This window comes from Ammospiza nelsoni, chromosome 1 (assembly GCF_027579445.1).
Source record: "Ammospiza nelsoni isolate bAmmNel1 chromosome 1, bAmmNel1.pri, whole genome shotgun sequence".
NCBI lineage: Eukaryota > Metazoa > Chordata > Aves > Passeriformes > Passerellidae > Ammospiza > Ammospiza nelsoni.
The window spans coordinates 133,236,765-133,380,943 of NC_080633.1; the positions used below are offsets into that span (position 1 = coordinate 133,236,765).

Below are 144,179 nucleotides of genomic sequence, written 5' to 3' on the forward strand. Positions count from 1 at the left end.
CCATACGAGGAGGTGCCATCACTGGGTGATTGTCTCTGCTGCATTGGCTCAGCCCCTCACTGCTGGGTGTGCGGGCAGCCAGGGACGGGGTGGAACCGTGTGTTTAGCATTCACCTTTACTACACGCTCCCCTTGCAGCAAAGGAGCTGCAGAGGAGGAGCACACAGAATGGGCTGCCCTGCTCCTGTGCAGTGCCAAAAAACACCTGAAAGAGCTCGTGATCCTGGGCTGGTGCTGCGCTTTGCTCCGCTGTCTCTGGGCAAAACTGAGCCTGCTGCCCCAGGCATCTCTGCCCAGGCCTGGCTCCTCCACTTCTTCCTCCCCTTACCTGGTGCCACCAGCACCATCCTGGCCCTGCAGGACAGCAAACCCTGCCAGGGTTCCTTTCTCACCAACAGCCCTCTGAGCCACTTGCCAGCTAGATCCATTTCAGTGCCACTGCACAGATATTATCAGGGGCTGAGGCTGGTTCCCAGTGTGAGCTGGGTTCTAGAGGCATTTATTTCCAAGCACAAGCATTGGCAAAGCTGGCTTGTGCTCCTTGCAGATGTCTATGACGTGGTCCTTGAGCCGAGAGACTGACAAGGGGTGTGAAGAGCAGCCAGGCCTTTACTCTCCTGCATACACACAGGCAGAGAATGTGAAAACATCCACCTCCTCTAATTATACACTGTGGCTTCCAGTACACCTTTTATAACTCTGGATGGCATGGCAATCTCTGGTGGGAAGTGAAACTTTTTGAATTCTCTTTTGCCCTTACGTACTTCATCTATTTCAAGCTCTCCCAGGTAAAGCAGGAGACAGAAGTCATTCCCCAGAGCAGATAAACTCCCTTCTGTTCTCCCATCTAGATACATTTAAATGTCTGCAACTTAATTGCATCATAAAGAATCCCATCCCTTCCCTGGCAATGGTTGCTGAGAAGGCAGCAGTTCCTGTGATGACAAGGGATGGGGAATCAGCGTGAGGGTGCAAGAGGAGCTAAGAGCCCTGAGTGGCCACCAAGGGAGGTTCCATTATCTCATGGTCTCTTCTGGCTTCATGTCTGCTGAGCATGGGCAATGAATATTATTATTTCAAAGAAGTGCGTCATCAAAGCATTTCTCTGCATTATTCAGGCTGTCAGAAATAAACCACTGGAGAGCAATGCTAGCTCTAAACAGCTAGAGGGATTGAGGAAATGTGGTTTGCTCACAGTATTTGGGATGAGGAAGAAAACTTCCTCACTGAGAGCAGCCAACCTTTCCTTACAACCTGATAACAGGGGTGTCTCTGCTGCACAGCTGCAGCTGCAAACCAGACAGCATTGGTGTAGGATCCTGCTCTTCCTGTTGACAGACCAGATGGTCCTGATCCACAGGTCTCAGACCCAGCACCTTCCCTCACCATGCTCACAAATCCCTGAGAGTCATCACAGCATCTGCAACCTTCAGAGTAATTCATTTGTGTTGCCTTCCAAAGGGCACAGTACTGGGGTTTCTGCAAAGACAGGGTTTCACCTAAGAGAAATAATATGCAGTAAGGTCAGTGTTAGCCACCAGTGAGCTGCAGCTGCCTGTGCAAGTCAGGCAGCCATATTCTCTTCTTTTTTCATTTTTTTAAGAACTGTAACCATGTCTACACAGATGCATTTGTCAGGTTCTGCCTCCATCCATATGAAAAGGTGTACCTCCCTATCCCTGTGGATTTAGGGTGATGTGGGGAGAACCCAGAGTCTCATCAAGCTCTGCACTGAGCTTTTGGGTGCCCCATGTCACAACACTCACCGCATTGTAATTGTAAAAAAAAGAAAACATTAGGAAATAGGAAATGTAGACTTTTCCTTTCCTTTCCTTTCGTCTCAAACTGTTGAGAAAACAGAAAGTAGTTTCTGACTGTATGCTTTTAGGAGAAATGAACACCTGAGGGCTCCCTCTCCTGGCATCATTGCTGCTCTGACCTTCCAGGATAGAGCAATAAATACCAAACTTTCAGCAGTGCTGTTATTAAACACAAAGATTTCAGCTAAACTCCTGCAGTCCCCTTGACAATGTTTCTGGGGCTTGGCTCTCTGCAGGCCCAGGTGAGCCTGAAAAGGAGAAGTCTGAAAAGAGAAGGGCTGGTGCAGGTGGGGCAGCAGCCTGGGGATGTGCCCTAAAGCCAGTGCCCAGATCCATCCTCCAAGAGGCTGTGGAGGGGGGATGCTGCCCCAACAGCTCCATGGAGTATGTAGAGAATTCAGGGGGAAAGTGCAAAATTTTCTCCTTTCTCACACTTGTTCTGACACAGCTTCTCTGGACTGCAGAGACAGCAGCAGCCTCTGGCCCTACTCTCATGTGCATGGAAGAAGAAATGTTGTAGGTCTGGGTCAACTCAATTAACAAGTGGAAAAAAACTTGTCTCAAATCTTTGAAATTTTTTTATTGCTCAGAAAAACAGACAGGAGAGACTGAAATGCCATGTGGGCAAACAACATTTAGAAACCTGAAAGACACTCATCACATAAACAACACATTGTAGATGCATATTAATGTTAAAAAAATAAAAACCATTAAGCTGGAAGTACAACCACAAGGGATATTTCTTGAACAAATATCAAGCTTGATATTTCCTGAACAAATATCAAGGAATAGGGGAACAAAGGCCAGCCAACCTGTTCCAAATGTTCACTGGACAGCAAGAGTGAAGAAAAACTTCTTTGAATTCCTGGAGCTTTTGACTCCTGCAATTATTTCCTAAATCATGTGGAGCGCCTATGTTAGGAATATTAACATTTTAGACAAATGATCTGGAAAAATAAAACAGAGTACTGTGTACACTGAGGAGAAAGAGAGGGCCAAGTGACTGAACTGCTTTGACAGGATGTTTTTAGATTAATTTATCATTTATCTGTTAAGAAGAGCTGCTTTTAGCAGTAGTTCTTGTAAAATGCAAGGTCATTAAAGCTTTCATGTGCCCTACTGTGCAGCAGATAATTAAAGGCATATCTAAAACAAACTCAAAGCAGGAGTTTTGTATGGAGAAATGTACCTGGGTAGCACAAGCATTGAGAACAGGGTACAGTGTGAGAGGTCCCCTGCTGAAATGTCTCAATTTCTGCAGGTACTGAACCAATGAGAACTAATTGAAACCACACACCTACAGATGGCACAACCACATCTTCATTCTGCTTTCAGACATTCTCTGATTCACCCAAGTCTAGTTAGTTTAGTTATTCTGTCTGGAGTTGGTCATAAATCTGACCACTCTGGAGAAGGTATGGTACTAGAAACACTTCATGATCATGAGCACATCACAGAATTCAGAGAGAACAAGCCTGTGCTGTGACCACTGACAGTGATGTGCAGTTCTATTCACAGTTCTGCAGGCCTAAAGACCAGAATTAGGGCACTGCACCAGGGTCACCCTCACACTTTAATGGACCACAGCAACTCCCTACACTCCTTTAGTCACATCTGTTAGCATGAGTAAACATGGTCACATGACAAAGGTTTTATTTCCTCTCATACACTGACTTTGCAGGGACTTGTAAGGACTTAAGTTTAGTTAAGCTATTCAAAGATATCCACCAAAGAAATACATGGACACCAGGTGAGGCTAATTTTGCCTTGTGAATGTCCTGCTGCAAACTCTTTGTCAGATGGCTCCTTAGCTTAATTTACACTTTTGGCCCTCAGTAGATCACTGACAAGAAACCTCACAACTAAAGAGGTCATACAGTCGTGGTTCCCAGTGGAAATAAGATTTTTGGCTGTTTTAACAGATCCAGAACCTAATGGACACTTTAATTACTACATTCACCATAAATGCAACAGCCTTAATTTTATTTATCCTGAACACTTCACTCCATTAGAAACCACCTTTTCTGAGGCATAGTGTGCACCAAGAAACTAAGAATTGTGTCCATAAGCAGACAGAAGCAAGGAAAGCATGAAATAGAAATGCTCATGCTAAACTGCACATTAATAAATGGATACCCCACAGCTTTTCAGTTATCTATCTCTCTGGTCACAGCCATACTGGCAGGCACATTCTATCACTCAGTACAACTGCATGGGACTAGCAAGTACCACAGGCTTTGCAACACCAAAAGCAAATGCAGTGGAGCAACAGCAACTGTGAGATTTATGTCCATGTTGCTCTCAGTTTAGTATGATATGACATGGTACCAACATGAGAACATATTCCTCTTCATGAAGCCAAAAACCATTTGAAATGCAATGTTGCTTCAACTCAGATAAGCATATCTGCACTGGAAATCTGATAAGTTCAACTACTCTCGTCCTCAGTCTGTTTCAGAATAAACATGAGATGATGGTGACTGATATTTTTCTGGTATTTTTGCTCCTGTAAGTTCCTTGTTGAATCATCTAAAGACAAATAAGAGCTATAAACCCATCAAACACTATTCATGTTTAACCATTTACTGAAAAAACATTAAGTATAAAAAGATAGGGAGACTTTTCAGCAACAAAAATGGGAGGTAGACACCTCAGCTTAAGTTGATTTGAAGGCCATTCACAATCTCCCTTGGCACTTTAGTAATTATTAATTACTAATTATTAATCTAAATTTAAAAAATATGATGACAGTAAATGATAATATCTCTGTTATATACAAAGATAATAAAATCAGAAAATTAAGAGACCATGAGCACCTGTGAAAACAATTCTAAAACGATTTAAAAAAATTGCTTCCATTTCACTCGTGTGGAAAAAGTGAACAGAAAAATTACTGTTATTTCTATAAACACCTTGCACCACAAGACACAAGATCAAGAACAAATCCAAAATGCTGATGACCATCTCCACTGCTCTATCATAGCCTCTTTCTCTACATCACTGTAACACAACTCCACCTCAAATACATGTTTGAGATGTTATGTGTAGGCCACACCCAAGAAAAACAATGATAAATTGCAAGAGAAGAGACAGAATTATACACTACTGTATGACACAAGACAGAAATATTAAAATTTCAAGTGGGAGTCACTGCAAATAAGTGATCTTTAAAAATTCCTCCTGAAATACTCACCTAATTCAGTACAAATCCTGTGCTGTGTAAAAGTCGACATATATTTGCTAAACATTACACTTCAAAATAACTTCAAAAAAGGAACAAAGATTTAAGGTATTTTCAGAGAATTTCAGAGTTGGCAACCTCTTCTGTCAATCAGATGCTCAAATTGTTGTCTCAAAGTCAGCGGTCCATATCTTATCAAAAGCCATAAAATAATTTTAATATTATTCTAATAATAACAACAGTAAGTTTACTTCTGTCTTATTTGCATGAAATTTTCTTTTTAAAGGCCTATGGCTTAGTGTTCACAAATTAAAAAAAAACATTATAAATACAGAAAAATAAAGCTTAATAGCACACAATATAAAAAATGACAAGTTTCAAACCCATTACATTGTTATTGTTGAAAAGTTCACGACAATTAATCTGCAGGTCAGAGGTGCTTTGATCATGTTCATATTTTCCATGATTAAATCCTTAACAGTTTTTCATCTTCTCAATTAAATGAGAAATCTTTGATCCACCAAGGTTTTGGATGCCAAATTCTTCTGCCCAAGTGTAGTACGAATAAACCTAAATATCTAAGGACATTTGGAAAACATGTATTAATGAAGAGATACTTACACTAGTATGTTTCAGTATCTAACATAAATAGTAAATTCAGATCATCTTTAGACTGTAAATAATATGAATTAGGTGCTTAATTTCCTTTAGCATTTTTAAAACATTTTCCACTACCTTTCCACCCTAAATTATAATAGAATTATGTGAGAATAATTTTAACAGATATTCCTGTTTTCTGTTGAAAATTATTTGTAACCTCTTCATTCATGATCACCATGTGAACAAAATAAATTTCTCACTAGTATGACCAAAAACCCCAAAACTATTTCATAAGGTCTCAGTATAATCTTCTCTCACTGCACACTGCTAACTCACTGCATTTATTATCTAGTTAACTATTTAAACTGCCATACTGACTCCCATTTAAAAAATGTTACTTTGTTCTTAAATTGGAATTTACCTCTTGTTGCAAATATGTTAGAATAGCTGCTAAAACAAAACTTTGGGAAGCTAAATCCACAATCGAGAAAAACAGGATATCAAAGATGAGCAGTGTTGTTTCATTGCCATAATAGAGAACGTCAGTGAAAGAGTGTCCTTCATCTAGGAAAGAGAACATTTTATTTAAAAAAATTAGTATTTCTGTAAGTTGCAAGTTTGTGGAGTTCATCAGTCCATGTTAAGGAAGATGATAAGAAAAAGGAAGATCAGAGACAGAGCAATTTATAACATTCTATGGCAAAGCAGAGATAGTCCTGTCATTCCATTGAAAAATAATACAAACTTTTCACTTATAAAATGGCATCATATTGATGAACACAATAGGTAAAACCCGTGTGCCACACACAACTCTATTTAATCCTGAAATCTCAATCAAGTTATTTTAAAAAGTTGTTTTAAATCAAGAAGCAGATGTAGCTTCCTTGTCATTGAAAATTTTAGTAGCTGTTAGCTCTGGCTCCAACTCAACAAAATCATAAAAACATATGCAAATGCCTTATTCAGGAGGTTCAGAGCTTTGCATTATTTTTGTTTAATCATTTCACAGACAATGGGTCTTTTAAGGTGAAAGTACCTTTTTCACAGCCAAAGTACTCTAGCCCATTTACCTACCTCAAAATTTTATCAAAAAGCAACATTTCTATAAGAGAAAAGAATATGTAAACAATTACAGAAAACATATTCTTTTCCCTTTTCCTACTTTTTAAAAAAAATATCCAATACAAGTTTGACTGGAAGCAGTGTATTTTCATTATAAATTGTGTATTTCAGTGCCATGGAATCCTGATTTATATCTAAACTTCTAGGAACCATAGCAGTCTAGATTATGAAACAATGTATTTCTATCAATGCTTATGATTATGAATTTCATAAACATGTGCATATCTGTCACTTTCAGCTGCCTTAAATAAAAAACATCACAGTCAAATAACTAATTATAAACAGGATTTCTGTAACCTAAAGAACTTCTCCTAAATCCCTCCTTCACAAGTAGTCCTTCAGTGATCTCTCCTACTGTAAAGTCCATTTTAGATTGTAAATCCTGGGAAATAAATCTACACAGAAACCAGGATACTTAACATAGTACAAATACCACACATCTTTTTACCATTATAAAAAATACTTTTCTCTATTGGTTCCATGAATTCCATGCCAAGAATGCGTTCAAGCAGCAACTTATCTTTGACAATATAATCCATTTCTTTATGAACCTGTAACAAAAAGAAAAACAACAGTTCTTGTTTTATGATTTCAAACCTGCTACAATGTGAAGTACAGCTACTTAGATCTTTAGGAATGAAACAAAACCCACTGGTCTATTCCAAGACAAAAATACATCCATAACAAAAAAGGATTTGTCATTTTTAAGTGCAATCTGCACTGCTGGACAGCACTCCAATTGTTTTGTTTGGTTTCTTTTTTTTTGAATGAAGCACTGTTCTGGATGCCATAAAAACTTTAGCAACAAATCTTAAAGCACATATGCTTAAAGAAGAATTATAGTCCTTTAGATTTACAATTTTTAGTTCGTACTTTAAGTATATTTTCCTTAATATAATAATGACAATATACATACGTGATCAATAAAAGAACTGAGGAATTTGTTCATGGCATTGTAGGCCCTTGTGCTTTGTTCAAAGGTATTTGCAGATGAGTCCAAAAGCCTGGCAGGACCACGCTTCTGAAATACAACAGGACCAAGACTTTACCAGAGAAATTTCATATTTTAAATAAGATTTAAAGAATACCAATATCTCACTTACTCTTGTTAAGGTTTCATGAATCCAGTCATAGTTTAGCCGCATTTTTCTTGAAATGGAAATCTGAAATGTCTGGCCATCTGTGTTTGGTAACAAACCTCTCTGACTGCACAGATTTTCCTATACAATTAAAGCAATTGTAAATTAACATTATTAATGTCATTCATAGACCCAAAAATAGTCAAAAGCTTTTCATTTCCTCTCTTTCATGTATAGATAATAGTTAATATCTCTAAATATTTGAAATCACAGCACTCTTGTTCTACTGCAGCAAGATTTCCTTAGGACATGAAATCCTGACCCCTGCTGTCACAAAGTCATATTTCTCTTTTCACCTGTGTTTGGTTTATTACCTTCTAATAGTACATATTCTGATATTTATTCTGAAGACCTTTCTTTTAGGTCTATAATTTCTTCTATACTTGTCTCAATTTTTTTGTTTCTTTGTTTGGATTCCTGACTTCTTCCATGTCCTTTTCAGGTCACATTTATGAAATATCAGAAACCGCAAGAAAATAAAAGAATCAACATCTCCATGGGGAAAACCCCCTGTTTTTCCCAGAATCATATTAAAATAAGCACTTAGGAAAAAAATTGTAGGAACACCTAAAAACATTATTAATAAGATTCCTCTGTATTTCAGTGTTTGCAATTTAATTTTCACATGGTTATGTTTTTTTCTGTCTACTTAGCATTGAAATAGCAATATCCTTATTTAAGGTACTTTCATAGTTGTCCCTAAAAAGAAACAAGATGTCATGAAATTTAATGCAGTCTCTGATCTTGTATTAGACATTTTATATTTGCCTGAGCTTGCAGCAAAGATATAACATATGACAAACTATAAAAAATACTTATACAAATTAATTTCTATAAAGCATGGGTTGTATCACCATAGTAGAAGAGATGGAATAAAGGAACTGATTGGCAGATTACAAGTTTCTGTATTAGTGTTTCAGATCTGTCTCTTTACAAAAGCCTTTTGGTATGCACCTTTTTGAACGTGGCTGTGACCTTATGAAAAGCTTACATAACAATAAGAGGGTTCTTAACTACATGAAAAAAAAACTTTTTAAGAGAAACAGGAACTTAATATCCTTGAGATGTGAAGAAATAACAAGATGAAATAGTGAAGAAAAAGAAAGATGAGCTAGTTGAAAGAACTACTGAATCATGTGTTTACATACTAACAGCTGCTATCTTTAAGTAACATGGTTCCGTGTAGTGCAAATATAATGCAAAGGTGTGGTGGTCTTTATATAAAATAAATAATTGAGCAGATATAAACTTGAATACTTTTACTTACTGCTTCTCTCTTCAGGTTCATATTCATTTCTTCCATATTGGTATCTGCATGTCCATGCACTGAGCGACCATGGATGTAATGACCAAAGCAGTTGTGTGACAAGAGAAACACTGAAATCTAAGAGATGAGGGAAGAGAGGACACTTTTATCAACAATTACAACTTTATTTTTGATCTTCTGAATTCATAGCGAAGACCAGTCAAACCAGCCAGTCTTGTTACAAATACAAAATAGGCAGATACCGCAAAAATTATGGGAGATAAATATTTAGCAACTCTTTTACTAATCAGTTTTATCTATATGTAACTAGAAACACATACCAGCTTCAAGTTTAGTTTATCAACAGCAGGGATCTGCTGCTGCCTAATTCCATTGAGACAAGAAATTAAAGCTATTAGATTTTTTTTTATTCAAAGGTTATTTCGGTGCTACATAATACATATGCATGATTCCAGCTGCACTCCTAAAAGACTGCATTTAACAGAACTTCATTCAGTATGATGCAATGATTATATATCACATAAACTCCAAAATGAATTCTTTTCTACAATCCAGGTACCACATAGGTGTCTCACAGAAGAGGAATAACCATGTCTGGAAAGATTGATAAAAGAGGTAAATCAGTATTTTTAAGAAGTTCTGGAAAATGTGGTAATCCAATGAGTTCTGACTGCACTCTTCTTTGGTTAAAAGGGAATTCCTGCAGTACAAAGCTTCAAAACCCATTTGTAAAGAGAAAGTTCAGATGTGAGAGAAAGTGCATGCAAAAGGTGGTAACTGTTAAGAGGGACAAAATGAAGTTCAGCAGTTGAGAACAAGCACAGGATAGGAGAAGAAACTGGACACATATATGTATTAAATAAAACCAAGACAAGTTTCAAGTCAGAAGGACTAAAACACAAACCAGTATACAGAATGGCAGTAAATGGTTCCACACCTAATTTCTGTTACAACTTGTTATTTTTAGGTTCTTTATCAGCACATGTAACCAATTTAAGCTAAAAAAAAAGAAAAACAACCAAAAAACCTAAAAATCAGGTGTTTAAAAGAACATATTGATACCTATACTTCTGAAATAATTTTCCAATTAAAGTTTAACTGAAATCTTGCAGACTTCATCAATAAAATAAGCTGAAGGAGACATCACCTTTGGCTGTTAGCTAGTAATCTAAATTAAATGAAAAAATATTATTTAATATTGTTAACACTATCTTATGTACTATTCTATTTAAAATGCCGGAGATGAGACACAGAAATACTTACATTGCTCACGCAACACAAATCAACAAATTGGCTTATCTTATCTTCTACAAATCTTTCATAAATCACAGCAAAAAATATAATCTGCAATAAATCAACCAAATTTTCTTTCATTAGTTCATCAGATTTGATGTTATTAAGCAATTAATTTCAGTACTTAACACCCACAAAAAACAGACTTCTGTAATGGCCACTATTGGATTGGACTTAATGAAAAGGGATTGACATACTACTTCCTTTAAGAAGTTAAGTTGCAGTAAGAACCTGCTTTTTATTTTGAACTTGTCAGATTCTTCAAACTTGTTTAAAATAAAACAAAGTACGTGCATAAATTCACATCTTTGAGAGGATTAAAATTCTGATCCAAAGTCCGATGTCTGATATCTCAGAAGATTCATTTTAAGCCCTAAAGGTGTACTATGCTAAAACAACTAAGCATAACAGTTAAGAACATACCCTATGCCACGATAAAGCAGTTTGGACAGTCTAGAGATTTATTCTAGCTTCCAAGAATCAGCCTGAAAGTGATAATTCAGGATGTCATGTGTTTCACATACTTGTAGGATGGCAATGGCTACCCAGAGTGCAGCAGACACACCAAATCTTAAAATGCGGCTCCAAGGAGCTACATAGCTCTCACTGCTTCTTGAGAGACTGGAAGAAGCATCCATTAAAGCCAGGTTTGAAAATCCCACCACCTGAAGAGATAAGAAGGTCAATATAACAACAGGTGAGAATGAATAATACTAATTAGGATTCTGCTGTTTACATCATAACAGGAGATAAGAAAAAATAATGTAAAACTAACCTGGGAATAGTAGCCTGCTCACCATGACAGAGCTCAACTGCGTGATCCAAAAGTCAATATTGGGTTCTACTGGAAAACTCCAAAAGATTCTACTGCTGTACTGCATAGGGATATAACTCCTACCAAATTTCAGCTCTTTGGTACTATATATTCCAGTGTTAAAGCAAATTTTCATGTGCTTTGCAACTCTTAAAAGATTGATTTATTATGTTTATGTTGCATAGAAATATATTTTCCTTCACCATCTGTATGGTTGAATTTTTTAAACAAAATATCTAGAAAAAGGTCTAAAATAAAAAATATGAGAGGAACTTCAACTATGTGTTGAAATACTTAAGGGGTGAAAAATTAGTTAAAATCTTTCATAACAGAAGTTGCACCAAAATATACTTGTGGTGGGTTGACCATTTCCTCATGTCCTAGTGCTTGTCACCTGGGAGGGGAGACACCCACCTCACTACATCTTCCTTTCAGATAACTGCAGAGTGCAGTAAGAACAGGTACTCTCTTTTCTCCCTCTCTTGTAACTGCACCTCAGTTGGTCCTGGCTGTATTTACCAACAGCAAAAATGCTCACACAGTGAATGAAGAAAGTTTCAGGACTTTCATTATTTAATTTAAAGGAAAAATTTTAAAAGGACTATAAAATTGGATAAAAGTGTTAAAATATGTATAAGAACCTCACAAAAACAACTATATGCTATACACTTTAAGAATACTTCCCAAGATATAAAAAAATTACTAAACAACAAAAGAAACAAACCCAAACATTTTTTAAAAGTTAAAGCACAGTTTCTCACACATCCTGAAGCTGTAACTGGAGGCATACTGCCATTGGGAACAGAACTGGCACATTTTATTTCCTGCATAATAAAAGGCAGCTGCAGCAATTAGCAGGAAGTTCAGTTCAGTTCAGACAAATATGAAATCAGAAATAAAGCTGTAGACTGTGTCAGGAAGGTGCTAGTAGGTAAATAAAGAATCGAGTGTGTACACAGATTTATCAGTCTCTTAAGCCCTTTAAGGTAACTCATTACCTTAAAAAAATCCCCAAACATTACCTCAGAGATCTTTGTTAGATCTCTAAGGTAATTAAAGGTTGGATTTTTTTTAAGTCTTCCTTAATTAAATATTGCAATAACCTATCCATACAGATAAATTTCAAAATTCATTACAATAATTATTTTACTAAGTTACATGATTTCAGTTGAATTTAAAGGTGATTTACTATTACTACACAGAATGCAAGAATTAAATATGAGACCCTTATGTTACACTCTGGTTGTGAATTATAAATAATAATAATAGTAATATTACCTCTAGAAAAAAAAGAACTGCAAGCACTTGAAGGAGAGGATTTATTTTCCTCACTGTCTGAATTTCATTCCACTCATTTGCTATAAAGTATGTCCTCCATATGCTCACAGGTGCAGCAGTACTTTTAGTAACACCTTCACCTAAAAAGAGTACATATAGTAAGCTCTAAAATTTAATATCTGAGAGTAATATCTGAATTTCACCAAAGCTGCTTATACAAACAAGCACAGTTTGAATTACCTTCAACTGCTTTAAGAACTTTGCCCTTAGGTCTTTCCCAGTCAATAAAGAAAATATCAATAGCAAGTTGTGAAACCAGCAAGTGTAAAAATTGCAGAGCCTAAGAGAGAAAAGGAAGGACAGAAACAGCATACACACAAAGATGGAGGAATAGTTATTGCATGGATTATTCATTAAACATAACAAGCAATATCTTGATTGTACATGAGACTGCAGCTTTATTAACAACTTTTGATAATCTTTTGTTTGTTTAAAAGCTTGGAATAATGTGAACTCCAAAATCATGGAGAAAATACAGCAAAGTAACAAATTACAAAAACCTGACTATTTCCCCATAACATACTAACCTGGACTACAAGTTCCAATTCAGTATAATATCCACAATTGATACAATATTTGTGTGTGCCATGAAGACAGAGCAGTGATCTTAGAATTCTACATATTTGAATGTAATTATTTGGATCTCTCTTCTTTCTAATCAGAAACTCACAGCACTTACATTCTGCTTTAAATGGAAGTACTTGTTCTCTTGATTTGATGCTATTTTATTTGGGTTTCTTTATACCTTTATCATTGAAAGAATGATTTTTCAGTCTTTCTTTTGTGACCTTCTTGAGACATTTATTTTCCTATAAAGACTCCACAAAATAAATTTCTATGGAAAAATGACTTAATTCTCAGAAGAACATAATTATTAGGACATAACAGCCACACACTAATAACTAATAACTGTACAAGATATTTAAAAACAAGCCTACTGAAAATAGGATACATACATAGAAGCATGCTGACATGTATTTTATGGTGAGGAAAAAATTATTTACCTTTAAACTAAACGCACATGCTATGTATGTAACAAACTCTTCTTCTTGAGATGGAAGAGGTAAAAGGACAGATACAAACTGCTGAGCCTATAATTGAAAAGTTACATTGAAACAGTACATGTGGCATATGTGACAACATAATTAAAAATGCTAAAATGTGAATAAACTTTCCAGAAAAAGATCAATGAATGTGTAAAATATTTTAAATGACTATTAAGCAGACTGCAAGTACAACAAATCCTAAGAAAAAGAAACAGATGAACACAAAATTTAAGCACACAAACCAGAATGATATATAGAACTTGCCTCAACAGTCTGACAAGAAAAAAAAAAAAAAGAAAAAAAAAGAAAATTAATGTCCATGTAAAAATATATTTAATATTACTAGGTTTTCAGACATCCAAAACTGGAAGAACACTTACTTTGAAGAATACAAGCCAATAAATTCCTGTGCCCACTGTGATGATAAAGAAAACGTTGGCAAGGTCTCCAGCATAGAACAGTAAGAACTTGAAAACTGTCTGCAATTATAAAAACACACTGTAGACATCTGTAAAACTAATTAAGTAATGCATATGCTCATAATGCATTCATAGAAAATGCTATGTAGCTCACATAGGAAACTCTAGTACTGAAAAGTAGCCCTGAAAAGTAGCTTTCCACTGTGGTTATATATTTATGGTATTTTCACTAGCTGAAACTCCTACATGCTGGTTGTTGTTCAAGGAAGAATTAATCTGAAAAACGAGTCACCTCAACTGATCAGAATAGCCCTGTAAACACCTCTATTTTCAGAGCAGCTTTTCCTCAATGACAATATCAGAATCAAACAGAATGCAAAACAACTACTTCCTCAAGTGAGCCTAACTCTGGGCTACAGTTCTGTGCAGCTAGGCTAGAAATTATTTCAGTTACCTTAGGAAAATGAACTGTTACAATTACAGGGAATGACAGCTAAGGTGCCCTTAAAGAGAGGAAGAGCTGTCCCATTTCAGCTTGGCAGCTGTCCATACCTGCAAGTCAATTATAGAGCTTCCTGTCCGCCTCTTCCAGCCTGCAGTCTTGAGAAGAGACCATAACACTGCCAGTCCACCTAACACACCCAGTGCAATCTGAAAATAACAAAAAATGATTTGCAGATATTTTTAAAAGACAAAATATAGAAGTAATCGTTATATCGACAAATTAAAGGAATTACAACTTACATCAGTCTGAATCTGAGCCTCTCTCTGATTCATCTCATAGCTGACTGCGAAAGAAACCTGAATATTAAAATACAAAAAGTAAATATGCATAGTAATTCTGAAGTGCTACAACCACTATAGACAGCTTTCAGTTTTAATTGGTGGGAATTCCCATCTAGGGCTACTATACAAGTACCACGTACACCGTTTTACTGCAGATGACCTGGTGTGCTCTGTTGCCAGGCTCAGTACCAGCATGCACTATGCAACTCTTACTGCAGATTCTACCAGCAGTAATGCTGGGGATGGGTGCCTGCCATCTGCAAGTTACCAGCTATGCCTATTTGTAATTCTTCAAATGTGCATAAATTTTTCCTCCTGAAAGGAGGAAACACTGAATGTTTAATACTTCCCCTTTTATCACTGATTAAAGCTGATTAAAGGTAACCTTGATGTAATTAGACCAACATGCAAAATCATGATAAGCTTGCACAGCTCAGATACTAGGGTTTTTTTCAGCTTGAATGAAATATAAATTGTCACGCAGCATCAAAATTGTTCCCTCTAGCTTAAATTTAATCTAAGATCTCTTTTGACTTTGGTCTGAAAAATTTGTGCATGGAAGAGAAAATGTTTGTCTTGGTTTTATAATATTCTGGCCTGAGTCTTTATCACTGTACAGCTAAAATTAACACAAGCATGATAATAAATACTATTTCTAATTAAGTTTAAAAGAAGCATCACCCCCACCCCAAAACCAATCCCTCCTTCCCAACATCTTGTGTTCCCCAAACATTTGTTCCTGTCAGACCTCCTTGTATCACTGCACTTGGACTGAAGTCTAAATATCCTCAGTTACTACAAGCTCAGTGCTTACAAAAACTGCAAACAAAATTCAATGTATCTTTGTAGTTGCATAAAATTTGTTAAATACAACAAGACATCCAAAATTGGCAATACTCAAATATATCCCAGAGATCTAGATGTAAGGATGAAATAATATGACAGAAAATTGAGGAACTGAAAACAATTGTTCCTACCATCTCTATTTGAATTAATTACTTTCTAGATACAGTGCTGTCTCAGTGGTTAAATAAAGACATCAGTTAGGCAGGAAAGAAAAGGTCTTGATTTTTCTATCTTTCTAATTCTCTTGCTTTCCTGCAACTAATATGGAACTCAAGGAATGCTTCTAGCACCACAAATTTCTTCTAACCAGATGTCTATTTGTACTGGAAGTCTGAACAGTTGAAGGCTGACAAGCAGAAAATGCTAATATTAATTTGTATTTTGTTCTACCATCCTAAGATCAGTATTTTTACTTTTTAAAGCAGTGTGATCTAACATACCAGCAAGAGAGAAGAATGGGACATCTGTGCTGCTGCCCATGAAGGCAAACAAAAGGGCAAGTAGGAAATGTCCCTCCTGCATCTGCTACAGCAGAATTTGGTGGTTTTCAGTACCGAAAGATGAAATACTAAAGGATGTTTTAAATATATTACCAATACTTTAACGTAAACTACAGGTGATCTGAAATGTTTGTGTCCTAAAAACCTCCTCTAAATGCATTGTTCTAAATAAAAATACTAATTCCTTGAATAACTTGCTTGCAGTGCTCCTTAGAGTCCTTTATCTATTATTTTGTGTGTATAATTTTATTTGAACTGCAGCCTAATTTAGCATTATAAAACCAATTTCAAATTCCAAGTATTTTAAGTTAAAAAAGACTGAAGATAAACTGAAAATAGTAAGAGTTTTAACTGATTTGTTTTAAAAGGTTTTAGTAAAAACTTATAACTTCAAAACTGATCAGAACTAGAAACTCCTTATTAAATTTTTATGACCCACTACCAAAAACCAGAATTCCAACAGAACTAAAAGTATTATTAAGGTGGCACAAAGATCTCACCATCACACTCTGGGTTTCAGGGTTTTGGACAAGCACATCTGTGTAAGCAACAGTAATGAGAGGAGGGTAGATGGTTCCTCTCTGTGTATGGGATACCAGACGGATACTGCAGAAATACAGAGCATGATTATTAATAAAAAACCAACTGGATGAGTGCTTGGGAAGCAATCATTGAAATTTGTAAAAAAAAACTAAATTAACAGAACGACCTGATCAATAAAATGTGAATTTTTAACTCAATAACATGGCACTTCACATTTTAAATGTACAACTGGAGTGTACAAAGGCATGTACAGAAATATATAAAAAAGTAATGGGAAGGATTGTTTACTTGTAAGAAAATACCTGAATTAATCTTTACCTGTCTGCATCTTACAGGAGGACATCACATAAAGGAGAAAAAAAGTTTCTTCCAAAATATATTCCAGTTGAGATGAGCAATCAGTACTGACCCTAACAGGCAGTCTCACAATTTTAGTTAAATGACTACAAGCCTATTCTAGGATTGTATAACAGAATAGGCAACTGGTTGTAAAAATACTGCAAAAAAGAATGTGGAGTATGAAATAGGATCCTTGTATAGTCAGCAACACACATGTTGAAAAAGAATTAACAGAGGAGTTTTTTGGTCTTTCCAGACAAAAGTTGCTTCTAAGAGGAGACTGAATACCTGCTAACTTGCATTATGCAAACATGGTCTGATCCTTGTACCTGGAAGGGAATCGTGGTGATTTTAACTCCCACAAGTCAAGGTTGTTTTCTTTTACTCATCAGAACAACCTATGGAATTTCATTCCATTCCCAAATATGCAATTGAAAAAGTGAAACGTATTACATATTAGACATATTAGAAAATACATAACAAAACAACTTTAAGACAATAAAATGCAGACTGTACAACATTGGCTTAATTTTCTATGTACTATATATTATATGAGTTAATCACCTTATTGTTATTTTGCTAGCAATCCGAATTACCCTTGGTGGTTTTCCCAAGTCATTCTCTTTTCCACTAAGTGCATCCACCAAGAAAAATCGACGAGTCAGAAGCCAGTTGTTCATATTACTGCCTAGAAAACATGACAGTTTCACACACACAAAAAGAATGAAATGTATGAGAAACAACAAATATAACTGTATAACACACAGTAACTACTGAGAATCTAAAATTGTTTATTTTCAACTTATATAAATATATAATAAAATGAGATTATTTTATTAATGCATATTACTGATTGGAATGGTGTATGCAACCAAAGCTTGTACTAAAACAATCAGAACTTGACCACAAATACTAAATTTTTAAATAGAAACAAGTTATGGTGTGTTGTGGTATCTTTAAACACAACACAGTAACGCTAGTTAACATAGATTATTTCTATTTGAAGTTTTGAGATTGTTTAAATTCACAGAGATGTTACAATCACCATCTTACCTTGATTAACAAACTTTTCATTGTATTGAAGATTCAAATTTAAAACTGGCACGGCCCAAAGATGTTGCTGTCCATTGCCATCATTATATTCAAGGAACAGGTCATAAAAAACTGGATTGGCAAAATCCAATAAAATCTTAGAAACTGAAATTTTGCACTACAAGAAAAAAAAGTGAAAATTAAAAGATCACTTTAACTATTCAGATAGCTTGCCAAGCTGTGGATTCCTTCCCTGCAAAATTATCGTGGAATCTGTCCTACTTCTTCACAAAAGAAAGAATCACAGAATCATCAAGGTCCTGCATGAGCCTCCATTTCTCCAGGCTAAATATCCTCAGCTCCCTCAGCTGCTCCTCATAGGATTTGTACTCCAGCCCCTTCACCAGCTCTCTTGCCCCTCTCTACACGCTCCAGCGCCTCAATTTCCTTTTGAAGTGAGGGGCCCAAAATGGGGCACAGCACTCAAGGTGTGGCCTCACCAGTGCCAAGCACAGAGGGCAATCACTGCCCTAATCCTGCTGGCCACACAGTCCTGGTACAGGCCAGGATGCCATTGGCCTTCTTGGCCACCTGGGCTCACGTTTGACCAGCTGGCTGTTGACCAGCAATCCCAGGTCTTCTGCTAGGCAGCTTTCTAATCACCCTTCCCCATGTCTGAGTGCTGCATGAGGTGGTTGTGACCCAAGTGCAGGACCTGGCACTTGGCCTTGTTACCTCACACCATCGGCCTCAGCCCATTGACCCAGCCTGTCCAGATCCCTCTACAGAGCCTGCCTGCCCTCCAGCAGGTCAACACTCCCACCCAATCTGGTGTCAGCTGCAAACTTGCTGAGGGGTGCTCTGGATCCTCTTGTTGAGATCATTGATAAAGACATTAAACAGGACCAGCCCCAGTCCTGAGCCCTGGGGAACACCACCATTGACCAGCTGGATTTAATTCCATTCACCATTCTCTGGGCCAGACATCCAGCCACTTTTTCACCCCATGAAGAGTGCACCTGTCCAAGCCTTGAGCAGAGAGTTTCTTGAGAATGCTGTGATAAATGGTGTCAAATGCTTTACTGAAGTACTGGCAGACAAGGTATTCCAGCTGCCTGCAAGCAATGACCCAGTACTAATGATTTTATGCAAACTTCTTCAAAATTATTGCAATTAACTACAATGACTAATGTGGAGAATGAAGCTCTTACAGATTTGGAAAAAATATCCAAGCAAACCTCACAGACATAAAATTTGAAACAGCGTAAACATTAAAGTCAAGAAACATAAATGCTGAAGTCATGAAATCTGGTTCAGGGCCCACCAGTAGAAGAGAGAAATGAGACTACTTGATACAGTCCAGCACAGGCCACTGTGGGGAGGGAGAGACTGAAACATCTCTGCTATGAAGAAGAGCTGAGACTCTTTTGCCTGGAGATAAGAAGGCTCAGGGGATCTTATCAATGTGCACAAATATTGTACAAGGGAGGGTGTGCGAGACAGAGCCAGGCTCTTCTCAGCAGTGCCCAGTGACAAGACCAGAGGCACTGGGCATAAACTGAAACAGGAGGCTCCCTCTGAGCATCAGAAGACAGGTTTTCACTGACACAGGCTGCCCAGGGAGGCTGTAGAGTCATTCCCCGGATATATGACCATGTGGATATGGTCATAGGCAACCTGCCCTACATGGCCCTGTCTGTCTTGTGGACAAGACAGCCTACTGAGGTCCCTGACTCCCTCAACCAGTCTGTGATTGTGTGAAGAAGTTAGATGTGAAAGCAGGTAACATTTTGCAAATGTGAACAACCACGCATTTTAAATACTCTTATAATTTGTCGAGCCTATTTTCTCCAAAGCCACAGAGGAAAAAAAAAGTAATGCATATAATGGACAAAAATGGTATTAAAAAATACTCAGTAAGTTACTGACGCATCTATTCAAACCCAACAATGTTAACTGTTATTAATACAGGTAATACAGAATCAATATCAAATACTTAAGATTTTAAAAAGAAAAAAAGCTACTCAACTAGTTCAATGATCCTAAATAGAACATGTTTTCATTCTATCTGAAATACTGAAATATGGATTAAACATTAAACAATATGAAAGATATTGTTAAATATCTTGATAAATGAAAATATTTAACAAAGATTTGTCAATGTTATTTGGTAAACACTTTAAATTTCCCAGAGTAAGCTTTGACAGCTATTACCTTCTAAGACTTTCACACCACCTAAATAGCAGCCAGAGTTTTGTATTTTCACACTTCAACACATCATGTGGGGAATGGTTTTCAGTGTTCGATGAGTTAATAAAGAATATTAATATATAGGTATGAGATGCTGTGCACATATATGGAGCTGTATAAAGATGTTTCTTTCTCCACTCCATTGCCAAAGAGACTACCACCTTCCCATCTAACATACTGAGTGACAAAAATTAATGATGCTTTATCACTGGCAGAACCATTTCTGCAGCTCACATAATTTAGTGTTCTATTCCCTCTTCCTTTGCTGGTGTTTAGTAAAGTGTGAAAACCCCAACAAGTGTTTTTTCATAGTTAAGACAGCCAAAGAATCTCCTTCCTCTGATGAGTCATCTGTTCGATTAAAATAGATTTTCAATCTCTTCACAGCATTCACTAAAATCAGGGCATACTATAAAGAGTAAATGGGAACAATATTCAGGCATGGCATGACTGGATTTGCCTTCTTTCCATAGGAAAACAGCCCAAAGAGGGTGGTAGGAAAATTTGGAGATATGATACAAAGTCTATAGCTGTCACAATTCAGGCTCTGTGTTCTTCCACTACAAAGTCAGCAACCTCACAAATACAAATGCCAGTTTAATGTACTGTGATTATGCTATGTAGTAAACAAGTTTTGTGATGTAGTTAAATAATTAAAAAAACCCCCACACTAATTTAATTCAATTTCCCAAGAAAGACCTCCATGTTGCAGCTTATGCCTAAACTCCAAAGGTTCTTCAACATGCACCGAGTAACTAATGACATAAAAGGCAGCTTAATTCAAAATTGAAAATAGCATTTTATATCTTACTTACATTTTGTTGATAAGTTGTTCCAAAAACATAAGCTGCATTCAATTTAGTTTGGGTATCAGGACAAAGCTGAATAAAACATAGTTATAATTAGGTTAATTCAAAGGTATCATCTTCTCATGTGAAAAATATTTACAAGTACTTATGTATTAAGAGTTCTCACAAGATTTTTGTAAAAAAAATTTAATAAGAGAAGGATTTACTTTGGGGTAAACACAATTATTTATTTCACTAACACAAATGTGTTTAAAATGCTGGTTTATCTTATTCATACTTGCATAGTATTTTTCAGTTCCATCACTAAAATCTGTGGACAGCAGCATCCAAATGGGCAAGAATAATCTTTCTGTGGACTGAATGTTCAGTGCACTGTATTGCCTCAAGCTCAATCAGAGGCTTCTACTAAATTCAAGAATCCCATAAGAAAATAAGTCCACATTCATACAGCCCTGTTTCTCTTAAGCAGGCATTCTCAGAGAATCAAAGTTGTAGCAAGTAACAGATTTTTTTTCTTTTTTTAAAACAACACTTATATTTTCAGCAAAGAATGGCAGATTCAGCTGAATCCAGAAAAAATGGTCCAAGTCTAATGTGGAGGCCAAAGCCATTTTCCCAAAATGAGAATGAAGTCTAAATTTGCATAAAACACAATTCTATTAGTGTGAAACTGAAATTCTGGAAATTGCTACAATTATGCATTGAGACCAATTTAGCACTGTGATGTCTTATCATCATGCACAATCTATTACATTAAAGGAGGCTTTGAATTGAAAAGCTATTCCTTTCCCATTGGCTCTTGATAGCTGTTAAAAGCTTTTCCCTAGAAAATAAACATGCCCCAATAAACCTAAACTTATATGTCAGAATATGTAATTTTCTATGCATAGTACCTGTAACCTGTTCTCATTTCTATGCATTAGTACCTTAGTAACCTGTTCTCTTAAACACTAGTTTTCCTTAAAACTGGAGACACAGACACAAGATGGCTCATCCTGAGGCAGTAACAAAGTAAATCATGAATGTCAGCTGGTCTTCTACAAACACTGAAATGTTTGAAGTGATGTGCTCCAACAGAAAAGGAACCAACAATTCCCAATTGTTCTTGCTAGTGTTTCTATTGTTGTCTGTCTGGGAAATAGTGAGAGTGCCTAGATTGCCACTGGACTGCTAAACAAATTCTATTCTGTAACATGCTGCAGCTGCTCATTGTTCTCTCTGATAGACTAATTACTATTGCACTTTCTAATTGCTGCTTACTTGCATTTTTCACAGCCTAACTACACAGCGTGGTAGTGCTGAAGTAGAATGTCTGCGTCCCTGACATCTGAGGGTGTAGTGGCCAAGGGCACTGCCAGCCAGTCCCCCCCATTCTATGTAAAGTCTCCCATCATGTATTTATAACTTTCTGTTATGAAAAAGGGACATGCTGGTCATAGTGTACATTTTATAGTTAAAACAAAAAGAAATAAGCAAGCAAAAAAATACCAAGACAATGCAAAGAAAATGGCGTAGATCAGCTTTCCTACCTCCCCTGAGAGTGACATAACTATTGATTTGACAGTCACCCCCATGATGTGTGCAAATAGTTGACAGCATCTAATGGGGACATACTCATAGCATCATCTATAAACACATGTGGACTCAGAGCTAACGAATACACTTTTCTCAACAAGAAAAAGAGGTTTAATAAGAAGACCCGAGCAATAAGAAAGGTTTAATAGGAAAACCATAAGCAACTATGCTGAATAGAAGACAGAGGTAGCTGGTTCTAAATGATTAACACTATGTTTCAGAGCTTTTCAATATGCCAGATTTATACTGGTCTAAAGGATGAAGGCAGTGTTGATGAATTTATACTTCTGATTTTGTAGAGATCATTGTGAGCAAGAATAAAGAGCTATTTTCCCTATTCTAGTGCTACAGTTATGAACTGTCATTAGAGTAATAACCAAACTCTTGGCTTTTGTCTTAATTTGGCTAAAGGCACTCAGAACATTATGTTATCAAGAGAAGATAACTATAATCATACATACCTGTAAGAGACCTCCTTCCAAATTTTGCCACTTAAGAAAGTTTCCCGCTGCATCAAATGAGGCTGCAATAAATTTCAGCTTTACATCCTGTTGATGAAAAAAAAAGATAAAGACCAATGAAACTGCCCTGAAGTGGACATACACTCTTTAGAGACTGCTGTCATCAATTGTTTGATGTTTCCTAAAACTTTCAGCACAATCCTTAATTTTTTTTTTCCCCTTTTGATTTTGTTTTTAATTTTGGGTTTGGTAGTTTACTTCTTTACAAAAACATACCATTCTTCTACAGCTTCATTGGTGACATGGAAAAAATTCCAAAGGAACTTCTACACACGTAGATTTGCCCTAACCTAATCAGGAATCTATGCAGATTTCTAATATATACAATCCTGGAAGCTAGAGGGCTTCCAGGACCTTCAGTGTTAGGAGGAACAACAAGTACTTCAGTTATTAAAACAACTGCTACATTGCAACATTGTTTAATTTAAAACATAGCCTTGTAGAATATGGCTGAAAAAGGCATAATAATTTTATTTTTGAGTCAATATGAAAACTCTAGATAAATTTGGCAGTATAACTGACAAACAGGTTATCACTAGTACTATTTTCTGTGATTAGCTGAACTTGAATAACCTATTTCAGTTATTCTATTTTACAATTAATTTAGAAAAATAAATCACTTTATTGTTTGATTGACTATCTGATTTCTTCATAAAAATGTGCTAATTAACAAACTACTGAAGCAGTCCATCCCTCCCAGGGACATATATCTGGCTTTGTTAACCTTAAAATTATTTTCCTCACCTCTTTTTTTTCCATAATTCACTGCAATAAGAGGAAAAGGCTGGAGTAATACACTGAATCCATCTCTGATACAATCAGCTTGTAGAGATGTGTAACAGAAATATTAGAAATAAATTGAGTAGGGGGACAAATGTGTGTGTAAGCAACAGAAAGTGCCAAACACCATATAAAAGTGATGAAGAACACTGTTTTCAGCTACAGAGCTGATAAATGGGTTGTGATAAAACCTGGCACAGACAACTTGTCAGCAAAAGACCCAGCACTTTGGCACACCAGGAGGGTGGCAGTAAAAGACACAGCACATCATATTTACCCCTCTTTTTCACAGGAGTTCACCATGAAGTTCTGACAAAAGGATGTATGTATTTTAAAAAAAGTCAAAGATCAACTTTGCCTCAGATTTATGAAGATGGAAGTAAACAAGACTCTGAAGCAAAAGACAGTGTCAAAACAACTATGAACTCCTAAGGTGTGTAAAAGGTTTGTCCAGCTACTAGTTTACCACTCCTAATCCAGATCCTTGGGGACACAATGAACACTTAAAAGCTGGCATCCTTTGTTCCTTGTGCCCTGGTCATACCACACAGGCAAGCACGTCTAGGCCTTATGAGAACGTCGGTATGAGAGCGTAAGCAAAGGAAGAGACCAGACATTATTTTAGGTAAATATCACCTTCCTCTTCCATGAGATCTCACACTGAGTTTTGTTACACTAACTGCCTAAAACTCACCTTTAGTAGAGTCACATCTATAATAAATCTAAACATTTTATGTGATATATGTCCTCTTCCTAATGGATGCTTCCCTATGTGTAGTACCCAACACCTACCTTATCTGTTCCCTTAAAAGTGAAGGTTGTAGGAAAATGATTTTTCTCAAGCACTTGGGATGCTAATCCTGGTTGGTCACCATAATACAGCCATGGAAGATTATGCCTCCTGAAAAAAATTACAATGTTTTCTCTAATGAAACATAATATTTTTCATCAAAGAACATTTAGAATAATAAATTCCATACAAAGCTATTAAAGACCAAAAGTTATGGAAAAGGCAACTTACCAGTAGGGTATTGAATGAACGACGCCTACCCTTGCTGTACTGACAAAAATATACTGAAACAAACCACAGGCATCAGTACTTGAAGAACTCAATGAGTTCATATTCATCACACACATATTTCCAAGAGCTTGGCATGCTGTTAGATTAGAGTACAACTGCAGTGGAGAAACAAGAATACAGAAAAAAAGTATTTAATTACTCCTTCCTTTCGTGAGGCAGTCATAAAATGATAATGTTTTCAGAAGCCACTCCTAAACCTTTATGCTCATTTGTAAGTAATTTTATTTTGTCAATATCTAGTATTTTCTTCCAGGTATTCAGGTACCATATTTTTACAGATCTGCATATGGAAGCATGAAATCAGTACTCTCACTTTTTCAGCTTATTTTAGTTGCATCCGCTAGATGGGAAAAAGTGACAGAAATGTCAAATCTGCACTTAGAAAACAAAGTAAGAATGAAAATGTTTAGTACCACTTAGACTGTATGGCAAAGATTACTCCTTCAAAGACCTCAGACTGACAACTATAGATGCATGTAGTATTTTCAGTTTCACGTACCTTGCTCAGTTTTGGTAAACACACCAGTGCCAAGTGCTATGCAGAGGTGACACCTGGCATCTGTGTGCAGGGGTCATTGCACTGGTATTAACTTGCCACCTCCTTACCCCCGTTTGTGTGGGTCAGACCAGCAGCTGCTCATCACATGAAGGCAGCATCTCTGAATGGCTGAGCAGGGCGAGGCAGACAAACAGGATAAACTGATGCCAGTGATAAAGAATGGGACCAGTGGGAGAATTCATCTCAGAGCCGTGTGTATGAGATGGTGATAGGAGCAGCAAAGATGATCTGGGAAAATTCTGAACAAAAGTCTGCTGAAATACTGAGAGAACATCTGCTAGCCAGGGAACATGGCCTGGGAGTCTGAAACATGCTTGAGAAGTTCAGCTGGGTATCTGAAATTCAGAGACCTTCTGACATACCATCAATAAGCACGAACCCAAGGAATTGTAACAGCAACCTATCATCTGGAAAGATGAAAAAGAGTCTAGACAAGGGTTAGGATTTAGAAGAGGGAAAACATTCCAAAAGAGTAGGAATAGGCAACTGCTATTGATGGCTGCACATTAAAAAGTAGGAAAACAGTCTGGAAAACACAAAAACTAGCCTGAGATATAAAAAGTTGTCATCTCTTGGCTGCTCCAGGTGGTGCTGCCCTACACCACCTTATGTGTCACTGATATAAAAACTACTTTTTACCCAAAATGGAGAGTGAATTTGTCCCTGCCTCTCATCTCTCTAAATCTCACACACAGAGGAGGTCTCCTACACAAACTTTTCTATGAGCTCTCCTAGGCAAGTTACCAGACTGCGGCTAGGGATGCCTGACTGCCTCTAGATTATTGATCACCTTTGAAGCGAAACTTCATCTGTCATCAGTTTTGAGGCCCCACTCCTGGGAGTGGTTTCTTGAGTACTATACTGGTACTATTTGGAATAATACACACACACATGGGTAATTCATCATAAGTGCCTTTGCTGCTTTCCTAGTGATCATTTTTTAGCAACTTGTAATATTGAAATGTATGCCTGCTGCTGCTGTTGACTGCTGCTACCACTGGAGTACATATATACACTTGCTTTACTAATCATAACTAGTAATAACCTGCAGTAATCTCTAATAAGAAATTGTAGGAAGCAAGACTCCATGTGCTTGTGTATTAAAGAATCCTGCAAATCCATATTGTGATCTTTAGAGACTTCTTGACCTGGCAATCCTTTGGGTTGTGACAGATAGGGAACAGAGACAGATAGTAGAACCTAAGAAGTTAAAATCTGATCTTCAGGAGAGCAATACAGAAGGAAAATGAGAATGTGTGATAACAGAGTTGGTAAAAGGGAGCAGAGACACATGCTCTTCACAAGTGTCTGTAACTCTGTTGCCAAAGCCACTCTTTTACCCATGGTTACTGTCACCCAGAGCAACATAATGGTAAATAACACTTGCATACAGAAAGCAAAGCAAAGCTAAAAAGGGTGGTTCCATGGTTATGAATAACTGAAAATCAACTAAGAGGTAAAGAGCAGGTGCCAGTAAATACTGGATATGCTCATTTATATCCAAATATGCGGATAGTAGGTCAGATACTACTGAATATTGAAGGACTTTTCTTTAACACCATTCATCTTGTGAAAATTCCAACACTATAGACTTGCATTAACATTGACTAGCCCTCAATATTTCTAAGCATTTTCTGGATATATAATTATTTCTTTTCTATTCTCATCCAAAATAAAATTCTTCAAAGATAAGCAGGGTAAGTTCCAAATATAAAAGTGACATGCTTTTATAGAGTACCATTCTGTATAAAAAAGCAAACTGCAAACATTAGTCAAACTCACCCAACAGGCAAAGGCTGAGGACTGAAGGTTTTTCAGAAACCATGCTGATGCCAGTGTTACACCCTGTAAATAAGGAACTTATTCATTGTCTTTGTTCACAACAACTCCTACACAATGTAACAGTCTGGAAAACTATGTCAGCTAGAAGATGCTGCATATTTTTTTCTAAGACCATTCTGCCATTTGTAAATATCTCAGTCTAACAATATTAGTTCAAAACACAACCATAATGCAATAATTTATTTCACTTCCCTAAATTAGACAAAGTATACAGGAAAAGAGCTGAACAATTTAAGCTTTGAATATGGATTCTGTGATGCAGAAGTTTTCTTTACCACACAAGGGAAGTACTAACAATTTCAGAGGTAAGATGTTGACTTGATGGAAAATCTAACTCAGGACCAAATTTGCCAAATTAATTAGTTCCTCCTTTTTATAATCTTTTTTATAACTACTCACATTTGAACTACACATAGCTTTCATACATACTGGAAGCAACTGAAAAGACATATTTTCAATAAAATATCACTGAGAAGATGGCATTTTCAGGTAGCAAATGAATGTTTGGTATCTGAAAAACTGAAGACTGCTTTTCACTTTCTTTCAAGTGGTAGCTTTTAACATGAACTCATTTAGGTTTCTTAGCCACATAGCATTTCCTGAATTCAGAACTACTTGGGAAATGGTCTTAATTTTGATCAGATTTCACATTTAATGAAAGTTCATTAACTAAAACAATGAAAACCCCTTCAATCTTGTCAATAGAACATATTTTCATTCATTAGCCAATTCAAGGATTTCAGCAATTTCACAGACAATCTCAAACTTTATAGGTGCCCATTTTCTTCTATAAGCTCTAAGATCAAGCAGTAAACTCAAGCCTTGTATTTTTTTCAAATGTTTTACACAAAGACATATTTTATATAGTACAAAAATCCAGAGGCACTCAAGGACTCTTCAGCATCTTTTTGTGATACAAGAGTATGCTTTAAATGCACACAATTAATACAAAAGGTCACATGCTACTAGTTTTGATATTTAAGTCATGTAAATTACTTCCCCTTTTCAGTCTCCAAAACAGCATGGATTTTTAAAAGCTTATTCCATTATAACAATGCTTGCTTGGTGTCCATACCTGCACTGTATCTTGATGCAAATGATCTTGCCATCACTGGGATCAGACAAAAAATGGGAATTTGAAATATTTACTGAAAGTAAGTAATGAGAAAGCTTAAAAGTGTTTTAGAATAAATACACTTACTAGCTGTGCAAAACGAACAGCTGCAACTCCCTTTGGGGGTAAACCTTCACGAGCCAAAAAACACAACCCACCAGTCTGAAAGAAATATAAGAATAAAAAAATATTAATAAGCTATTGATACACTTTTTAAAATAACTTTTCTTTTTCTGAACTTCAATACAATAACCATTCTTCTACTTACTAGAATGTTTGGGCTGTTGCAGTCACAAGACTTGCTTACTTGAATGAATGTCTCTTCACATCTTACACACCTATGGACCACAAACATGAAGAATGCACTTAAAATGTAATTAAGTATAATATTTAGTCCTCAGAGAAAGCTGATTACATAGCATGCCCAGGAACAGCATCAGCAACTTCACTAGTTTGAATTGAAATTCAGAAGTGATTACTGATTTGTTTCTACTATCAGTGAAGTAGAAAACAAATCAAATAATAGTTTATCAGAATAAGAATTCTCTTCTGCTTCCAATCCAAAGCCTGCTTTTGGCTTTGAAGAAGCCAAAGAAGAACCAAGCTGCTGGCCAGCCATCTAAGGACTCCAGTGATCACCAAACATGGTGGGTTTGATACAGGGTTGAGGATTTCCAATTCCCTGCCTTCAAAACTGTCATCCCAAAGGCAGTCTGTTCCTCAGGAGTATTCCATTTAAACTAGCATGACACATTTAAATTTATCATCACAAAAGGCAAAGAGCCCCCACCTGCTTCCTGATGCATCTGAGGCAGAGAAGGACTGCTCACTTCCATTACAAAGTATGCACAATGCTTCATCAAGCAAAACACCATCCACGCTTCTTTCCACTGAGCAGAAAAGAAAAGAGAGTCTGATAAAACTGCCTGATGCAGTGTGACACAGTTCTAGATAAATGTGAAAAAATTCAGCATCTGTGCAGATCTAAAATCAACTCAAAGAGTTTATTTTGAAAAAACCAAGAGCACAACATGCAAATAACATCCACTATAAATGCACATTCATGCACGTCTGTGTGCATTGCTTATAGGTGTGCACATGCAGTTTATTTTTAAATGAGAAATGCAACATTTCATGTCTAGTTTGGATGTTCCACTGTTATTTATTCTGAATAAGATTCAGACAAAGGCCTCACTGCAAAGCAAAAATTCAAAACAAGTTTGCAAATTACTGGGAAAAAAAAATTACATTTCATCTGAAATGATTCATGGAAATGTCACAATTTCCAAGTTTCAAAACTGCATCTTCCACCAACTATATCATCTGACAAGAGATTTCAAATCTAATTATTAAAAAAAAATCCAAAGAGCATAAAAAAATACAGTACTAATGTTCTTCCTGCATGTCAAATTACAGAATCAGCTTTGCTCTCAATATTTTACCATAAAGGTCTGGAATTATTTTGTAACTCTCATAAAATTTCAGGCAGAAAACTGGTATTCAGTGTTTTCCAGATTCCTAGGAAAATTTAAAATTATTGATCTGGAAAACACTGATTCTCCAATATATTCTGTCAGAAATATAACCAAAGTGGACATTTGTAATTCTTATTCAGAGAATTACAGGCATTCCATGTCTTTGAAAATAAGGAAAACTAGAGGTCCCAAGAGCTTTTATGTTTTACAGCACTGATGAAAACTGTACTTTGCTCTTATGTTTCTACCATGCAAAATAAGCAAAAATCCATTTAACACTAAATTTAACATTATTTTTCTGTCTACTGAAAATCATCTGCAACTACCAGAGAGCATCAAGTAAGAAGCACAGGTATAGGGAAGCACATCTCAGAAAGTCACAGGTACAATTGTCTCAGGGAGGCATGAAATCCACTGACACTAATGCACAGCCATTTGCTTGATTTGCTCAGCCTGTTCTCTCCCACCTACTCATATGGATATAATTCTTTCACTGCTCTTTATACTTCAAAACACTGTAATGTTTATATAGTCTGTATTGACATTGTTTTTATCCCAACTTTAACGACTCCATCCGTTGCTAAAGAGCTTGAAGGAAGTGATACATCAGTATTCATTTATGGAATGTTTGCATAATAGTTTTTATTGCAATGAGCAATGGTACAGATCTATCTGTTGTTTTTCATGACAAATAAGATCAAGAGCAATGTTGAAGTTTTACATCAGATAAGAAAACACACGTAAAATTTTCTTTCTTACTGAACAGAAGAGCATATCTTAGTAAACTCAAATATCTAAAACAAGTGCTATCATCTCATAGCTGGAATGCATTTTTTACCTAGTATTTCATTATTGGGGCATTTACAGTTTCCTTTTGAAGTCAGGCCTCTGGGGCAAGTAATGCAATTCCATCCATCTTGAGTAACTCCACTCTAAAATAAAATATAAAACATTAGAATTTTCAAAAATATAGAGATCATCCAGTATCTGTGTAGAATGCCTTATCCAGCCTTTAGTTACTAGAAAATGCATTCAGATAAAACATCAATAACATTAATGAAGCTTTTAAAGATAAAAAAGGCTAAACAATCTGGCAAAAGTAATTTCTAGCAAACACACGCAAAAAAGTTAAGCTCTTCTGAACCTGTTAGCCTACATCCTTCAGGGAAAATGAAAAGTAGAATGTTTAAAAAGAGATACATTGAATAAACATAATAATGCATACATAGACATTTTGCACAAAAATTGCATGTTACAATTGCATATAAATATACAGAAGTAATGGAAATTGAAGAGTTCTAAATGAAGTAGCTTATATTATTGTTTGGAATTTTGTACCTACCCAGACAGTTCACATCCACACTTATTTTATAACATGAAGTAACTGCATTACAGATAAAGCCACTGAGGAAAATGAAGACAACTCTCATCCTCAAGTGCTACTCCCTTCTCCACTATGACCATTTTATCTTTGCAAAAGCCTTGGCAGTAGATCAAAGGCAAATGCCACCATTGCAGGAAGGAGGAAAAAATAGCAAAAGATCACAACACAAAAGGATACAAAGTCTTTGTCTAACACAGCAAGAAGATAGAAAGAAAAAGGAAATTACCTACATAGCCCATTAGCCACTGAACACCTAACTCAGTCAAGTAAGCTGCTCTCCTGAGAGTTCTTCTACAGCTATTGAAGAGAAACAAGTATTCAGGAAGGCTTCACCCTCAAAAGTTGATTTGATGGAAAAATACATTTCTTTGCTTACTATAGTGGGAAAAAAATCTGTTCCAGCCTGGCATCTCTGGATCAATGCTGAGATTATGACACAAAATTGTAACTTAATTTGTCAAGGAAGGTCAGAAGAACTGATCAAATTATAACTATAAAATTCAAGTAACATAGTAGGAGCAGCTCATTTTGAAGTAAGAAGATGAAATATTGTGGATTATGAAGATACAGCCTAAATATCACAATAATGGTATTTACATAATCAGTTATCTATGAGCTGAAAAGCATCTTCAACATTGTTCAGAGTTGTGCTCTCTGAACAAGGACAAAGCAGAGAAGAAAAGTAGTGGAAGAAACTTAAACACTTAAAAAATTCTTATTTTGTCTGTGGGGTCAAATTTGTAATGAAAAAGGCAAAATAATAGAAATAGACAACTCTAAATAGGAAAAAAAATACTGCATATAAACATGGTCTTAGAAATTCTCAATCAAAGACTATGATGCAAAAAATACTTTGAATTAATGAAAAAATAACTTGAAGTCAGGACAAAATTTAAAATTAAAAATCCCATAGTGGTTCTGACTACTATTCTATCATGATGGCAAACATGAAACATTAAATACTCACCATATTTTCTGGGCATTTTTCACAAGTAACAGAGAACCCACCATTACTAGAAACCATCCTGTATCCTGGCTCACATTCACAGGAACTACCTGAAGAAAACAGCACAAATGCACTTTTAATCTACATAGAACTGACTGGTTGTAACAGAATATGAAGAACAACTACTATTGCTCTCAAGAGATCAAGATGGATTATTTGATAGACACATAAAACACTTGAATGAGATGTGAATGAAAATCATCTTGCTTTTTAAAAAATACCCATTTTTTGAAAAATGCCCATTACAGTTTGCACATAGATATTTTAGGAGAATGTTAAAAGGCTGACTGATCTACCAGGGTGGAACAGTGATGCAGAGCTTGTATTTTGTGGGTTTTTTAATGAAACAAAATTTTACCAGTTGGTCTGTAAGAGATATAATCTCTCTATCTAAATCTTGCCACAGCCTTTCTTCACTACAACATCAGTATTATATGTATATATTATGTTTGTATACAGCTTTTATTTTTTCAATTTGAAGTCATTCCTAAAACCAAAATGCGTTCCTATGAAAAGGTTTTTCAAAATATAACTGTCGTATGAAAAGCTGTTTTCAACTCAAGGCTTTTAAAATTGTGCATGGGGATCAAGGTTCATATTGAATGGTTTTCAGTGAGTGAACACAACATACTTAACATTTTGTATTAAATTAAACACTCTTTTCACGGCACAGTATAATGCCCACCTGCTAGTGCTAAACAACTTTTTTTTTAGAAACTTTTCCTGTCTCAGTGTCATGAATTTCCCTCTGTACTTTTAAACACATACCAGAAACCAAAAGTGATTATATGTACTAATTAACTGTTTTTATCATTTAAGCTTATTGAACTGTGCAGGCAAAAATAATGCCACATTCTGTGGAAAGTTTTATAACTTTAAATTACATTCTAACGAGTCCAGCTGTACAGAAACATTTGTCAAAGTGATCAAACATTTCTACTTAATTCTAAAGAAGAAAAAGCCCAATTGGATTAGATCAATGAAAAGTTTGAGTTGTGACACAGTGACAATACCTAGATTTTTAGGGATGTCACCTAAAAGCAGAATCCAGGCTGATGAGCTAGCCAAGGAGGGTATGGGCAATCACAAGTGGAATTCAGCCAAGATGCAAACAGCACTGAGCAGCACCTATCTACACTGCTCCAGCGAGATCTGCAGGAAAAAATAAACCCTTCACCTCCCCTTGGAATTCTCCTCTGCTTGAAGTCCTTTATTTAGAGGAAGATTCAGCCTAAAAAGGAGCTATGGATCTAGACACCCACATTATCAGGGGACCTAAAAACAAATAGTATATTTTTTTTCCCGTGAGTGAACTATGGGGTCAGTCTTTAGGACACCATGGTGGTGGTGGAGGCGAGCAGCTTTCACGGAGCAGCTGGGAGCACAGCCAGCTTTGCACACATCACTGCTTTCCACAAAGTACCAGCCCTGCAGAGAGAGCTTCTTGGGTCTCAGGCTCAAATTTGTACACACACCACGGAACTCCCACTCTTGTTGCACTGTGTATTTTATGAAAGATGGACCCTTTAATGCCTCCTTATGCCCTAAGGAAAGGAGTTAGCTGTCTGTGTTTTCCATTCAGTACTGTCACGCTGTGCTGTATGTGCTCCAAGTTCCCGTGTGCACTAGCACAGGCACAGCATGAGGATCTGACTCCTGATATCTCAGACATTCAAGGCTGACAAGGAGTTTAAAGTTACAGAAGTGATCGAGAACATAAACTCAGGGTCCTGTAGAATTTTACAGATAAAAATGCAAATACAGTATAATGCTTGAGAAAAAAAAATATTATTAGAAAAAGGTCGAAAGTCATTTTTCTGAGCTGCATCTCAGATACATCACAGCTGTGCTGGAGCCTCTCAGGTCTCTGCGGGCTCCCGGCCCTTTCGCGGCTTTCCCAGACGGGTTTTACCGCCACCGCCGGAGCCCGACCGCGCACCGCCCGCTGCTGGGGCGGATTCAGCGCGGAGCCGCCCGAGCCCCGCCTCCCCCACCGCTCACCGCCGCCGCTCTGCCGCTGGTGGGCCCCGCAGGGCGCGCAGGCCAGGCGGGAGCTGTCGAAGTAGCGATCGGCGCCGCAGTCGGCGGGGCGCTGCAGCGGGACGGAGAAGCCGCGGGCGGGGGGCAGCGCCGCCGACACCGCCATGAGCAGCGCGGCAGCGGCGGCGGCCCCGCGGCCCCGCGTCGCCATGGCACCGCGCGCCCCGCCCGCGCGCGCCCATTGGCCAGAGCCGCGCGGTACGGCGAGCGCCGGGGGCCCGCCGCCGCAACACGCGAAGCGTCCGCGGGGCAGGGCAGGGCGGGTGCGCTAGCCCGAGTTTGTGTGCTTGGTGTACTGAGAGTTTTGTTCGTCTTGTGCGAGACCAGGAGCGAGAAACGAGAGGACACCGTGGCCCTTTTGCACTTGCCCGGTACCTCGTCTCTAGAACTGATGCACAGTGTATCATCCCAATGGAACACGTGTTTGTAATTTCTCCACAGAGAGGGAAGGTGTAACAAGGTGAAAACACAAAATGTCTAGAGCAATGGATGGTCAGCCAGTGTTACTCCCCTTTACCTTTTACACCTTTGTCACACTCTTGTTCATATCCCACAGAAGCACAGAATGAGTCTGGTTGGAAAGGAGCACAGTAGGTCATCTGGTCCAACCTCCCTGCTCAAGCAGGGCCATCCCAGAGCACATGGCACAAGATTGTGACCAGAGAGCTCTCGAATATCTCCAGTGAGGAAGACTCCACAACCTCTTTGGATTGGAACCTCCTGTTCCAGTGCACCCGCACATCAAAGTTCTTCATGCTCCGGTGCAACTTTCTGTGCCTGTTTCTGCCTGTTGCCTTTTGCCTCATTCCTTTACCAAAACTTTGCAAGATGTACCATGTCCTGGATTTTAGTTATTTCTTATTGTCCCTCTCCTGTGTCCTAATTGCCTAATTATTATGATTTTCGACATTACATGCTTTATTTCTCACTGGGTTTATTTTGTTGGGTCAACAACTGTTAAAAGGTTGAGTTTATGTTTTCAAGTAGAATTACCTGTCTCCAGGCTCAGGTTCATGTAAATTTGACTGCATACAGATGTAACTGTTTTACTGGTGTGCTTGATTTCTGGAAACCCCCACCTTGTACCCCGCACAGTATAAACACTGTCTTTTTTCTAAACAAGACTCTATCCGTGTTGAGAGAGCTCCTAAAGTTGGCAACATTCCGAGGTCAATCTATCATAAATAGTACAGGGTTTTTTTCCGTACGTAAAATGGAGCAGACATGTACAGGATATGCATAAAAAGACGAGAGAACGCAAAGTCAGGGAAGGCAGCTAGGATAAACATTAGGATAAATATACCTCGGTTGCACAACCAAGGGACTCTGCCCTTCCCTTTACTTAATCTTGAACCCTTTCTCCTTCTCCTCCATTCGTGCACCCCTGCTCTCCCCTCCTCTCAGAGCCCAGGCCGGAGCCAGCCCCGAGCCGCGTTCCAAACCGTGCCGAGCTGTCGGACCCGCGGCCCTGAGCGGCGCCTGAGCTCGGCACGGGCCGGCACCGACGGGAACGGGCCTAAGCGCAGCGCACAGCGCGGCAGCGGCGCCCGGTCACCGTGTGACGGATCTCGACATCATACAGATCGGTCACAGTGCAGGTCCCTCGCTACGCATAGCTACAATCAAACTGGTCTATTAATACACAGATCCCTCAGACCTACTGAGGCAGGGAGCGCGTGCGCACTGCCTGCGGCGCGACTCGCGCCCGCGCACTGCAGCGGAGGGGGCGGGGTCGCCCCGCCCGGAGGGTGCGCGCGCAGGTCGGCGCTCGCGCAGCGCAGCTTCCCCTCAGCGTTTGGGGGGGCAGTGGAGGCGGCGCCATCTTGGCGGAGCCGTGCCGGGAGCTGCGGCGCTCGCTGAGCGGCGTGTCCGGTGGGTGCGTGGATGGATGGCGTGAGGGACAGAGCACGCCTCCCCTGGGTGCGGCGTGTGGCCGAGGGCGGCGCGAAGTTTGCCGGTTCTCGGTTACCCGACCCTCGCGGAACCGCTGCGCGGCCGCTCCCTGTGCCCCGGCCCCGTGTACCCCGGCTTTCTCGTGTCTCTGGGCTTCCCACCCCACTTCCCTGCTCCCGGTGCTTCCCTCAGCCCTGTCCCGGTGTCGGGAAGCAGACGGGCTTCTTCATGGGGGCGCAGCAGCGGCGGCTCTGGCGGGCCGCAGCGCGTGTGGCGCGGGGCGCCCTCCCCTCGCCCCGTGCCCGGCCCTGCCGCCCGCCGCGGGTCTCCAGCAGCGCCGGGGCCGACCTGCTGGGAAGCGGTTCCGTGCTACATTCGACCGTGTAGGGGGGCCAGCTGTAGAGCTCACTCATGTTTTCCTTCCGCACTGTGCAAACTGCTATTCGCAGCAGCCTGCTTCCTCTATTGAGGCTTATTTTGAAGAATAGAATAAGAACCCTTCCCTTGTTCCGCTGGTTATTCTATACTGATCCAGTTTCGTAGACGGGGTGTTTCTGTGGGTGTTCTTTCTAGCTTGCAGTATGTGTGTAATCTTTCAGTGTTATGATAAAATCCTAGTCTAGTGCAGACTTAGTTTCCTACTGTGTTTATAAGTTGTGGATTATTTTAATGGCTTTAATGTTTGGAATTTCCTGAGACTGTGGAAGAATAGGTATTGTACTGCTTTTTAACCAATTTTGCTCATATATAAAATTTCATAAAAGTGTTCACTTCTGTGCTTTTAAGCTATGGCATGAAGTTGTTTATTTATTCTCCAAATCCTTGCTTTCTGAAGTCCTTGTTCAGTTAATGAATTGCTCTTACTTTTCATGACAAGTCAAATATTTTTGGTTATGCACTTTAAATTTGGATGGCTTGTCTGTGCTTTCTATCCATGTGTGATGGTTTACTGTACAGTCAGTAAGAGCTATGATTTGAACTTGCACTTGTTTGTGGACTTGTTAGAGATCCCATTATGATCTCAACCACTGGTCTGGTTTTCACCACTGAAGGTTGTGTATTGTATCCCTGGTGCATCGTGGAGAACTTGCTGTTTATCACCGAAGAATTATGGAGGAGAGCTGTTGTGAATGATGTTTAAAAATTGGGATAAGAAAGCGGAGTTGTGAATCCAGAAGTACTACAGATTAAATACATCACAAAGTAGCAGGGCAGCGGATTTGCTTTCTCAAGACATGAAGGTGCTGTATGAAAATTCTGCCCTTGAATTCTCCATTCTTTTTTTGGCACTGACATTGCATCTGTTGAGAAGACACGTTGTAAAGTGTTCTGGGTCTGGCTGGGATAAAGTTAACGTTCTTCACAGCAGCCCATACAGTTGTTTGGATTTGTGGCTAAAGGAATGTTGACAACACATCGGTGTTTTGGCTGTGGCTGAACAGTGCTTGCACAGTATCAAGGCTTTATCGATGTTCCCTACTCTGTTCCTGCAGTGAGTGTGCTCAGAGTAGGTGCGAAGCTGGGGTGGAACATGGCTGGGACAGCTGACCCAAACTCACCAAAGGGATATCTGTGACATGTAACATCATGCTGGGCAACAAAAACGGAGGTAGAGGAAGAAGTATTTAAATGGTTTTGGTTTCTATCTTGGCTCCCAAGGCAGTTGTTATTTGGAGGAAGGCTGGACATCAGTCAGCCTGTGGGAGGTGGTGAGTGATTTCCTTTGTTTTGTGTTTTTCTTTCCACCAAGGAAACTGTCTTTATCTTGACCCACAAGTTTTCTCGACTTTGTTCTTTCCCATCCCACTGATGGGAGGAGGAGTGAACAATCAGCTGTGTGGGTGCCTGGCTGCTGGCTGGGGTCGACTCACCACAAAAGCACAGAGAACAGATGGTCTTCAGTGAAGTTTGTAAATGGGCAGTTGTTTCCGGTTTGTTGTGCTTACGGAGTACTGGTGCAGAAGTGACATGGAGTCTGTTAGTGACAGATTGGGGCTTTGCTCTTGTTTTGCTACGTTCAGGTGGAGTGGCAGTAATGGTTGTTGGTAGGTTACTTGTTATCAGGATGTGGTGCTTTACAGAGCAGGGTTTGTAGAAGGAGTGTTTGCTCAGAGCATTGGGCTGTTGTGTTTGTTTTAAAGGGATTGCAGTCATTTGCTACAGAGGCTTGTGTTTGTTCTGAGAATATTGTCCTATTTATTGTGTGATGGTGGAAAATGTTGAAAATCAGGGTATGTTAAGTCAGTGTATTCAAGGTTCTCTTGTTCTTATGTTTGAAAGGCAGTAGAGTAAGGATTTAGGGAAAATACTGAAGTTGGCTTGGTAAATTCAGGTACATTCTGAAGTTTCTCCTTGTTGGATATTTTTGCTCTTTCATTTGATGGGCTTCACTGTGTATGTTAAGTGCAGTGCTGGACTGGTGAGTAGCATACTCTTGTGAAGTTTGAATCCAGGTGGATTTCAGAAGAATGGACATGTCATGTAATCCTGAGATGGACCTAAGCACCTTCCAAGAACTCAGTTGAGAACTGTTCCCTCGATACACTGTCTGTTTCATTGCAACAGTTCAGTGTGGCACAATTGATGACCAAGTAATCTCATCGTATTTTCATCGTTTCCAGAAGTCAAATTATGAATTTCTTTTGCTTCTAAAATGGAAACAGAAAGACGTGGTGCATGGCATCTTGGAACATGGAAGGAGTTCTTCACATGGGTTCATAACATGCTTGGCTTTAGTATTAGCCACTGCTATGGATGGGCTGCAGCAGTGTAGCACAGTGTGTAAAGCAAAGTACAGGTATCAGCCATTAATTATGTTTCGTTTTCTTTCCACAGTTAAGTTGATTTTACAGAATTTATCAGGTCTCCAAAGCAGAAACAGGTAAGCTGTCAAAAGCTTAACACTTCTCACTGAGTATTGTGACAAGATCATACACAGCCTTTTTTCCTCACAGACTTGTGGCTGGCAACTAGGATATGCTTGTGGCCACTGCAGTTAATACTCTGACTACGCCAAAGAGACAACATTTTTGAATGCTGAGAAAACATACATTATTGAACAGAACTGATCACTGGGTAGAGCAACTTGTCAAAGCAGTAAAGTCATCATTGTTTGTTTGTGAGTTACTTCATTTTCCAGTGACATAGTTATTCTTTTTCCTTTCTCCTTTTATCAATTAGTGTCCTGATCAAAAGTAAACCGGATTTTTTTTGTTCCTTAGGAGTGGGCAGAGATCTCTGGCACATAGTAACTATGCCGTGAAAGACTTGAGGTGTTCTTTAGGTATTGTGGATGGTGAGGAGTGGCTTAGGTGGATTTTGTTGCCCTTAGGGTAGGGAATATTTGTGCACAAGTGCCGGTGGAGTAGCTAATTGTTCTGACTAATCAACATTCAGTGAATTGTTTTAATCTTGTTCCAGTGAACTTGTGGGTTTTTTCATACCTTCTCTCTTGATGAGACAAGGGCATTCATTAAAAAGGCTCTAGCTTAAGTGATAAGATACTGTAATAGTTGAGTACTAAAGACGTGCTATCATGTGTGCCTTTTTGTCTGCAGGTGATTTTTGCTGTGGGTTGAGCTCAGCATGGCTGTAGTCATCCGTTTACAGGGGCTTCCTGTTGTTGCGGGTCCTCCAGATATTCGTCGTTTCTTCTTGGGATTGAATATTCCCGATGGAGGTGTGCATATTATTGGAGGAGAGATTGGGGAGGCTTTTATTATATTTGCCACAGATGAAGATGCACGGCGTGCCATGAGCTGTTCGGGAGGGTTTATCAAGGACTCGCGCATAGAGCTCTTTCTCAGCAGCAAGGCAGAGATGCAGAGTACCATAGAAATGAGCCGGAAACGATTTGACCGTGGGGGACGAGAAACTATGTCTGGCTCTAGAAGAACAGGTACTAATGGTTCTAGTGCATCAAGTATTGGAGATATACCACATTTAGTTACAGCTTCTCCAAAAGGAATAAGAAAGCCTAGTTACGGGCCACCAAATCGCCTGGAGGCTGGGTTCCATACCAACGGCACAAGATACGGTGATATGGGTATGCCTAAGTCAAACTATCAGTTGAGAAAGGATTGCCAACCGTTTAACCCGGATGATCGTTACCTGTTTCTGCGTGGTATACCTTACTCTGCAACAGAGATGGAAGTACGTGCTTTCCTTTCGGGGATTCGCGTGGATGGAGTGATTCTGATAAAGCACCGTAATGGTTTAAACAATGGTGATTGCTTGGTAAGATGTGCTACACCCAGTGATGCCTTAGAAGGACTTAAGCGTCACAGACAATACATGGGTCAGAGGTTTATAGAAATCAGTCCCACTACAGAAGAACGGTGGATGGAATGCGGTGGGCGGATAGACGTGCCAGATGAAATGGATGACTTTTTGTGTGAAGACCATTCTCCGAGAAGTTCGGGCTACATGCATTCAAGGAAGCATTCTCGTTCAAGATCACCAAGGAGACAAAGAACACATTCTCGTTCCTCTCCCAGCCAGGAATATTACATACACTTAAGAAATCTGTCTTTTAATGTGGAAAAGAGAGATTTGAGAGATTTTTTCCCTGAATTGGATATACACAGCAAACAGATTAAGATTCTAACAGATAAGCATCAGAAAAGGACTAGAGATGCCTTTGTGGTGTTCAGGAGTGAGAGAGACTATCAGGCTGCTTTGGAATGTCATAGAAAGGTTCTTCTCAATCGTCCTGTGTACATTTTTCCAATTTCAAGAAAGTCAATGTTGAAAATAATTGACTCTTGTGAGAGGAAAAGATCACCGGACAGAGATCATCTTGGACAGGCCATATCAGAAAAAAGTTACCGGGAAGGTCATTCCAGCCCTAAGAATTGCGTTTATGTAAGGAATTTTCCGTTTGATGTGTCAAAAATTGAAGTGCAGAAGTTCTTTTCAAGATTTGATATTGACGAAGATGATATTTACTTGCTCTATGATGAAAAAGGAGTTGGACTGGGAGAAGCACTAGTGAAGTTTAAATCTGAAGAACAAGCTATGAAAGCAGAAAATTTAAACCGCCAAACATTTTTGGGAACAGAAGTGTTAATAAGACTTATATCTCAAGATCAGATGCAGAAATTTGGTGTCGCTGCATCATTATCTGCACCAAATGAAATGCATGGTCATTCACATCCGTATGACAGAGGTGACCTCTCCCGTCCAGTTGGTTCACCATCTGGGCCACCACAAGGGCCACCCATGCATTCTTTTGGTCCCCCTGGGAACTTCAGGCATCATTCTGAATTCAGACATCCCCCGGAGGACTTCATGTGCCCTCCTAAGGATTTTAGGGGTCCACCACCCCTCATGGATTTTGGTGGTGACGGTGAACCTTTTGGCAGAATGGAGTTTGGGAATAATAAAATGGGAAATTTTCCGGAAGGAAGATTTATGCCAGATCCAAATTTCAATGGTGGTTCTGAACGTGTTGTTCCTATTCTGTTGAAAAATTTACCTTTTAAGGCTACTCCTAATGAGATTCTGGATTTTTTCTATGGCTATAGAGTGATACCGGAGTCAGTTTCTGTGCAGTACAATGAACAAGGATTACCTTCTGGTGATGCCATTGTTGCTATGACAAACTATGAGGAAGCTATGGCTGCTATTAATGAACTGAATGATAGGCCCATTGGTCCACGGAAAGTTAAGTTGAGTTTGCTGTAAAGGAGGAAAAGATGCTCTAATAACACATTCTAGGTTTGACAGTATTGACAGTTATTTTAACTTTTAATTACTGGAAGATGCAAAACAGTTTCCATCAACGGTTGTAAATAATACCCGGTTCAGTTGTTTAGCTCTTGGTTGGAAATACCTGTAGGACATTGAATGTCTTACATGAAGGTATAAAAGGATGAGTTGTAATGCTTTGGGTTTTTTTTTTTTAGATTAATTCCAATCTTATGTCTTTGCATCAAATAAAAACGTAAGTGCTGGTTGACTGACCACACAAACGGTTCAAATAGAATATTTTCAGTGCTACCTGCATTAGTAAATGACACTTCTTACTAAGGTTAGCTTAATAAAATTTTAATTTTTTTTCGGTTTATTTTTGTGTAAACCTTTCAGGTTTTATTCGATTTCATATGTTTGCAGGCATTCCTGTTTAAGAGCTTGCTGTTCTCATTAGCTGGCTTTGCAATTTTTTTAAAATAAAAAAGAAATTGCCATTTAAATGTGTGTCTTATATTTAAAACTTGTATAGTTAATGATCTCAGTTATTATGCTCAGCAGATCTGGGTCTTGGTGAGAATGGAGAATGATGCTGGCTGCTTCGTCTGGAAAGAGTGAACTGGTATTTGTCAACATAGCAAAGGATGAGTAGTTGACAGAGCTTGCAGAGGCTGTATCCATCAGTTAGGCTTTTTTCTCACTCACTTCAGTACCTTGAGGCAGAAAATGAGTGTTGGAATTAGATCAAGAATTCTGACTGGAGTGGTTTTGTTTTATCTTCACATGCTGCGTAACATGAATACTAGCTGGCTAATGATGTCTGGATGCATTCCAGGTCAATCTGTGATTAGTTTCAACTAGCATCTCTCACTGGAAACCAAGCTGACAAGTGTTATTTTCTTATGTAATAAAATAAATGCTTATGTCAGCATTTAGAACGTGTTGTTTCCATTGGTTTGTTACCAGCATGTTTAAATTTTAGGAAGAAATAAAAGCTTGGGAAAGCTGTATCTTCAAAATTAAGGCTTAGTGGGAAACTTTGATTGCGTATGCAAGGACTTTCGTTGACATTACAGCTGTGCAAGATAGTATCTGTAGTACTAAAGGATTAAGTCTCAGTCCCCTCAAATTGAGACAACAAAGTTGCAACTTGGCAGTGAAAACTTCTAACCTTTGCTTGTTCAATAACCAGAATTCCTAAATTCCTGACATAGGGAGGCCTCTATTCCAGTTCACTCCTCAGAGCAAGTTTTGGCTCATCTGGGCTACTCAAGGCCTTGTCTACTGCATCTTTAATAGCTTTAAGGACAGAGCTGTCCAGGCAGCCTTCCTAGTGAATGATCCCCCCTCACTGGTGGTCAAACCTTTATTACTTTTTGTGAAGTCATCCTAGTGATTGCAGAACTTCCATGACAACTGTTTGGTACAAGAAAACAAAAAGAATGGGATTTTTTGTTCTGTAATATTTAAAAGGTTAGCATAGCTTTATTTCTTCTGCACATTATTTATTCTGTATTTTAAGTGCCAAGAAACAAACCTCTTTGAATGATAATGCAAGGTCTGTATATGTAGATTCCTTTGAGCAAAGAAACATAATGGCCAAGTTTTCAACTTTGAACACATACTGATTTTTGCTTTCTGCTAGGAATTAGCTTCGGAATCATATAGTTTTGAATCCTCCTCTGAACTTAAAAGGAATTGAAACCCAACAATTTTGTGCTTTATGTAATAGCTACTTTAAAAGAGATCAAGGAGCCAGAAGATGTTGCAGGAAAAATAAAGACATGAGAATTCTCAAAATAAACTTCCCTGACCATCATGTTGAAAACTTCATTGTGACTATTTTTGTAAACTAGCATCTTTACAACTAAGCTGTGTTGAAAATGTGAATACAACTAACTTCTCCAGTTAATCAGTTTTAGATGATTTGTTGATTTTAAAGTGCTTCTAGTTACTACACAACAGGAGATTTTGAACTTGGAGGTTGGAAAGGTAAGAGTTTAGGAGGTTGCTTTGCCAGTGAAGTGTGAGATTATCTTTTAGAAAAAAACTGTCTGTTTTCAGAAGAGGTTAAGAGTAATTGCTGATAAGATACCATTAGCTTTTCAGATGGTAAACCTTTCCCCCCAGTGAACATATAAAAAGTGTCATAAAGCTTGTAATGGCAGACGTCATAATTAAGGCATTACAAAATAGTCTTTTGTTTGCCCTGTGGCTGATATGTATTTAATTTAAAGCCAATTAGAGTTTATGACTACTTCAGGTTAATCTGAAATGTCTGACTGATAGACCAAAAAAAATTACTTTCTCACAGTCTGTAAAGAGATAGACCAAACAAAATTACTTTCTCACAGTCTGTAAAGAGCTGCATCTCGAAGTACATACAGATGCACCGAAGGAGAGGAAGCAGTACATCAGCTAAATAACAAGGTTAGTAGGACAGCTGGTGCTTGGTTTATAGCTGTTGCCTAGTTGGTGTTTTGGGTATGTGCGTGTCCATCTGCCTCGGTTCCCCCTGCCTCTCCAGACTGGGCATTATATTCTGATTCTGCCTGAATAGATGGTTCAGGTGCATGGTGTGATGACAGCATTTCCTGGTAACAGGGTTCTGTGACATCACATGTTTAGTGGTTTGGAGGCATTGTATTTCCAGTACAAAGGACAAATCAGAGACTGCCTATAATTACATGGCTTGAAATCCTGTGCTTCCTTTTTAAGTACCATTGATACAGTAAGGAGTAATAAATGAAATGCTACATTTGGTGATGCTTATATAAAACATGGAAAGTTTCTTTACTTATGTCTTCTCTGAAGTTGCTTTTGCTACCATTGTCCAAAAATTCTGGTGTATAAGAGAACACTTTCTGTTGTCAAAAACTAGAAATAGCAATCACCTACAAAAGCAGCTTGAGGCATTTAGGGAAGGTCAAACAGGACAGTGTGATGAGCACCCCTTAATCCCTAAGGAATGTGCCAGTATGTTCAACAGAGAGGCAAAACAGTCTAGGCAAGAATGGTTGTAAGTTTGCATCATCTAGGGCCAGTAATAAAAAATACAAATGAGTGAATGGAGTAACTGCAAGTCAGTCTTGCAGCATGCACTCGGTACCACGACAAAGTTCTTTGCAGAAGGATCTTTAGGTAATATTTAATTCTTTACTAACATCCTAAATTGTTATTCTGGCTTCTACTTCTGGTGAAGTATTTTAGTCAGGGACTTTTCATCTGTAGTTTTGAGGTCACAATTTCTGTGCAACATGCCAAGTTAAGACACCACACACGCAGGACAAAGTTGCTCAACACTGTATTTTTCTGGAAGTTTTTCTGTGGTTCCTGGAGTTGACTTTTTTGTGATGTAGGAAGAATGAATTTTATGCTTGTCAACTGCATAATCTTTTAGAGTGCAATTTATCTAAACAAAACTGCCTTTTTTCAGAATTGCTTTCTCAAAGCATAGTACACAAATACTTGCTATATGAAAACCTGAAACTGTTATGAAGATAGCTATCTGTTTTGGAGATGGACTACTTCATTGTGTATGAAATGGTAAAGTGGTGATCACCAGAATTCTGATCACCATACTACTATTTATTGAAGTGACTTAGTTGCTGAAATAGATGGGAATTAATCACATAGATACTTTAAAAAATTTTGCTCATTGGTATTTCCTCCTTGCCAGCAGTAATTCAATGTCAGTGGTATGTAATGCTGGTGTAAAATTATTTTTTCGGTTTAAAATAACCCTATAATGTGAACTTTTCATTTATTTTCATCTCAGTGATTTTTGGCAAAACCTGTTTTTTCACATGTCAAAACAGGTATGGATTGCATACATATGCATCAGTGGACAAAAAGTAGCAGTATTATAAATGCACTTCCTGGCTTTTTTCTGTAACTGAAAGGAAGATTGTGTTATAATTTAAAATTGTTTTCCCAGTCTCAAATTTAAATTCTTCTGCATTTTTTCTTTAGCAGATACTAAAGCTGGAGGTGAACAGTGTGGTAAACTTTCTGGCAGACAACCAGGCACTATTCAAAAATGAACACATTTTTTCCTCTATCCCCAAACAGAATAAGGAATTACACTCAAAATGTGTAATTTCCTGTATGTTTGATGGAACCAGTAAATGAATCATGTAGCTAAACACGTGAAATTTGAACTATGTATAGCATGTCTAATATAACAAACATCAACTACATAAAATATCCACTAGTTTTATCATGAAGGCACTTTTATTTAAAAAGCAAAGCAGCATTGAACATAAGATACTGGGCCAGGTCCTTATTTGTGACTGTTCATTCTGTATGTGTAAAGGAATCAAAAGTCATCTGTACCTGATGAAAGCCTGAGAAAAATGAAAATAAGAAAAAAAGTACACCTCACCATGCCTTCTGCCATCCAGGGTGGATAGCAAAATGAAATCTTAACAGGCGGTTGCTGCAAACAGTTTTGTAATTACCAGAGTTACTTTAGCATGTATAAATCCAATTATAACAGTTACAGCTAGAGTACTTAAAAAATTCAAGAGGTGTATAGCTAGAGAGGTAATATATTGGCAAAGTAAGGACAAAACAATGTTCATAACTGCTTGAAAGCTTAGTGCAGCTCTTGGACACTGTTCATCACGTAAGTTTAAGCAAATGTGATTACAATATAACATCTATGCAAATATAATACAGGCATCTATTTAAATATTTAATTTTCTAGCTACTGAAATTGCCCACTTTCAGTGGATTTTTTTCCATTCTTTGAAACCAGTCATTTGTTGTCTGGCACTCTAGAATCAGCACTGATTCTTGCTCCTGCTGGAATTCTAAATATATAGCCCCAGTGAAATTTTAGATTCAACATACAAAAAAAGCCTTTAGGTGAAGGGGTTTTTTCCCCCCTTAATAAAAACCCCTCTTAGAACAGCTTTGTTATCTCACTTCCTTAGTAGCATCAAATTCATCCTCCTCATCGTCCTCTTCATCATCTTCATCTTCCTCCTCGTCCTCTTCTTCATCTTTTCTTAGCATTCTGTGGGAAATCTGATAAAAATCCAACAAAAGGATATAAACTGTTTGTTTTCTGCAAACAAAAAATAATTCTTCATTGGCATTTTCAGCCTAAATGTTTGCATGGTTTTCATTTGGGGGAAGGGGGTAAGTTGTTTATTTATTAACTGTTCATAACATGCACAGCACTGGAAAGATACATGACACAGAATAAAAATACTACAATGGTTTTTAAAAGCTAAAAATATCCATGTAGTCCTTCAGAACTATTATAGGATAGGGAAAATGGTATTTTTTACCTAATTAATGCTAAAAATCAAATCAACAAGATGCAAATCAGTTTTTCCATGGGTTGGCTGCTGAAGCAGCAGGCTGAAGAGGAGTATTAGGGTCTAATCTTATCTTGAAGACATCAGACCTTGTCAGTTAAAAGCTCAAAAGGATGCTGCTCTAAGCTTTTTACCTTTTTTCCCAAGAATAAATTAGACAAACTTAAGAGTCTTGATTCATAGATGAACTTCTTTCCCTGCCCATCAGTGCTTGCCTCTGGAGTGACTCCTCCTTTTGGTTTATCAAACATTAAAAACAAGTGCCAGCTGCCGTGCTTTCATCTCATTTGACAGATTCTGCAGTCTGTACTTTTTTTTTAATGAGGGCTCAATCTAATTCCTATTGAAGATGGATTCTTCACAGACAATGCAAAATTTAAAATTTAAAGAAGGATACATGTTTTTTTTTGCTTTCCCTATAAGAAAGAGAACATTGAAGACAGTTATCCAAGTCATCTGGAATGCTTTTGAAAAATTCCAGGTTCCGTAGTTCTCTAAGGGCATCTGCAGCTCTAATTTTGGTTATATTTTCTGTGTCTTCTCACATGCAGTGATATAATAAAAACTTCTGCACTCAAGACAGAGCTTGCCTTTTCTTTTAAGCAGCCCCCTATTTTAAAGGTCCTTAAATGCTCATTATTAAATTGACTTCTGACGTGTTACAATTCATTCAGCCATGTATGTAATGTAAGTTTTTTGTGTGTGCATAAAGCAAACTGCAGTCATTGAACTTCTGAAAGAAGAAAAATACTTAAGTCTTGTTCATGCTCACCAAGTATGTAATTTAGCTCGAAGCAAATAGTTGCTTACAAATTCCTGAACACAACAGAAAATGGAGTTAATCATTGGGTGAAGCTGGGTTAACTTGAGCTGAAATGTCTAAAGCAACAGCGTCTCATTCCATGAAAGAAGAAAAAGACAATGGCAGTGATTTGTAATTGGAGTTTAGGGAATGCTGCAGATTGAGCGTGTTAAGGTGAAATGAATTTCACTGGGACAGACTAATTTTCTAAGTTTTTTTCCTAGTTCAGAGCATCTGAAATTCTTCAGCAGAACTTGCATCATATTTCTGAGTAAAAGCTCCCCCCTTTCCTGAAACAGGAACTGTTTTCGCTTTATGGCTTTTTTCTGCTCACTACTCAAATACCTCTGACCATGCAGCAATTAACTAAATAGTATATTAAACATTATCACTGGTGGTGGTAAGATGGCTATCCCTGAGAACCAAACTGTATCAGGAAAGGAAGTTGATAAAAGAAATTATGCAGTATAAATCCAAGTTACTGTGCCAAAGAACTAAAACATACCAATATTGAAATTTAGTTTTTCAGAACTTAATGCAAAAAAAGAATATGATAATTTTTTGACCATAAATAATTTTATGTAAAAATTAATTCTATGAGTTGCATGCAGGTGATGACAGTCCTTGCTTAAGCAGTTCAGCTCCATCTTTCACTGCAGAAACATGGCAATTCTGTCCATGTCTTAGTGCTGGAACATTTGGATGCAGACATTTTCAATAATGGTTAAAATTATACTTTGCTGTCCTACAGAGTGTCAGTGCAAAAGTTTGTTACATTTAATGGATGTAGATAAAACTTGTGTAGTGAAATTTGATTTAAAATATCTGGAAAAGGTCCTGTTTTGCTACAGTTCTAAAATACAAGCTATATCAACCTGAATTGGTAGACCAAAATGTTGAGGATGAATTGTCAAGCGTTGTAAAATGAAGGACATAGCTCTTTGTGAGAAAATGAATCAAGCTCAAGGAGTACTTTACATTTTTAACATACAGATAATACAGAAAGTTAGTCCACAGAGGCAGAAATAAATTCAAGGATGGTATGTGTTAAATCCTCTGAAAAGACCTGAACTGTGTTACTGGCACACATTATTCCATCTGGTATGCAGTGACTTCTTACACTGTCCCCCACCTACAGGTTAGTGTTTGTGTGTGTCTGTCCTCCCCTGCCCCACGGATTTGGGCTGTGTGATTCTGTGAACTGCTTCCCACATCATTTATACTGCTTTACACTGGAAATTGCAAAGTACTACATTACAGACAGTGAAGGATTACTGTGCAGCAGGAAACTAGATGTATCAAAAATTTCATAGTGAAAGATTCATAGAAAAGATAAAACAAGTCACCTGCAGGTTTTTCTGAGTAGTTGGTTTTTTTTTCCTTAAGACTTGTTTGGTGGTTCCAAAGATTAGCCCTCAGTGTAATTCAGCACCATGCTATTTACAGAATCAGAAAGGTCTGCCCTTTCTTCACTGACCTATGGTGACTGCATTAGTTGGGTGTTCCACCCCTTTTTTCTGCCGTATGATCCTCCTTTGCAGACACACTGCACAGCCAAGTAAGATGACCTTATTTTGAATTGCATTGCAGTTTCCCTCTAGGTTTAGATGACTTCCTGTTGTTTTCAGGTAAGTTAGAGGTTATGAGAAGACTAACACCCAAAGTTATAATTAAGAGCAGTCTAGGAAATGAGAAAGGTTAACCTGCAAGTTAGAATGGAATTCCACTCCACCTCTGGGAGAAATCACAGTGTACGTACTCTCAGTTTTCTCGTTTTGTGTTTTTTCTCATATTTTCTGAAGTAGCTTGAATTTGAAATTTGCTTGAGTGATAAAGAGGACTGGCAAGTTACTCAGTCAAGGTAGTACTTCATGCACTGAATCACTAGGTTGTATCTCTTCGGATGACAAAATTCATACTTTCAACAGAACAGCTCAACTGTAATAATTGATCTATTCTGTGTTGAGAGCAGAGAAGGGGTAAAGTGTGTACGAAGTCAAGAAAAGTTTTCCTTACTACAGTATCAATGCATGAGTCTATTCAAAGAAGAAAGGTTATAAATGCATTTTAAACGTGGCTTTGTCTGTAACTGAAACACTGTTAAGAATCATTGCAGTTACAGAATTACAATTGCAATGAATTAAAAATAATTCATTTTGCAATGTCTGCAAGTTTACTGCTGTAAACAAGTGGCATAAATATTTGCAAGGTAGCTGGTCCAAAAAAGAGTGACACTGTCTTCAACATTTTCACTCATTTTATCATCCTTTTCCTCACCTGCTGTGAATTTTCAGAGTATAAAAGGAGAGGACTGTAGGTCATGAGTTTGCTCTGTTGCTAGAAGGTATCACTAGTCTGGATTAGGATGTGGTAGAGAGGCCACACTCTAGAATCTGAATACTAAAAGTATGCAAATATTTAGAGAATGTCACTACTCTTTCAAATAATCTAGATCTCTTCTCTGCAAGATGCCACAGTTTGTTGATGGAAGACCAAGTATTGCTGGAAATGGCATTTGTCAAAATTAAGCAACACAGCTTTAAAAGCTGAGGGGTTTTCCCCTTCAATGATAAAGCTGCATTATCAAGAGCCTATTATGATATTTATGCCACTGACAGTTTCTTTACATTTCTGATGGTCCTGAACTGAGTGAAGACAGTGGATCCATGTGCATTGACTAAAAGATTATCTTAAGTAGATCTTTAATATACTGATTTAGTATGCAATGTTTTTCTTACCTGTGCTGTTCTCAGTGAAGATTTTGAGGAGCCAGTTCTTTGCAAGGGGGACTTGGAATTTGCACGAACTATGTCTAAGCGAGACTGATAGTCTGGTGGATAGAGTGAGCTCCGAAAAACCTGATCAAATGGAGAAAGCAGTCACTTAGATGCTTGCAAGCCAAGAATTACTGAGACTGAAGCTTGCAGAAATGCAGCATTGGAGAATGAAACTTGATCTAGAGATCTGCATCAACTGTAGTTTGGATTGATCAGTTTTAGGTGGAAAAATGTCCTTGCTTAAATTGAGACACATCAACATACTGATGTGGTCAAGGTAAACATTGTTCAGAGCTTTGGGGGCATTTACACAGGGAAAACTGCAATGGTTTCCCACCAACATATGTAGCTGAGTTTCAGGCTAAGCTAGAAGTGTGAACCCCAGCAACTCTTTCAGGCTCTCCATTTCTTGCGAAGATGAACTCAATGCCTTCACAAGCAAATCCCTACTATCAGACACAACTGCATCAAAAAATGTTACTGAATTGTACAGAAGATGCACAACTTAAAAAAATTTGGGAAACCTCCTAGAATGCAGGGGAGACCACAACATCTATTATATTTTCAAGTTATTTCAATAACCAATACAGCTATTTGTGCAAGACTTAAGAAGATGGTATATTATGGTCAGTATTTTTATGAAAAGTAAATAATAGTCCAATTAAGAGAAAATTTAAAATGAGATTAAAAATTTGGTTGTGAAAGACAAAGTACTGACTTTAAGGAGATTTCTGAATTGGTGCCATGTGACATTATAATTGTGAAACTAAAATACAACAAAATTGCCATGGCATAGTTTAAAGGAAGTAAAACTACCAAGTAGTCTCAAATATGACTGTCACTGAAGACTCATGGTTTTTTAAGTCTTGTGCTAACTTGGTTCTGAGCTATGTCATAGACAGAATAAAATTATGACTGGTAGGATTTACAAAAAATGAAAATGATCCAAATATTTTGACAAACCAAACATACATACATACACAACACACACTTCCATGGTATTAAGTTTAAAGACCCAACATCCAGAAGAACTGCAAGAATGAATAAAGGACTGAAAAGCCTGTCTTGGGAAAGAAAGACTATAATTCAGAAAGAAAGGAAAGGGTGACTTGAAGCTGGTTACTGCCACAAGGCAAAAACCCCACTCTAGTAAGTAACAAATGTCTCCTAATTCTAGAAGAGCCTAATAAAAATGATTAAAAGATGAAAACAAACAAAATTCAGGTTAGAGGGAGATCTTTAATATAGTAGTTAGTCTTTACATCATCTTATCACAGCAGTAGAAGATTTTTTTCTATGTGCATCTTTAGAGCAAGACTCACTGCAGAAGTGTTCTTCAAAAACTGTTTTATGTTTACCTGAGCTTGAAGTGGCAAGTAATTTTGTGAGTGTCTTTTCTTTGTTTTGTGGGAAAGATTAGATTCCACTGCAGTTGCTCTGTGTTCTCTGAGATTACAAACCCGCATGCTCTTGCTGAAGAAATGCAAAAAAAAAGCCTGATATACATGAGTTTCTTCCGGGAACCTGAAATATTTGTTGCATTTTTCTGTGTGGGACATGTGTAGCCCAATTGTGAAAACTCTTTTTATATAGGAAGTAAACAGAAAAGCAAATCTCAATCACTCTTACCTCCAAATCTTCATTTTCATCAATATTTTGGATATTCTGATAGGCAGCAGTGTATATCTCTAAAGCCTTCCCATGGAACAACATTTCAATAGTTATAAATTCAGAAAATATGTTCTGAAAGCAAATGAAAAGAAAGGTTTTCTTAATGCAGTATATTTGCACTTCAAAAAATTACTGTATTCTGTGTTTGGTATTTATAGGATATAAATAACTGTATGATACTTAGTACTTTTAAATAGTCAGATTGAATGAATCTGAATGAACTTTAGACAATAAACATAAATTCTGGCTGGGCTATCACTTATGCAATTATTATTTAATAATAAATTCTGAACAAATACTTCAAAAGTAAAGAGGAAATGTATTAGGAATAACACATCTTACTGAAAAGCCACTTGATAATCTCCAATATGCATTCCCAAGTTATTGTCAGTCAGAAGTTTTGCTGTTTTGAAGACTGTCTTTTATAGCAGGTTGAGGATAAGTTATCGTAGATTCTATAATTTACAAATCTGTGAAATATTCATGAATACCACAAGATTTGCATTTCAGTGAATACCAGAATGTTGCTAATCTTGCCCCCAACTAACTATAGTGATTTTATTATGCAAGATGAAATGTGAGCACACATACTTTGATGTCCCTTATCTTCTGTTTCTCAAAATTATCAATGGTTTCCTCTAAGTGCCGCGTTGTTCGAGTAGCATCCATTGTTGCTCTCTGCAGTTCATTTTCAGCCTGGTAAAGTAACACAAAGGTGAAATTAGTCTTGCATTTGATACAAAGCTATTTGCTGAAATTGCCATTATTTAAGTCTAAGTTTGCAAAACAATACATATCTGTGTTACAGTACTTAAATCTGCAGCTTAATGAACATAGAAAGATGCCTTCTACACTGTTGTGACTTTGATGTGAAACATGAAAAATGACCAGCTGCAGCCAGTCAGGAAAGTCCCTCTGCCTTGATTCATTTTCTGTAATAATCATGGGATAGTTTTATTGAGCCAGTCCTGACATCCCACTGACAGTACAGTTACTGGGTTTAGGTACTTAACCCAGAGTGGTGGGAGAGCAGGAAAGATCACCCCTTGTCTTCTACTGCAGATCAACCTGGTGGGTCCAGAAAGATTCTTTTCCAGTATAGTGTGCTGAATCTCATCTTAGTACATTTTTACAAATCATTTAAATAGACAATTATAGCAGCAGCTGGAACTAATGTACTTATCCTGTAAATATCTCAATCTTGCAGGCTAGAGTTGTTGTAGTTTTTAGATTCAAATGCATTTCAGGTATTTTATGCTTTTAATATTTTTGTATTATTAAAATATCTGATAAAAAACATCTTCAACGAGGCACTGGGAAGGGGACACATCAACCATTTTTTAACACATAAGTACACAGTTTTTCTTATTTTACTTACTACAAAAAACATTTTAAATAGCTATTTTAATTAGATATAATTATAAACTTTATAGAAAGTTCACTACTATTTAATGAAAGATACTGAAACTATTCTGATTAAGTCAAATCTGAGAACTGTGTAATATTACCAATTAACAATGTAAGAGCTTGCACTTGAAATCTACAAGATTTGGCTCTAAACTTCAGTTATTTTCCATACAGTACTGGTCAAACATCATACACTAGTGATACTTACAGGCTCAGTCAGTATGTATCATCACAAATCTGTTTTGTCATGAGATTTGAAAGTACTATATGGATCAAGTACTGTATCCTGTGATCAGGTTGTAAGGTTCTTCCCATTTCTACAAAACTGCAACTTGAGACGATTTTTTTTTAATGGAAAAAGACACCACAGGTCCAGTTCCTGTGATCTAGCTTTTAGTGTTACAACTTAAGGAATAAGGCATGCTCTATTCACTTACTTGATTGTAATCTGCTAACCTTATTTTAGAGGATTAGCAATTTGAAACAACCTCCTTTCAAAAACAGCCTAATATCATAGACACAATTCTGCCATTACGGGGCAAACAATTGATCATGATCTTTAGTAGTACATAAGGTCACGTTATCTCTCTTTCTTGATTTTGCCCAAACCACAGGAGGGAAGAAAAGACATTTTGTGTTTTTCAATTACTTCAATCAGTCAGTCTGTAAGTGATGGCAGCTATTATGCATATGCAGTCTTTATACATACAAATACAGTCTATTATTTCTATGGTAATCAAATACACCTCCTCAATAAATCTTAGATTGAACATAATTTGTGCACATATGCTTTGGCAGAGGAATTCTGGTTGTTTTAGAGTGAAGTGTCCCAAGTCGCAGAGCCTGCATAGTTTGGACAACAGTTTGGTATTTTCTGAACACTCACCTGTGACTGGAAATATTAGTAAAGGAAAAAATGGCAATGTAAAAATCAATATTCAGGGACATGTTCATTTTCACTTCTGCTTTTAATATACTGTGAACTATTTATCTTAGTCATTTCAAAACATCTGTATATTTAGTACTATTATTATATTGTCTGAAGCCTCTGGCTGCAAGATGTAAAATCTGTTAGAGCTTTGCTAGAATTCAAGTATCCAGGCCAAAACATTTCAGGACAGCTGTCTGTTTTGGAGTGAGAACTTCATTATTTATTTTTAAAAGAATAAAATAAAAAGCAGGCAATCTATAGTTTAGCAGACTTCTTCAGGAAAAAAAATCTATTTTGATTTAGGGAAGTGTATTTTTAAAAATCTGGTAATGATTTCCTTTCAAAGCTGTGCTAACACACCATTTGTAAGATGGGAATATAGATTCTTTGCTATCTGTGGCCAAAGTTGTTCACTTCTGCAACATCACAGTTGCTCAAGATTAAGAGAGCCCCTGCAGGAGCCCAGCTGCTGTATTCTAATGTGGTAAAGCCTCTCTCAGACCTGAAAGCTGACCTGCACACATCCTCAAAAGCAAATTAACACATTCCTGCTCCTAATACCTTTTTATGTGTTTTAGGTGTCAATCTGACCTTTTTGAGTGTCAATCACTTTAATATGCTAATAGGCAGCATTTGGTGCTTTTGCCATGTGTAGAATCAGACTGTACTGAGATTTTATAACTCTTCAGGCAAAGCCTTAAGTGTAGAAAACAGGTGCTACAAGAAGCCAAGTCACAGAATAGTATTTGGGAGAAGCTTAGAAAAGAAACAAGAAGAGATGAACTAGGTGCCAGTGACATATCCATGAAATGAAATTAAATGGGAATTAGCTTGAGAGAGAAAAATGGGACCAGTCTCCCTTTGGGAAAAAAACAGCTTAATGTTATAATTTACTCCCTTAATTCCAACAAAAGAGAACTTTGCAACACAACTCAATTCTAACCCTGTGGCTGACAAACGTCTGTCTTTATTACATGAGGAATTCTAATTAGTCATGACTTAACTGATTTGATTAATATGAAATGAAAATTCTCTGGCAAAGACAAAAATAAAATGTAGTTCTCCTGTGTTCAGTCTGACCAACATAGTAATTTTCACTCTTTCTAAAGTCTCGTGCCTCAGTCACTACAAAGATCCCAAAGATTCTGAAATACAGTTGATAAAATCCAACAATGAATAGAACTCCTTAACTCTCAAGTCCAACACTAAAATGTAATAAAAAGTAAACAGCACATCATGAACCTAGATCATGTATTATAATACATAAGTATAAAGGGACTGAAGTAGGATTGCCTTGATCCCATTTATTTTGGCATTCCCTAGATTCTGATTGCTTCAAAATTTTAAACTTCAGTGAGATTTTAATGGAAATTCTAATTCAGTTTGATAGAGGTTTAATTTTTCTCATTGTGATATAGAACAGTATACTGAGGAGGGCGACTGGTCTTTGGAAAGGAAGAGTAGTCTAGATGAGTATTCTACTAGCAGAATAACAACTTATCCTTTCATGCAGCTGGAGGAAACTCATATCTTATCTAGATACCAGGAAGCATAATAACCGAAATGGCAGGGAGAAAAACAGTAAATCCACAGAAATAAAAAAATAAATTGTCTGATTACACTTACTTTCAAAAGCTTCCAAATTCCTGGATGTAATCTATGCCTACTTCTCTTGCATAAACATATAAATTAATTTATAGTTTCTTTTCAATTCAAAAGTGAGTAACTACTGCTCTGTAGCAGCTGTAACTCCTCATTAAGTTTAAGAAAAGATTCAACATTGGAAACAGTTTCTCTAAGGAGCATTATTGTTATTACTACTTCCCAAACATAACAGTTTAATTCCCAAGAAATTCTGAACATATTTCTCATAGTGACTGGAAAGGCAGGATACGATAACGTGTAGATCTGATGGATTCCGCTGACGTGTCTTTTCCAGTTGAGATAATTGCTTGGCTTCTCGGCTCTTTGCTGTTAGAGTTGCTCTAAGATCATCCTGGAAATAAAATGTTTTAGACATGTTTGAAATACATCTAGGATAATACAAAATATACTCTCCTTCATACATGCATTGCCTAGAAAACATGGACAAAACTTCTGCTTCAAATAAAACCAGATTTTAGTGACCTGTTAATTGATCCTATCAAAGAGAAGTCTAGTGGGGATTGAGAGAGTTCAGCAACTCCCTATAGCACGTGTTATGACTGAAAATGTGGGGAAGGAAAGAAAGATATTTACAGCTTTACATGAAAAGTACAGCAGATGGTCACAAGCTGAGATCCCCAAAGCGTTAAGAAGGCAGACTTATTCCTGACTTAGCAATAGAATAAATGTGGCACTTAGAAATAAAAAGAAGCACCAAATAAAGTGGCATCATTAAAAAAAACCAAAACAACAAAGCAGGTAGCAGTCAGTACCAAGGAGAAGTTATGAAGAAAATATAACTGCTGTCACTGCTGACAGTGGAGCTGCTGAAGGGGCTGGAGCAGAAGTGTGATGAGGAGTGGCTGAGGGAGCTGGGAGTGTTTAGCTTGGAGGAGGCTCAGGGGAACCTGAGCTCTCTACAGCTCCCTGAAAGGAGGCTGTAGCCAGGCGCGGGTCAGTCTCTTCTCCCAGGCAACCAGTGATAGGATGAGGACATAAAAGCTGCACCATTTATTTTTAAATGAAATATTAGGAAATTTTTTTCCACAGGAGGGGTGGTCAGGCATTTGAATAGGCTGCCCATGGAAATGATGGAATCACTATTCTGGAAGTGTTCAAAAAAGGTGTCCCTGGCACTCAGGGACATAGTTTACTGGTGAACATGGGGGTGCTGGGCTAATGGTTGGACTCAATGATTACAGAGGTCCTTTTCAACCTAAACAATTCTGTGCTACAAGACACCATAGGAATTCTATGACTGAAAGGGTTAAACTGCATATTTATATATATGCATTTACTAAAGTGTTTAAAATCATTTGAAACAAAATACATCCAAGTAATGGTGGAGCTGGAGAAGATAAAACTTAACCAATCCAGAAAAGGCAGAAACTGTTGACAACTAGTTTTGCTCCATTTCCAAAGGAGAAGTAGTATGTACTTCTAGGAAGACCTGTGACAATTTAAGAATGTTCAACTACCAGTTTTCTCAAACTTTCATGCGATAAAACTGTTTTGCAAACTGTTTGACATTCATGGAATGTAAGATTATCAGTCAAGTATTTATCACTCCACTGATGCTGGTATGGAAAAGGTCATTAATTTTGATGGTTCCAGTTTAAAGGAGCAGTAGTTTAGAATAAGCAGAAATATAGTCTAAAGTCTAACAAAATCTGAGGTAGGATTGGGCATGCATTTCAAATTACCTTTTACTCTAAAATACCATTTCCACTTTTATTTACTACTCCAGAATGGAGTTAGAGCTGTAAGAAATTATCATATTAGGAAGTTGTCTGTGCTCCTTCTTTGGATTTCACAATTTTAATGCTTGTATGTCACCATGACAGAAGGATATGCAACTAAGAATATGTCTTTCAGTAAGTTTTGTGATCCTGTGACCAGATCACTACTCAGTGACAAGCACAAGATTGCCAAGTTTCAGTGTGTTCCTTCAATAACGAGGCTGTACATGAGGACAGGGTCAAAACATGCAGTTTCTTACTTGTTTCTATCCTTACTGTCTGTATGTCCTTGTACATAACTGTCATTTTGCTTCATCTCCAGGGACACAGAGCTGGCTTCTGATAATAAAAACTACTTCATCTTCAGCCCATGAATGCTGGTTTTACTGCTGTTCTTTCAGAAGGGAATTTATACAACCTCTAAGGTCAAAGACTACTGAAAAGGCCTATTGCTTTAATGAGAGCCATGTGGCTACAAGAAAAGCAATAATAGAAAATTTTAAATTGTTTTTTCCAGTTTTACATTTTAAAGGTAGAGAAAGAGAAAAGAATGTATCTATTTTTGGAAAAACAACGTTTTCCACCTAATGGTCACAGCTGCATGTTTAATGCTATTTAATGACTGGGCCCCATTAATAGCAGTGACTTTCTAGGCACATTGGTGTTGAAAGGCTTGAAAGGGTGCTGACTTTCACACAAAGTATTCTTGAGGATGCCAAGTTCTGGAGTTACCATTATTAAATTCAGTGTTTTCTTTCTAGCATGTAATGACTTTGGAAATACCTACAGAGACTGAACTGTTTCCTCCTCTACCTCTGCTTTCTGTAGCAACAGCTACCATGAAACATACTTCTCTTCTAGCTGAAGTGTGACAAAGAATTAGTGCTACTATGGCCACAATGGTGAAGTTGTGTACAAGTTTTGGATGTACAAAAGTAGGACACAGTCACATAAAAATATTTAAAAGCTGGAGAAAATGTAATTTATGGTGAAAGAATCAAGTTGTAAATTACCTAACAGAAAAAAAAAAGAGAAAAATTTGTTTTACTAGCATCTAAATACCTTCATCCAGAAAAAAACCCAGAACATTACAGAGCTCTTTCATCTCAGTGGAGCATGTAACAAGAACCAAAGATTAAGAGAAGTCTTTCATTTAAAACAAAGCACCACAAACATCAACTAACCACTAACTACCACCAACAGTCCTACATTCACAGTGTCTTTAGACCAAGCTTTTGACATGTTTGTGGAAAATATGTTTTAGTTACACTCAAGGAAAAGTGGAATGGAATAGGCAATGAGATAAAAGGTACAAAGAATATAAAATTATTCATAGTCTCTCTAGGTTTTAACTATGAATTCAAGTCACACACAGGAATTCTGGTCACCCATCTATTTTCAAATCATACAGAAGTACAGCTATAGTTCATACACCAGACAATGAGCTGGCAGAGCCTCATCACTGTACTGTTACCTGCTTTAATCACTGAAGTTATTAAAGCAAATCAATCCTTTCTTCTACATATGGATCACCTTGGTTTTATGATGTCCTGTTTTACAGGAAGAAAAGGAACCAGGAACAGAGTTGCCAAAAAGCAGAAAAGTGAAGATTGATAAATAGAACAATGAAACAGAAAGAAATCCTCATAGCCTACATTTAAGCTGTGTTACAGGACAAGAAGATTGTTTTAGCTTCCACTGAAGCTATTCAGCATTGTAAACCAGAACAAGTCAATGAAACAATTTTACTGCATTAGCAGATTAAGGACAACACTACTCTGATTGACCTGGGCCTCTTTAAAGCATTTAGTAGCACATGACATTGATGTCTTACACCACAGACAAAGCAACAGTTATTTTTAGATAAAGCACAGAAAAACTGCTGTGTACTTCCTGGAACAGATCCAGTAAGTAAGCAGCAGTGAGAACATTCTCTTTATAGAAAGTAGTTATAATGACATGCTCTGCCTGATTTTACTTAGTCAGCTAATGTAGTTACAGCTAAAGCAGTCCTAGAACTAGCAGCTTGTGCTAGATTTACATGAGTGACAAAATTTCCTTTGTCACTAAATAAGTTCCAGTGATTACAGATGATAACTGAAGACCAGGTAGGTAAAGTTTTAACCAAGGTTAACATGCAAAGGGAAAAAATAACCATTTAATGGCCTACATCTTTAGTGAACTCTATCTTAGTTCAAAGGTAAACTGGTAAAATTAATGATCTCATCTACGGTTTAAAAATGCTTTTGCACTCCTCACTGTAGCTAAAATCAACATTATGCAAAGCTTTCTGACATTCTGAAAGGCAAAGACCACAGCAAATTCAATTCACTGCTGCAAGCAATGACTTGGTTTCAGTTGCTTCTGTCCTCAGCATTACTGGCTGTCAGTGGCAGTGCACCTCAAGGCAGTCTCTTCAATGCTTTGGCAGCCCCAGGCATTGCTGTAATGTTTTGTGTTTCCTCAGCAACCCTATTGCCACAAACACATGAAACTTGTCTTCCACTCCCAGCACATATACCCTACAAAGTACCCAGTTCTAGATCTCACAAACTGGTGACCATTAAGATACCAGGTGTTAGGCACTACAGTCTACAGCTCAGGTTTTAGGCACTACAGTATTAGCTCCCAGCTAAAGATAACTGTGGGTAGTCCCACTCAAGTGTAGAATGCATTTCCTTGACAATTGTTTCTCTAACCACCAAGTGAGGGAACTGTGCAGTAAGTCCCAAACACTACTTGGTTCTTCACCATATGGAAAAAACAAAAACCCCAAAAAACCATAGGAAAACTGCTTGCTTCAGATGCACTGCCACCATCTACTCAAATTAATCATGATGAACACATTGCAAGATTTTTGTTTTGGTAATTTTGTCAAATACCATCAGAAAATAATAATAATTTAAGCTTTTGATTTACATAGATTATGATACAGACACCTACATCAATTACAGATTTGAGTTTGCAGGATTAAGGTATTCTCTGTATAAAATACAAGTATTACAAAAATCTACTTTTAGCATCTGCTTATTAAATTCCTTGCTCAAGCTTATCTTTCCTGGAGGAAAGAAACTTACAGGTATTTTAAGGGACTATTTCAAACCCCTATAAACATTGTTTCAAAAATACAGTGAATGAAGAGACCTCAGATTTTTGTGTATCTTCAGGTCATCATGAGGATTTAACGGAGAGGGTTCTAGGCACTACCTACTTATCAGGTTCAAATGTGTTTTCTAAGTTATGAACTTTAATGCAGAACATAATTCTGAGTTAGAAAAGCTGTTAAAGGCAGCATATTGATGACTAAGAGCCAAAGCAGTAATAGTAATAATAATAGCAATAATAATATAATAATCATCAAAATCACACAATAATAAGTGACAATATTTATAAACAAAAAGTCCTGAATTTACACTCTCCAGGGAATTTCATACTAATGCCTTTTCTGAGCATTTGTTTGTGCTCAAAGAGCCTGAATATCCTTGTCTTCACATCAAAGCTCTTTCCTCTAACATATATACAGCTTCAGTTGAGATGTCTAATTATACAATTAAGTTACACTGATTAATGAAATATGAAAAATCAGAACCATTTTCCCCATAAACAAAAAGTTTTCAACTGAGTGGCCAGGACACTGAAATGTACCTTGTGAGAAAAACATATTTCACCTACCCTTTTAAGTTTCACTATGGTCCCATAACATTTCAGAGGTTCAACAACCTTGGCTTCCAGCCTGTCAACCTACAAAAAGAAATCACAAGTTGCTAAAATAATCCATATCCATGGTGTGCAGAAATGGGAAACAATTACTTTAACAGTGACTCATCTTATTATGAATTAAATCCACATATGCTGGAAAAATATTAGGATAAGGGTTTTTAAAAATTTGGTAAAAACTACAGTCAAGTATATTAACCAAAAAGAAATTTATTTCCTGAAGAGCTCAAGCTGATTTCTTGTGGAGTTCCTTTTTTCTTAATTAGATCAGGATAAATGAAACATGGAAAATTATGAATACATCAAACTGAGTACTAAATACATCCAGCATTGCATTTTGGAGTTCTGTAGCTTTCTATCTAAAGATCAGTGTATTTGCTCTACACTAGTAAGGTTACAGACTAAGCAATCTTTGCTATCTTTGCTATCAAAGACACTGTGCAAAATGGAACACTTCTTAAAAATAATGGAAACAACATCACTGGTACTGAGTGTACTAAAAATACCAATAACAGGGCATGTAAAATGCATAAATGCTCTCACAGATGAGTGGTTCTGAATTTTTGTTTCAGAAAAACAGCTACATATGGTCAGACAGGCAATAGGATAAGACCCGCTTGTGAAATCTGACCAAACTGTCTGAGTGGCCCCAGCGTAATCTGCCAATGACTTACGGACCATGAGTGAGTCCTGGGGCCCACTGCTGCTACATCCAGATTAGGACAAGGTGATACCTCTGCTGGGAAGGGACAGCTCCCCCTGTACTGGTAGTGACCAGTCAGCCAAAATCTAGGCCAGCTGAGCAAACATTTCTCCTTGATACCATCTACCACTGCACTGTCTAACAATTTCACTTGAAGTGCCAATAGAATAGAAAGGAATAGGCCAGTAAGGCTCTAAACAACACACTTATTAGAGACAAACCAAATAACCTGCCCATCTTACTTACTTACCCTACCATGTCCTGTGGTACCTCACACCTCAGTATTTAAATATCTAGCACTGCACCTAAAGACCAGAAATCGTTAATAACCCTTGCAAGCTAATTTTCTCTTGCCCACCTTGCCAGCATACAGGAAAACTGTTAAGTGACTTGATGCCCAGAAGAAATAAAGAAATATTTTGTTTTCAGGAGCAAAGGAGAACTTGATTTGAAGACTAAAAGCTTCTCTTTTCCTTTGCTGCTTCTGCCTTTTTTCTTCCACAGGGCAATGTTGGTTTACAGACAGGCATGGCATGAGGATGAAGCCAAATGCCAGTTTTTAAAAAAACATTTAAAATCAACAAAAGCAAAACTCAAGTTGTTACATATGTACCTCAAAATTACAGGTTCACAGTTTAATGATGAAAACAGAGAGATCATGCAGTCTGAGTTTACATTCATCTTTGGCCAAAATATAAATGTAATAGCAGAGGATAATTTGCTGTTACATCAATTGAAGCATAAAGACCTACATGTGGCTCAGCTGGAGCCAGACATATAAGAGCTTATGGAAAAATAAAAATTGCACACACTCTAAGGTTTCTTATTACTTCTTAAAAATCCCTTCCTCAATAGACTGTTAAAGATACACAATATTCCTTGTATTTCAAACTCTTTGCTTCCCATATTAACTACTTCTCAAAGGTTTTTTTTCCACTTTGTTATTATGAAGAGGTGACTTGCAATGCTGTCCAAAATAAAAAAGTCCTATCTGAAGACAAAGAATGTCAACTACTTCAGTCTCTTTTTTGAATTATAGTGGACCTCAGTTGTTCAAAACTATAAATGGGAATTTTCTATGTTCTACTTCAAGAATAGACACATACTCCAAAAACTAGTTTGAGTACATGTGAATGAATTTTTTTAAGTCTCAGTATTTGGAATTCTGCATCGTAAGTTACAGTTTGACTGGCACCAGCCACACATAAATGTGTAAGTGGCATAAACACCTTTCTTTGCACCCTCATTCATCTAGCAGAAATGTGACTATTTAGTCACATATGGTCCAAATCAAGTTTTTACTTTTAATGTTGAACTACAAACTTATGAAATCTACAGTGGTTCCTCTTCAATACTATTTCTGGTAATGCTCAGCAAAAGGAAAATGACTGATTTTGCCTCAGCTGTTGCTAGACAATTCAAGTAACACAACTAAAAAAGAACACTTTATTAACCACAAATCATTATCTAAAGTCTAACACCAATATAAAAAAAAAAAAAAAAAAACTTGTTCTTTCCCAAATACATCAAGTGTTCATATGGATAGTTTTCCTGACTTCAACAGTACTAATTTTAGGCAGTTTTCCCTGAAGTGATTAGGAGTGTAAATGATGAATGCTTTGACAGCCTACTCTGCTCAGACATTAATATATTTAGACGTGTTTTCTCCTGTTTCTCTTCTGATTGCAGAGTATATGATTTCCCTTTTAATCACAGATAAGTAACTGAAAAGTTCAGATGGCAAACACAACATGTACAGCTTTAATTCTGTACCTCTGCCTGGCGATAATCTTGAAGTCTGGAGAATTCATCTGCAAAGTTTTTCAGTCCAACTTTTAAGTTCGGTGTCTCTGTAGCTGCATATGCATAGATTTCATTTACTAGAAGATCTGCTTTGTCTCGTAGTCTGGCAGTTTTACGTACATATCCAGCAAATATTTGGCACAATTCACCAAAATGTTTTTCCACATTTGAAACAGCATCTTGCATTTGTCTAGTCTGATTGTCCCTGGATACCAAAGAAAAATAAGAAAGGCAGAAATGTTTACAACACATACAGAAGAAAAACTATATAATAATACTTCTAATAATTTGGATATCTCATTTCAGGGCAGAAATTTATTCTGAAAAGAGAATGTTGTAACTGATGTAATTTGTGCTTATTTATGAACGAATAACAAACAAACAAAAAAGCATATTTACACTTAAAGATCCAATAGATGAAAATCCAAATCACAAAAATCTGCTTGGAAGTTTTCCTCCTGAATTTAAGGAAAAGCTCACTATTACTAATGTTATTAGTTACTAACACAGTGGTAACACCTGCTGTCTCAAATAAGACTTCTGCAAGACCATCCCCCTTCCTGCTATGGCCTGCAATCTAAACAAGCAAGGCAATGGCTGGAGAAATTAGGCAGTAGAGGACAAACTGGTAAAGGTATTAAATGTTCTTTAAATTGCAAACAATTACCAAACTGCGCTACAGAGGATTAAAACCACTGAGAATTAAAGAAGAAAGGTGAATGGACACAAGAGGTGAAAACTGTACTACCACTGAAAGGACATTCATCTCAGTAATAAATTGTTTTAAACTACCTAAATCTAATTAATTTATTTGATCCAATGCCTGTACACTTTATTATTAATGATTTAGACAAGTCGTTCCAGTAACTCGCAGATTTCACTTTGTATTTTGCTTTCATATTCCTGTATTATTTGATGGTCACGTGAACTCATGCCCATTGCTGATCTGAGTGAATGGCTGTAAGACAATTCAGCTAACAGTACCTGCCAGAAGTCTTAAGAAGTCTCTATGGTCCAACACAAGGTTATTGATGTGAAGTTCAATACCTTGCATCAACACAAGGTTATTGATGCAAGAGAATTCACTCTTACCACTATCTCAGCAAGGGACAGAAAGAAAACCTTCCTTCATATCTGTAAGGTATCCCAATACTGCTGACCAATATTTGACTTTGTATCAGGATATATGATGATCAGAAAAAATTGAAGAAATGTGGTACTCTGAGACTAAACAACAATACAATCAATTCAAATGAGGAACACCTTTACTTCAGGAAAGGTATTTCATGCCAAGTTCTGCCAAAACCCAACTGCACTGCTTTATGGCAAGCTGTCTGAAAGACTGTTCAAAAGAGATTCTGTTAAGGTTAAAAAACCCAAGGAAGTTATTCAGTCCTCCAGGACATGCTGGAGCACAGAACCGCTTGAATAAGGACAGTTCCACCTGGTGAGTGGGCAAGTAAATATTTCATTAAGTACTAATAAAGCTGTTTTTCAAAATTATATTCCCTGACAAGATCTTCAATAAAAGGTATATATTTCCTATTTTCTTGAAAGATCTTCATGTCAAAAAGTGTTTCCCTCCAGGAGGAAGACGTAATCATCCACTTTACAATTCAGATCTCACAGTACATCCATGCAACTAGCATTTAATTTTGGGATACGAAACACTACGGTTTCTTACGTGGGAGTGTAAAAGTTTTTATTCCACCCTCATTATCGCGACCGCTTCGAACTGTCCACAGAATTATTCGCGAGAGGTCCAAATAAATATCGGCAGCACATCCTTACTCCATCTCTGCACAGCACGCTAGGCCTGGAAAAGTTTTGCGGCCTTTACCGGAGGAAGGCAGCGGCGGCCCCATCTCCCAGGGAGGCAGATGCGCTAACAAGGACCGGGCCCGCATCGCTCCCCGACCCGCGCCTCCCCGGGCACGCTGCTGGAAGCGCGGCCTCTCCCCGGCAGCGGCCCGGGCTCCGCGGCCCCCGCGCCCCCGTACCTGGCGTCCAGCCCGCGGCCCAGCAGCATCATGGTGGCGACGGGGCCGGCGGGAAGCAGGGAAGGGGGCGGCGCTCCGCGTGCGCTCCGTTGCCATGGCCACCCGGCCTGGCCCCGCCCCCCGGCCTGCGGGACGGGCCCGGGCCGGGAGGCGCCGCGGGGGAGCGCGGTCCCCGAAAAGCAGAATCGGTGCAGTTGGAAAGGAGCGCGGAGATCATCGAATCCAACCTTTGACCGAACACCACCGTGTCAGCCGGAACATGGCACTTCCTTAAACACCTCCAGGGACGGTGACCCCACCGCCTCCCTGGGCAGCCCGTTCCAGGGTATAATCACCCTTTATGTGAAGAAATTCCTCCTTATGTCCAACATAAACCTTCTCTGGCGCAGCTTAAGGCTATGTCTTCTTGTCCTATCCCTTGGTACCCGGTAGAAGAGGCCGAGCCCTGCCTGCCCACAGCCTCCTGTCGGGGAGCTGTCCAGAGCGATGAGGTCCCCGTGAGCTCCTGTTCTCCGGGCCAAACGCCTCCGGCTCCCTCAGCCGCCCCTCACAGGACTTGTGCTCCTGCCCCTCCACCAGCTCCGCTGCCCTTCTCTGAACACGCTCCAGCCCCTCAACGTCCTTCTTGTAGTGAGGGGCCCAGAACTGGACACAGCACTCGAGGTGGGGCCTCACCATTGCCCAGTACAGAGGGATAATCCCTGCCCTGGTCCTGCTGGCCACACTATTGCTGATATAGACCAGGATGTCATTGGCCTTCTTGGCCACCTGAGTACACACTGGCTCATGCTCAGCCACTGGCAAGCAGCCCCCAGGTCCATTGCCACGGGGCAGCTTTTCAGCCCCTCTTCCCCCAGCCTGTAGCACTGCAGGGCATTGTTGTGACCCAATGCAGGACCTGGCATTTTGCCTTGTTGAACCTCACACAGTCTTGGCCCATTGATCAGCCTGTCCAGGTCCCTCTGCAGATCCTTTCAACACTCCTGCCCAGCTTGCTGTCACCCACAAATTTATTAAGGGTGCATTTGATTCCCTCATCCCAGTCATCATTACAGATACTGACTAGGGACCAACACTGATCCCTGGGGGCGACAAGCAGTGACTGGTGCTCCCCACACATGAGCCTGCCCAAGGGCAGGGGCAGGGTCTGTTCAAGGACAAGCGCAGTGTCAAGGCCTGGGCTGGTACAGGAGCAGAAAGCCAGAAAGGTCAAGCCTCTCCCATTACCCCCAAAAAAAAAAAAAAATTCAAAAAGGCCAACTTCTCTTCACCTAAGGGAGAATTGTTGAGGTTGGGCAGCCATGGGAAAAATCCCATGGAGCACCAGAAAAGATCATGAAAAAAAAGAAGAACAAAACAAAACCAAATGAAACTGAAAACATAAAAAACAAACAAACAAACAAAAACACCCTAACCCCCCTCTCTGTAGTGGTAATGTATTGGGAATGTGGCTCCAGGATTGTGTGGCCATGATCCTTCAGAGTCCCTGCACATGCTGTTCATGGGACTAATGCAGCAAAGACTCTTAAAGGAGGAGAGAGGGAATTGTGCTGTGTCCAACACAAACCCACCTGATGTTATAGTGGTCCATGAGAGCTAAGGACTCGGACAACTGGCAGCATACTGGCACAGAGGTACATGGCAAAACTTCATGCAGATAACAAACTTTATTTTCCAACTAAAACCAATGGCCAAAAGTAATGAACAAGGTGGGTAATGGTATTTAGCAGGTTGCAGGTTTGGTGTACCTCTTGGGACTATGTTACTACACAAAATTGTACATGTGTACACACACACACACACACACACACACAAAGAGGCCTTTCACTCAAGGGTACCCAGAAGATCTAAGGATCAAAGGATCACTCAGGGATATCCAGTCTGAAAATAGTCACTCCTGTGGGAGAGAGTGGTGAGGGGCACTCTGACCAGGGAAGTCTCTTTGGATGGAGGTCATGGTGCAGAAATGTCTCTGCCCTGTTGGCTGGGGACCCTGTTCATGGACCAAGGGGTTCTGCCTCTTCCTATTCCCACCTTGGGTCGTGAAAGGTTGGTTGTCCCCATGTGTCAGCCAGGGGATGTCACACATGTATAAGAAAAAACTTTATAGGCTTGCATGAGCATGTAAATAGAAATTGATTTACTTAAAACTTGTTTTTTAACTTTTCATCTTGGTTTTCTCTTGAAAGTAGATCATTCAGATCACTTCAATAAAAACTTCAATTCCATGTAGCAAAATATTCTTCAAATAATGAGGTACTAATTAGTGGTTTGGATCAACTTAAGCTAAAACAAAATGTTGCAATTTTTCTTAAGGCAAGTTTGTGAAACCAGTGGTAAAACTCACTCCAAAGGTTTGCAGTTTTTAAGGACTTGGTATGCTAATATGTCTAAATGGAAGATGTCTTTCAGAGGATGCAAGGATGAGAGGGCAGCTGTTACCTGGAAGTCTTAATTTCTCAACTGCAGGCCTGAGAGGAGAGGCTTCACTGTTTATTGTTGAATCTAGCCCCTATTGATCTAATAGTAATAATAATCTAATAAATCAGCGAAATGACCTAGCAAATGATGATGTCACTATTATTACTGTGCAATCCTGTAGCTCCCCACACTGTAGCAAGATCCAAGTTTATCAGTCTTGGATCTTGTTCATTACACACAACTACTACTGAATTACAACTCTTATCACCCCTCTCTTAACTGCGCCACACTGCTTGTTATCAAGGTACAGTACAATCCATCTCTGGATAGATTCCCAAATTCTCCTTCAATTATGTAGTTTTTACTGTCTGTGTGCTGTTTATGTGGCACACTTTCTGAGACATACCATTCCATTTTATTCCTTCCTTCACCTAACTCCATTTACATCTAAGCACTTTTTCCTATATGCAGACAACTGACATACCAGAGCAAGGCTTATCCTCTTAATTTATTTTTTCCTCACTATTTTTGTCCTCAGAAAGCATCCTGCTCTCAAGTGCCTAATTACAAGTCATTGCCCTTGTCTTTGGACAATCTCCTGGTCTCCTGAGGTAGTCTTGTCTCTTCACAAGGACCTATACTCCAGCAGAACCTTCCACTCACAAATTTGAAGAGCTCTGAAAGTTGAAAACATCTATTCTACTACTGAGGGCATGTTTGGACTTCATCACCCAGGAGTGGTCAAGAAAAGCAAGTTCCAGAATACCCAGAAATTCTTAATAAACAGCAGAATGGTGCTATATGAGGTACTGTGCAAACAGTAAAAAGAAGTACAAGTCTATTTGCTTCAAATTATGAAGCAAATAGACTTGGTCAATGAGAAACAGAAACTGCCACTTAATGAGAGGCTAAAAGATTGAAAATAAGGAAAAGTTACTTGTGACTGAAGTTCAAGAAGTACTTGTCATTGGAGTAAGACATGAAAGAGGAATCACAGCTCATCTTCAGTTATTGCAAACAAATTCTGCTTCAGTCCTGAAGTATGGTACTTGGCATAGATATTAAAAAACCTAATTTATATATGCTGATTTCGCACATGGTTTGACTTAATAGTTCTTAATATGATGCTGTAGATAGTCCTGGAATATATGGCCCACCAGCTCCAGCTGCACATAGAAAGTTGAAAATAATGTCATGAGGGCCTGTTGAAATTTTGAGTCGTCAGAGTGTACAAGAGCACAAACTGCATAAATCATGGAGTGGAAAAATATTTTTGTACGATGATTTAGAAATAATTACAGAGAATTATGTTGAAAGTAATGCCAAATTTCCTTCTCATTACCTCTAAGTAAGTTTCCAGAATAACATACTAAAGATGATGACATCTTATAAATGACAAATTCTGCAGATAAGAAAGCTCTGAAATATCCAGTTGACAGTGTTTTCCAATATTTCTCCAGAGGATAAGCAACAGACTCCTCCTGACTTAAATCAGCTTGAGTAAATTCTCTGTACTGGTTTATTGAACAACAGTATGTAACTCCAGCAGTGTTCAGCAGCAGTGAAGAATTGCCTGTCATTACTGCGTAGAAAAAACAGGATATGTATAAGTCTGTGGTAACTTCAGAAACATTAATTGGGATAGAATTTCTTCCATCATATTTAGGGAATGCCTTAACCATTAGTAAGGTAAAGCCATATTTCTGGTTTGGAATTTAATCAATGAATGTGTACTAGATATATGTAAAATACCAACAGAATGCTCAGTCAACTTTTGTTTTTGCTAAATGATGTTAATTTATATGGTGTAGTAATTACAGAGGGATCCATAGAGGTCCGGAGGTTCATCTGTGCACTGTGGTTGATTAAGTCTATATGTATTGATGAGCTGCCTGTATATTCATGTTACTACTTCTTTTCTCACAGTGTGTTCATAACTTTAGAATATTTTTTGCAATCTTTAAACTCTTTATATAACATTCCATTTTCCTGCTCACCTATGCTATCAATTCGCATTATATGTATGGAAAGGCAATCACTGTAGACCTTGAATGTCAAACAACATTATTTTGGCAGAGAAGTTTAGCTCCTGGTAGATTTGACATTATATAGATTTAATAATTTCAAGTGTTTTCTCCTTCTGTAACCGTTTTCCTCTTTGTGCTATTTCACTTCTTTGGGCCTGCAGCTCCTTTACTTGATGCAGGAACTAGACCACCTCTTATTCCTAGCTCTGTGTTTTCTCAGGAACAAGAGGCAGCTTCTGGGAAACATCCTCTGATGCACAAGCTTCCAATACCGAGTTTCAGACATCTTAATTAAAAATCAGTTAGTTTGTTAGAGGAAAAGTTGTCACCATAATTAGAAAAGCAGTAAAACATTGTTTCCTCAGGCTAATACCCGCAGGCCGGTGTAACCTTCTGTCATCCATTTTGTCAGTGTTGGTGAAAGCATAGCAACCTCTTGATGATTTATGCATTTGCCTGTTGTTTTCCTACTTCTGCAAAAGAGCTTTAGCTGCTGTCAGAGGCAGGATGCTGGGCTAGAAGGGTCTTTGTTCAGCACAGGCACTCTTGTTTTGAAGGTGTTATTTTTTATAAACAAAGAAGAGTCCTTTTGTTAGCTTGAGTTCCTTGTTTACTTCTGTGTAAGTATTTCTGCTCCTGTGCTTCTCTTTATGCAAACTAAGTTCAAAGGTGAAATGCAAAATATGTCTGGAACATGCTGCTGTACAAGTTTTTGTTTGTGTCTCCCTTTCAGGGATTTGTCAGGCAGTAAGGTTTTGTTCAGTGCTACTGCCACTTTTTTCTACCATGTAAACTTTCAGACTTGCTTCTCCTAAACTCTTATTCATGTAGTAGGATCCTGAGTCCTTGGCTTGCTTCCCCAGCCTGACTAATCCGCGTTGTTTCTGGTATATCATTAAGACCTACTGCTCAAATATGGACAGATGAAGATGTTCTTTGTTGACATGGGTTTATGATGTTTAATACTCTATTTCAGCTAATTATATTTGTTGTGATGTAGACCATGGTCTCAGTAATGTTTGGTGAGTGCTGATTCATATTCCAGGGAAGGAATTGGAAAACATCTGTTTCTTGGATTCAGTGTCTCCATGATTCTGAGTGCTCTAATTCATTAATACCAGTAAATGGTGCTCTGATTTTTGTTAGTTGCACTGCAGAAATCCAAGATTAGGCTGTCAGATACTTCACCTGAAGCCTGCTCATGGCTCCTGAGCTGTGTGGGCGCATTGTGAACATTGTCGAGAACAAAGAGCCTGTGCCAATCTACTTCTGTTATTGGAAAGACAAAGCAGAGGGGACTTTTGGAAAGAAACTATTACTACACATCTCCACGGAAATCTTTATTTAAAAGCAAAGTAGTTATTTGAACTTAGTGCATAGATGGTGAGGAAGAGCAGTTTTGGATAGCAGGTCTGTTAGTCTTTCTGCAGTAGTGTCTCTCCTTTCCTCAGTGGCAGGAGCACTGTCACAGCCTGCTCAGCTTTCCAGGGCTCTGATTGATGAAGGCGTGCAGTGGAGCCAGGCTGCTTTGCCATTCCCCTCAGGCTAGTGCCAGAAGCAATCTAATGTGCCTTTTGTTTTCAGATAACTGTGTTAATAAACTCATTAATTAAATAGACACTGTTATTATTAACATAGTACATAATTTTAATTAGTAAATAGGTTTTTTTTTTTCCAGATGAACTTTATTATTGAAATGAATATGAGTCAACAAGAACAAGCAAGTTGGAGTTATTCGCTTTCAATTTGGTATTTATTAAACTATTAAACTAGTGGCAAGTCACTTGGCTGCCTGGAAAGTAAAGCAGAGAGTACAGAGTTCTTTGATTGTCCCATTCAGCAGTCTGGTAATTTCTCCTAGGTCCTTCACAACTGAAGTGAGTGAGATTGGAAGAGTGATGATATGGATGGAGCTCATGTATTTGAACCAGGAATCTCCAACATGTACCAGGTGCAATGCCTTTGATGGAAGGTTCTTCATGTCTTCTATGCAGACTTATGCTGGTACTCGTGGCAGGGTTCCTGAAGGATGTCTGTTATGCTCTTCAAGAATGAGATCATAGACAGAGCATGTTTCTAAATTGCTTCTCACATAAGAAACTTCTTGCCAGAAATCCCAACAAGTGGCAGGGGTTGTCTTACACCCTTGCTGTAATTCCTGACTCAGTAGGGGTAGAGGCTGCCCACCTCTGTGCTGTGTTCCTGGATGGATCCTGTGGGCCTTTTGCTGAGCCACTGTGGCTGAAATAATGCAAAGGCATGAAATGGCCCTCGTGAGTGCTCTTATGGCATGGAACTGAGGCTATATATATCCTGAGATGTGGTTTATGAGATATTTACAAACTTTCCTGCAATAATGTTGAAGGATGGTAGAGAACGCAGGGGGTTAATTGCAGAGCAAATGGGCATGGCAAACCCAGAGCAGTTTCAGCCAACTGACTTTTGTGATCATTCCCTGGAGGAAATTATTCCCAGCACTATGCTTATACTTTGTCTGAGAGAGAACAATTTGCAACTGACAAAAACAGAGTAGTGATAATTAAGCAATACTAGGATTTGTCTCACGGTGCTATGACATTTAAGAGTACCAAAGAACCATACACTCAAAGAATCAGTTGCACACAGGGTCTCTTCCAGCCACACCTGGGATCTCTCTGCAGGTCTGAACTGCAGATCTAGTCTTTTGATCAACCTTGAATTTGCTGCCAGAAGATTATAGGTATTTTATAAGATTTTAAAAGGAAGTTGGTATTGGTTTCATTTCAGTCCATGACAGTGCTGTCATTAGTAGTAGGAATCAATTTTTTTCTTAGAGAATTCTTTTCCTCTTTTTGGAGTAGCAATACTCCATTCCTGGCAAATGCCTGTACCAGGAATATTTTCTGCAACAGAAGTGTTAGCCTAGAGTGAGGCCATGCTGAAGATACTGGTATGTGATAACAGCTACCACTTGGTGGCATCCAAATCATACTTTATTTAGCTGGAAACTCCACAGCCGGCAATCTGAGAAAATTTTGGGAGTACCTGGCTTGACATTCACTCCTTAAAGGTGTTTAAAATGGTTAACCTTACACTAGTCTGGATTGGTCAGGGCCTGGCATGCATGACCCAGTTTCTGTTTTTATTTTCATGTGGGAGTATACACATTTATTAACTTTGCAGTTGACTCAAATAATCAAAGTGATTAAACTCTATGTTGCTGCCCTTCTTTGGAAGACTGTTCAACTATTTTTCATTCACAGGAAACATGCTTAAGCTCTTGGATCCTTGGTCTTGATCTTGCTGCTCACCTTACTTGAGTTTAAAATGTTTGATTTTAGACAAGTCATTTAGAAGCAAAAATCGCATAGATCTGGTTAAGGGAAGAGTGTACTTAGAAAGCCTTCTTGAATCTTTGATTTACACTTCAAAGGAAAAATATTCAGACTCATTCTAGAAAGTGTGAAACGTTGGCATTACTAAAGAATGTTTATTAGCAGATATAAGCAACTACAGATACATTGACATTTAAATGAGACATCGGAAATGTATTTCACCTGCCCAAATCTTAATTTGAAGCTCTTTGTCTCTGAAAGGGCATATAGCACAACAGTCACATTTAGTTTGAATCTTACGAGTCCCTAACTTCAGATTTAACGTCGCAAGCCTGTCCTGCTTGTATTTGTTGTCTGAGAAGAGAAGCAAACACAGGGTAAATGGTTGGACTTGACAGGTTGGAAAAATCTTTTCCAATCTAAACAGTTTGGTGATTCTAAGACAATTTTTTTAAAATGGCTGCTAATTATAAATTGATTTTTGGTTGGTTAGTGCATATATCCTTAAGTGGGCAATTTTTCTGATAGTCAGGTGTAAGGAGAATCAAGAAGTTTTCGGCTATTCAAGACTTGGTCTGCAAGTCCTTTGTCACTTCAGGGAATACAGTATAGCAATGAGCAAGGTGTGAGATGTAACTTAATGGCATTTGGCTGTTTGTGAACTGGTACTAGAACAATATTTCTATTTTTACAGTTTTCACGCATAAAATCCACTTGTGATGGAAATGAAGTAATAAATAAATGAATAAATAAAAATCTAAGAAAACTGTATATTTGTAACTTGTAATCTAATTGCATGACACAGTTATAATTGAATGGTATATTGACATTTGAGTGCTATTCATTAATTGCTTTCATGCTTAGGTTCTTTAACCTCTTGGAGCTGAAGTTAGAAGGTTTGGGGGCTCTCTCTCTTTTTTTTTTTTAATTTAAAATTAATTTCATTCCTAATTGTCATTCATTGGGGAATTTGTGGAAATCAGACCCTTCCCAGTGGTTTTTAGGCTTTCCCCCCCCCCCCCCATAAAACCAAAATAAAATTGAAATAAAATTTCTAAACACTTGATAAATAATAATTATTAATAGATGAGATTGCTACTACTTTTGGAGGCAGTAAAAGATTTAGCTATCAATTGAAACTCACTGAATTATTTTGTAGTTCTTCCATCCTAACCTGATGAAGCTCCCATTTCTCTCAGTGTCCTGTGGTAGTGTGGTGAGGGTTGGGCTTTAAATAAAGCACTAATGATTCTATTCTGTTAATTTTCAGTTTTATTAAGCAGAATAAAGCAATAATCTGAATTAATTTCTTCTTGAAAGTTTGATAATCCAGGAGGAATACATGACACTGTTCCATATTTCAAACAGAATAACCAGTGATGTTATCAAATGACTGAATTTAGAGAAAACTTCAAAATCTCAGTACCTTCTAGTTCCTCACTTTGCTCCTTTGCTCTTCATTGTTGTTAGGTGCATTTTTAAAATTACAGCAAGAAGGCCTGTATGGAAGTGAACTAAAGTGTATGTGTCCGTCTGCTTCTAGAGGGCAGCAAATGACTGTGTTTTAGCCACAAGAGAAACAAGAAGTCCCATACAGCTCTGCCAGCAAAATCAAAGACACAATCCAACATCTTGTAGTCAATAGGAAAACTTCCCACTGTCTTTGATGCGAGTAGGGTCAGGCCCCTGGAGCTGTCCTTGCTTACTTCCCACCCCCACTTTTTCAGTGGATAAATAGTGTGCTTAAAATGCATAGGACCCCTGTTATCAATTTTAAGTTTTTTAAACTATGAACTATGGATGCAAACATGGTTTTTATTAACATTCTGAGGCTACAGATCATGGGGTATAAAAAGTACATGACACAAATGTAATAGTATTTGTATAAATATGAGCTCATTGGGGTTTTTTATCTGTTTGGTTTTGTGGTATTTAAAGGAATGTGAATGAATTCTTTGCTCTGTCCACACATGGTAGAGAACATTGGGGGAGTGCCCCTTCTTTTGGAAAAGACTCACCACTGGTAAATTCGCAAGTGTTGCTTAATACAATCAAAAGAAAGAAAGAAATATTGTAAGTAAAAGATTTATTTTAAATGCATTTCACTTTTATTTACATAGGTCTACATAGTATAGGTTTCTCTATAGCCCTCCTTATCACTGCCCTGGTATGTTCACAAAAGCTTATACCAGTGTAATGTAATCTAAATGGTGATGAATTGACTAAACATCTCATAACTACTATATTTTTCTCAGTTGGTGATCTATCTCCACAGAAGCTGTTCTAACTTTTTTGCCCCCAGGATCTCTTCCTCTTCCTTTTTTTTCTCCCAGAAAAAATACACAGTTCCTTTTCAACATTTCATTAGTTGAATTTGTGCAGAGCTAGAAGAATGGGAACAGGTCAGATAGCAACTTCTTTAGAGAGCCTGTTTTGACGCTTTATCTCTTTGGCTCTTTGCTTAGAATGAGCTGAAGTTTTGTGCTCCCCATACCTAGAGGACAACCTGGCTCCAGATATAATGATGAAATTGTTGAGCTTCTCTAAGGTGTGGTTTGTTGCTCATGGCTACCTGTGATTGTAGAAGACTGAAGGCAGACACAGTTCAGCACATTCTGCTAATGCAAACTCTGTGTTGTTGGCTGGGAATATGGATTGTATATCCTCTAGCTTAAAGGGCATTTTTACCAAGTATCAGATTTCAGAAATAGCAGTGGAACAGAATCAGGCTCTGGCTGTCATCATGTCAGTGCTATGCAGGTGAAGAAAGGGATTGTTCCAGTAGAGGTGGAGAAGCTCTCTTTCAGCTGTAGAACATCCCAGAAACATTAGATCGGATGACTTTGGTTGAGGGAGAGCTGCTGTGGATTGTGTTTGCTCCACTCCTGCCACTGGTGACCTTTCTGGGGAGAGTTAGTTCCCTTGAGGGTGCTCAGAGTCCAGAGTTGTGGCAGGAGGATGAGTGTGGTAAAACACTTCTTTTCTGGAGTCCAGTGAAGCCTGCAGCTATTATTTTTGTCTCAGAGATAGCCCTTACTTCTTTCACTAGTGAATTATTCTGGTGGCAATCCTGGTGCAAATCAGGTCTCTTTTCAGTTGCATTCTAAAACATTGCACTGGAACTGCCTTTTCCAGGTCTGCATTAGTTTTTGCTCTGTTTCTGTGCTGGTCCTGGGTATCTGTGTCTGAAACCATTTACAGTTCTGATTCAATTTTCTAATAGAAAAATCTAAAGAGTGACTCACACCAGAGTTTCGATTTTTCTTTTCAATGGTTATGAATAAAACATAACATAAAGGAAAAAAAAGCTTTTGTTGTCTACTTCTGAAGATACAAAGGAAACATAGAATATTCTGTGTGACTTAGTGCCTGAAAAAATCACAGCAAGGCTTCTAGAAGAGTCAAGAGGTGAAATACTTTAGCTAGATATATCTTTGAGATGCCTCAAACAGGGCACTGTAGAATTTTGCACCCATAAAAAGAAAGTTTTTTTTCTCCAAAGTTTGGGTTTAGTTTTTTTGGCAGTTTGCCTATCTAGAAATGATGATGTTAGCAGTCACATACTTGTTTCTCAGAATAGAATAGTTATTCATTACTCATTTCTGAAATATTTGCACAGATACTGGCCCACAGCATACTGTAGTCAAGGCTACTAAGTGTATTACTTCTTGCTTGCTGACTTCTCCAGCATATGGTACTTTATTTTGCTGGCCACAGAAATGCTCTATAGCCTTGCAGTAGCTTTGAGTGTGGTTCATGGCTTTCAACTTTAATTATGCTTAATAACATAATACATATATAGCAAATAACATTTCCCATATTTAAAGTGTGGTTCTACTCTGAAATGTGGTGATTTAAAGATAATTCAACAAATAAGTTCCTTGTGCTAGTCAAATCATAACTTACTACCAAGCCCAATAAATTTCCATATCTGCCTTTCCCTTATGTAGTGGGTTGAGGCTGGCCAGACTCCAGGCACCCACTAAAGCCTCTCTATCCCTCCTCTCCACAGATGGACAGGGGAGAGAAAATATAATGAAGGATTCATGAGCTGAGATAAGGACTGGAAGAGATCACTCACCAAATAGCAACATAAGCAAAACAGGCTTGAATTAGACATATTAATTGAATTTATTACTAAAAAAATCAGAGAAGCATAATGGGAAGTAAAATAAGACCTTAAAAACACCTTACCCTCTTCTCTTCCCTCTTTACCAGCTCTGTCTCCTCCCCACAGCAGTGCATGGAGACAGGGAATGAGGCTTATGGTCAGTTCATCGTGGTTTCTCCTGCTGGTCAGGTAAAGGAACCCCACCTCTGCTCATGGGGTCTGTCCCATGGGAGACAGTTCTCCATGAACTTCTCTGATGTGGCTCCATCTCAGGAACAACAGGTCTCTGCAAGCTGCTGCAATGTGAGTCCATCCTATGGGTAACAGTCCCCCTCAAACTGCTGCAGTGTGGGTCCCTGTCCCACGGGGTGCAGTCCTTCAAGGAGAGCCTGCTCCAGTGTAGGAGTGTAGTGTTCTCTCTCCACACACCCACAGGGTCACAGCCTCCTCCAGGCATCCACCCTCTCTGGCATGGGTGTTCTCCATGGATTGTAGGTGGATGTCTGCACCCCCATGGACCTCCATGGGCTGCAGGGCACAGCTTCACCATGGTATTCCCCATGGTCTGCAGGGGAATCCCAGCTCCAGTGCCTGGAGCATCTCCTCCCCCTCCTTCACTGACCTTGGTGTCTGCAGAGTTGTTCCTCTCACATTCTCACCCTGCTCTTCTCTGGCGTCAGTTGCAACTGTGCAATGATTTGGGGTTTTTTTCTTCTTAATCATGTTATTGCAGAGGTGTTACCCCCATTTCTAATTGGCCCAGCCTTGGCCAGTGGCACGTGTGCCTTTGGAGCTACCAGGGGTGGCTCTGATGGACAAAGAGGATGCTGCCCCTGTAGGTCCCTGGCTACCAAGGCTTGGCCATGCAAACCCAATACACTGTGGCAGGGCAGAACCAGCAGAGTTGATGCCCATGCTGGTACTCCACCGTTCAACCTCTGTGCAGAAATGTATCTGGTGCATTCAAGGGTGAGTCCACTGCCCTGTGGCAGCTCTGTGAACTCCTCCCTTGTTATAAAGAGACCCTTTAGGATCTCTGCCGCCACCCAGCTGAGTTTTTTATAGAGTTATTATTGGTTAAGCTATCAGAAAAATCTTGAATAGACCTCAGTAAATGACTCAATCTTTTGTTCACATTTCAGCGAGGACATCAATGCAAATCAATAAAAATAATTTAAAAATCTGTGGATTGCTGTCACTTTTTTCTTTCTCATGCTGTAGAGAGATGATTATGCTGAGGTAGGAATTTTGTTTTGTTTTGCTTTCTTTCATTTAGACTAGGGGATTTTGTTGTCAGCCCTTTTAAACTAGCCATGCCTTCATTTTGATACAGAATAAGAAAAGTAAGCCAGCTTGACAGGCACAAGTTCAAGCACAAAGCGATCAGGAAGTTCAGGACTGAGATAATAAAAGGAAAGTTGAGACAGCTTAGAGCTGCTCAATACCTTCTTAGTATATATCTTACCTTATATCAGGGCATAAATATGCTGCGGGCACAAGAGACAGCAGGGCTGTGTGCTGCCCTTGTTGCTGGAGGTGCAGCAAGGGTTGGGGAGGTTGGTGCTGGCTCTGAGAGCCATGCAGGCACAGTGTGTGCTGGCTGAGGGCTGATGGATGTGAGTTGCTGTCTCTGCACAGCAGTGAGCTGTGCACAGGGCAGCTCACCTGGAGCTCCAGCAACAGGCTCCCTTCTTTGCACATGAGATGACTTAATTTTCCTACAGAGAAATGGTTATGAACAGTTCCCAGTTTTTTGCACAAAACTGACAAAAAGCAGGAATTTGGTTCTTTTACTTTAATAAGCATGACCACCTTTACAAGCCAATAAAAAACTCCAAACCAGCTCAGACTGATAGCAGTGAAAAAAGCCTTTGTTGCTGCTTTGGATTTCCTAAAAAATCCATCCAATATCTCACTGTGGAGGCAGTCTGTACAGTAACATGAACTGCAATAAACTCATCCCAGTACATGCTGGAGTTTCACAGACACACACACATATACACACACACAAGTAAGCCCTTTAACTGAATCAGAAAGTAATTGAAAATAGAGATTTTTTTTTTCTTAATTACATTGAAAATAACTTTATTTTAAATGGTCTATCAGTTTTCATTTCAAATTCTCCTAGAGATGGTGATATTGGATGAAGTATTCATGCTATGTTTTTTCTACATCTTCCTCAGTATAACAGTCTCTGGTTTGTTATATGAGTAAGGTAAAAGTTGTTTTGAAAAGTAGCGCTAAGCAGGACAACTGTTGCTTATACTTTGTTTCAGAGATCAAGGCAGGTCAAAGAAAAAAACTTTTGGCAAAACCTAAATTCAAAGCTAAGAAGAAAATGCCATACCCTAAAAATAAATTCATAAAAGATTTTCCTTGTATCTGTAGCCAAGGTTGCAAAGAAGTTCACACAGAAAAAAGATAAATCATTGTCCTTTAAAAAATTGTATTAACCCTGGCCTCTCTGAAATTTTAAACTTAGACCAGGCGCTGGCACTCAAGAATCCCCCTGGAAAGCTGTGCTAATGGCTTTGTGAAAGGGATGTTCTCTGCAGAGGTTCAGCTAGTGCTTGCCACAACACTTGGAAATGTAGTGCCAAGGGCTGTTTTGACTGGGCCTGGCCACCCCTGGTCATGTTCTTCCCGTGGAGTTTGTCATCCTGGCTGCACAGCTGCCAGCTAGGGAGCACTTTGGCAAGTCACCTTCTTGCTGTGACACCGAGTGTTCAACCCTTGACATGTTCCAGGTGGAGAGGAAAAATGGGATGCTTGGTTCAGTGAAGACAATAATGGAATATGCCTCTTCAGACTTGCTGTAGCTTATGCAGAAATTTTGCAGTTAATCATAGTGGATTGCCAGATTCAAGGCAAAAGCAGGTCTGAAAAGTTTCAGCTTTCAGGCTGCAAATAAAACACACAGAAATTTTTTCTAACATCTATAAAAATAAAATTCCTTAATAGTGAACAAAAAAAGCACAGTAGAATTTATGCTCACCTCCAAAGCTTGAGTAACGACAATGACAAATTAGTGTTGGTTTCTAAGGTTCTCTTTGATAAAATGACAGAAGATATTATGTCAGTATAACAATATATTATATCCTTTTTTCATTTGAAATGGGCATGTGTTTATTTTGGACTCAAATAATGGAAATATTAAAATGTTTCCCATAATTGTTTTTAGCTATGCAGTTTAAAGCAGAATCATCCACCATATGCATGATTATTTTCAAGACATTAATAATACCCCATTACAAGTGTCTCCAGCTCTAAGAGACTCCAGCTTTGAACTTTGATAATGCATCATCGTGATATTCTATCATTTGTAACAGATAATGCTGAAGGAGAGTGTATACAACTTAATGAAAAATGGAAAAGTTATTTGTTTTCAACTAATTGTATAGCTCCTCTACTACATAATACATGAATAAGTGTAATAGCTATGTTATTATTTTTTCTTGAGGTTGTGTGTAGACACTGCATCCTGTCTGTCAGAGTTTAAAAATTACAAGGGAGATTTAATGTTGTCAGCCTTGAAGATGAGAAAATAATGAAGCATATCCCCACAAGGTGGTTAATTCTATATTATTCATTTGAAAGAACCTTAAAATGTTCTTTATCTCATATAAATTACTGTTGGGTATGAATTGCACAACTGCAATTTTATATTCTACCAGGAAAATGAAAATATATAAAACACAGAAATATTTCCAGTGACAGTTTACAATGTGCTACAAGATTTCTATGGATACACTTTTAAAATGAAAACAGTTTGGGTTTGTGTGTACTGAAGCTTAAAACATAATTTGTTAATTGAATGGTGAATTACCAGAAAAAGCTTGTGACAAATTTTGGCCATAGGCATTTGTACATAAAGCATGCTTCATGGAAAAAGAGGAGAAAAATGGAAAGTGATGGTGAAAAAAATGCTGGTAATTTAGGAAATTAGAAGCATGGTTGGACAACTAGCATGTCTGAGGGATTCAGTTGAGTGTTTGGTCTTGTTTTGGAAGTTAGAAAGTTCCTTCTTATCTCTAGTATGGCAGCAGGAGGATACATTCCTGGTACAAATATTCTTGGGAGAGTTTGCAGAAATTTGCTGAAGACTGATTGTGCTAAAGGTGAACTTCAATTAAATTTATTTTTGTTTTATATGCAAAGAGGTCTAAGAAATTATTAGAAAACCAAAACAGAGTGAACGGTATTACAAATGTTAAATATAATTTAAATAATGACATTTTATAATTTTTGTTAATTTAACCTTTTATTTCATAGTAATAGGAATGCATACTTAACAAGAAAGTGAATGATATGCTAAAAATAACTGTATTTTTATAATATTTTCTTTAAAGTGAAGTATTATTCCTTATATTTTAAAAGAGCTAATACTGGTTTAATCGGTTGGGTGGGGTTTTTTAAGCATCTCTGTTCACAAGTTCTTGTTTTTCCTTCTAAAAATTCAGTATCTTATTTCAGGGTAACAGCCAATAAAAGTAGAGAGGACACTTACCTGAATAATTAAATTATACTAAATTGCACTTGTTGCACTGGTTCTACACTTCTGCTGGAGAAAATGCAAACAGAACTAAACAGGATTTTCTCTGCTGTCAATCTTGTGCTCTCTGAGTAGGAGCTTGATATTTTTACTCTGGTTTGAAGTTAAACTAACTGCCTGTTTCATCACCTCACTTGGTTTGTTGGGGCACATTTTTAAAAATTTTATTTTGAAATTGCAGCTGTATGACCACTTACAGATATCTGTCTTTGTGGATGGAAAGTAACTTCAATGAGAAGGTTCAGTGAAGTGCTTGTGAGTTGGGATGTAATGGAGCAACGGGCTTGGATAGGAAAGAGAGGTTAAAGTCTGAGCTGGATGTGGAGGTCTGGAGGCATTGGAGAGTTCCAGTCAGCAGCTTGGTCCTTGGTGAGCCGTGTACTGTGCAAGGCTGGGAAACTTCCACCAGTTCCTTTCAGTCAAGGAGTCACCTGAAACTTTTTGTCCTCTGCTCCATACGCAATCAGTCGCCACCTTCCTGAGAAGGTTCATTAAGTGCTTAGGCTGCAGCCCCAGCTGGCCAGGGATGCAGCAGGAGAGCTGTGTCCAGCTGTGCCCAGCTGTGCCCCAATGTGTCCAGCAGGTGTGGGGGTTCTCTTGGTTCCTTCAAGGCCCCTGGCTCGGCCAGGTTTTGCACCTCCTGAGCATTGGCTTTGTGGACAGAGGACCTTCCAGAGGAGAGGCACAGCTGTGAATGTCCTTCTCACTGGTTACAAGTTGCCTCTGCTGGCACAAACTGAAGTTGAGACCTCATGGGCAGCTGCTGGCTTTGCATGACCTGAGTGAGGTACAGGGCAGGCGTGCTAGGTAGGAAAAGAAGGCTGATGGTTGAAATTACAGTGGAAAGCATGCAGGGAAATACATCCAGCTCCTGGGAACTCTTTTGAAGGCAACAGGGTGAAGGATAATTTCGAAATTGAAAGTTGACATTTTGCTTTTCGTTGAGTTTCTGGTGTATCACTGGTGTTGGTCATAGTTTTGCAGCAGTGAGAAGGTGTGACCAGAGACCCCACACCTGAGCTTGTCCCCCTGGAGACTGGGCATTCTACTGAGGCTCAAGGTCCTCTGAGATGAGGTGTCTGTAGCAGGCTTTTAAGTTTGCAGGAAACCCCCACAGCTTTTATGAGATGCAGGTAGAGCAGCAAGCCTGGTTGCTACTAGTGACAGAATCAGGTCTTTATGTGGTTAATAGTATGCTCTGTGCAGCTTTAGTAATCAGTTGAGAGAAATTTTGGCTTCTTTTGAAAAATCAAAGTGATCATTAACTTACACTGAGCTGACACCAGAAATGAGTCAGAAAGGATCTTGATCTGAAAGCTTCCCTGTAGGGCACATACATGCATCCTCAAGCTTTTCTCTTCTTTCCCTGTGAGGGCTTGCCCTCACCCAGTTCATAACTCTTTGAATTTCTGCCTGATATTGGTAACTTTTGAAAAGTTGCCAAGGGGCAGAATTATCTGATTCACAGGAACATTTGCACGTTCTCCAAAAACCCATTTTATTTCTCAATAAGAAAGAGTTTTGTGAAATCTCATAGGAAAATGATCATCATTTCCTGCTCAGACCATGGGGAAAGAGGCAATTGAAGCACTTAGCCTGTCTATAATCATGATTTGTCATACTGTCTGGAACCCTTTGTTGAAGTGGATGAATGGAGCAATACTGAATAAACAAAAATTTGAGGATAGGGCTATCGAATCTGGATTGATCTATTTATGTTCACACTTCATAGACTTTAACTGGTATGCTAGGCTAATATTTGCTTCCCCACATTTATGTAGGATTGCTGTATATAGTAATAACCCAGGCTGGGTGCCGAAAAAATTATGAGGCCATTTTTGCAGTGGAAATTATTTTGCCGCAATGATTGTTAACAAGAAGGAGAGCAAAATGGATCAAATCAATTGCTGGTTTCTCCCATAAATGCCAGAGTGTTACTTCTTCTAACACCATCAGGGGCTGTAAGGAACAAAAGTTACATTTGAAGACCCTCCTTGGTTTCCAGAAAAAGCTCTGGGGCAGGAGGGGAGGGATAATTCATGCTTTGTCCTCCTCTCCATATTTGACCTGTGAAATATCGGAGTGAAAAGTGAACTTTGCAGGCAATATGAAAATAAATCACAGGAAGGCAGGACTTCACCTTTTATTTTAGTTTGTGAGCTGCCAGAACCAGATCTTCAATTCTTCCTGTGTAAAAGGCCTCTCAGCTTCCTGAGAAGGGAAAGTCTACAGTTCACTGTCTCATTTCCTTGGAAGGAAGAGCCTGAGTCGTATCCCCACATGAGAGGTTCTCTCTTCATGGCCTCCTGGCTGTCAGCATCTGTGAGCAGATGTCAGAAGCTCTCCCCAGGGTGGGCAGGCTTAGTGCTCCTGTCCTTTCACAAGAGGATACTTCCTGACACCGTTTCTGCATGTGTGTGCACATGCCTTCTCTCTACACCCTCTCAAGAGCTATTAAAAAGCAGTTAAACAAAGTTCTCCAGCTGAGACCAAACGGATCTGCCGCTGAATAGAATTCCATAGCGTTGCTTTCACAGACAGAAAGAGAGGAACGAGTTCAGGGCAGATACAGACAACAGCAACTTTGCAGATTGAATAGCTCTATAGCCCTAAAGCTAAAAATATCCATCTTGTTTTGAATCTTTTGTATCTTTGTGTAATCTTTTATGGGAGTGATCTTCTACTCACTATCTAGTTTCTGGGATTTTAGAGGTTTATTATTTGCTGAGACCTCTTTTTGAGACCAGTTTGAGACCAGCAGCATTCCAGCAGAAACCTGTTTGGCTGCTAAAGAGTGTAAAGTTTTGGTTATGATAAAGGGACAAGGCTGTCCCCAGCTGGAAAAGGTGGATGCTCTTGGGAACTATTCAAGTAAGTCTGCATGATCTAGGAGAGACTGAGCAATTTTTAATAACTGACTGAACATTAAATCCTCCTGTAGCAACCGATTGCCCTAATTCTTCAGGTTCTGGTCTTCAGTTTCTGATGTAAATTTATTCATGGCCATTTGTGTTGGTGTTTTGCTTTGATTTACATAGCTCTTTCCAGCCCTGATGTTGCTCCTTTTATATTCCTAGAGAGAAATTGTATCGCATCTGAGACTTTCTTTTGCTGGGTTAATAACCTGAGCTCTTTGACTCTTCCTCCTCCCCCCAGTCCCACCACCCCCCACAACAGTTCTTTTAGATAATTCCAGCATTTCCCACTCCCCCCTTTTTTTTTTTTTTGTGGAAATTGGTCACCAGGCTGATGAACAGCATTCCAAATTAGAATTTACTGTTGACAGTACTGCCAATGGCAGTAATGACAATCCTCTTTTTGCATTACCCAGTTAATCCTAAATTGCATGATTTGTCATGCCAAAATCACCTCCAGTGTTGACACCTTTGCTAAAAAACCTTTTTTTTTTAATCTCTGAGTATTAGTAAACCAACTGGTAACAAAATTTGTTGATCTTAACCCCAAAGTGCAGTAATTCAGATTTAATACTATACCTGCTATTCTTATTCCTGCCTATCAGGGCTGCAGGATGCTCAAGAGTATTATAGGCACATCATAATAAAATAGAAGACATGCTCATTGTTATGAGAAACCTGTAAACTTATTTAAAATGTGACACTATGTGATGGTATCAAAATTGAAAGAGAGTAGTCTTATATTAGATATCAGGAAGAAATTCTTTACTGTGAGGGTGGCCAGGCACTGGAACAGGTTGCCCACAAAAGTTGTGGATGCCCCATCCCTGGAGGTGTCCAAGGCCAGGCTGGATGGGGCTCTGAGTAACCTGGTCTAGTGGAAGGTGTCCCTGCCTGTGGCAGAAGGGTTGGAACTAGGAGATCTTTAAGGTCCTTTCCAATCCAAACCATCCTATGAATTTATGACTCAGGCTGAGGTAAATAAATGAGCTCACAGGGTAGCTCAGGAAGACTAATGCATGGCATGATGGGATTAATAATTTTTATTTCATCATTAAACCAAATAGAATTTTTTGTTGATGGGAAGTAGCAAACATAGCTGACAGAATGCTGGAAATCATCAGAAAGGGTATCCAGAATAAAACAGGGGATTCTGAATGCCATTTTGGTCTCTGCATATTAAGGACAGTGTGGATAAGGTACAAAGACAGGTAAGATGGTTAAGAGGGTGGAGCAGTTTCCTTATGAGGAGAAACTGTAAAGGCTGATACACTTCAAACAGGAAGACAAGAAGGTTGGGGTTGCAGTTGATTAAACTTTTGGAAATTGTGGAGATATTGGATAAGCTGAACACAGAATGGCTTTTTAACAAATTTCTTGAGTTATAGAGGGAGCTTGGTGAAGCCACTAGGGGACTGGAATAAAACATGAAACAATACTCTTTTTACTTCAAAGACAGGGAATTTCTGGATTTACCTGCTATAGAAGTCTGTACACAGTGTACACAGTGTCAGCAGGCTCAAAATAGATTAGTTTGTGGACATCAGGTCCAATTAGATCAAATTGCTTAGAGCTATACACACTCAAATTGTGAACAGCTCCAAATACAGAGGATCCATAACTTCTCAGGGCTCTGTGACCCACTGCTTGACCACCCTTGCAGTGAAAGAGATTTTTCTAATCTTTAATGGAAATTTTGCATGTTTCAGCTTGTGTCTCTTGCCTCTGCTTGCATCGCTGTGCACCTCTGAGAAGAGAGTGACTCCATCTTCTCAGCACTCTTCCATCAGGTAGCTGAAGACAACAGTATGATTCGCCACTGAGCCTTCTTCCTGCAGGTAGAACAAATTCAGATTTCTCATCCTGTCTTTGTACCAGCTCCCAACCACACTGGTGGATCTTCACTGGTCTTGCTGCGGTGCGTCCATGTTTTTCCATTGTTTATTTCAAGGAAATGTGTTAATTTGAAGCAATAGAATTTTGAACTGATAGCTTCCTTTTAAAAACTTTTATAAAACTCATCTCAAGGAGTTTTTAAATCTGGAGAGACACTAATATCATATTAATCTCCAGTGCTGAAGTATATGACATCTGGTCACTGATATTGCTGATCCTACAATTTGGGTTTTCAACTTGAGAGTGCTATAAACCTCCAAATATTCAAAGTGACATTTACAAAAATATTCTTCTTCCACCTTCTAGAAATAGTATCATAAACATTGTCAAAATTCATTAAGTTTAAAGAGCAGGAAGGTCTAATCTCTGCATAAGGGACAGGATGAAAGCCCCATACTCCTGAATTTCAATGAGAATTCCTCAGTTGACTTAAGCTGGCTGTTCCAGTAATGGTAAAGTTCCAGGTATTATCTGCATCTTCTGTAGAGACTTTTCTCATTTTACTTCTGAGGTAGAAATCCATTTTGTAGCTTGAGCAATGAAGTGAGGGATACTTCTGGCATTAAGGCTGCAATAATCATCGTGCAGTCATTCCACTGAAAAAAAAAACATTTAATTGTCCTATGAAATCTAAGAGCCAAATGTAGTTCCTAAGGTGCATATCTGTATTGTACATACCTAAAAGAATGTAGCAACTTACAGGTCTCCCTCCCTGCAAACCAGCAATAGAAGTCAGATATCTGCTATGTATTGATTTACTCCACTGCTCCTGGACTGAATTGGGTAATAGCTTGCCATTAGCTTGCAGTTCATCATCTTGTGGCATCTAATCAATAGATCAAGTAGTAGCTGCAGTTAATCTTATTTCTACATATCAATGTACAGATCAGCACAGACTTTTGACAGACTTTTGTTTGTTTCTCTTCATCCTCTTCAAGACTGATCCAGGAATTCCCATTCTGGATGGCAGGATGGATCAAAAAACCTACTGCATTCCCTCCTTCCCCTTCTGTAATTTCCCCATAACCAGATTTGAGCAATTCACATCACTATCTAAACTCAGATTTAATCCTAATCTAAATTTAGACAATCTTCTCTTTCTTCCATCCTTTCCATCTTTACACATTTCAGGCATATCATCAGCTGTTTCTGTATGTGACTGGCGCTTGGTTTCCTCTGCCCAGCTCTTTCCTGGAGCCCACTTTGCACTCCTCTCTTTTACAGTTTCCCACAAATGTTTACTTGAGCAGTTTGTTTGTCCTTTCTTTCATGATAACAGCAGGCTTTCTCTTATAATAATTTTTGTTCTGTACTGCTTTTTGATGTTCCTGACTTTCTGGTTGAGATACCTGTACAAGACTTAATCCACAGAATCACAGAACCATAGAATGGTTTGGATTAGAAGGGACCTTAAAGATCATTTAGTTGCAACCCCCCTAACATGGGCAGGGACACCTTCCTCTAGACCAGGCTGCTCAGAGCTCCCAAACCTGGCCTTCAACACTTTCAGGGATAGGACATCCACAGCTTCTCTGGTCAGCCTCACCACACTCACAGTAATGAATTTTCATGGAACCTAGAAGCTATGCTGAGGCGCATGGAGAACAGGGAGGTGACTTGAGACATCCAGCAAAGCTTCATCAAGGGCAAGTCCTGCCTGAGCAAACTACTGGCCTTCTATGATGAGATGGCTACATCAGTGCACAGGGGGAGGGTTACAGATGTAATTTATCTGGACTTCTGTAAAATCATTGACACAGTCCCGTACAATATCCTTCTCTCTAAATTGCACGGGAATGGCTTTGGTGGGTGGACTGTTTGGTGAATGAGGAAGTGGTCAAAGAGTCCAAAGGGTAGTGATTAACAGCTCAAAGTCCAGTGGATATCAGTGACAAGTGGCGACCCTCAGGAGACTATATTAGGAAAAGTGTTATTTAATATCATTAATAATGACATAGACAAAGGGATTGAGTGTAGCTTCAGCAAATTTGCAGATGACACCAAGCTGAGAACTGCAGTTGACACATCTGAAGGAGGGGATGCTGTCCAGAGGGACTTGGACAAGCTCTAGAAGTGGGCCTATGGGAATCTCATGAAAGTTTAACAAGACTAGGAGCAAGGTTCTGGGGAAGAACAGATGGAGACCAGCCCTGATGAGAAGGATTTGGGGTTGCTGGTGGGTGAGAGGCTGGATGAACCCGGCAATGTGCTCTTGCAGCCTAGAAAGGCAAACATGTCCTGTGCTGCAGCAGAAGAGGTGGGTGTGTGAGGCCACAGAGGGAGGGGATGCTGCCCCTCTTCCTTCTGCTCTGAGACCTCACCTGGAGTGCTGCATCCACCTCTGGGTCCCAGCACAGGAAAGACATTGATCTGTTGGAGCAAGTCTAGAGAAGGCCACCAAGATGATTGGAGGGATGGAGCACCTCTCCTATGAGGAAAGATTGAGAGAATTTGGATATTTCAGCCTGGATAAGTGACAGCTTCAAGTTGACCTAATCCCAGCCGTCTAGTACTTGAAGGTAGCCTACAAGAAAGACAGAGAGGTACTTCTAACAAGAGCATGTAGTGTAGGACAAGGGGGAATATCTCATATGGTCCAATAATTTTGTTTATTTTTCTAATGTTGTGTGTAAATGAATTGGTGTGTGTGGTACAGCAGCATCCCTGCAGTCACAGTCCCCTGAAGGTTCAGGTCATGGGTAGCTCTGACTCATGTGTTCTGGCTTTCACTCCAGGGAAAACAGGCTCCTTCAGGGTGAAGGAGCTGGTGTGTGTGCCTGCCTTTTGCCCAAGTCCAAATTTCTGGAATGCATATTACAGCTCAAGAAGATTGGAAGTGCTCCAAGGTGCCCCAGCTCGGATACAGCCTAAAAGACAAGAACACCCAGAGATTTTGTTATTTTATTTTCATTACTTATCTATATTAGGACCCTATTTGTACAAAAATAGAATGAAAACACAAGCCTGGATTTGTGTTACCTGCTTTACAAGTCACTGCTTTTAGTAAAAATACATTCAGATGTATTACACAAAGCAAAGAAATAATGTTCCTAGAAACAACTGTAAGGTCTTTTTTTGAGGATATCAATAAAAATAGAAACAAATCAAAATTAAAATGAAGACATATCTGATCTAAATTTGACATTTCTGAGCATTGCCTTCAGATGCACATTTGACAGGTCTGTAAGGATCCATCAGAAAACAAAGCTCCTTCACTCCAGATGAATAGAGATGAAAAAGTATTATAAGAGAGCAGGTGAGTCACATGAAATGGCACTTAGACCCACAAATGAGTAGTGTGGGCAAATTAAGTGAGGACGTATAGCACAAGTTATGAAATGACAGCAACAAAAAAGGATGAGATGAGAGGGGTGCAGTGAAAAGAAGGAACTGAACAGCAATGGTTGTGCTTGCTTTGGATGGGCTGCTAGCTGGTGGGAAAAATAATGGATACAGCTGGATAAATTATTGAGTTTTGGATGAATTTTGCAGCTGGGGTGGTGACATAAACTACTTGTCTCACAGCTATTTTCCTTCATTTACAACCTGGTCACCCATCCATCTCCAAACATCACTCTCTTTAGTGTACACCTCTGAAATTGTGCCCCTCAAAACTGGGGAAGTCATTGGAACAACAAAGAAAAAGAAAGAGTTCTTTCAAGAACTAATATGTTGTGGTGTGTTGGTATGTTCTGTTTCTTCCCCCCTTTGTTACGATGGTTCTGTCCTCACAGTTTTCCCCGCCCTAGTTTCTGTCTATTATTTAGTTGCTATGGTTGCCCCCATGTTATGTAATTTCCCCGCCCTATATCTCCGAATATGTATAGTTTTCTCTCCTCCCTGGGCCCAGTCAATCATTCCCCACCACTCCCAGTCTTCCAGAATGTTCCTCTTGGTGGGAGTAGTGATTGGCTGAGGTCCCGGGGCCCCTCCTTTACAATGTATCGATTGGTTCTCCCTTACAGTCTATTATGTTAGGCTCGTCCTCTGCCTCCCCCTGATTGGTTTTCTGTAACTCCCTCCCCCAGTTACCACATCCCTTTATAATCTCATGCCCAATCTCTTTTTTCTGTCATTCCCTGCTGGTCGCCCCCCAGGATGTTAAACCCGTTTGACCCCAGGAAGTGTCCGGCTCTTATTCCACTCCACCCTTTCTAGCAGCTCTACACCGAGACCTCGTCCTGCAGGCACAGCCCAAGGCTTCTACCGCCGAGGGGTGCCTGAAGCTGCCAGTCCTGGGGCCCTGCCACCGGGGCTGACACCCCCTGCTGCAGTGGGGCTGTTGGCCGCCCCTTCTACTAGCCGGGTCAATGAGTCTCAGGCCACAGTCCTTGCTGCACTAATAGTTTTGTTATCGTGTGAGTCAGCTTGTGTAGGAGTTGAAGAGCTTTGTAGCACATTTGTTAACTCTGTGCAGCTAGTGAAGTTTAGTGTTTAAGTGAATGCCTGTGAAAGTTGTCTCATCCAACTAAATCCATTTAAGTCTTTGCAACAAATCTGTTTTTACAATCTCTTTGGTATTGGGTTAAATTCCTCAGTGTAAAATGAATTGCGTATCAGATTTTGCATCTTATGAAAGCTGTACCCACAGTTTCCAGGCTTGAGAATATTAATTGGTGGAATTTAAAGATGAATACAGATGGCAAGCCTATTAATAAATGATGGGTAGGGAAGTACACACCAATTTTGGAAAAATATTGTATGTGGAGTGTATGGTGTAGTTTAAGATAAGCACGATTTTCATCCCTAAAGAATTTTTATATATATTTGCAAACTAGATCTAATATATGTATGTAATAGAAAAGGATAACTCTGCAGCAGGTTGAAATTGCTCACTTTTAGTGAAAAATAGAAATATTCTCATTAAGACAGAATATTTAACAACTGGCAGAGTGAACATCTCTTGGCTGAATATAAGGAAAAAAACCACACAGCATCTCTCTGTGCAGTGTAACAGTGTGGAGAGGCAGTCCTGTGACATCCAAGCATGTACTCTCAGAGCTCAGTGTAGATGTGCACATGCTTTGCAAGGATTTACAGGCTGTGACAGAGACAGTGCAACATTTTAGGAGAATATCGTGAGTGCCAGGACCACTGACCAACCAAATGCTGCTGCTGCAGTCCTGCCTGGTGGTAACCTTGGTCATGATTGGGGTGCATGGGGATGAGAAGCTGATGGCAAAATAGCACTCAGTGAAGTCTACTTTGGAGTACAAGATGAATGTGTAGTCCAGGGAAAGTAAAAAGCTGCTGTGTCACTGAGGTAATGTAAGTATATGCAGAGCCTCCTGGCACAGCCTCAAGAGAAGAGCACCCTGTGGGTAACCTGTGGTGTTGACCTGCATTGCTCTTGTGGCATTATAGGGAACTCTTGAGAGTCATGCAGTGACTTTTGCTTTTGTGACACAGACAACAGTAAGGACTTGAGTTTAGCTGCTTAAAAAGAAGCCTTTCCTTACTGAAATATCCTGCAGAAGTTAATCTGGGAAATGAAATTAATAAATTCAAACTAGTCAAATAGTAGTTTTATAAAAGTAGTTCTTAATTTTTCATCAATAACTTGGATGAAGGGGCAGAGGCCTCCTCAGCAAGTTCCCCAACAGCACAAAGCTGGGAGGAGCGGCCGATAGCCCAGAAGGCTGAGCAGCCCTTCAGAAGGATCTCGAAAGGCTGCAGAGATGGGCAGAGAGTACCATCTGAAATTCAACAAAGGTGAATACAGGGTCCTGCACCTGGGGAGGAACAACCAAGGCATCAGTACAGGCTGGGAACAAACCTGGAAGCAGCTCTGAAGAGAAGGACCTGTGTTGAAAGTGAAGGGAGACGACCCATCTTTGTTGATCAGCATCGAACTTGAATTTATTGATCTCACTTACACACTTTTATAGTGGTGTTAATTAAGCTCATGCATATTGCAAAATCCGAGCTCATTATTGGTCACAGATTGCACATTAACCCCTCCTTTTGTTTTCAATACCTGTGGTTTGTTATTGAATCCAAGATTTATTTTCTCACCCTGTTATGAAAGTTCTCAAGGCCTCCATGTTTGTCAACTTTTGCTTTCCCAAACCAGCCAAGGACAAGATATTTACTTGTTATTAAAAACAACCTGAGAACCTCTGCTGTTTACATAAACGTGCCTGAGAACTTTTGTTGTTTACAGAAACAGGCTGTGAGAATTTGCTCCTCACAGCTGCCTTTTACTTTTCCATCAGCTGTATATGATTATGGCATGTCTGAACAAAACTTCATAAGCCATTTCTGAGCAAAATTCTCCAACAGACCTGGAGGGCAACAAGCCAGCAGTGCCCTTGTGGCCAATAAAGCCAAAGGTATCCTGAGGTGCACTAGGAGAGCATGGCCAGCAGGTCCAGGGAGGTGACCCTGCCCTTCTGCTCAGCCCAAGAAGAGGCATCTGATAGACTCATCAAAGTTTATTAGTCTCTGAGGGGATGGTGTCAAGAGGATGGAGCCAGGCTCTTCATGGTGATGCTGACCACTAGGACAAGAGGCAGGGGGAAGAAAATGATGCACAGGAAATTCCAGCTGGATATGAGGAAGAACTTTATTGTGCAGGAGACTGAGTACTGGAACAGATTGCCCAGAGAGGTGGTGGAGTCTCCCTCACTGGAGATACCAGGAACTCTCTGCACATGATCCTGTGCCATGTGCTCTGGGATGGCGCTGCCTGAGCAGGGAGGTTGGACCAGATGACCTACTGTGCTCCCTTTCCATCTGACCATTCTGTGATTTTGTGAAATTTTGGTATTGACCAAAATACTTGAGGGGAAAGGAGCTGATGGATAGAAGGAAGGTTGGAGAGAAAACACCCTTCATGCTATGAAATTACAGAAAAACAGATAAAAATAAGTTAGATTTGATATATACTTCTTTCATCCTGAATGCCAGTGTGAAAATTTCCCTTTATATCATAAATGTAGAACATTTCTTACAACACTTAAGTTACCAAGATCCCATTGGCATAACTTCAGCCTAAATTTTACTCATTTTCTTCATGGGTTTAAAATCTCTTGATCAAATCCAAATCACCTTTATAAGACTCTGGGATAATCCTTCAGGAATACTTTCAGTAGTTCAGGGCTTTAGTTTGTGCTGCTTTATGATCAGTCTTTTGTATTTCCTGTACCTAATTATGCATTTTAATGAAGCTTGCCTCTATAACTTTCATCTCCCATAGAGATGATAATTTTCACTTAGAATAATTTTAGAATTCTTTCAGATGATTAGTACTCTTATGAATATATAATTTTTTTACTCTGGCAGTTGGAAAGATCATACTAGTAATTTATGCCTGTTCTAGGTTCAAAACCTACCTGAATTTTACCAAGCCAGTTTTAAGTCACACTTTGAATTCTACCTGCAAATATCCTTTCACATTGATTGCATCTTGGCTGGATTGATAGATATCAGTACAAATAAATGGATGCAGCCTGGGTTTAAGTGGATCTGACAGAGTACATATATGAAGTGATTCCATTGTATTGGTTTGTACATCAGTTTAAGTTTTACTACTGGAATGGGCTTCAGGACCTCCAGCTTTTTCCATTGTACATGGAGCAGAAGCTGACCTTCCAGCAGCAGTAAGCCTGGTTCATGAGGGATGTCACTCCCCACAGTCCCCAGTGACGAAGGTTGACGGTCCCGCGGCACCAGCGGCAAAAGGTCGGGGCAGCAAGCAGGGCTGGGGAAGATGTGGGGGTGGCTGGGTGTAATGGGCTGCTTGTTTGCACAGGCACAGAGAAGGTTGGAAATTACTGAGTGAAAACACAGCCAGCTTAAGAACCCTCCCATGAATTTCTGACTTAGAGCTGTCAGTATTTCCAGCTATTTTTAATACTTGCCTTGCAGGCAGAGATAGAAGTATGAGTTCGATAGCAGGCACGGGTGGTGCCATGGCTTATCCTTTATTGTCCTTGGTCATGGAGGTAGAGGAGAATATTACTACCTGAAGTCCTCTTCAGCTAGGTGGGGAGCTGCAAGTGGGGGTGATTGTAAGGAACGTTCCTTAATTGAGACTCTTATGTGTTTGTTGGGGAGGGCTGGAACAGCTGGAAGTGTTGACACAGACCCCTTGTAATCCTGCTGGGATCATCATCCCTGAAATGGATTTTCATAATTGGAAGAGTATGAATAACATAAATAAAAGGTGGGTTTTGCCTTGTTTTTCTTTATTTTTTTTCTACTGGACTTTTATACTATAGTTGTGAGCTACCTCTGTTAGTAGTTGGTTGGTAGACTGCTCTAATGAATTATTGATGATTGCTCTTTAATTATTGCTTGAAAAAAACTTTGATAATAAAAGTACTGAGGATGAGTGTTATTCTTGGGGCCTTTTATTGCATTTTTCTGTGAAGATATCTTTATTTTTCTTGCTTAAGGAAATAAGGCTTTATGTGGTAATAGGAATACATGTGTATGTGAATTATGTTTGTGAAGGTGTATGAATATAGCTACCTTAGTGCCTTAATGTTTGTCTGACCAATTTCAACAAAATTTAATGAAGGGATAGAAGTCTTACAGTCTTACCGTGTTCTTAAGCATTCTGTGAAAAAAATACAAATTCTTGTAGAGGAAAGAAGCCCTTTTAAGGACTTTGCCAAAGGGAAGTCTGCTGTCTTTAAAAGACATCAAAGAATCCCAGTGGATGACTTCCCCCTTGAGATGTAAACCAGCAGGGTGTTTTTGGCTGTACTGCAGAGAAAGCTACTTGTTTACTTTATTTGGATAACTCCTGTCCCTTCAAGTCAGGAGACAATTTTTTAGTTGTAATGGTACGTTAAAGGAGACTTGAGGATTTTTTTGTTTTGTTTTGTTTCAGACAATGCAGAAGTCTAAGGTATAAATGGCAAATCTACTTCTTTTCCTTCAAAAGTGTAGCAGAATTAACGTGTGTTGTGTTAATATAATCTATTCTGGAGAAAAAACTCAGCCTAACTTGTGTAAATAATAGGGGCTATGTACTGTTGCTGTCTCCTCTCATAAAAGCAGAGGGAGAATGGATGGAACACAACAGTCAATGTTCTCAGTTACCAAAGTGGAAATCCAGTCACTCAGCAGTCATGCTGGGCTGCCTGAGAGAAAAATTTCAAATGTCAAGAGGAGATCAGAATGTGATCTGATGTGTGGGAAGGAGACCCCCTAAAACTGTGTCACCATCTCGCTACATTGAGAGTGAATTATCTCTACTAATCCTTCTACTGATTACTAATAATGGGAGAGAAGGGAGGTTAAGCTCAAATATCAGCTATGAAATGTGATTTGTTTTAGAGAAGACATACCTGAACCATCTTTACCTTAGGTACCATATATATAGGTGCTGAGAAGTGCCCAGCTTCTGACTCAGAGAAATCATCTGATTCACAGAAGTTGTTGATTCCTGTTAATGGGGTACACCCTCTCAACCCTTCCAGTTTGTTTCAAGCAGGGCTATCAATGCAAAAAATATCATGTTGCAGGAATAGGAGTAATTTGGGAACTTTTTGATTGCAAAGAAAATTCTCAGAGAAAGTGGAAGCAGCCTGGGACTTACCAAGGTGGATGTATGATATTTACAGAAGGAGGTTGGAATGAAGTCTTGAAGGAGGACCAAATAGATCAACTTATTTAGCAATGTCTCATTAAGTTCTGAACATCCAGCCAAGTACCACTACAGAACAGGTATGAGATTTTGGATCCAGAGATACAACTAGATGGTTTAGGAGAGAATTGTCTGCCTAGTGAACCTCCTAATTATGATTCACCTGCAACACGAATTATTACCTCTAGTACCAAGAAGAAAAGAAGGGTAATCGTCGTAAGCGATTCCCTCTTGAAGGGAACTGAAGGCCCTATATGTCAACCAGACCCATCCCACAGGGAAGTTTGTTGCCTCCCTGGGGCCCGGGTACAAAATATTACTGAGAGACTTCCTGGACTGATTCAGCCCTCTGATTATTACCCACTGCTGATACTTCAAGCTGGCAGTGATGAGATCGAGAAGAGGAGCGTTAAGGCAATCAGAAAGGACTTTAAGGTATACTGGGTCAGGTAATTGACAAGGCAGGAGCACAGGTAGTGATGTGCTCAGTCCCTCTGGTGGCGGAGGACAATGATGAAAGACATAGAAGAATCCGTATCATCAACAAGTGGCTTAAGGGTTGGTGTCATCAGCATAATTTTGGATTTTATGATCATGGCGAAACTTTTACAGCATCTTCTTTGCTGGAATCAGATGGGGTACACCTCTCCATTAAGGGCAAAAGGATTTTAGCTCATGAACTGGCAGACCTCATTGAGCGAGCTTTAAACTAAGCTTGAAGGGGGAAGGGGAACCAGCTGAGCTAACTGGAAACAGGCCTAAGAATTGTAAGCGTAAGATAGGGGTGAACTCAGTTGCCCAGATGAGGTGCATGTATACCAATGCACGCAGTTTGGGCAATAAACAAGAAGAGCTGGAGGCCATGGTACAACTGCAAAGCTATGATGTAGTTGCCATCACGGAAACGTGGTGGAATGACTCATATAACTGAAGTACTACATTGGCTGGATACAGACTCTTCAGGAGAGATAGAAAAGGAAGAAGAGGAGGTGGTGTAGCTCTTTATGTTAAACAAACCTTTGATGCCATCGAAATTGAAAGAAAGGAAGAAGGAGTTGAATGTTTATGGATAAGAATCAAGCGGAAGGCCAACAATGCCGACATCATATTGGGAGTCTGTTATCGTCGACCTGATCAAGAAGAAGAGGTAGACGACTTATTCTATAAGAAGTTGTGTATTACCGCGCCTGAGTGGGCGCAGCTGGTGAGAGAGAGACGGTGAATCTTGTTTCTTGAATCAGAAGGCTTGATTTATTAATATATAATATAATACATTATAGTTATACTAAAAAGAATAAGGAGAGAGGTTTTGCAGAGCAGCTAGGCTAGCTAGGAAGAGATAGAAAAGAATTCACAACAAAGCTGTGGCCAAGGACTCAGTCCCCTGGCTTGCACTGGTGATTGGCCCTTAATTATAAACATAAAACATGAACCAATCACCAATCAAAATGGGTGCCCCTGTTGCATTCCCCAGCAGCTGATAATGATTGTTTACCTTGTCTTCGGAGGCCTCTGGCCTCCCGAAGACACAGAAATCCGAAAGAAAGGATTTCTGTGGAGAAATGTCTGCGACATCTCACCTTTCTAAATTGTATAAAATAAAAGAAAAATGCTGATGTGGAATGAACAGGAAATTCCTTCACCTATAAAATATAGAAGACTAATAAATCACTAAAACAATCCTACAATATAAGAAAATTGCAAAATACAATGTAAAGAGAATTTGAGTCCATGCAGCTGAGTTTCAGAAACAGTCCATCAGCTGAAGTTGTTTCTTTTGGACATCTGAGAGTCCTTTTTGTCCTGAAATCAGCATAACACAATTTTAAACAATTTTAAACAATTTAAAACAATTTAAAACAATTTGAACAATTTTGGAATGTCCTTTCTGGCCCTTCAATGCTTCAGCGCTTCAGAGCTGCTGCCCACTATTTTCAATCTTTTTTATTTAATTTTAAATTTTTTTTTTTTTTTTTGATTGAAAGCAAAAGAGCAGCAGCCGGGCAGAGCAGTGCCAGAGAAGGAAAGGCCCTGGGGGCCCTGGCCCATGCTGGACCAGGAACCCCAAAACTGGCTCACAAAGGGGGACCAGGACCGATAGGACAAACCAGAATCCCCAAAAACATAGGAGGCCAAGTGATGGCCCTGGCCCAGGAATTTCCTGAGCCAAACGGCCCAGGCCAAACCCATAAGGCAGGCTGTGCATTTCCACAGGCCTGAACCCTGCTGCCAGCACAATGGCAGCACGGGTAGTGAGACGCTTCCTTTCCCCTAAACCACAGAGGCATGCCAGCAGCAGGGAAATAGAAGCTGCCCCGAGAATCTTCATCTCGGGTCCGGAAATGTTTGTTTCCCACAGCAACACAGCTATGGTCTCCTCCAACTGTGCCCTCTCCCTCTGCAATGCATCGGGTTTGTCTCTCATCTGCCCCGTGGCATCATCCCCATCCCCTCCGGGCTGGGGATCAGAGGCAGAACTCTCTGGATGCACCTGCCCCCCCATGCCACTAGGGCACAAGAGAGGCGGCGGCCTCCGTGGGACAATCCCCGAAAAACCACCCCCCAAACCGCCGAGAATACTGATCTTAAAAACAGGCAGCTGGACTGCCGCAACAGTCAGCTCGCGGGCAGCCCCCGCTCCACGGAAGGAGAGACCCCCCTCCAGGACGGCTGCTGGGGCAGCCGGCCTGGGACGGCCCGAACTTGAACAAGCCGCCTCTTCCAGGGCAGTCTCTGACGCCGACCCGGAGGGCAGAGCCGCTGGGACGTCCGGTGGAAGCAGCGGGGGGGAAGCCGGAACTGGGGAGGGAACCGCACTGATCGTGGGATCCGCCGCGGGACGCTCTGAGAGTCCCGCGGGTTCAGCGGCGTTTTCTGCCGCTGACTCCGGGGTCCGCTGCGGAGGCGCAGCCGCAGTCTCCGTCGCAGTGCAAACAGGCAGCAGCGGAGCCAGGAGAGGCGGCGGAGCGTCGCTGTTGCTTAGCAACAGGTCAATCGCCAGAAGTGCTGTCTCTTCTGCCTTCTCCGACACAGGCTCTGGCGGGGGCGGGGAGGCCGGTGAAACCGCGGGCGGGACCGCCTGGAGAGGCGGAGACGGGATCTCCTGGAGAGACGGCTCTAGCAGGGGCGTGGAGGAAGCCTCAGAGACCGGTGCCGCCCCCATGTCTGAAGGCAGAGTCTGAGAGGCCGGCACTGGCTTGAGTGGCTGCTCCCATCCCCCCGGAGAGAGAGAAGGGGGGGGAGGAGAAGGCTCCATCTGAGCATGCTCCGGAGAAAGAGTAAAAAAAAACTTCTTCGCGCAGCGAAGTTTCAGCCCCCCCCGCCGCGAAGCAGGGGGGCGGGGAAAGCCCAAAGTCATCACCCACCGGGTCTTCTGCCAAGGGGGGGGGAAACGGAGCTTGTCCATAACAGTTAGAAATCCATGGAAAAAGAGCTGCTCTGCGTTTCAGAACTGGGAAAAGCTTTATAAATGCTGGGTAGATAGAAGGCAGGACATGTCCCTGGCTCCAGACGAACTGGAAAATGGAGTCCATGCACTCCCAGACAAAAGCATCTAAAGCATACAGAATATCAGTAAAGAACCCAAAAAGCTTTGCCGATCTAAAGAACCCATAGATATCTGTTTCTGACATAAAACAACCATCTTCTCTGCACCAATATTTCCAGAGGGCAATAAGCTTTTCCTCTGAAGGGGAGAATTGAATCTCTTCTGGCAAGGCATGTGTCTGCCATACAAACAGCCACAAGCTACGAAGGGCTGGTTCATCAGGGATAGAAAAGTGAACAGTACCTTTTGAAAGAGTCTAGCTTGCTCTGGCCAGCTCCACAGGTCTGCTGCTCTTTTCCATCATCTTTCCTGATGGTTTTCCAGAAGAAGGTTCTGTTGTGATCAGCCTTGGCTGTGAACTCTGTCCAAATCAGGATCTTCAGTTCTTCAGCTCCTGGCTTGAATCCACTTTCTGTGGTCACTTCAAAGCAACCATCAAATGCCACACATACAGGATTTTTACCCAGTGCAGCAATTTTGCTCCTCTGGTCTTATTAAATTAATTTCTGCTCTCACACGTCGGGTCACCAGATATTACCGCGCCTGAGTGGGCGCAGCTGGTGAGAGAGAGATGGTGAATCTTGTTTCTTGAATCAGAAGGCTTGATTTATTAATATATGATATAATACATTATAGTTATACTAATAAAATATAGAGAGAGGTTTTGCAGAGCAGCTAGGCTAGCTAGGAAGAGATAGAAAAGAATCCACAACAAAGCTGTGGCCAAGGACTCAGTCCCCTGGCTTGCACTGGTGATTGGCCCTTAATTATAAACATAAAACATGAACCAATCACCAATCAAAATAGGTGCCCCTGTTGCATTCCCCAGCAGCTGATAATGATTGTTTACCTTGTCTTCGGAGGCCTCTGGCCTCCCGAAGACACAGAAATCCGAAAGAAAGGATTTCTGTGGAGAAATGTCTGCGACAGTTGTGCAATGTTTCAAGATCATCAACCCTTGTTCTTGTTGGTGATTTTAATCTACCAGATATCTGCTGGGAACTTAATACAGCAGTAAAGAGGCAATCCAGAAAATTCTTAGAATCTATGGAGGACAACTTTTTGTTACAGCTGGTGGATGAACCCACCAGGGAAGGGACTACATTAGATCTGTTATTTACAAATAGGGATGGGCTGGTGGGAGATGTGATGGTTGGAGGTCGTTTGGGGCAGAGTGACCATGAAATAATAGAGTTTTCAATACTTGGCGAAATTAGGAAGAGCACCAGTAAAACTCGTACACTGGACTTCCGGAGGGCGGACTTTGGCCTATTTTAAGAGATTAATTCAGAGCGTCCCTTGGGAAGCAGCCCTTAAAAATAAAGGAGTTCAGGAAGGGTGGGCTTACTTCAAGGCAGAGATCTTGAGGGCGCAGGAACAAACCATTCCTGTATCCCGAAAGATCAGTCAATGGGGCAAACGTCCAGCCTGGCTGGGAAAGGAGATCTTGGAGGAACTTAAGAATAAAAAGAGGACGTATCAGAGTTGGAAGAAGGGTCAGGTCTCCAAGGAAGTATTCAAGAGGGCTGCTAGAGTATGCAGGAAAAAAATTAGGGAGGCCAAAGCTCAGTTTGAACTCAGGATGGCGATTACTGTTGAGGATAATAAAAAATGTTTTTATAAATATATTAATGGTAGGAAGAAAGGTAGGACCAGCCTTTGTTCTTTACTGGACAAAGGTGGGAAGTTAGTATTTGCAGACGAGGAGAAGGCAGAAGTGTTTAATGCCTATTTTGCCTCGGTTTTTAATGGGAAGATGACTTGCCCTCAAGACTCCCGTCCGTCTGGGCTGGTTGATGATTTTAGGGAGCAGAATGGTCCCCACATTATCCAAGAGGAGGCTGTTATAGAACTATTGAAATGCTTGGATATTCACAAATCTATGGGACCAGACGGGATCCACCCCAGGGTAATGAGGGAGCTGGCAAATGAGATTGCAAAGCCACTCTCTATCATTTACCAACAGTCATGGCTTACTGGTGAGGTTCCAGATGACTGGAAGCTGGCCAATGTGATACCCATTCACAAAAAGGGTGCAAAGGAAGATCCTGGCAATTACAGACCAGTCAGCCTGACTTCTATACCTGGCAAAATAGTGGAACAGTTTATATTACGCGCCATCATGCAAAATTTGCAGGACGGCCAGGGTATCAGACCCAGCCAGCATGGATTTAGGAGGGGTAGATCATGTCTGACTAACCTGATCACCTTTTATGACCAGGTAACCCGGCTAGTGGACGCAGGGAAGGCTGTAGATGTTGTTTTTCTGGATTTCAGCAAGGCCTTCGACACTGTTTCCCATAGCATACTCCTAGACAAACTCGCCGGCCGTGGTCTGGATAGGAATACCCTTTGCTGGGTTCAGAACTGGCTGGATGGCCGGGCCCAGAGAGTGGTGGTGAATGGTGTCACATCCAGCTGGCGACCAGTCACCAGTGGTGTCCCTCAGGGGTCTGTGCTGGGGCCAGTTCTGTTCAATATTTTTATTGACGACATGGATGAGGGCTTAGAGTCTTTTATTAGTAAATTTGCTGATGACACTAAATTGGGAAAGAGTGTAGATCTGCTAGAGGGATGTAGGGCTCTCCAGAGAGATTTGGAATGGTTAGACGCATGGGCAGAATCAAACAGGATGAACTTCAATAAGTCCAAGTGCCGAGTATTGCACTTCGGCCACAATAACCCCCTGCACCGATATAAGCTGGAGATGGAATGGCTGGATAGTGCTCAGGTGGAAAGGGACCTGCGGGTGCTGGTTGACAGTCGATTGAATATGAGCCAGCAGTGTGCCCAGGTAGCCAAGAGGGCCAATGCCATCCTGGCCAGTATCAGAAATGGAGTGGCCAGCAGGAGCAGAAAGGTCATTCTTCCCCTGTACTCGGCACTGGTGAGGCCTCACTTGGAGTACTGTATCCAGTTCTGGGCCCCTCACTTTAGGAGGGACATCGAGTTACTTGAGCGTGTCCAGAGGAGGGCTACGAGACTAATAAGGGGCTTGGAGCACAAGCCATACGAAGAGCGACTGAGGGAGCTGGGGTTGTTTAGCCTAGAGAAAAGGAGACTCAGGGGCGACCTCATCACTCTCTACAACTTCCTGAAGGGTGGCTGTGGTGAGCTGGGGGTCGGTCTTTTTCTCCGGGTGACAACAGATAGAACAAGAGGACACAGTCTCAAGCTGCGTCAAGCGAGATGTAAGTTAGAATTAAGAAGGAAATATTTCACAGAAAGAGTGGTCAGATACTGGAATCATTTACCCAGTGAGGTGGTGGAGTCATCATCCCTTGAAGAATTCAAAAAAAGACTGGATGTGGCACTTGCTGCCATGATCTAGTTGAACAGTTAGAACATCGGCTGGACTTGATGATCTTATAGGTCTCTTCCAGCCTTGAACTTCTGTGATTCTGTGATCCCCAAAGATGGGGGATCCATAAACCCTTAGGGTCCAGTGTTTCACAGCCCTTGTAGTAGGTTATCCTAATATTTAATGAGAATTTTGTATGTTCCAACTTGTGTCTTCTGCCTTTGGTCAGCTCTCTGTTTACCTCTGGGAAGAGTTTCTGCATCTCCTTTGTACTCTGCCATCAGACAGCTGAAGATAGCAGAAAAATGCTCCAGTGTGCCTTTGTCCAGGCAGATGGAAGTCAGGTTCCTCATCCTGTCCTCATGCCTCTTGTGCTCCAGCCCTGACCATATTGACTGCCCTTTACTGGCCTTGCTCACTATGTCTTTGTTTTTCTTGGACTGGCAACACCTCCTGGACATAGTCCTCCAGGCTTATTAGTGCCAAACAGAGGAAGAACCATTTGATCCAACCTGCTGGCTACACTCCTGTTAGAACAGGCTAACATTTTGGTGGTGTTCATTGTACTGCTTATCAAAACACCAAAGTCCTTTTTGGCAAAACTTCAGGGTTTTTACCACTTTATTTGCCCAGATTGTATTATTGCTTAGTATTGAAGGATTTGGCATTCGGCTTCTATGCACTTCATAAGATTCCTGCCAGCCCTTTTCTCAAAGCTGCTGAAGTCTTTGCATAGCAACCAACTCTGCCTGCGGCATATTGACTGCTCCACTCAGTTTGATTATCTCTGCATTTACTGAGAATCTTCTGGGTCTGTCATGAGCAGTATTGGCCCCAGTATCAATCTCTAAGGGCTGACACTGGTAATGAGCTGCTGGCTGGGCTTTGTACCACCAATCAAAACCCTTTTAACCTGGTGATCTAGACTATTTTCTCTTCATGATCTGCTTTTCCAGACAATATCTCACCAGCTTGGCCACAGATGACCCTAAGAGGAAGATTTTGGTGAAGTCTTGTTGTGTAAATTATCCTACTGCTTTCTTCTTGCCCATTGTGCCAGTCATTTAACCATACAAAGCTATCATGTTAGGCAGAATTTGCCTTTGGCAAATCCATGCCAACTGTTTCTAATCATATTCCTTTTTTCCATGTTTTTTAACATGTGTTTACATATTTGAATTGTTTCCTTGTGTTGTCTGGAGTGCATACTAATTAAAGTCTCATTTTTTTCTCCTAGTTAAATGGGATATAGTGAATCACTCTATGGAGACATTAGCACAAACAACCAGAAACTTTTAAGTATATCAAGAACATCAAACCCATAAAGGAAGTGATGGTTTTTGCAAACTTTTGAAGAATAACAAATGGTATGACAAGATGCACAGTCTGCCAAAAACCTGAATAATTTCTTTGTATAGGTCCCCTCTTCAGAAGGTGTCAGGGGGTTCACCATGTTGATCTTACTTGTGTCAGGTAAAGATGGAATGATGGGAAGGAACAATTTTTTAAAGGCAATGGCAAAATACCTTCAGGACTCTGGGGGAGCACCCAGGAAATGTCAAGACACCCAGTAATGAGGATATGGTTAAAGCTTCCTGCAATAACATGTGACCTAGATTGGAACTGCAAGTGTTTAAAACCACCACACTCTGAAAGAGAATAGCAGCAAATTTGGGGATGATTCTAGAAAAGTCAATAAAACTTACAGTAGTTAAACTGGATGAAATAGCTAGAAATAGTTATAAAGCATCCAGATGACATGATATGGCACAGCATGAATGACAGTTATGTAAAGGAAAATCTTGCATCAGTAAGATGAGGGCAAGAATATTTTAAATACTTCAAGAGAAAAACAGATAAGCAGAATTCATAGCCATCATTTGCTTGGATTTTAAAAGGCATTGATATCATTGAAATACCAAAGAAGTAAAGAATTACTAGTGATGGGTTAGTATGACTAGATTTAAATAATCAAAATCTAAATTTGAATTAATCTATAATTTATTTTAAGTCAGTAGACTACAGGCCAAGTAGCCAGCGCAAGTAACAGCTGACATAATCGTTTTATGGTTGAACCTTCCTTCCTCCCTCCCTCTCTCCTCAGGAACAAGAGTAGCTGTTGCCTTTGTGTTATCTAAGACTCCATAAGCAAAACAGGAGATAAGGAAAGCCAAAAAAAAGCCTCTTTGGAAAGATAAAGAAAGGAATGCAACAGATCAGGGAGGAAAAGTGACTGCTGAGGTAAGATGAGGAATTACCAGCTTTAAAGAAAGAAATGGAAAAAAGTTGTGAAAGGTGAACAGAACAGAGGAGTTGTGGATGCTTTGAACTTGTGGATGCTTTGAACTTTAAGGAGTTGAATCTGCATGATCTCTGCTGTAGAGCATCTCCAGTCTCATGACTCACAGGACATCTGGCCAACAGACTGGTGAGAGTTTATTAACAGAGGCTACATGTCAGTGCTTAGCTCTGCATAGTTGTGCATGTTCCAGTAAAGCTTGTCTGTTGGAGGATGGACTTTTTTTTCTCAGCTCTTGATTACCCACTACCCACATTTATCACTCTGGCATCAGATTTGGCTTTTCTGGGTGGGCTTGTTAGTTAAGTGAAATGAGAAAGATAGGCTTCCAGGCAGGACTAGGGGTTTGAAGGATGACAGTTTCCCTCTCTGAATGCAAGGAAGGTGGAAGTGCCAAGATAACTTTGTTTTGAAACAGGAGCTGTTATCTCCTCATTACTACAAAATAGATTAGAAATAACTGGAAGTTAGCAATTCACACTTCAAATGTATGTCCCTCCCATCCAGTCAGCTATGGCATGCAAAGAGGCACCTGTGACACACCTGGTGATGCATCTGCTGTCAGGAAAGGCTTGTAAGAGTCACATCAGACCCTGGGATAAACAAGTGGACACTGCCTCAGCTAAACAAAGTGGAGGAGGTCAGGCTCTGTCTCCATAGCTGTCTCTGTCTTTGATCTGTTAATAGATGAAGAAAAAGCAATGTAAGGCTATGAGGGCTTACTGCCCAAACCAAAACCACAGAAACCAGAAAACTTTTTGGATGGTACTGTAAAATTGACAAAGCCAAGAAATTGAGTATTTTGGTTGGTTTGTAGGTGGCCCAAATTATGATGGAGGGGAAACACTTTGCATGGGGTGTGTGATAGGAACTGTAAATATTAGCAAAATGATCCAGGAAAAGTTGCTGTTGCTTTATGTTCAGGTTGACAGATGGCATCATTAAAAGACTTCTTGGTGGATCAGGCTCTGCTGGGATCCCGTTTCAGATTGTGCAGTGAGGCACCAGCTCTTGCTCTGCAGGAAAATGGTGTGCAGTCAGCAAACAGCACCCCTCCTTCAGCTTCAGCACTCAAGGCTGTAAGCCTTCAAGAGATGGCCTACTCTGTCATCTCAAGGAAGAACAGAGAGTTTTGGAAAGATAGTATTGCAAACACCAGACCTAACCATCTCCAATTTGGTGGGATAGTTTGGGATGGAAAATGGTATGGTGTCACAAGCGTATCAACTTAGATAAAAACTTGACAGTGCCTAAACACACAGATCAGATTGTTAACATGTGCTAATCCTCAGGGAAATTCAGGAATGAATAAAACCTTGACGAGATTATGAAGTGGTGCCTGATGGTCTAAGGTAAGTGAAGATGTAGTGATGTGTGTTAGAAATATAACATTTATGACCACCAGTTACATGCAAAAGTAATAAACTCACAAGAGTTTGTCTAGATAATAGAGCAGGTTGTGAAATGGACCCTTCTTACCCCAAACTTATAATATTTTCACCAATTGACTGAAGTATTTCCAACTTACAGGAAGAGAGCCAGCACAGCTGCTCAGACAATGAAAGGACAGATGTTTCTCTGACAGAAGCTGGCTATCACTTGGGTCTGTATGTCACAGGAAAAATTATAAATGATTGTGTCTGGCATTAGGGTTTGCACAAAGGCTTTGCATTGCTGGACATCCCCAGAGAGAACTGCTGAACGCTGAGGATGGCTCTGAAAGAGGTTGTAAAGCAGCAAGGGAAGGTCTGAGAAATGAATCTCCCAATAACCCTAATGCTGGAATGAGGAACTAGTGCATCTCCTGGAATAGAAGAGACTTGAGGAAGCTCCGTTTGTGATTAGGAGCGTGGCTGCCAAATAAATTACAACCATATGGTCCAACAGACAGATGGATTCAAGGCATGTTAAAACAGTGTCAGCTACACACCACCAGGTAGCCCAGCATACATTAGAAGCAAATGTTCAAAAGACAGATAAAGTAGCATGCTTGTTGCACCTGGAAGAATGAAATATTGGAGACTGAGTAACAGAGAGTCAAAAGGAAAAATCACACACTGACACTTCAGGAGATGAGTCTTCTTAGAAGTGTCAAGTAGGCCAGCCTCACCAGCTAAATCTGAAAAGGGGAAGAAAGGCCAGAAAAACATGTTTTATTTTTTAAATTCAAATGCATGGAAAAGATCATGAAGCTGAGGATTTGACTCTCATTGTGCAGAAAAATCAAAATGTAGCCTGACTGGGACAGAAAAATCATAAATATCACAGCATCTCTGGCCTTGTTTGAGTGCGAGTACTTCCAAATTTGTGATTTCAGGATTTTCCCTGGTTGCTGGTACATGTATACCTGACACAACTAACACATCTATGAGAAGTTTGGCAGGAAGGGTAATCATTCCCAGATGAAAAGACACTCTAACAAAGGAGTTGGAATCCAGAACATATTTAAATAAAAGACATATTGGTCAAGGTATAAAGGCTACATGAAAAGATACTAGAAATATGAAAATAAAATTTTAAAAAAGTGTGCTTAAACTTGTCCAGTATTTAACACAGGCTAAATGACACATCTTTTTTGTCTACCCTGAGCACAGCTGCTTCCTATATGGAGTCTGGCTGATCCTACTTGTTGGCCATGGCACTGAGAGGAGCAGGAAACAGGGAACTCAGGCATCAGTAGCATGAATGCTGGGGCCCCTATGGTGTTGTACAAGATCTCTAAGTCCTCCTAACTGAACAGAAGCCAAGCCACAGTACTGCAACAGCAATTCATAGGAGATGTGTTGCCTGTCTGGAAGAAAAAAAAAAAAATCCACAAATGAAAAGATCTAATGTTATTGAAAGTACTGAAAGGATGGAAAGGAAAAACAAAAACACAAACCAAAGTCTCTTGTTCTTGGTTGCAAACAGCACTTGCAGCAGATGCACTGAGATGGAGACTGCCCTTCCCACTGAGATCAGAAGAATTGTGTTGGATTCAGCTATGGATAAAGAGTGGCAAGCACAGATTTGATGGAAACTATTCACTTTTATCCAGGATCAAGTTCTCAGTTTAATGATTGCCTGGTGTGTCATTTTAAGATCACTCTGCAGAAGTATAAGAAACCAGCATTAGCTTATGTATGAAAAGGATGTGTGTGAAAAAGATGTGTGTGTTTCAGAATAACGTGTGAATCTGATTTAATTAATGACATCTCCAATCAAACTGTGTTTACTGCCTCAAATGTAGCAGTTATTGGATGCTTTTTTTGTATAAACCACCTGTGTTTTCTGGTGGATTAGTCATTAAATACTGTACCCAGCATCAAAATATAACCCCAAAGGCAACTAATAAGAAATTGTCTGATGTAAAAGTACTTAAACACAGAGATTTTCAATAACTATCAGAAATGCTATGGAAGCAGACAGAATGGTCTTGATAGTTGTGTACCACAGTGGTAGATACTGGAATGAATTGGAAGTAGGAAGAATATCTATCGGGTGAGGGGAGACTCGGACATTCAATATGAGTGTTCAGCAAGCTCTGTTTATTGAAGAGAGCATCAGACACTTATGCAGCAAGTAATAAACTCATGAATATTCTGTAATCTACACTGTCTATTGGCTACACCACAACATCAGCTCTTCCCCATTCCTTAGGGGTTACATCTCTCTTTTCTTGTGTCTCTTTCATTATTTGTTACCATACTACAGCTAGGCCCAAGGACACGCTATCTTGCAGGTGCAAGACTTGGAATTAGCCACGGCCTTGTACTTTTCCAATCTCTAGTCAGCCAAAATCCCAACAAGTATCATTGGTATGATTTTCTTTGGCTGGTTTGTCACCCACAGTTGCTGGAGTCTTGAATGCCTCTGTCTTGGCCACCAAGAAGTATTGGCTGCATTACTGGGCACCTCCCAGTGAGCCTGAAATGCCACAGACACCTGCCATGCCAGGCCTTGGTGCTGATAATAGCCTCATTTATTAAAGGTGAGCTTTCAAGGAAGGTGGGACAAACAAATGGTAGCTGACATGGCTTGTAGTAAGTGTAGGAACATTTTTCTTGAGAATTTTTCTCTTGCAAAGTCAAGCATAGGTGCTGCCATGTGCTGCATATGAGACACAAGGAACAAACCAGGAAATTTGGGGAAAATGTCCCTAGAAAGACAAAGAAAGTAGTGTAACAGCTGAGAGAGGAAAAGCAACACTAAAGTGAGCCTCAAAAACAAACATGGGAACAAAGTCAAAAGATCCAGAAGAAAGAAGCAGTGAACACTTTGAACTCAAAGGAGCTGAATCCACTTAGATCCCTGCAGGTGACCACAGCCAGGCCCCCAGTCCTCCCAGGAGGTTTGAGTAAGAGATTGGTGAGATCTGCTACAAAACAGGGCTTGGGTTATTACAGTTGTGGAGGTGTTTTGTGAAATTAATCTGTCTCTGTCTCAGGTGTGTTGTGCCTGCTATGCATATTTAGCATTTTAGAAACAAAGGCTGATTCTGTTTTCAAAGCCACTTGAGTCTGGAATAATACAAAGACAAAGGGGAGTAATTAATATCAGAACCTGTGCTGCATCAGTTCTTCTAACTTTTGTGAAATAAGGAGGGTATTGAAAGTGTCATGAGTTTTCAGCACAGAATGTGTTCATTTAAACTGATGTACTGTGAATGGACAGTTTATACCAATGAACTACTTATTAATTATTGGCTGCAAAAATTACCTATTGTATTGTGTTGCATTTAATTCTCTTCTGTCTGCAATCAGTTTCAAAGTCTCTGAAGAACTCTTGGGGTTATGCCTCTTCTCAAATACTTTTGATATTATATCCATGACTATGTATTTTTCTCTTTGTTTACCTCATTAACTTTCTGGTTTGCCTTTTAGATCAATTTTTTCCCCCTGAGATTGTTCCAGTGTGGCTTTTCTGCAGGTTTTGTCTTTGGAAGATAATTTAGGGTTTTCAGAGTGAAAATTCAGTTTCATTGCTTAAAGAAGCCTTGTTATATAAGAAAAAAAATACTGATATACTAACCCTATTTTCATCCTATTTTGTTATTAAACAAGTCTTCTGGGGATTATAAAAATTCAGAGATTCTTGAACTTCTGCCAGAACCATGGTACACTTCCAGTGGGTATATATAACTCTTTAATGCCTAGAATGCAGCTGGATGTGTTGGGTTTACAGACACCCAGAGTCTAATGCACATTGTCTGCTCCAACATCGGTTTGTTCTTTTGCCATAACTCTTACTAGACTGTTATACAATAAAGAGCCAGGTGCCAACAATCTTAGCAATGATGCCCCAGCTAAATCTGCTTTAGATGAACGTGCACCTGCTAGAAGTATTTCCCAGGACATGCAATCATTTAGCCTATAAATTCAAATAATGCTTATTCTCTTGGTTAAATTACACCTAGCAGTTTAGTCAGATACATAAAGAAAAGTTAGTACGTATGCCAAAAATTAATAAATTTGAGTCTCTGATCACTGATACAGATTTTACAGCTCTGGAACTTCATGAATTCCAGTGGAGTTACTTCAGATTTATACCATATAAGCATGAAAAAGTTTGGAATCACTTGTAAGGATTTTCTATTATTATCTGGAAAAATATTTACAAAGATGTGTTCTCTTGCTGTTTTATTGAATTGTATGCAGTAGTAATGGATATGTGGCTTCTGTCTTGAGCCCTAGTTTTCACATTTGAAGTCTGGATAACTTTCTAACTGTGAACTGTTTCAGAGCTAACCAAATGAAAGGGTCTTGGTGCTGTAGGGAATTTTTACTGCCTCTAATGGATGCAGAATTTCCACACTGACTTCTCTGAGCAACAACACAGGGTACAAATCACCAAAGGTAGTCTACCTTTTGTAAGAGTTTTTGTTGAACAGTTACAACTTAGGTCTGGAGTACAGCATTTAAAGTCTAAATACTTCTTCTTGTGACCTGGTATAACTCATATGTTGTTCTTTAGAAATCACCCCCTTGAAGAGCTTGTTTCTTTCCACTGCGTATACAGGACTAAATTAAATTTATGTGGTGAAAGTACATACTTGTGTTAAAAGTGGCTGGGGGTGTAGGTGCCTTAGAGAAATTAAGGATTACAAAGGACTTTGCTTGCAGATCTGTTCAAATCCATATTCTGGATGACTGAAACTTATTGTTGTCACATACCCATGAACATTATATCATCTTATGTCATTGCCTGCAAAGTCGAATGCTAACCAGGGTTGCCTAACTAGTGTTCCTGCTGGGATGTCCAGGAGGAAAGAGGAGCTGGATGGCTGACAGACTGGTTTATTTTCTCAAGTCTTATTGCCATCATAACGTCTGTGATTAAAAGTAGTCCCACTCTTACAGACAGTCTTTTTCTATCTGAAGTTCATAGTTTTATTTTTAAGCTGAAATCCAGTTTTATGCTGTGTGCACAGTAGGAAAAAATAGGTCTTCTGGAATGATCTTATCTAATGGCATAATTAGAATTTTAAATACAAAGGTTCCTTTTTCAAACCATTACAGAGTCTTCAAAAATCTCTCCTTGCTTTATTACATTATGACTAAAACTTCTGTGTGGGGATGAAATAACAGCACATTTTCAGAAGCTGTGAACAGATTTTCCGAATAAAAGATAATATAATATCATATCATAGTATTTTTGATGATACAGAACTAATTAAAAATTAATAAACAGTTGTATTCACATAATTTTAAGTAAGTGTAGCATGCCTTGTTCTGTTAGACAGCAGAGACTGTGCTCTAGAGCATACAACTTCTGTTGAGGAGTTGGACCAGTCTGGCTCCTAATTGGTTTTACCATGCTCTTTGTTTCCAAAGTCTGCAGGATTATGGGGGTTCTGCTATGCCTAAAGAGGCTTTTCTGTGGGGGGCTATCCTTTAAGAGCAGATGTTCCTTTAGATTTTAGGCCAGCAAATATAAAATCTGAGTGATCCAAAGTGTCTTTTTTACAGTACTGTAACTAGAAGTGGAGAAGAAGTAGATCCAGAGTCAGGGAGTCAAACATGATTCTGTGCAGCAGCTTTTCCTTAGCTACATCCAGCAGATCCGGGGCAGAGTTCAGAATTAAAAAAAAAAGCTATAAACATGTTAATACTGGTATTATTGCCTGTTCTTTTGGCACTTAGCTTTCCTCTTGGAGAAAAGCCAGCTCATCTGTTTTTTTCAGTGTTATTGATTCTCTTGAGATGCTACATACTCAGGTCAGGCTTTGTGATTTGTGTTAAAGTGGTGGAGCTGAGAGTAAATCTATTAATTTATTTCAGTGTAGGAAGTAAGAATCTAAACACTTACTGCTGTTGCTGAATCAGTAAACAGAGGTTAATAAATGGTGCCACTCTGCAGATCTTTTTTTGCAGACGGCCCCTGGGATAACCTTATAGTATTTGTAGGACATTAAGTATGAGTGAATTCAATGTAATTTTAAGCTTGCAGACTTTCAGGTAACAGTGTGGAAGAAAACATATATTACAGGGGTTTTTATTGTAATTCTGAAGCTGGAGACTTGAAACCATTTTGGAGTGACTAAGTTTTGCTGTGAAAATAAACGTGTTTCAGTTGCGGATCAGGGTGATTTTGAGAAAGAAGTTTAGCTGCTGCACAAAGGTTATATCTGCAAAAGTTATAAAAAATACATCATATACAGGAGACCAGAAGTGAAGTGTTACAAAGGCGAGAAATGAAATGAGCAAGCCGCGAATGAAGAAGGTTATAGTCTGGCTGGAAGGTAAGTGTTGAGTGGTGCAGGCATCTGCACAGTGCAGATGGGACTGATGTATTGTAAGCTTTTGTACATATCCAGAACTACTTAAGATCACAGCATTTATTGCTATACAATTTTTTTTCGGTGAGTACTGTTAGCAAAATTCACAGATGGAATCAAGAGAGAAGTGGATTTGTTCAGAGAGATAGATGTGATGGTGATGGGCTGAAAATTGTCAGTAAGGGAAAAACTGGGAGGAGGGACAACTTACTGAGTGGCACAGTGCTGCAGGAGAGACAAGTAATTGGAAGGCTGTCAGTGACTGAGGGTTAGAAGAATGAAGCTAAGCACAGTATGACTCTTTGGAAAAACCAGTAGTGACACTGTTCCAGATTTAAACCTGGGAGACTTCAACACTGTCCATCAGAACAAGTGCCAATTAACAGATCCCACCTTGCTCTAACTAAAGCAATGTAGAATTCATCCATTTCTTGTCTCCTGAGCCCAAACCCCACACAAGTGACTGTGACTGCAGTGATATTTGTTATTAGCTGGTACAGCCTTTAGACAGTAGCTCTGGTGCGTGTGATGAGTTCTGATTAGGTCATGCTTAAAAGAGGTGATGAGGGAAAGCACCTGGGTACTATTACCTGTTTTCTCTAATAAAATAAAGCTGATATAAGGGCAATCTATCTTGACTACTCACTGAATCTGAATCTTGTATGATTTGATTTTGAAAGTAGAAAAGGAGGCAGAAAGGAAAGAGGAACAGGAAAAATTAAAGGGGAAAAAGCACGAACAATTCAAAATCTGGCTCTAGCATTTTTACTGGAAAATGAAGAATATGAAGTCTCAGTGTGGAAGGGATTCAAAGACCTCACAAAGTTGCAGAAAGGAAGGGTTCTTATAAAGGTAATGGGAATCATTATAGTGGGGTTTGGGAAGCGCTGCTGATTTTGTTTAAGTGCAAACTAGATAAGAGGGGATGTATATAAGAGCTTAAAGAGATCAAACAGTGATATAGGTCGGTGATTTGGCTATCAAAATTATGTAGGATTGTCCAGCTTTTCTAAATACTCCTTGTGACTAAAAGCAAAATGAGGAGGAGCAATACAGCCACTTAGTATGGTCTTATTAGTCAAATTACTAAAACCAGAAGCATCTGTTTGGAATGGGAAATACACTTGGAATGACAGAGTTGTATTTTAATAATATGTCAGCTGGAAGGTGGAGTTATCATGGCTGAGGGTTAGCAGCTGGAAGGACAAAACGAGGGGGAAAAGGTGGCTATTCTACACCAATAGGTCTGGATGAAATTCCATTAGGGTGTTATTTAACTAAAATAAAAAAATACTTATAGGTTGCTTTGTAATTCTGGCCTATTTCAGGATTGAAGTTAATCTCTTTGAGCTACTGGTTTTCAGCCCAGTTTATTGAAAAGCAATGAACAAAAAATGTGTTAGTGACTCCCCTGTCCAAAAGCAAACAAAACTGCAACAACTAACTTAAATGCAGACAAAACAGGAACTTTGTTGTGCGGGAGCATTATTTATATTTAATTCTTTGTTAAAAATACCTTAAATGTATGACACATTGTCAATATCAAAAACCATTAAGGGAATTAGCAGGTTATGTATCTGTTCTGTACACAAATCTGTCTCTTGGGTTGTCACCATGCTTTAGGGTAGTCCAGACACCAGAGAAATATTTTTCTTCTCAAACATTATCTGACCCAGTATAAAACATGGAGAGAGAAAATTCTCACTGTTTAGATAGTGTTTGCTGCTTGAACTTCCATCTCTGTCTTGTCTAGGAAAGATACAGTATGTTGGATGGAAAACACCTGTGGACATGACCTGGGCCACAAGCAGCTAATTTGACCTTGGGGACTGGATTATTGAGAATTGCAAGTGATGTGAAGTGAAGAATGTGGATAATTTCAGGAGAGTACTTGGTGGGACAGAGGAAAGTTAATTTTCATGGTGAAGGTGTAATGATGTTGAACAAATACAGTGTGAGGTTGTGTGAAGATACCTGGTGTTCTTGTCCTCAAAAAGGCAACATTTCCTGAAGCATTCTCACTTAGATAAGCTGTTTATTAAATGTGGTGGATGCAGCTTGGGAAATACACTGTAAGAAATAGTTCTGTACTTCGTGAAACCGTTCCCTTATTGTTCCCTAATCTGTTGTCGTCGCTACAAGCTCTGACCTGGAACTCTCATTAATCATAGTTGAAGACTTTTGTAGTTCTCACACCAGGGAAGAAAGTCAGGGGTTTAGTTCCCAGAAATCTTCTCTTGTTCATAAATATTTTTCTTACTTTCATGGGGAAAAAGAAAATTAACTTTCTGCTCTCGACTAAACTCGTTCCTTTTGGTGGAATGCAGATATCAGCAATAGTAATGGGAAAAGAGAGTTCAACAGTTGCGTTACTCAAATTTCTTTCAACAATTGTGTTACTCAAGGAAAAAATTAAAAACCAAATGTTTGCAAAACAGAACAGTACAAAAATGCGAAAAAAAAAATCAAACATGAGACAAGGTAATATAGGTATTATATAGGTAATATATAAGCAGAGATAGGTACATTCTGCTTTGGATTCCACTGAAAGTTCTGGATGATGAAACTAATTTCAGGTTACTCCAGATTTTTCTTGTTACAAGAAAGAATAAACTCTAGCACATTTATTAAATCAGTTGCCTTCCTTATGATATAAAAATTCAAAGACTAAAATGGTTTTAGGTCTTATAAATTCCTGATTGTACAGAATTCAACACACCGATCTAGAATTTAGAGTATGACAGGTGCAGATTTATGAATCTGATGGTATTGTGATCTTTGATTTAGTTTTTGCTGTTGATTGAACTAAATATTATTAAAATAATGTATTGTTCTGTATATAAGAATGCTTCTTTGAACTATTTTGCATTGCTGAGCTGGCAGGTACTTAGCATATCAAATCAGCAGTATGGTTGTAATACTCTGTTTAAATTAAACTGGGACATAAACAAAGTAAAATAAACAATGTATCTTTATTAAACAGTCTGCATTTTTAAAATCTCAGATCTAAAAAGTATTTCCAAAGCCAATGGTAAATTGAGGATATTCTGTGCTATAGGAGGTAATTTTTTTGGTCGCATGACTCTTCATCCAAAAACTTTTTAAAGTTTCACAATGAACTCCATCAAGAGGCTTTTCTATTGAAATCTAATGCATTCTGTCACATCTTTTGCCTAAAGAATGAGAACTTGGCTAAGCATAGCCAGAGGCAGGGCAGCAGAAGACATATACAGTGACTGTGAGTGGAAGTGAATGACTACTGACTGCCCAGGCATGGGATGGGAAGGAGAGCTCAGCTCAGGCTGAGGCACGCTAGCAGGGTTGTCTCGTTCCCTGCAGATGTCCTTTGTGACCCTTCTTCTTTCCTCTCCCCTTTCCTAGGGCAAGAAGCCCCAGTAGGCAGGAGCAAGAACAGGGGAAGATGGCAGATCTGGAGGCAGGGGCTTAAAGAGGGCTGTCGGTGCTTCCCCAGCAGCGATGGGGGACAGAGCAAAAGCATCGGCTTGCATGTGCTCCTGAAGGGGGGCTGCTGCCGGGCACACCCCTGTGCATGCTGAGCAAAGAAATGCCCTCATGTGGAAGATGGCAGAGAGCACTTCTGCTGTGGTCCCTGGATCCTCTGCCAGTCCACACAAGCAACACAATTTGTCTCTTCTCCAGACATTTACTTTTTGAGTGAAGAGGAGGGCTGAGCACTCACAGGACAGCAAAGCAGAGAAATTAACAGGATGCTTAGAGAACAAATAATGTCATGTGGAACTACTCCTCATTTAGTTACTAGATAAAAAGTGGCTGAAACAATCAAACAGCCATCAAATCATCCAGTGCCTGGTTGGCCTCACTGAGTATAGTTTGTATGAAATCCAGTTTTGGATGCACAGACATCACTCTTGTCAAGCTCATTTACCCAGTTACTGTAAACTGGAGCTCATGTTGTCCCTCTTAAGAATTGGACTAACAATGAAATAGCACCAAATACTTTTCTACCCAGGCATCATCTAATGAGAGTTCAGTTTTTGGATTTCAGTCCTTTCTAAAAATTTTGGAAGATGCCTACATTTTAATGCCTTACATTTCCTGCTGAAAGGAGAGATGGGGATTTGCAGGTTCACATTGTGTGTGCATGTCAGCGAGAGAGGCAGCTGGTTCATCGCACAGGTGTCCGTGCAGTGCAGCAAACCTCTCAAGTTGGTGGAATCAAATTACATTCAGCATTGTGCAGTGCAAATGAGCTTTCTTTTCTGGGCAAATGAGAGGTTTTTTAGTACATAGATATTTAAGTGGGATTTTTTTGGAAGTCAAACCAACAGGCTGTGCGAGGACAGGCTGAAAAAGGGATGTGAGGTGCAGGCGGCAGCTGCATCTGTACTGTTGTCATTGCTCAGCCTTTCACCTTGCACGTGCTTACTATATTGTAAAATAATTGTAAAATAGTAACAATTTCTTCCATCTCTCTTCCCCGGTAAAATGCTGAGTGACAAAGTAGTGTCTGGAGAGCAGTCATTTTTGTGGTTGAGGAAAAGAAAGGAAGATAAGACCCTGGAAAACACTGATAAAGGGATATTATCCTTTTTTCACCTTGGTGTTAACAAAAGCCTTAACAAGCCTGGAGGCTGAGTGCAGAAAATGTGCTGGTAAGTGTGTGACCAGCCCATGCACACCTGCTGCTGCAGCTGTGTGGGAGAGCAGGAGCTGCTGGAAGTTCCAGTGTTTCCCCTGTAATGGCTCACGATGCTGAGGCTGCTGCACTCAGCAGCAGCAGAGCACGGCTGGGGAGAAAGCAGGGCACCAGCAAGGGTCAAAGCCCTGGGATCTTCTGTGGCTCAACCCCAATAGACAGCAAAACAACACACAGCTAGCTGCTTGCTCACTCCTCCACCTCGTGGGATGAAGGGGAGAATTGGAAAGGTAAAGTGAGAAAACCTGTGGATTGAGACAGTTAAGGCAGTTAAATAATATTCAAATATTTAACACCACCCCACCCTCACTGCCCCCACAATAAAACAAAAGAAGTAAAAAACAACAAAGAGGAAGGGACCCTCCCTCTCTCTTCCCCCTCCACCAAGAAACACAAATGATGCAAAAGCAAACAATTTCTCACCACAAACAGGTTGGTGTCCAGAGCAAAATCAGTCTCCACCAACCTCCACCTCTGCCCAGTTTTATTGCTGAGTATGATTCTATATGGTTTGAAATTTCTCTCTGGTCAGCTGGGGTCAGCTGTCCCATCTGTATCCCCTCCCAGCCCCTTGTGCCTCCCCATGCTCCTCACTGGGGACGTGGGGTGAGAAGCAGAAAAGGCCCTGCCTCGGTGTAAGCCCCACTCTGCCACAGCTAAAACATCCCTGTGTTTTCAATGCTTTTCATCACCTATCCCAAACACTGCCGCACACCAGCCACTACTAAGAAAATTAGCTCTACCCCAGCCAAAACCAGTCCACATTGTTAGGGATGTGGAACCATTGCACTGGGACCAATCAGTGTTCCTGTGTTCAAGGGACAGGTTTCAATCTCTGGGGCTTTGTTGTGTTGGACAAAGAATGAATCAGTGCTTGCTCGTACACTGGTCCTGATCCTTCAGCCAAGGCTTGCACCAATCTCTCCCCTGCAGGTGGTGATGTTTCTTGATGTATATGGGCAAGGGGAGGAGGGGAGGGGGAGCCAGTGTAATTAGAAGAAAAAAAAAAGCTGAAGGAGAACTAATTAATGCAGTAATTTTTTTTTCTGGCCTTGTTAATGAGGAAATGGAATTGGGAAACAGAGATACTGTATATGAAACACTTTGACAGTTTAAAAACTGTTAGCCACATCTAGTGAGACTGCTTAATTTTTAGTACTAATAGTAAAGCAATTCCCAGAACAACAGTTCTCTGAGCTGCAGTGGTACTCTGGGGATGCCGCTGCTGTTTGTAACAATATTACTCCTCTTTGTTTTTTGTTTTTGTTTTCTTGGTTTTCTGTGTTTTTTTTTTTTTTTGTTGTTTTTTTTTTTTTTTAATTGCATCACTCCCCATTTATTGTGATACTTTCTGTGTGCGATGAGAACAAGGGAGGTTCTCATTTGGAGTGGCTCCTGAATGTCTTGCCACATCGCAGCCAGCTCTCCCAAGGAACAGCTGCCTCCTCCATCCCCTGTTGTGCTGGTAATTCAGCAGTCACCAACTTTCACCCAGCATCAAAGGCAGGTGAGGGGCAGATCATTGATGACTTTTTATGCAATGAAAAACCCCTAAGAAGGAAATGTGTATAAATGACTGTCCTTTCCCAGGATTTTACACAATGCTCCATACAATAGTTGATAATATTAGGTGAAAGTAGCACAATTTGAAAGGAAAGCCCCTGATTTTGTAGCATTGACCTTTTCTGCTGTAGTACAGGATTTTGTAGAAAGTTGGTTGAAGAAAACCATTTATCTGACTCTTACCCTGAAGCAAAAATGAACAGACAGAAGAGTTGGTACATTACTTTTATTTTACCTCTATACTTTTTTATCAAAATGTTATAATACAGCATGCACTCACATTTTTTAATGCAAGCATCTTGGCATGGATCCATTTATAAACATTGTTTGTAAATGCCAAGCTCACGTTGAAGGCAGTGGGGTTTGAGATGCCTAGGATCAAGCACACTCTGCTCTTGAGTAGATTTGCTGATTTGTATGAGAACTCATATTTATTTGTGTGTCCAACCACTGCATTTTTTGTACAAAAATAAATTGTTTCTTCAGCACATATTTTATCTTCTTTCAGAAATCTATAGCTGTCAAAATCCAGGCTGTGCTCTAATGTAGTCCTCACTATGTCAGTCTTTACTGTGGGCTAACATGCACATAAAAGCATCCACAGAAGGACAAAGCCCAGAATTTTCTGCTCTCTCACATTTACTTGCTACAATTGAGTATTGACCCCAAAAGTTTCTGTACTGGACAGCTTCGGTTACAAACATGAACATTTGAATCTATTCCACACTGGGCCAAATTCAGAAATGGTATTAACTCCAATTTGTCTGTTGGGTTTGGGAAGAAGGTGGTTTCTTCCTTTTAAAGAGAGAAATGGATTTTCTTTCAATGTAAAAATGTGCAGTTGTACAAATATTGCTTGAGCTGTGCTTCTTGCAACAGATCTGAATTTGACCTTGTGTGCAAACACAGAGTCCTGGTTCAGGGCAAATCTGGGAGAGAACCCCCAGAGGGGCTCCTCTAGGAAAGCAGATTCAATTGGACCCTCCGGTTCAGGAGAAAATACCTCCTTGGAGAAAAGTGGAAAAAACTGTTTATTAAACAATAAAATCCAAACAATATTAAACAATAAAACCTCTTGCTGCTCCAAAAGAGATGACAAACTCAGAAAGTGCCCTCCCTGGGTTGCAGTTCAGCTCACTCAGTCTCTGATCAGTCCCTCAGTGCTGGAAATGTCGCAGGCCCAGGCCCGGCCCGGTGGGCCACAGCTGCAGCTGCTGGTGCTCTCCTGGTGTTCAGTCCAGAGCAGGTTTCAACAGGCCCAAAGAAAAGGGAAAGAAACCCCACAGCCCAGGGGTTTCTTTGCCTCAGCTAGCTAAAACTAACCAAAAACAAAGGAGAGCTCTGTCCTGCTGCCTGTCCATCCGCAGACAACACAGTCCAGGAGCAGGACTGTGGAGGAGTGAGTGCAGTGTCTGAAAACAAACTGCAGCTTCTTCTCTGCCCCTTTCACTCTCTCAAACAAGTCTTAAAGGTGCAAAATTTATTATTCAGCATGGACAGAACAGATGATTGGGGATTGAAGCATCATATAGACAACCCAGGACACACAGTTTTAGATTGAATGGGAAATCTGTGATTACTGCAAGCAATTCCTTGCTTTCAGATGAAAACAGGTTATAGAATATATTTAATAAGCGTCAATTTATCCCACTTATGCAATTTCCCCCTCCTCTAATATTAGGAACGTTTTATTCTAATGGCTCAAAATGTTCTTCTAAATCCAATTTTATGTGTTCAGGAACAATTTATACCCATTTGTTCTCATGCCACCATTTTCCTTTTGCTTAAGTAGCTCTTTCTCTTCCGTGTGTTTACCTCCCCACAACATACTTATAGGCAGCAATCATAACCCTCATTGTTTATCACATCTCTATTTGCTACTTTAATTAGAAATAGCAGCCCTAATTTCTTCCTTTTCTTTTTCTTTATGAAATAAAAGATTGATTATTGGATATTTGATGCCACCAATTTTCTTTCTTTTTTTCCATGTTAATTTTAAATGGCATCAATTTGTTTAACTTGCTGCTCATACGGAAAAAAGAATTTTATGCCTAATTGGCTGCATTTTCATAGCTACACAAAGGGGACATTGCATAAAGGCAAAGCAATTGGATCCCCTGTCAAAACAAATTAGAAAGTATATTTTTGGTTCTTGTTAGGGTAACAAAAATACTTGAATCTTTCACAAGCTGTATAATCATTTGACCTATTTATGACCTCAGGTGCACTTGGTTCACCTCCAAAGACCAAATGAAGTGATAACTGTAGCTAGTCAATAATCCAGGATTTAGCTGGCCCAGGAGACATTAGTGTTAGTGTCCTATGGGTGATGTCTAAATTAGATGGCAGTCAGGTATGTGTACACTAGAGTGGTCATTAGAGTGGGCAGATGTGCACAGCTAATGGCTTACAGTGGGGATTGCTGCAGGGGGAATTCCTTGAGAAAAAAGTGAGTTAATGTGCGACAATAGGCTATACAAAAGGGTGTTTTTCTGTGGCAAATATTTTCAACATACAGACTAGTTATGAGTCATTGATGGACAAAATATGCAAATTATTAATTTAACATAAAACCAGAAACGAATTGGGTAAATGAACACCAAAGCCATACCAAAGGAAGCTTTTAATTCTAAATATGTAAAAAGCAGGAATGCAGCACAGAGCCTTATGCATAACAGAATAAAGTTCTACACATGTAAGTAAAAAATTGTCTGTGATCTCACTGCAACACTGAGAGCTAACCAGCATTAGTCCCAGATCACAGAGAAAACTAAGTGCACAACTGACCTAGGTTCCAGCATCTATGCAAATCTCAGGCAGATGCAGAGATTTATATATACTTTACACACCCCTGAGGAAATACCCTTTTTATACCACTGATGGAGCAGATGTATTTTCCTCTGTGAAATGTGCATAGAATCTGATCAGAACAAAGTGTTTAATGTATTCAACACAAGCACATACCATCCCTTAACTTTACCAGCAAACTGGAATAGAGAACAATGTTGTACCAGAACTAATCAGAGGGTTTATTGCATGCTGTGACTGTACATTTGCAGGAGTGCTTTAGAAGAATCCTGTGCCATTCCAACTGCACTGGAAATTCTTATCCAGGCACAAATAACTTTGATATTGATCAAAATTGGCATTGTGATGAAAAAGCTGTCAGTAAGTGGTATTACAATCTCTTGAAATTTTTGATGTGATTTCCGGTATTTTCTCCTCCTCCTCTCCCACTTCTGTCTTTTAACTTAGTGGATTTGGAAGATGGAAAAGTGAAAAACTCTGGGCAGAAGTCATTCCCAAAAAGAGCCTCATAGAGTAACCAGCTCTGTCTTCCATCTGGATATTTTATAACAGCAGAGTGAGTATTATGCTGCAAAATTTGAATTTGTACTTATAATTGTTTTGATGGCATACCATCAGAATAAAAGAACACAGGGCAGTTATTGTCTGTGTAATCCTAAACTATAAAATGAGATGTATAGTTGAAGCATCAAGGCATTTGAATGTGTCTTGTGCCATGGTCATGGAAAATTATGGAAGGATCCATGAATAAAACATTTTTAGTACATAAACAGAGGAACAAAACATGTAGTAATGGATCAAGAAGGAAATTATTCCTTTAATCTTTTTCTGACTTTGGATCATAGCACTCCAAGTAAAGCAGAATTACTCCTAGTAATGTCCAGAGAAATACATAATTTACAATCTATCCGCAGCAAAGATTTTAATCCTCAGGTTTTTTTGAACCCTACAGATGGAGAAATTATTCTTAGCCCTTCTAAGCCTTTGATACTTCAGTGAGGAGATCCAAAAAGGGGCACATTAGTGTCTGTAGATTTAAATGCAGGATTAGCAAGATGTTAGTGTTGAATTCAGGACAATGAAAGGCAGCCCCACAAAGCAAACAAATCACTCATCCTGCTTCTGCCATCAGCTGGCAATAACATTGCAAGGAACACTGCTTGTGCCGAGGAACTTGTAGCTCACATAGTGACACAGATATTTGTCAGCCTAATGAAAGCCTAGGAGAAGGGAACATATAATTTGGGAATTACTTAGGTAGCTGAGTTATTGAGGGGTTAAATATAATACAATTATTTCTTCATGCCAAGAGATATGGCAGCTGATTTTGAGATATGAAGTTTTAATGATGAATGAGTTCCTGGGATTATTCAAGATGTTATTGCACATTGCCAGTGAGACAGGTTTTGGTGCTTGTTAGCTCAAAACCCAAGATCTGTCAGAAGCAGGGTACTAAGGAGATAATTTATACTGACTCATAAAAATGAAGTGTTCTCATTCTAGAACTGATTTTTACTAATATAATTTTGCAACTAGTGAAGTGATATGAGGAACTTGTAAAATAAAGACTATTTCCAGGCTCTTGCTAAGAACAGCCCAGCCCTTCTCAAAGTGCAGACCCTTCTGCTTTTGAATTACAAATTAAACTTTATTTTGCTGATTTGGCTTCCTTTAGCTAATCATCTGCAGTAACTACAGACTAGGTTTTCTGCTGGCTCATAGGTTGGCACTGGTCCAGTGAGTAAGTGAAACTACAGGGAGCTCCACATCTGAGAATCCCCATCCCAAGCTGAGTTGAAATGGTTTTAGAGTTTTAAGAGCTTATGATTCCCCAAACTGTCTCCATGGTCTTAATGCAGCATTGAGAAATTCAATTCCCTGGACAGAGACATGAGTTTTATGCTACAGAAACTGTGACTGATAGTGAAATTAGCTCATCAGATTTGCTCTGACTGTTTGCCATCTTTGAGAAATTCTATGATCTAGAAAAAAAAACTAAGTTGGTTTGGAGGATAGAAAGAGGGACTCTGAATGATTCCCACTTTTATGAAGTGTTTGTTTGAGCAAGAATAGATATATTTTATTTAAAAAATCAGAAATCTTGCAGAGATCATAGTTGAGTACAATGGCTCAGTGTCTCCCAATAGGTAAGAAGGCAGTTTTGAAAGACTTTTGAGTTCTATGATCTACATGAACTGTTTTTCTACATCAGTGTCATCTGATGGTGACACTTTCTATCTGAAAACTTCTGCCTGCTCTCAGAATGGACATAGCACTAAGGAGAGTCAAATAACCTGGACTGATGCACAGTGTCCTCACACTTGCAGAGCCCCTGTGGTGAGGAAGTGGAAGAGAAAGCTGGCAGTGGTTTGGAAGGAAAAAATAGGCAGAGGGAAGATGAGCATTTTTAGAATTCAGAATTTCTGGTAGAAGAGGAGGTGTGTTTTAAAAACTTGAGCATGGACAGACAAGCATTATTAATTTTCACCCTTTTCTCCATTTAAAGTTACTTTTTTAGCAGTTAAATTTCTCCTACTTATAAAAGTTCACCAGCCTGTATGTGGTGAACAATGAACCTGACTACTGTTCAACTAGAAAAGGGGTGCTGACTTAATATTTGCCTACCTTAGCAATGAGAACAAGGTCAATCCTACCTGCTGGTATCTCTTAAGGAAATAGTTCTAGTTTAACACCAATGATTTCTACATTGCAGGAACATTTTAGCCTCAATCTTCCCCCAGATTCCTTGTACCTGTGTGATAGTCAGGAGACACACTGTGCCTGAGAGAACAGTGATCCTCAGAACCAAGGCTGAGGGGAGCACCCACCTGGGGCAGGGGGATGAGGGTGCTGCTCAGCTCTGGTCCCTTGGAGATGGAGGGAGCTGTGGCAGAGGGTCAGCATGCCAGAGGGCTCCTTTCCCCAGCAGGTCTGGCCAGTGGTAGCCCAGGGGAAGTGGTGATGCTCATGCTTCACCTACTGTGCATTAGAGATGATGAAAACACCAAACAGCAAGAAGGAGAAACACAGAAGTGAAAAGAGCATGATGGAAAGGAGATGCAAGCATTCATCCTGGTGGAACTGGAGGTGAGAAGGGAAACCCATGTCTGTGAGCTCCTTGGTTGTCTTCCTTGGCCTGAAAGACCTCTGCAGATAAAAGGAGCTTGCTGTTCTGTTCTGGAAGCAACAACAACTTTTCCAGTTTTTTTCTTCTGGGAAAAAGAGAGATATATGTATGTGGCTGTGGAAGATGTTTAGGGTACTGTAACTGCCTGGGAGAAGCTCACCTTCATCCATGTGTGGTGCCAGGTTACTGGCTAAGAGCTTTGGCCACATGGCTGTGCCTCCTGTGCCCGTTCAAGGAGTGTTTCACATTTCTCAATATTCAGATTTTTTATAGAGATTGAAGCATTTTCAGAGAGGCAAGAAGAGGCTCTCAATTCCCAGGGATACTTCTGAAAAATTCAACTCCAAGGCTCTTCTAAGTGTTTCTGTTCTTTCTGAGTCAGAGCAGGTCTGGAAACTGGAGTTTTGCACAATTCTTTGTGTCCCCACTACAAGTGCAGAGCCAACATCTTTTTTCCAGTTTGACCAGAGATTTTATCCTGCTGCTGGAAAAGATTTTCTGGCAGAAGTTTGCTGATACTCAGATAAATTCCATGAAAACTTTTTCTATAGATGAAATAGTGTGTTCCAACTTCTTTGCCATAAAATTCGCTGTAAAACATTATTTCACAGAAATGTATCCTGTACTGGAGACTTACAGGGGAACTTCTGCAGTGGAGCCCTAGAAAAGACTGGATTCAAAACCTAGGAAAAGCAATGAGAGTTTTCCCTTCAATCTATCTTCCCCTCAGTGACTCTTTCAGTGCACTCATGCAGCACCAGTTTGGTGGGAACCCAGAAATTCCTGGTTGCTCTTTAAAATCTCCTTCCCACAACAGGCTGAGTTTACTTGGAATGAGTCAATTAAATTAGCAGTTTATCTCAGCTAAATGACTTCTAAACTTCTCAATTGTCTCTGCAGTCCCAAGGGCAGCTCCACAGATACTGATCACACTGGACAGGAGATAGTGGTGTGTGGTTGGTGGGCAGCTCATGCCAAAAGAGAGCACCTAGCTCAACTTGTCAGTGATTTCAGCCTCCAGGATGGAGATTATTGCTGCAAGTGCAGCAGCTCCTCTGGGAAGAGTTATAATGCACATCATCCATCCGAGGCTTTTTAAAATTAAAATTCATTCTCCAGGGAGACTCTAACTGCCCACGAGGATGCTGGGGTGGAGGAAGACTATAAAGAAATGCAGTTGGTCTGAGAGGAACTATTTTATTATTTCACACTCCTTTCTTCCTTCTGTGGCCTCAGCCTGCACTCACAGCCCAGTGCTGGGAACTGACCATGGGGCTGTAGGGTCTGAGGTGCTGCCTGACCACCCTGACTAAGGGGGGCTCATCCAGGAGCTCAGCAGCCACCAGCTCTCTCTGCAGCTGGCTCTCCATGAGGTGGGAACTTCAGCACGGGGCCTCTGCGAGCACTGCTGTGTGCTTTGGCACCAAAGGAGACACAAACACAGTGCTGGGAGTATAAGCAGGGTTTACTGCCTGCTTGGTCCCACCTTTGCATTAAGAGTGGGAATGAAGAAATTGAGCTCTCTGAGTCAGGCTTGAATTTCTGATCTTACACTAGCTTCCTCTCTGTTTCTCTTCTAATTAGTCTCACGGAGAGGTGCTGGAATCGTTGAGAGGGTCCTGGAGGGAATAACAATGTACATACGCCTTTTGCCCAAAGCATGAGGGGAAAAACCCCTCCTGTTTTGGCATTCCTGGAAATGTGCAAATAATTCTTTTATTGGTGTTTAGACACAAATGATCTTTTGAAGCTTAGAACATAAGGCACTGCCATTTTGGGGGTGGTGGGGGAGGTGGGGTGGGGGGTTGCTGTGGGCAAAGAATGACAGGCTAACTACAGAGAGGGCATTTGGAGCTGAATGCACTCCTGGGATCTCTGGGAGATGTTGGTACCAGGGGCTTTTCCCATGGCAGTTCTGCAGCTTTTATCTGTTTTCAGCACAATTACAGTGGATCTGCAGGGACTTTGAAAATTCCCTGTTAGGCTTGATTTGGGGAGCCCTCTGATTGCAGAATTGATTTCTGCCTTTCTAAAATTTCTGGTTGATTGTTCCATTAGTTAAAGTGTATGGAGGATGTGAAATGGGAAGCTGCAGAAAACTAGGCAAGCCATGTTTATTTTTTGCTCCCTCTGATGGCTCATTCTGCACCCTTTGTGCACACATATCTTGTATGCTGGCCAGTTGCAATCTAAAAAGTAACAATAATAATTCAGGTCACAGCCTAATAAAGCATCTATAAGCATTCATATCTTCTGGCATGTGAATAGCCCTTTTGAACAGGAGTGTTATTACCTTGCTGTTTTTGTGAATAAGAGATTTTCCATGTGTCTCAGCAGATACAGTGATTAAGTAAACTACTAAGAGAAGAGAAAACCAGTTTTGAAAAGTTTTTGTTTTACCAAGTGGGTAAAAGATCCTAGAACCATAGTATAATTTGGGTTGGAAGAGACCTTTGAAGGTCACTTAGTCCAACATCCCAGCAATGAGCAGGGACATGTTCAACTGGACCAGGTTGCCCATTTACATCTTTCCATTCGATTTTTATGTTTTAAACTTATTAGGAATCAATATAAAAATATCAGATACATTTATATTAAATGTCTTTATTTTACCCACTTTCAAACCTAAGGGGAGTGTTTTGATCAATATTTCCATATGAATTTCATTAGTCATGGAAACCAATTAGTTCCTAGCAGTATCTGTAATACAGATGCTTTCCACTGGGAACTTTGATGAAATTTAGCTCATTTCTCATAGGTCCCTTGAGGCCCATAAGAACAGCAATACCTTTCAGGGCCACTACTGGCCCAGAGTGGCAAGGTCGTGATGAAAGTTGCCATCTCCTTCTTTGTTCTGTCTTTGTGTCATGAAAAGGAATGAAGGAATAAAGATTAAAACCTCTGGATTTTGCAGTCTCTAGAAATCCCCAGTTTTCCCACTATGATGTGCTGTAGATAGAGAACAATTTACTAAGACAAAAGGATATTAGACATAAATACATTTTCAGCCAGCACTTCTTCACAAACACGATTTCTTGGAAATTGTGATTGACTGACAATCTTGCTTATTTTCTGTAGTACCATTTGAGCTTCTTTTTTAGCAATTGTATGTTTTTATTTGAGCTACAAATAATTTCTTGCCAATGATGCTGATGAAGTGTGAAGCTCATTCACAATTCCTCTTTAAGATTCCAGTTCAGTACACAATAATCTTCAAACTACCTACGGTTGGATTGTCAAGGTAGAAGTAGGTTATTTGTTGCTGACATGATTTGACCTACATTAGAAGGAGAAAAATAATTTCCCCTTTTTTTGCTGATTCCATAACCTGTATTTACAAAAATGTGTGAAGTCCATCCTTAAGGAAAGAATTTTGTATCTCAGGCCAAAAAGTGTCACCATAACTTCAGTTAGCTTCACTGCAGAATGCAACAGGAAATAATTTACTGTAGTATTGGCAAAAAATATGTTTTGATTTGAAATTTGTATGGGCGTATATGTCCTTCAGAGGAGCTGATTCAAAAGAAAAAGGTGAAGGCTAATTAGCAGCCTGAAAGTTAGGGAATTCCCTTGGGCTGACAGCAGCCATGATTTGAGCACTGTAGACTGGAAAATGACTTAAAACACAAATCTCTTACTATTCACGCAAACGCTTTAACCATGCCTAAGGTGAGTGGTGTTGGCACTACTTACTCCAGCATTTCTTCAGTGTCTGTGCCCGGGGCTGATGTGTTCAGAGATGAACTCATGCTGCTGCTTCTGTGTCAGTGTGGTCTGTTTGCCCAAGGGAGAGGAACCCATGGCAGCCCTTGTGCCATCCTTCTAAATTACAGCAGCGCTTAGGCAGGACATAGGAATGAGTCTGTTCAGACTTTGCTCTTCTGAGCAAGAGCAAATGTCTGTGTTTAGGGATCTGGTTCAAAAAACCAACCAACCGACCAACCAACCAACCAACCAGCCAACCAACCAAAAATGTGGACAGGGCTAGAGAGTGTTGGGACACAAGGCATTTTAATCACCTTCCCAGGCTTGCAGCTGTCTGGATCCCAAGATTAGCTGAGAGTTTATTCTTTTTTTATCTACACTCTACAAATGAGAGTTATTGCACTTGGTTTTGTGCAGTTATCATACTTTTACACTATGAACTGTCTTAGAATAACCCTCTGGTAAAGAGCTGTTCTCACTACCAGAAAAGTCAAACTGGGTGGACATTGTAACAGACACTTGGTGAGACCAAGATCAAAATTTATCCTTTGGGAATTTAGAAGCAGACTTGTTTTTGCACGGAAAGTCAGAGTCAGTTTGTATTCTGGAAAGTCAGAAGCTGGTGTAGAGTTGGGGCTTTAGCAATCACATTTTTTGGCTGGTAACCAGACAGTTACTTAGCACTAATAAAGCCATGTGAAACAGTCTTTGCTGAAGTTCTGGTTACAATTGTCTTTGAATACTATTTAACTCCAAAGATTAGCCCCCTGAAACTGCAGACTAAGGTAATTCTCAAAATCAGTATGAGAAAATTGGTCTCTACTATAACTCTGAGTGTGATTCTGAGACAGCAATAATTTAAGAATGTAAATAATTAAACCTCCTAAAACTGCGGTTTCACTTTCTCAGTCATATTGTGCCATGATTTTTGAGGACTTTCACCAGACAAATGAAGCTACTTGATGTGCTAAGGGGTTAATCAGTTTGGTTTCTTAACAATTCTTAACCACAATGAAAACATTTTAGCACCTAAGAGGAGAGATTGTGGGTGAAAAACAGAAGATACATGATTTATCACTCCCCTCACAAATAAAATTTATTCATTGCATCCACCAGCCATCACACAGATGGTCAGAAAATTGGCTTTGTGTAGGGATGTGGATTCAGGCATGAATATTAATATGAGACAGATGTAAACGCATATTAATATGCATTTGCTTTGCATGGACTGACATTACAATATTTTCATTAAAGAAAGCGCATTTGAAATGAAAAGTATAGGTCACCTTTTTAAACATAAAATAGTAGGGTACAATGTATTTACGTCTTCCTGGAACAACAGAAAAAATGGAACCAATTTTTTTATTTTAAAAAGAAAGAAGAGCGTGTGACTTTTCTTGTAGAAAAATATGTTGGATGCAACACAACAATTAATAAATCAGGAAAACATCTCTCACTTTGTGGTTAAAACACATTGCCTCCCTTTTGCCTGCCTTGTTGTGCTGGCAGTAATGCACGTCGTAAAGTGGGGGTGATAGATACCGGCCTTCAGATCAGCATACGGTGAAGTTCAGCTGAGTTAGGTAGACTGACTAAACTCATTCTGTCTCAAAATGCACCACTCAATATGCTGTTGTTTTTCCAATGGCAGCAATGCATAAAACCCCTAAGATTTATGAAGATACAATATTTCATGTGGGGTTTTTTTGGTAAGGGACAGCATTGATGTTCACAGCACCATTCACATCTGTGCATTGTTAGTATTTGCTCACTGTTAGCATTGTGCCTGTGCCCAAAGAGAAACACAGTGTCATTATATATGTCCCATTATAAAAGACAATTTCACAGATAACTGCTAAGCATTTTTTTTGCAAATGTTCTGTAATGGAAATACAATTTCAAAGGGAAAATTTGATTTATTTTATACTTATATGAAACATTCAGATGCATTCTAGCTGGTAGCTGTAACACTTGAGTGTTTGAGAAAACAGTTTTATAGTTACACACATTTGAAAGGACAAGTTGTTGAAGTTTAGATGAAAGGTATCAGCAGGCTGTCCAGTGTCTTGTCAGATTCCATGCACTTGTCAGATTCCATTCCTTTGAATGCACCTATGTGGTTAGCACCTGACTGGCTTCTGCTTGCCTTGTAAAGCAAGTAGGTGGCCCTCTGCACCCTGCACATGCAGTTGTGAGCTCAGGGAGCCTACTCTCCCCTCTGCAGTTGTGTACTTTAAAGACGGCACAAGTGCTGGTGCAAACAAGATGGAGTTTTTGTCCCTGTTCATTCCCTGTGGCTAGCAATGAAAACCTTGTCTAAAAGATGGAGATAATAATTACACTGCTTTAAATTGCTCTGAGTGTATATATACCCACAGTATATTATGGGCCAAGCACCACTGCTTGCTAAGTGCAGGATGGGGCTCAGAAGCTGCAGCCCAAGGGGCCCCCTGTGCTCTTCCCTCCACTCCAGTGAGGCTGCTCAGGGGGGGCACACGAGCCTCCTGCTCTTCTTTGGGGGTGGCACCTGCCCACAAAGGAAATGGGTCAGGAAAAGGCTCTCCAGAGACAGCTGTGACACCTTCCTGCTGCCTGTGGATTGCCCCGGGGAAGTGGCATTTTTGATTGTCTTTATGGAGCAAGCAGTCACTCTGGTTGCACAGTCAGAGGTAGTATATGGTGCTCCAGAGTTTTGGAAAACTCCATGAAAACAGTAGCCTGTTAGCTCTTCATGCTGCCAGATGCCAATGGAGCTTTTTTGTATTCTTGCAGCAGATGCTGGGTAAATAAATGTGAACTCTGTGACCTTTGCTCCAGCCCTCCCAGGTGCCTGAATGACTCTGAGGCTCCCTGCACATGTGTGCATGTACGTCAGTTTGATGATGGAAGGGGAGAAGGAAAGTTTATACTTGTTTTACTTCTCCCCCTCCTCCCTTTTCAACTGCCTAAGTTTCAGAAAGTTTCACACAGAAGACTGCTGAGCAGCTCCTGGGAGTGTGCTGCCCTTGTTTTCCCTGTGGCTGACTGGCTCCAGCTTAGCTGTCAGTCAAACAGAGCATCTCCAAAAAGGCAATGCAGGGGGGACCTGGCTCATTATACACCTCTGTTGATAGAAGAGAGATCTCATTCACACAATGTGTTTTGTATCACAGGTAACTTCCTCAAATTCCCACTCATAAATCTTCCTAATTCAATATTCTGTGGTCTGATTCATCTGGCAAGCTAGCAGAGGTGCCAGCAAATCTGGCAGCTCCCAGCAAGGCTTTTCTCTCATGACTTCCTTCTCCAGCCCCATATTCAATAGGTCTCTTTTCTCTCTCCCTCTTCTTTTATTCCCCCTCAAAAAGTCCCAGAAAACCAGTATCTTATTCAGTAAGTTTTCATAAATTATTTTCAATGAAAAAATATAGATTAAAAAAAAACACCAAACAACCACCTACTTAGTTTTTTAAAAACTAAAATATTTTCGTTTGTTGAGCAAGCCTAGCTTATTTATGTTGCATATCAGCTGAGCATTCAATTGGATCTCCCTGGGATACCAAGTTGTCATCAGGAGTCTGATTTCTTGTATCTCACACATGGCAAGACTCTGACCAGGTAGACTGTGAGAAAATAAAGATAGTCTCCTGTTGTTTGCATTGTTTGCTTTCTGAAAGTGTTCGATATTCACATTTCCTATTCAAGCGCCAGTTTTCATTTAAGTGTAGCACAGACCACTAGTTGGGCAATGGAAGGTGGGAGGCAGGCACAGGTGTGACAGAGCCCTGTTGCCAGAGAAGCTCTCACCTTCTTTTTAAGTAATGGGAGGTTTCTATAAAAAGTGAGGCTGTGCTTAGCTCATTAATCCCCCCTGTATATACATGTTATAGACCATATACTACATGTTGTATGCTGGAAAGCTTAATGTTCATGACTTGTCATCTTGAGAGGTATATTTGCACAGTTAAATGTGTTCTGATATTTTGAAAACAAAAAATAGAACTGTGGTATATCTAGGTTGTGGTACCTGTAGTACCTCCTCTGAGGAAAAAAGAAAAGAAACTGGTTGAAGGCAAAAAATTAGGTCTCTTTGTAAATGAAATAATTTAAAAAATATCTTTCTCTATTTATTTTTCATTAGTAGACAGTCAGTGTAGAAGAGAATAGAGCTGGGATCTGCATCTGCTTGTGATTACTTGCTTTGTTTTTTATACTACATGAAGAGTTCCCATAAGATTGTTTTCAAGACAATGGTGTTGGAGGCTCCTTGGGCCCCATTGGATCTGACTGCAATTATCCTCATCAAGATATTTTCTTTCTGTCCTAGCAGCAGCTTGGAGCAGTGGGGACTAGAGTATTCACCTCCATCCAGAGTGACTGCTCAGGCTCTTCCAGGCAGTATGTTGGCTTTGCCCCTGACTGAGCAACTTTGTCTTGCTCTACTCACCAGCCTGCATTTCTTTCAGCTTCTGTTCCTTGTATCTCTTGCTGTTTTCTACTTATATGCTGTCCTTTGCAGTGTTAAGAAGTCAAACTCTGTTTCTCTCTTTGTGGAAAATACACATTTTTATGAACAGTATCATTGTGAGCAATGCCTTGGAGAGTTTATGGGTGCACCCCAGCATGTTGGTGAAGGCCAGAGAGCCTGCTGGGGCTGTCCCTGGCCATCAGAGGGCATGGATCTCAGGGCCAGGCTCTGTGGGGCTCTGCATTGCTTCTTCCCTCTGGATACTGCAAGGGGTGTGCTGGCAAGAAGGGACATTTGTACAGAGCCTTAGCCTTTCCTTCTATTTTATTGCCTTGAAATTACTCTCAAGCCAGGTAAGCATAAATAAGATACTCACAATGCCAAAAATGGGTAGCATTCCCAAAAATGTTTATAAAGTATTGGTGTACAATTGAAAAATGAGCAACAGGGGTACCTCTGTGGGGTTTGTGTGGGAAGAGCCTTCCTGTGGGTGAGCCCTGCTGTGGTGTCTGGCACCAGGGACCAGCCACAGGGTCTGCCTTTCTGCAGGCAGGCGCTGCCCAAGCCCTGTTAGCCAGTGCGTGGCCCCTCACCTCCAGGTATTGCTCCTAACTTGTTAGTAGGATCAGGATGATTAATTTCTGTCCCAGACTCACTTCTTTCTGAGAAGACAGACAAGCAGACAATTTCTCTGAGTTAATGCAGCTGCTGCTTCCTGACATAAAAGATATCAAGGCATGGTCCCTGTTGTACAACCATTCCTGAGTCAGTGGAAGTGGAGCCTCCCTTGCTCCTTTGCACACCCTTCTGGGCAGCAATAGATAAATTTTGATATAAAATATGGCTTTCACTCAACCTTACGTTTTAACTGCATCCGTACTTTGTCAGACACACTCTTACAAATGTCTAAATGGTTGTGTAGTCATTTCATGGTGAAATAGTCTTGGGATGATTTGACCTTAACACTTTTTTTGTTGATGCATACTGAAATAACCACGTATTTGTTGTTCAAGTCAGTCAGGATTGTTTTCTGTCTGCATTGGATTTTCAAGGACAGATGGCTTCCAACGTCTAGAGCTCAATTCAAGTTAAAACTGGAGAGGAAGTAGTTTGATTCTTTGCAGGAATTATGTCTAAACAGAACCTGACTTCAACAGCTTTCTATAAAAAACTCTTTGATTCCCATTTTCCATCTGTGATAAATTTGGGTTGTTAGTGTTGGATTTGTATCTTTCCTTTGATAAACATATTAAAATATGGTCAAAATAGCTTTTTATTTTCTAAAAGATATACTGTGAATGAAATCCCCTCTGACTTCTATGGATTTGGAAGCAGTTTTCCTGTTTTTATTACAGTTGCACCAGGTTTTTGCAATTCTTTGCTTGTGGTTTGCTCACAATGCTATTGCAGAATTTGTGTTTGGCTCAGAAAGCAGCTGTAAAATGGAATTTGGTACCCGGAGATATTATTTCCCTCACCTTGACTCTTTCCCCATTTTTTGCCATTGATTACCACCTCCACTCCTAGAGTGAAACTAGGAGTCCTGGCAGTCACTTTTGGGAGGGGTGCTGAATACGACACTTCAGATGTCAGGCTTGAGAGTGTTCCATGATCCTTTTACTTTCTCAGAGCAGGACTTAACTCCCAGACAGTGTGAGCACAGAGCTTTCAATCTTTAAGCTTCTGGTTTTGCATCTTCCCTCATTGAGCAAAAGCCATAACTGCCAAAAGAGACATCACAGCTGTCAAGACCTTATGGTTCCTGTGCTGGTGGTCAGTCAAAGTTACACTGCTCTTTCCAGAGTAGCTTGGATGAGCTAAGATGGTTACAGGCAAAACAGCTGGTTACTTCAGCTCTGATTTACACTGGCTTGAACTGTGGTCACCTGTTCCTGGTTATTTCCTTGTGAAAATATCCCACTTTTTAACCTCTTTACTGGTATTATTACCAGAAGGACTTGGGGATGTTGGTTGGTGAAGAAGCTTGATGTGACCCAACAATTTACACTCAGAGCTCCGAAAGCCAGTGGCATCCTGGGCTGCACCCAAAGCAGGGTGGCCAGCAGGGAGAGGGAGGGGATTCTGCCCCCCTGCTCTGCCCTTGTGGGACCCCACCTGCAAGACTGTGCACAGTTCTGGGCTCCCAACAGGAGATGGACCCATTAAAATGTGCCCAGAGGAGGACTACAGGGACACTCAGAGGGTTTGAACACCTCTCCTGTGAAGGCAGGCTGAGACAGCTGAGGTTGTTCAGGCAGGAGAAAAGAAGGCTCCAGGGAGATCTTACAGCAACATTCAGTTACTGGAAGAAGGCCTACAAGAAGGCTGGAGATGGACTTTTGACAAGGGCACGTAGTGGTAGGACAAAGGATATTGGCTTTATACTGGAAGAGAGAAGGTTTAGGTTACATATTAGGAAGAAATTCTTCACTGTGAGGGTGGTGAGACACCAGAACAGGTGGCCCAGAGAATCTGTGGATGCCAGGCTGTGGATGCCATCTGTGGATGGACCTTTGAGCAACCTGGTCTAGTGGAAGGTGTTCTTGCCTTAGAACAGCAGGGGGGTTGGAACTAAATAATCTTTAAGGTTCTTTCCAACCTAAGCCATTCTATGGTCTTCATTATCTGTAACAGTATTATTACAATTTGCCAACATCTATGTCATTGACTAGTCCAGCAGCAGTCTTAGCTGTTGGTCTGTAGCTGACAATGACCCCCCCTCTTTGATTGGGGCACCTGTGGGCATCCAGCTTCTTGAAGCAAGCAGGGCCTCCCTGCAGCAGCAGCTGCCCCTCACTGCTGCAGCTGGGCCAGACCTGGGCAGTGTGCCTGAGTGCTCGGGGGAATTCATTCCCTGAGAGACCCTATCATGCACCAGACACTGATACCCACATTTTCCTAAGTTGTCTGGCTGATTGAGGAACGCAAAGTGTAACAATAATTTTCTTTTATGTGCCTGTCCTACTGGATATGATTTTGATAGGACAGTAGATAATAGTTTTAAACCTAAAAAAGGTAGATTCAGACTAAATATATGGAAGATATTTTTTATGATGAGGGTGATGGAACGCTGGCACAAATTTCCCAGAGAGGTGGTAGATGCCCCATGCCTGGGAACATTCAAGGCCAGGTTGGATGGGATTCTGAGCAACCTGGTCTGGTTGAAGATTTCCCTGCCCATGGCAGTGAATCTTTACAGGTCCCTTCCAACTCAAACTATTCTACAATTCTTTGGTTCTATGACTCTATTATTCTATGATTTTCTTTCAGTCTTCCCTCTCAGGCTATGGCATTGAGACCCTGGCATCGAAAGTCTTATTATATTCTCTTGATTTGAAGGGCAGCATTCCTTCCTCCCACAAATAAAAATATAACCCTAAACCAACTAATTTAACTGACAGTATTTCACTTTCAGGATATTTTAACCCATGTCAAAGACTGAATATTTTGTCCCCTGGAAAGGTGAATTTCTCACACCTTTATTGAGAATCAGAAAGATCCCCAGTGCAGGTCCTTCTCCCTGGTGTAGGCAAGGAAACCTTGGCACGATGGGATGAAATGCTGCTAGTGCAGCCCCAAAATCCACCCCAGTGAGATGTGCTGGGCTCAGTGAGATCACACAATGCAATTGGATCGTTCAGATTGTTTGCTGTCTTGCTGTCCTGCTAAGTTTAGGGTTGACAGTCAGATTCAAACCCAAGTTCAGCAAGTTTTCATCTTGCTGAGCTTTTGCTTGCTGTGACACACTGTGTATTTTTGCTTCAGTTAATGGGTTATTTCTGTTGCACAGGGAGGATTAATTGTACCGTGATAATTTTGCAGTTAGTATGTCATGGATATTAATCAATCTGAGTCTGGAAAAAGATGAGTATTGATCTGTGTTATTTGCTAGAAGTACACTGCCACATTTTTGCTTGAGAGCTCCCTTGCGAAATATAATTCATTTGTGCAAGCTTGAAACAAAAATTTAGTCTCAAGAAGAGCTAATTAAAATAATGGCTTGCTGCTATTTTATTATTAATTAACTTTTCAGTCATTCATATTGCCGCATGCCTTCCTGGGATGACTGCAAGCCCACAGAACTAGGTAATGACATGGACTGGATGAGCATTGTGGGCAAGCAGGTGCCTGAGAGCCCAGGGAAAGGGCAGGTTTCCACAGCCTGAGCACCCATCTGTGCCTGCATGGCAGGACTTTGACTCTGAATGAGCTGTCAGGGAGTAGGAGGCAAATATCTGCATTCCTCCATGCATCCTGCATCCCCAAACCCAAGGATCCACTCTCCCCATCCGCCATCAGGGAGTAGCTCTGGCTTCTCTCTTGGGCACCTCTGTTGGGTGGAAGAGCCTGGTGGAGCTGTTGTATGGCCCAGGGTCCTCTGCTCTCCTGCAGAGGCTCCGTGTGACCTTCCTGTGAGTGAAAGGGAGAATTCTTGCAGCAAAAAACATGCGGATGATGTGACTGAGGCCACCAGCTGCTATCAGAAAGGTGACAGTAGAGCTATGAGCTATTTGGAACAGCTTTTGGGCAACACCAATCTGGACTGAATTTAAAAACAAATCTGTCTCAGTGGTTTCTCTCCCTCCCTTTACACTCCTGATTTTTTTCGTTGTTTTTCTAAATCTTAAACACTTTAAAGACTGTTTTCTGGTCTTTAGTTTTAGACAGATGAAAAACAGAACTTTGTAAGCTGATTGTGTTCAGATGTACATCTGCAGCAATAATTGGGATACACAAGGACAAGGGAATGTGTCATTCTAACATTTCACAATCAATGTTGGAATGCAACCACAAACAGAAAGCACATTCTGTTGTTAATTATTTGATTTAAACCCATAAACCCTGTAAAACTCAAAGACATAAGAACAATAAAATCACATAATGCTGATGAAAGGCATGCAAGTTTTGGGACCAGATTCCTGTCCCCAGATTCACATCAGCTCATGCACAGATCTTGTGTACCAAGTTAAGATATAAAGTCTCTTTTTTCAGTCTCCTGCAAACAGTGCTGCAGGGGGAAACTGGGATGACCTGAATGCTTCAGGAATGCAGGCACATCCGACCACCTCTCCATTCTCTTTCATGCCCCTTCTCCCATGGTAGACCTTGCTATGATTCAGGCTTTCCCCTGAACCACTGTGTTCTCCCAAAGAAGCAGCATTTAGGAGAGTTGCAGCTTGCCATGGAGCTTTGTTGTAGTTGCCCTAGAACTCAGTGGAAATTCAGTTCTAGTAGGAAATTGATTGTATTAATTACCAAAAAATAATTTAAGAAAGTTTTGTACATCTCTTCCAGAAATTCCAAACCTACAAAACCTCTTAGCTAACAGGATCTGGACTTTTCAAGTTAAACTTTCCTAGCTTCAGTCGCAAACAAATATTCCATGTGACTGTCTATTCAAATAAAAAATTATGCTCTTTCAAATGAAAAAAGTAATTGAAATATTTCAGTGACCCCTAGCTAATAGATTGTCCTAGTTTTCACCTTTTCTTTGGTGAAATAAAGGAGATAATTCAACTTTGGTTCAACATTATCTAAAGTTACCTGAGCATGGTCCTGCTTTTTCTATTCAGACTCTGATGGTGGAAACAAAAGGTTCTTCTCCTAGGCAGGAGTAATGAAGCACCATAGGAGCTGATACCTTTGAATGTTTTGCACTAAGCAGACTTTCTGTCAGTCATGGGTTAGGAAAGGAGGTGAATTTCCACTGTTCTGCACAAAATAGGAGTAAAACTAGTCTAAAATCTGAAACAACCTTGACTAGGACTGATGAACCTGCTACAACAAAGATAAGACCACATACACTTGATCCAACCCTCATCTGAACTATTTTCTGGAGATCATGGTATTTACAGAGATGTATATACAGGACAGCATGTGATAGTTACAGAATTTGATTACATGAACATTTATTTGCATTCCATGGAAGAAAAGTGGAAAGATGGGATCACAGCAACTCTAAATCATCTGAAATACAAGCTAGAAATTATCATGCTGAAAATCTTAGAAATCAGGCTTGGTAAGCTAAATAAACCTCCAATGTCTCTGAGTTTTCAGGTGAAAAAGTGTATAAATAATGTCCACACTTTTCCTTATATGGAATTCAGCCATTTGTACTCTGCTCAGGCCCATTTCCCATTCAATTCTTTGTTTCCAAGCTTGTCCATTTTAATTTTTCACCTCCTCTTCTCCTCCCCAAAATCACATTCTTGTAGTTCACTTGCCTGGAGAAAGTTCCCTGCTGCTTCTCTAGAGCCAGATCTGCTTCTGCTATGGCTTGGTGCTGGCAGAGATGCTGTTGGGGCTTGGTCATTTGTGGAGAAACTGCAAAGCAGGCAGTGTTGACTGGATGATGAATATCACTGTGCAAGTGAATTGACACAGACAGGCTTTTGTTGCCAAGAACAGTAGGAAACTGTTTTATTCCCTAATTTGCTGACACCTCTGGCAGATTAAAGAGCCAAGTGTCATATCAGAACATTGTTGGTACATGGAGAGGTTGGTGAATACTTCTAGATTCAGCTAAAAAAAAAGGGAAGGAAAAATGTAGGATAAATTAGTGTCACTTTTGCTGGAGTGGGATTTTGTCACTAATATATTGCTATGAAAAGTTCCAAGTTGTTTTCTATAGGCTCTTACATTGCTAAAGCCCCTTTAGTGTGCAAGGGTGTATTTTATTATGAGAAATTATTGAAAAGTAACCATCACACCACAGGAAAATGTACAGTAAATACAAAGCTCATATTATGAATTTGGAATAATTTGTTTAAGGCAGAATATGCATATAGAAATAAATAGTACTCAGAAAGAGAAACATATAAATGACAATCTCCTTCCATTTAACTCTACTTCACAGGAAGAAAACTATTATTTTAAGAGTACTATCAGCATTCAAAAAAAGACTGTTATGTGAAAAACATGGCAACATTGCTCTGTGTCTTCTTAAGGTGTGGAAAAAAATCCCATATGAATCTGCACAAATAACATTTAGCAACTTTTTCTGAACTACACTTTGGACGACTACCCTTACATTTCCAGGTTTGCCACCAATATTTAGTGCACATGTGAAATCTTTCTCTGAACTTGCTCTGTGTGTGTGTGTGTGTGTGTGTGTGTGTATGTGTGTGTGTGTGTGTGTTCAATCACCCCTTCTGAGCTTGTAGGACAAAAACTCCTGAAAAATTTTCAACCAGCTTTGCTTTAATATTGAATACTTTATGCTTGTAAATAAATAAGAATTATTTAAATACAATAATCAAATAGAAAGGGATAACAAATTCAGGCTTTGTGCAGTCGCCAGCATATATCTACATAGTGTTAGCTGCATGTTTAGGGCTTGTGAAACATACAGCAGTTTTTCTTTCTGAAGAAGTAGCCCAGAAAACAGAAGGAAGGAGCAAAGTGACACAGCAAATGTGAGCCCTGTTTTAAAATTTCTTAAAACTAGTATATTAAATCAGGAGAGGGAGCAGTTCAAAAGAATTACTTTCTTTCCTTGTTACTAAATTTATGGTGTAGGTTGGCAGACAGGCTTAATTTTACTCTGGAAATGATAGAAGTCCATATTTTACTGGGTATTTCCCTGTGCTTTGCTTAGGGTGGGTGCCAGAATCAGTGTATGCCTGTGAGAGTCTGGGCTCATGCTTTGCAATAACTAAGCCACTGGCATCAAGCAGCTACACAGTCATTCATCCACCTGGGTTCTTTCAAACTACCACTTTTCAGAACCTGCACAACAATGTTGAAAATTAAACCCAGTTAATAGAAAAAAATGTTAAATCAGTGGCCATAAAATTTAATGGGTTTATAGCAGTCTTAACACAGTAGGACTGAATTATCATGTTAATTTAATTTCCATTTCTAAATGAACCAGAAGGCACAATAAAGGTCAATTAACCACTCTCTTCCTGGTCTTCTTTTATTCTTCTAGTGTCTCTTCTAAATCACAGTCACCTCCAAAGCACTCAAACAATTTCTGGAAGTTCATGTGTTTCTCTTAGAGACTCCATATAAATACAATACTGCTAACCACATATCAGGTGCTCAAATACATGGATTGCTTTACCATGTTCTATCTGTATCTGTAGATAAGTCTGTGTCAGAGCTAAATAAACATTGCAGAGAGGTTTATTTGCTGATATTCATCGCTGTATCATTGTTTTTGGACAATGTTTTGGAAGACTAACGTTATCTCCAATCTATGTCCTTACAAGCAAATAGGGTGTGTGCATTCCTCCCTTCTTGTTTCCTCTGCTCACAGTGCTCTCCATCACTGCTGGTGATAGGCAGCTTCAAAGTCTTCCCTAAAATTAGCATATGCCATGATGTCCCCCCAAATTCACAGCAGCCAGCCTAAGAGACAGCTTAGCACACTGCCCAGGCTTATCTGGTTTAATTGCTTCCCTCTGCAGTCATTGATTTCCTCCTACCTTACATCTGGAGTGCAGGGCCTCACTTGCACTGTGACAAGCTCATCTTGGTCATTATCCATAGAAACAGAGACTGGGCACTTTAACAGGACTACAGGAATGAACTCTCTAGGTTTCTTCAGAGGCACCTGTGATTTCCATTGAGATGAGCATGCCAGCCATGGGGTTTGTGGTATTTGGGATTGTGTCACTTGCCAGATTTATTGGTGTGTTGTTTGTGTGTGCTCAGGAGGGGCTGTGACACCTGGGTACAGATGCCAGTAAACTGCAGGAGGGCTGAAGCACAAAGGGTAAAGTCTCTGCAGTGTCAACGCTGATGGGAATTCTGCCTGTTGGTTTTAGGAGGGCCAAGGTTATACTGGAGGTGTTTAACTTCCCAAGGTGATGCAGAGTCCCAGTGATCCTGCTGGGGATGTAGATGGATGTCCTGGATTGCACCTTGGCTATGCAGCAAATCTCCCCTCCCTTCTGAGTCAAGTCTGTCCATGTCTTAAGTCTTCCTCTGGAATATATTCCTTATATGTTCTTGATTATTTCCTTTATTCAAAAGACTGTTTATAGACAAAATTATTTCCTTATTTCTCTTTCTGTGATGAAATGAGATCCAATGGGTCATGATTAGAGCAGCATATGTATCAGAGTGTTTTTATTTTTTATTTATTTGTAAAGATTTTTTTAAGGAATCGACAAGATTTCCTACCTGCTATTTAAACGGCCTTGAAAAACTGATCTAAAGAGATGTTAAAAAATTAGAAATCTTTAATTTTGCATATTCTGTGGGCTGGAATTGCACAAGGTCTGAAATCTTGCCATATAAAACAGTGCTCTTTGTATGGTCATATGTGCAGCATGAGCTGTACAGAACTGACATAGCCTGAGGCAATTTTGATTTCTGTATCCAAGCAGTGCTATTTTTGAGGTCCACAAATCAATTTAGACCCCCCCCACCCCCAGCACAGGCAAACCCTCATTATGTGCTGCTGCAGAGTGTCTGTTGTGGGAGCTGGAGCAGGAGATGGAGAGGTACCTCCTGCCCCAGGACCCTCTCCCCTCTGGCAT

General features: G+C 39.8%; 3 protein-coding genes across 7 annotated transcripts; 1 reads left to right on the forward strand and 2 right to left on the reverse strand.

Annotated features, from left to right (window-relative positions):
- Positions 1 to 2,387: 2,387 nt before the first annotated feature.
- TMEM67 (transmembrane protein 67) lies at positions 2,388 to 34,672 on the reverse strand. The gene is made up of 28 exons (XM_059483524.1): positions 34,483 to 34,672; positions 32,443 to 32,531; positions 30,930 to 31,023; positions 29,407 to 29,506; positions 28,885 to 28,954; positions 28,704 to 28,778; positions 27,443 to 27,505; positions 25,042 to 25,196; positions 24,813 to 24,921; positions 23,181 to 23,267; positions 21,151 to 21,216; positions 18,107 to 18,263; positions 17,618 to 17,741; positions 16,672 to 16,777; positions 14,784 to 14,840; positions 14,592 to 14,690; positions 14,001 to 14,099; positions 13,579 to 13,665; positions 12,755 to 12,854; positions 12,515 to 12,654; positions 10,947 to 11,087; positions 10,393 to 10,473; positions 9,130 to 9,246; positions 7,827 to 7,943; positions 7,640 to 7,744; positions 7,172 to 7,274; positions 6,023 to 6,165; positions 2,388 to 5,579 (listed from the first exon to the last, which is right to left on the reverse strand). The coding sequence occupies exons 1-28, from the start codon at positions 34,670 to 34,672 to the stop codon at positions 5,499 to 5,501; spliced, it is 2,955 nt and encodes a 984-aa protein (XP_059339507.1). The 3' UTR covers positions 2,388 to 5,498.
- Positions 34,673 to 36,321: 1,649 nt separating this feature from the next.
- Positions 36,322 to 42,608, forward strand: RBM12B (RNA binding motif protein 12B). Of its 5 annotated transcripts, none has more exons than XM_059473298.1 (3): positions 36,322 to 36,393; positions 39,250 to 39,295; positions 39,972 to 42,608. In XM_059473298.1, the coding sequence occupies exon 3, from the start codon at positions 40,000 to 40,002 to the stop codon at positions 42,097 to 42,099; it is 2,100 nt and encodes a 699-aa protein (XP_059329281.1). In that variant the 5' UTR covers positions 36,322 to 36,393; positions 39,250 to 39,295; positions 39,972 to 39,999; the 3' UTR covers positions 42,100 to 42,608. The 5 variants fall into 5 exon arrangements, with proteins under 5 accessions (XP_059329281.1, XP_059329032.1, XP_059329359.1 ...); XM_059473049.1 differs by having other exon boundaries at positions 36,332 to 36,393; positions 37,467 to 39,295; XM_059473376.1 differs by having other exon boundaries at positions 36,341 to 36,397.
- On the reverse strand, positions 42,127 to 66,680 carry CIBAR1 (CBY1 interacting BAR domain containing 1). The gene is made up of 9 exons (XM_059473495.1): positions 66,627 to 66,680; positions 64,597 to 64,831; positions 62,076 to 62,144; positions 56,915 to 57,016; positions 53,274 to 53,378; positions 52,641 to 52,754; positions 50,973 to 51,092; positions 47,035 to 47,136; positions 42,127 to 42,818 (listed from the first exon to the last, which is right to left on the reverse strand). Exons 1-9 carry the CDS (start codon positions 66,656 to 66,658, stop codon positions 42,807 to 42,809), a joined length of 891 nt encoding a protein of 296 aa, XP_059329478.1. The 5' UTR covers positions 66,659 to 66,680; the 3' UTR covers positions 42,127 to 42,806.
- Between the last annotated feature and the right edge of the window lie 77,499 nt (positions 66,681 to 144,179).

Bases quoted from the DNA above. Each gene is read 5' to 3' on its own strand.
- TMEM67 (XM_059483524.1), bottom strand. From the start codon at position 34,672: ATGGCGACGCGGGGCCGCGGGGCCGCCGCCGCTGCCGCGCTGCTCATG. The intron at 16,778-17,617 runs GTGATTAACTCA...GTATTTCTGCAG, and splicing joins GCTAGCAAAATAACAATAAG to TATCCGTCTGGTATCCCATA. The intron at 7,944-9,129 runs GTAAGTAAAAGT...TTAATTGTATAG, and splicing joins TGAACCTGAAGAGAGAAGCA to GAAAATCTGTGCAGTCAGAG.
- RBM12B (XM_059473298.1), top strand. From the start codon at position 40,000: ATGGCTGTAGTCATCCGTTTACAGGGGCTTCCTGTTGTTGCGGGTCCT.
- CIBAR1 (XM_059473495.1), bottom strand. From the start codon at position 66,658: ATGATGCTGCTGGGCCGCGGGCTGGACGCCAG. The intron at 52,755-53,273 runs GTATGTGTGCTC...ATTTGCTTTCAG, and splicing joins AGAAGATAAGGGACATCAAA to AACATATTTTCTGAATTTAT. The intron at 47,137-50,972 runs GTAAGAAAAACA...GATTTTTATCAG, and splicing joins CTTCACTGAGAACAGCACAG to ATTTCCCACAGAATGCTAAG.